Raw genomic sequence first — 140,819 nt, 5'->3', positions numbered from 1 at the left:
GTTCTCTTGCTTACAAATGAATTGCATGTCGTTCATATAGGCATAATCCACTCTTTTTATTGACCAAATTCTATTAAATGGCTATGAGCCAGGGAACTCTCTTATCCTTTACATAATGTTGGCCACAGTAGGTGGATCTTCACAAAATTCCTGTCTGCCAGGAAGACTTCTAATCTACTTAATATCCATAGAGAGATGCAATCTAGTGCCAATGACTTCTAGGCCTGTCCCAGAGGGAGTTGTTTCTCTCTCTCTCTCTCTCTTTCTTTCTTTAATACAATGTCTAGACCATTTACTCTTGGCAGTGCTAACTCAGAGGTGGCGCGGCTAATAGAGTCACTGCCAAATGAGAGTTTCTGATGATTTAAAACCGCTCATGAGTGCACTGTGGGAACTTGCAAGCAGGGCTTATCAAAGAAAATGAAGCCTGTCCTCAGAGAACAAAGCAAGAGGCTTCAGACTCCTGGAAACAAGTTACTAAAGCTGATGTCACAGTGTAACCGGATCCAACCCGGGCAATACAGGACAGAGGGGATTACCAGCTCCTGGTGCACAGCTTTATTTACAAAAGCTGATGTCACAGTGTAACCGGATCCAACCCGGGCAATACAGGACAGAGGGGATTACCAGCTCCTGGTGCACAGCTTTATTTACAAGCCCTGTGTGCGTTCTTCTCATTTGGACAAAACTGATTTGTGTATTTGGAACAGGAGGGTAGATGGGGCCAGGAAATTGGAGGTGGCAGTAGATATTGGATTGAAGAGAGAAAAACAGCAAAAAGTGGACAACGTTGGCATTTGTAGAGGAGGCGGTTGGGCATTTGGTGGAGTGAGCCAACTCACAACTCATGTGTAGCAGCTGCGTGTTGATCAGAGCAATTCCCAAACCTGGCTCAAAAGAACAGCTTTGCGGGATAGTCAAGAAATATCGATTCCTCTGCCATTAGTCTCTGGTGTCCAGATCTCCACTCTACCCTATTGTAGGGCTCAGCATTCTAAATTCTGTAGTTTTAGCTGAAAGGGGCCCAGAACAGATTCTCCCAAAGCACACTGCAAAGACCAGACATTTCACACGTCAGCTTTGATGGATACTTGTTGCAGGGTTTTTGATCCCACTGTGAACCCTGAGACTGTGAACTGTAAAAACATGTATCTTGTTTGGTGTGGTCAGCCCTAACACACACCTTAACCCAAGAGCTTTCTAACAGATGACTATGGTGTGGCTCAGCCAGCCCTAGCACACACACACACACACTTTTAATCCAAGAGCTTTCTGTACACAGGATATAATAAATTTAACCCTAGGTCAAAGGGTGGAGCAAGTAACCAGATGACAGAGATTAAGTAGAAAGGAAAGACATTGAGAGAACAGTATGTAAGGAGAAGACAGAGCTCTTTGGCTTTTATCTTTTGGCTATTTCCTCCTGGGCTGTTGGGTGAGTAGCAGGCCTTTTCCTCCTGGACCCTCAGCTGAGCTACCAAGCATTTGGCTGTCGGTTTTGACTTTTTCCTCTGGGACATGAACTTAGTAGGAACGTCAGCTGGGTGCTTTCTCCACCTCTCTGAGATAGCAGGTTTTCACCCCAGCATCTGGCTCCTAAGTCTTCATTGGTAAAATTGAACGATTTGGGATTTCCTTTTCTTTTTTTAAACAACAGATACTGACTCAAGCTGTGGCACCTACATCTCAGTGGCTCTGGGCACATCCTATTCAATGAACATTCAGGATACATGGACACTCAGGCTGAGTCAATACAGAGAAGAATAAACTAGAAGGTTAAAGGCCCACCATCCATATTAAATGGTCCACAGCGGCAGGACTGAACCCACTGCAAATTCTCATTATTAACAGAGTAGGGGTCAGAGAATGACCTATGTGAGTGGAGGATGTGGTTGTCTACATGTTGCCAGAGTTCCAGGTAGACTGGGGCCACCTTTTAGAATCAAGCCTCAAAAGTAATGAATGGTATTACATTCTTTTACACTGAAGCAAATAGGTAAAGCTAGCCTACAAGCAGCTGAGTTGGATGTTATTTCTTGATGGGAGGGACTCAATCTTATTTATTTGTTTTTTTTTTCTAGCTAAGGTCTTTCAGTGTAGTCTTGGGTGTCCTAGAAATTGCTATATAGGCCAGGCTGGCCTCAAACTTCTGCCTTCCAGGTGCTAGGATTAAAGATGTATGCTATCATGCCCAGTTTGGTACTCAACTTTTTTTTTTTTTCAGAGCGTTTCAACCACCACAGGTAGGTTAGAGGAAGTCACCTGATCCACCCTGGTAATGCTGACCGTGTTGTGTGTCTGGAGACCTGAGGTGGACAGACAGATCTGCCTTTAGTATCCTTTTCTACCCTAAGGGGTCAGCTGGGGACTTTAGCTCTCTCTTCCACAACATCCGTCTTAGTTTCTCTTCTGCTTTGGTAAAACACTCTGGGAAAAGCAACTTAAGGGAGAAAAGAATCCTGACTCACACTTCAAGGTCGCAGTCTATCACAGCGGGAAAGCTAAGGCAGAGGAGCTCCAACAGCTGGTCCCAGAATATACAACCAGAAAAGAGATATTAAGTGCTATGCTGCTATGTATGCTTCTCCTTCTCCCTCTGCCTCTCATATTGTTCAGTATCCTATCTGGGGAATGGTGCCATCTACAGTGGGTGAGTCTCCCATTTTAATCGGCACAATGAATATAAGCCCCCTGAGGCCACACCACTCCTAAAACGCTGTGCTTTACTTTAGCAGGCAGTGACAAAAGGAGTGCATTAGAAGGCCTCTTATCAATATCACTAAAGCAATGCAGTTGTAACTAGAAATTAATTAATAATGTCACTTATTAATTTTCAAAAGCCATCCAAAGCAACATAAGTTTGTGGGAATGGTGAATTTGTGTGGCGGGTGTGTGTGTGTGTGTGTGTGTGTGTGTGTGTGTGTGTGTGTGAGTGTGTGTGTGTGTGTGTGTGTGTGTGTGTGTGTGTGTGTTGGGGAGATGTAACATTTCATACTAAGTCACACATGCTATAAATATCCATCAAGATAACTTTAAAGATATAATTTAACAGTTTCCTTAATAAATAACTCTATAAAACTGGGTGCGATGGCATACATCTTTAATCCCAGTACTTGGGAGGCAGAGATAAGCAAATCTCTATGAATTCGAGGTTAGCCTGATCTACATAGCGATACTTTGTCTCAAAAGAAAGAAAAGAAAATGATCTATAAAACCAAGAGCCCCAAACTAAGAAAGATAAAATTAAATCTGAGTAACTGTCTTTAGTTGGTATAAAAATTGATCCAAGTTTTGAAATTAATTTGGTGGGTTTTTTTGTTGGTGTTTGTTTTGTTTTGTTTTTTTCAGACAAGGTGTTGTATAGTTCAGATGGACTTCCTATGTAGCCCAGGGTGACCATGAACTTCTGCTCCTCTTGCCTCTCTCTATTTCCCCCACGCTGGCGTTGCAGACACGCACCACCATACACTGTACTACTTTTATGCTATGTTAAGGATCAAGCCTGAGGCTTCACGAATGCTAGGAAAAACCCTAGCAACTGAGCTATGCCCCCAGCCCTACTCGCTGTTTTTAATGTGGCAAGTGGGTAAATGGCAAAGATGACAAGTTAGTGGGGTGGGAAGGAGGCTCTGCAATTAAGAGAGCACTTACTACCCTTGCAGAAAACCTGGCTGCCATTCCCAACACCCACATGCAGCTGTAACTCTAGTTCCGGAGTATGTGGTGCCCTCTTGTGACGTCTTTCAGTACTGCATACATGTAATACACTTTAATACATGAAGGCAAAACATTTAAAGAGATTAAATAAAAAATGAATTCATTTAACAATGTTATATACTACGATCTTTCTCATCCTTGCTTAAAATAAGATGTCTGACGATGACGGTTCTGAACTGCAGTTATAATTGCTGAGTGGAAAGGCTTTACTTTCTCTAAGCCCTTAGACTTTCTGAAATGGTATACAATTTAATGTTACAAAAATAAATTTGGAGCCGGGTGTGGTGGCGCACGCCTTTAATCCCAGCACTCCGGAGGCAGAGGCTGGTGGATCGCTGTGAGTTCAAGGCCAGCATGGTCTACAAAGTGAGTCCAGGACAGCCAAGGCTACACAGAGAAACACTGTCTCGAAAAACAAAAACAAAAACAAAAATTTGGAAAAAAGACTCCCCTCTCCCTCTCTCTGTGTGTGTATACGTGTGTACATGCATTTGGAGGCCAAAGGTTGACACTGGCTGGATGTTTTTCTCCATCTTGTTTTTTGAGACAAGGTCTCTCACTGAACTAGAACTCACTGTTTAAACTAGACTATAGGCTGGCCAGCCAGTGATCATGTGAGATCTACCTGTCCTGTCCCTCCCCTGCTCTCTCTTCCTAGCACCAAGGTAACAGATACACATCTTTGTGCCTGCCTTTGCTATGGGTGCTGCAGATCCAAACTAATGCCCATGCTTGTACCACAAGCTTCTGCTCCACGGAGGCCTCCCTCAGCCCCCTTTCACTTTTACCATATGAATTCCCGTCTAAGTTTAAAAACACATAGCCATCATCAAGGTGCAGGTTTGCAGTTTCTGGGGGGTTTTTTTGTGCTAAGGCTTTAGAGCATCAGCTAAGAGGGAGCATTTCCAATGCAAAGCACACAGGAGACATGACTGTAATTGTTAACTGCCGACAGTTGAGCACTTTAGAGTTACATAACTCTTTTCCACAAAGCGTAGTTGAGCTATCTGAAATTCGGCTCTTATGGAATTATTCACATCTGTCCTGAAAATGAAGGAAACAGTTCTGATCTGGAACGCCCTGCTCCCAGTTGCTAGCAGCAGTTCACGATCAGCGGGGAAGAGCTGAGTTCTCTTCCACTTGCTCTGCACTGCAGTGATTGGCTTTGAAGATGCAGCCAATCCTTATTACGCCTGGATTCCACGGCCGTAAAGCCACGTACTTGTTAACACTTGTGATATATTGCAGCCATTGTGAGCACATCCAGAATGGTAAAAAAAAAAAAAAAATGTGAATAGACTGACATGCATGTTCCAGCTAGGGTTGACTGCAGCAGCCTGGGACGTTGGGACGTCTGGGTCCAGCTCTGTCAATAAGCCTCCCTTTTACAGCCATAACTTTTCATTTTACTCATTTTTATGTTGTGAGATTTCATAGATCTCCAACTTGAAAATGGCAGGTTGCTGACCTTCAGCTTCCATAACTACATGAGCTGATCTTGCATGACAAATCTCTCCATATGTATACATAAATATGCATATACATATATTTATGATCCTACTTTTTCTATGTCTCCCAGTTCATCTACTCTCGCCTAGTCTTTCTCCAGGGCTACATGGATTCCATCAATGAGGTACCTGTGGTTTCTGCTTGAATTCAACCAACCAATCTTAAGGTAGAGGTCATGGGGTGTGTGACAATACAGCATTTATTTCCCAGTTCTTTCACAAGGTTGCTGACATGTGTGGTGCTACCCGCAGAAGACTTCTTTGTCCCCTGGTTCCTCTGCATTTTCACCATTGTGTAGACATTATGTTTAGGTCAATCTTCTTAAATTTTCTTCCTTCCTTCCTTCCTTCCTTCCTTCCTTCCTTCTTTTCTTTCTTTCTTTCCTAAGACAGGGTTTGTCTGGGTAACAAAGGCTACCCTGGAACTCACTCTATAGACCAGGCTGGCCTTGAACTCAGAGATCTGTGTGCCTCTGCCTCTGCTCACTGTGAAGACCCACACTGACATGTTCCAAATTAATTGTATGAGGTCAGTATGACCCTGAGCCCCAAATCAGAAGAGGACAACATGGAAGCCTAGGGCAGTCCTGTCTATGACTATAGACACAGACTATGAACTGAGTGAGCATTAGCAAGCATACCAGGCACAAAATCCAGATGGAGTGCGGACATCAATAAAATGCCAAAGTTTAAAATGTTTGAGAGAACATGGAGAAGAGTAGCATTATTAAAGTGTCTAAGTAGCGTTCTGACCTTGACCTCCTAAGGAAGACACCAAAAAAATGCAAACCAGAAGAGAGAAAATCAATACACTCATTCCATTAAGGTTAAGAACCTTCCTCCTCCATCGGACCATAAATAAAGCGAAAAGGCCACAAGGCAGAAAAAGATATTTGCAACCTGTATACCCAAATCACTGTAAAGAAAAGAGTTATGAAGGGCGAGGAGGTCTTCCAAATCAATGGACACAAACAGCCAGATAGAGAGCGGTGCAGAGGCCTTGAATTTTCAGATTTAGATAATTTCAGTGCATGCGTGGCCTTCTTTAGAGCAGACGCTTTTCTGGTTGATGAGCTTGTCAACTGCTTGTGGAAAAGCAGGAAGGTGGGGCACATGCTTTTCCTTTTCTTTCAGTGCAGTGGGGACTACTGTGCACTGAACAACACATGACTGCAAGCTGCACTCCTTAGAGTGCTACAGAACCTAAGCCTGAGAATTTACTTTTTCTACCTGTATTTTTATTTTTAAGTTTGGTTTTTTGAGACAAAGACTCACAGTAAAGCCAAGCTAGCCTTTTACCCCCACTCCTGCCTCAGCCTTCTGAATGCTGTGATTACAGACTTGTGTCACCCCACCTGGTAAAAAAAAAAGTTTCAGTTAATCATAATTTTAATTGTACATATTTAATGCATATAGTGTAAGAATTCAATGTGTGTGTGTGTGTGTGTGTGTGTGTGTGTGTGTGTGTGTGTGTGTGTAATGATCAACTCAGGGAAATTAATTTCCATCATTGTGTCAAATTCCTCTCAGAGTTATTTATAAAATGATAGTAAGCTCTTGTGACTACTGATCCCACTGTGCTAATGACTTGCTATTTCTAACTCCTGATCTTCTATCCAATTTCTCAGTTTACCTCTTTTACTATTTCACATTCAGCTTAGTGTGTGCCTGTGTGTGTGTGTGTGTGTGTGTGTGTGTGTGTGTGTGTGAGAGAGAGAGAGAGAGAGAGAGAGAGAGAGAGAGAGAGAGAGAGAGAGAGAGAGAGATGCACGCATCTGCACTTGTGTATGGGGTGTGTTTGCCTGTATATGCATATGTGGAAGCCAGAGGTCAGCATATCTTCTTCTTTCCTTCTTCATCTTTCACTGAATCTGGACATTGCTGTTTTACTAATACTAATGGGGCAGAGTGCCTGCATCTGCCTGTCTCCTCCACCCCACAAACATTAGAATTGTGTGCCAGCATGACCAGCTTTACTTGGGCAATGAGGATCCAACGCAGAATCTGATGCTTGTACAGCAAACACTGTAGCCACTAAGCCATCTCTCCAATTGTTTAAATTTTAATGAAGAGTCAATGCGTGAGGATGAATACAAGGCATTTGCTCTTCTACATTTGGCTTTCGTGTGCTGTCCTCTAGTGGTTTTCATGAAGATGGTAGGGTATTATTTTATTAACATTTTTGTTATTTTTAATTATGTGCAGGTGTGTGTGTGTGTGTGTGTGTGTGTGTGTGTGTGTGTGTGTGTGAGTCTGCATGTGGGTATATATGCAAGGATGCAGGTTCTCAAGGAGGCCAGAGGCATCAGATCCCCCAGAGTTGGAGGTACAGGTTGTTGTGAACTGCCTGGTACTGGTTCTGGGAACCGAAGTTGGGTGTTCTGGGAGAACAACAAGTACTCGTAACTGCTAAGCCATCGCTCCATGCCTGACTGTCATTTTTGTTTCAAGATAGGTCCTTATTACACTTTTCACGCTGGCCTTGTACTTATGACACTCCCACTCTCAGAGCCCATAGCACTAGGATTACAGGCATGCCCCACTACACCTGGCCACAGGATACTGTGCTTTTTAATGGGTAAATAATATCAATATTTATGTATGTGTGTATGTATGTATGTATGTATGTATGTATGTGCATGTATGTATGTACGTGTGTATGTATGTGTGTGTATGTACATATATATTCTCTGCATGTACCTATGTTCCTGTGTGTTCACATGGAAGTCAGAGGAAAACCTCAAGAGCTGATCCTCATCTTTCACCTTGTTTGAAACACGGTCCCTTGTTTTTCCCACTGCCTGTGCCAAGCTGCCTGGTCCATGAGTCTCTGTGATTCTCCTGTTTCTGCACCCCATCTTCAAGCAGGGATGCAATGGGACCACAGGTGTTCATGCTACTGTCTGGTATTTACATGGGTTCTGGCGATCAGGACTCAGGTCCTTAGACTTGAGTGGCAAGTGCTTTCCCTGTTGGGCCATCTCTCTTTTCACATACTAGGTTCTCTCTACTCATACACAGGGTCACATGTTGAATGTTTGCCCCACCCTCCACCCCCAACTAGAAGCATGACTTTGGAAGGTTTTGGAAACTTCCAGTCAGGCCTTGATGGAGGAAGTAGGTCACTGGAGGCATGCCTTTGAAGGTAACACTTGGTTCCCAGACTCACCTCTCTGCTTCCTGTCTATTAAAAGGTGAAGAAGCCCCTCTGACATACACCCTCACACTCCCTGCTATGGTGCTCTGTCCAGACTCACCAAGTCATGTAACCGTGGATCAAATTCTCTGAAGTTCTGAACCAAAACAAATTCTTATTTGTGTTATCCGTGGATGGTATCTTAGGTCCCTGCAACAAAGTCTAATCAGCACATCAGTTCATTCGCAGCTGGGCTCCTGTGCTAACGCTGCACATCTGGGCTCCAGCAGATGATGCTGTGCTACACATGAGCATGGGTGTGTCCCCATGTGCTGATTTAATGCTGTACAACACGAGCATGGGCCTGTCTCCATATGCTGATTTCATTTTCTTAGATGGGATAGTGTGTGTGTGTGTTGGGGGGGGGTCATCTGCTAGGTCTATTTTCCTGAACCCTCGGTAGCATGCTCCACAAGGGCGTTACCTTCCCATCAGGGGAATGCTGAGTTTTCTTCGCTACACCTGTGCTCCATTCATTATTTGATTCATTTACCTGTATTTTGGTGCCTGTTATCAAACTTCCCTCCACTGCTCTACCCTCTGTTCCTTCCCAGTCCCCTGTGGCCTTGCTCTGCCCCTTATGTAAGTTCAGCATGTGAGTGTGATTGTGCGGTCTTTGTGTCCTCCTGTAAGGTTTACTTCACCTAACAGAATTTCTTCTGATGTTTTAATTTTTTATATTTTTGCTTTTTGTAATTTCCTTTTTTTTTTTTTTTTTTTTTGAGACAGGGTTTCTCCGTGTGGCTATGGCTGTCCTGAAATTAGATCAGCCTGGCCTCCAGTCCAGCTTAGAGAGATCTGCTTGCCTCTGCCTCCCAAGTTCTGAGGTTGATTAAAGGTGTGTATCACTACACTTTGACTGAAGTTTGTATTTTTATTTTTATTGCTTTCAGAAAATTATGAGAAGCCAGGCATGGTAGTGCACACCTGTAATCCCAGCACCTAGGGAGGCAGAGGCAGATGGATCGCTGTGAGTTTGAGAACAGCCCAGTCTACAAAGAGAGTCCCAGATAGGGAAGGCTACACAGAGAAGCCCTGTCTTGAAAAGCCAAGAAAAAGAATTATGAGAGGCCAGGGGACAACTTCTGAGGAATAGTTGTTTTCTTCCATCTTGTGGGTCTTAGGGCTTAAACTCAGATCTTCAGTTTGACCCAGATTAAAAGCATGTCTTCTGAGCCGAGTGCCGGGATGCTCACCCTGTAGTCTCAGAACTTGGAGAGGCAGAGGCAGGCGGATCTCTGTGAGTTCAAGGCCAGTGTGATCTACAAAGTGAGTTCAGGACAGCCAAGGCTACATGGAAAAACCCTGTCTCAAACAAACAAACAAACAAAAAGTATGTCTTTCTTCCTCAAGGTCTGGATTAGAAGTGGATCTTTCTATTTCAAATTAAGTAAAAATTTCTCACAGGTATCCTCTTCATTTTAGGATTTCAGTTAATTCCAGATGTAGTCAACTTGACAATCAAGAATAGCCATCATGGAGGTCATGTCAATTACTCTGATTTGATCGGTACACATTATACACATTATCAAAAATTCATATAGGACCCCAAACATAATTATGTCAATTAAAAATTTCAAAAGTAAGAGGTAAAAAAAGGGAAAGGAGGAAACCGCTGTTTTTTTAGATTGAGAAGTCTGCTTAGGAGCTAATAAATTATTTTTAATATGGAAAACACGTGAAGAAGAAAAAAGGTTTAAGTTTGGGTGAGGAGGACAGGCTGCCACCAGCTCCTCCCCCCTAATGTCCTTATCCTGAGGAAGCACTGAGGAACTGGGATAATGCCTTTTCTTGGCCTTGTGACTTCTCAGGTTTCTTAGTCTGGAGGAAAAAAAATTTACAGGGCCTTTTGAGGCAATGCCAACTTGAGCCATCTGTAGCATCACTGTGTCCCTCTGTTATTTGTGTGCCTCCTGCAGGCCTGCTTCTCAGGACCACAGGACATTTCCAGCCAAGGTCAGCCATATCCATCTGTGTTAGCTCCAAAGGTGAGGGTCCGGGGCTGTTTTGGGGATTGTTGCTGGCAGCCTGAGTGCTGCTGTCCTGTGGCAAAGCCTAGGATACCTGAGTAGGTAGCAGACTGCTGACTGTTTCTTTCAGGGCCATCTTGGAAAAATGCCTGGCAACTGGGTGAGTCCTAAATTGATTTTCTCTCTGTCTGTGTTATATCCAGGTCAGCATACTGCCCAGAGCAGGACTATTTAGGGTGCAGAAGTACCTTTTTTAAAAAAGTCTAGAAAAAAAACAAAAACAAACGGTACCAGCCTTCTTGCTTTTAAGGAGTCATTTTCTCTACTCACCCTGTGGGAAAGGAAGATCCAGACATCAGATATAGGTATAGACATTTACGAGGAGTGGCACATTGTGACTCTTCTCACAGCCCTGACACTGTATCTATCAGTGAAAAACAGAGGTCCCTTGGTAGCCATGGAGATTGCTTCTGGGGGCCCCTGCAGCAAAATCTGTGGATGCACCAGTCTTTGTGCATATATAAAACAGCATAATGTTTGCATAAGACCTGGGCGTGCTCCTCTATCCTTTTCTTTGCCCCTGAATCTCTTCAAATACCTAATAACACACAAGGCTTGATGCAAATATTCCTTAGTATCTGACTTTTCAGGGACATGCTTATTCTACACCTAGTTGTTATTCAGGAGTTGTCTATTCAAAGATGGCTGAATCCATAGATGCAGAACTCACAGGTAACAGAAATCTACTGCTCTGCTAGGGGTAAGCTCACAGGAAATGGCGTGGAGCCCTGGAGCAGCTCCACTCTTATCACTCCTCAGGGAAACGCCCCCTTCCTACTGACATAGCCAACACAGCTGATGTCAGTATGAGCCCTGGACCCTTAAAGCTACACATGCCAAGTATCTGTGCAATTCATTTATTTTTCCCAAGCATCTATAGTACTTTGGATGTGAAATGTAACCCAGTAAAAGCTTGTGTGTTAGAGGCTTTATTGCTTTGAAGGCTTCAACCTCAGTGGATTATTCCATGGGAGAGCTAATAATTAGATGGCATAATTACGAGGTGATGGAAGCTAGGAGGTGGAGTCTAACTGGAGGAACTAGGTTGGGGGAGGGGTATCTCCTTGAGGAGAATATTTTGTCTTGGCACCCGATGCAGCCAGGAGATACATAGTATCTTTTCATAGTAATGAAAAGCCAGCACAGCATCCTATGGGATTATTTATGTTTATGATCATATGCTAGAATTGCATGTAAGAAAAGAGAAGCTAAGAAGGTGAGGTCTTTTTCTTACTTGTATGCCATTTCCAGGAGCTCTCCTGCACCTTCCAGGGTCCCTCAGCAAGCCTGAATATCAAGGCTGGGCTGCTTGGTCAGGATATGGTCTATCTTGTTTGGCATCATGTTTGGCAGCATCCTTGGCATTTGCCAGCTGACTTCGTCCTGGGGCAAGGGCACTCCAGGTTTCCAGTGAGGGTTGGAATGCCATGAGCAAAGATCCATATGGACGGGGTACAATAGAAGCGACAGGAAGGACAGAAGAGGAGAAGGGACGACTGAAATGACAGCTAGGAAACACCTTTGCCTGCAGACTGCTCAAGCCAAGCAGCAGAGCATACCGCCTGTGGTGATAAAACATTATTTTTCTGTCTATTTCCTGCTTGTTTTCTTCTGGGAGCTGGGATGACAAATCCACAGCCTAGATGTCCATATGCAAAATCAGGAAGTAGTGGTGTGGTGCAGCTCATTCAAGGACCTCCAGGGGGAAGCTAAACATCACTCAGTCATAGGCAGATCTCAGATGAATCCCACCTCCCTGCAGGGCGTGGTTGATCCATTAGGGCCCAGGTTACCAAATTCACTTCATCAGACAGGAGGCTAGATTTGCTGAGCACGTGGGAAAGGTCCTTCTTAAAAAGTGAGAGAAGTAGCTGTCACAGAAGCTGTCTGTCTTGTGGTGTGGTGGCAAATGATAAGGTGGGCTGTACACAGGTAGATAAGACGGGCTAAGGGGTCATTGTTCCAGTCTTTTCCGGTGGCTTTGGCCAAGGGCAGTCCTTTTTCCCTCTGTGTCATAGGCACAGGTCATGTAAAAGAGCAAAGTGGTGACAGGAAGCGTCATCAGGCTGACTGCCTATTCCGTAGGAAGCATTCTGGGTGGTGTCACACGACTGTCATCTATCCACCTATCCATTTACCTACCTATCCAGCCCCCAGTCCATCCATCTGTCCATTTACTTATCATGCATCCATACACACACACACACACACACACACACACACACACACACACACAGACACACACCCATTCAAACCACATTAGGAGGTTCAGTTGACAGATAATTCCATGTGTTTATGGAAAACAATTTGAAATTTTAATACTCGTGCCCACTTGCAGAATCATCCATCACCCAGTGAACATGTCTGTCATCTAAGATTCTTCTTCTCTCCTTAACAATTTTTCCCTCGGTCCTCTCCTTCCTTCACACACAGGCAGACCCCACATTTTCTGCTATTCCATTCTGCCATCCATTTAACATGACCAAGAAAAAAAATCTTTTCCTCTTGTCCCACACATGTACCCATGTTAACGATCTCCATCTTCCCCCCAGACATCTAAAGTTTCTACTTCCATGCGAATGGTCAGGACCTCCCAATTCTTTCTGTTTCATAAACAACATAAGGCATAAATGTTTCCTATTCATGCATTTGCCCAGTTAGGTCTCTCCCCATCCCAGGATATTTTTTTCTCGTATTCAGTAGACAAGACCAAGGTCCCTGCCCTCATTACATGGGCCCAGCCAAAACCCATTTTTCTCTTTTGCCATGGACCAGAAATATTCCCCTAAGAACTCCATAGTCTATGGAATTCTCAATTTCCCACCTTCTCTATAGCCTATAAAATTATGAGAAATTTTACTTCCATTTTCATGACACAAATAGAACCTTATTTTACCCTTCCCTTTGAACATGACCAATCTTCTTAAACAATTTCCACAGCTGCTTAGATATGACCAGTCTGTGTGTTTTAGTTCTGGATGGAACCAGACCATCATACACCAGTTATTTCTTTTTTTAAAAAATTTTTTAAATTTTATTTTATTAATTTATTCTTATTACATCTCAATGGTTATCCCATCCCTTGTATCCTCCCATTCCTCCCTCCCTCCCATTTTCCCCTTATTCCCCTCCGTTATGACTGTGACTGAGGGGGACCTCCTCCCCCTGTATATGCTCATAGGGTATCAAGTCTCTTCTTGGTAGGCTGCTATCCTTCCTCTGAGTGCCACCAGGTCTCCCCATCCAGGGGACGTGGTCAATACACCAGTTATTTCATTGCTATAATCAAGAACCCAATTTTCCAATTCTGCGAAGACAAGTCCCTTCTTTGCCTTTATTTCAAGAACATGACCAGGCCTCTTACTTCCTCTTTTTATCCTCATTTTTCATTGTATTATATTTCTGACTCCTTATTTTCCCCTTAATTCAACTGAATGTTTCTGAGATTCACTATATTTCTCATATTTATATTTATGGTTGCACAAGGATCTCTATTTTATCTTTATTCCACAACTATAATGTCCATGGCCCACTTCCCACATATGCTAGACGTGTTGGCTCTACATTTCCTTTGTTCTTGGACATTAAAGCACTGCCCATTTGTTATGTTCTCCATTGATATAATCAGGTCAGCTATTTCTCCTTTATTCCATGTTTAAATAAATACTTGTCCCTCATACTATGGATCTTTCTGGTATTGTTTGGGTGAAAACTGGATCAGGAAACAAGATGCCTAAACTGATACAAGTCAGGAAACAAGTTTTATTGTGCAGTGTTGCAGTGTTGACACATACAGGCTCAGCAGAGGACTGTTTAAAAAGCTGAGCCCCAACACTATGAATGTAACATTTATATGATTCCTGATTGTTTCATGGTTCTTCTTGCTGTATGTAGTTTATTATAAATGTGTGTGTAATAATATAAATATATATATAAAAAAGATAATGGCCATTAAGCAGAAAAAAAAGCTGAGCCCCAGAGCTGGAGAGGTGGCTCACTAGTTTTTATTGTTTATTATTATTATTATTATTATTATTATTATTATTATTATTATTATTATTATTATTATTATTATTTTGTTTGTTTACTCTACATCCTGATCAGAGCTTCCTGTCCCTCTTTTCCTCCCACTTCCTCCCTCCTCACATCTCCTCCTCCTTTTCTCCTCTGAGACTGATGTGGGAAGGCCTCCCATGGATGTTAACCTGCTTTGGCATATCAAGTTGTAGTAGGACTAGGCACATCTTCTTCTATTGAGGCTAGACAAGGCAGCCCAGTTATGGGAAAGGAATCCAAAGGCAGGCAACAGAGTCAGAGACAGCCCTTGGTCCTGCTGTTAGGGGTCCCACATGAAGGCCAAGATGCATTTCTATTACATATGTGTAGGGGCCCCAGGACCATCCCAAGCATGCTCTTTGGTTGGTGGTTGAGTCTCTGTGAGCCTCTAGTTCAGTTAAACAGAATGTTTCATATGCCTTCTGTCACTCTGCTGGCCTCCCCACATAGCAATCCAGAGTGACATATATTTTGGTTGGCTATTTTAGCTTAATTAATAGAGTGTGATGAGTTGCCCATAAGCATAATCCAGCTTGCGTCACAAGTAGCAGAGTTTACTGCATCTCATTTGTAGTACGGAAGGGAAGATAGTAGTAGGCATCTACCTTATAGTGACCTCAGCTGATCAACCAGGAGTGTTCCAAGGCTGCCATGTCTGGAGCTCTACAGATTCTAGTAACTACATGGAGCCCACTATGATTTATGTGCTGTTTCCTAGCAGGACTGTAAACTGTCACAGTGGAGGGTAGCTTGGACTAGGGGTAGGGGCTCATCAGACAGTGTGTAAACCGTCACAGTGGAGGGTAGCTTGGACTAGGGGTAGGGGCTCATCAGACAGTGGGTCCAGCATATGACTCACAGCCAGGGAAGGATCACACAGATGGTTTTGGGAAATCACCAATGCTGGACATAGGAGCAAAGTCTTCACCTCCATACACTTCCATATTAGAGGGATGTCAGGCGTGGTGGCACACACCTTTAATCCCAGTACTCAGGAGGCAGAGTCAAGTGGTTCTCTGTGAGTTCCAAGCTAGCTGCAACTACATAATGAGACTCTGTTTTAAAAAATCCATATTATAGGGAGATGAAAAATCAAGGCTCAGGGATACTAAGTAGTCCAGAATTTCCAAAATACAGCTGGATAATTTGATACGTGTATTGCCTGCCATATCACTATGCTTCTCACTGACTAGTTTTGAGTATGTGTTTACTTTGAAATATGAGACTTCTGAAAAGACTGAAAAAACAAAACAAAAACAACAACCAAAACCAGCGCAATACTTGTCCTAGGTCCTAACCTCCTCAAACATTGATATGATCCTAGTACAATCGTAAAACTAGGAAGTTACCATTTCACAATACAATCACTGCACTTCACAGCATTCAGATTTTGCTGTGTGTGTGTGTGTGTGTGTGTGTGTGTGTGTGTGTGTGTGTGTTGGTTCAGGTAGGTATGTATGAAGGCCAGTGGTTGCTGTTGAGATGTCTTCTGACATCACTCTCTGTTGAGGCACACCAACACTGAGACATAGCCAGACATGTCTAGGCCTTACTGCCTAGCATAACAGCAGCCATTTTGTTTTTAAAGCTCCAATTTGATCATAAGATAAAATTAAGTTCAGGTTCTTAGCCCTGCCTGCCTGATAACTTGAATATCCTTTTACTTACAGTTCAATATTATTGAATGTTCTGCTTTAATTAACCATATATGTTCTACTTAAAACCGCAATACCCTGCTGTATTCCATGCTCCTAGAACGATGAGGAACTGGAAAGTCACCACTACAGGACCAATTAAATTACAGGCCAGTTAAAAATGGTTTGATCAGCTAGTCAAACGGATGTGATGCTGCCCTTCCTTTCTTCCTACATCTGGCTACCTGGTTATTACTTGATTATGGTTTTTTTTCTTATTAAAAGCCTGCCTTACACACAGACCAGTGGAACAGTATGGCTCCCAAGTCTGCTTTGTGTCCCTGATCAGTCAGTCTTTGTTCAGCATTCAATAAACTTCCATCTACCCGAGTCTGGCGTGTGTGCATGTGGTCAGTGCAGGCTGTTCTAACCCCAACACTCTCCGCCTGGTTTGTTGAGATTGGGGTCTCTCAATGAACCTGGGGCTTAGCATTTTGGCTACACTGACTGTAGGGATTACACACACACACACACACACACACACACACACACACACACTCATGTAGGGATTTCTCCACTGCCTCTGCTGCACCCCCCCCAACCCTGTTACAAAATACCTTCTCCAAGCTGGGGGGAGCCTAGCCCCACCCCACCCCACCCCTACCCGAACCCCCACATTCCTCCCTCAAACCCTACCCCATCCCTCATTTCTCCCTCACCCCCAACCCTCATCCCCCCCACCCCGAGTTTTTCGGCCCAGAGTGCCTAACACTATCACCACTCCTGAGAGCTATGTAGCCCTTAAACAGTGGGCCACTACAATGGCTAGCTGCCAGACCTCCTTCCGGCCTCAGGACAGTCAGACCCTCCTTTCCGCCCAGGGCTTGTGGAGATAGAGACAGAAAAATGGCTCCGCAGCAGGAGATGTCCTTGGTGATTGTTCCTGTCTCAGCTGACTCTTTCCTGCCTCCTCCATGGGAACTGTCTGTGGTGACTCCTGCTCCAGCTTAGGGGAAAACTGGACACTTTTCCAGCCTCAGAAAGCCTGCTGCCTTGTTGTGCCTCGCCGTGGGAGCTGTCCATGGCGAGTGACGACCTTTCCTGCTTCAGCCTACTGCCTTCACAATGGACTCTTTGTAAATTTTGGACACATTGAAAAGTTTGTTACCCCTCAAGGCAGAAAATTGGACTTAACCTCTGTCTGAGAAGGCTCCTCAGTTCCTCAGGCTTAGGGGCAAGCCTCCCCTGGGAGCTGCGTCATCTCTTTTGAGGAGGCTACCTCTCAGAGCTGTGAGGTTCCTGGGCTCGGGTGCCTCAGGATGCCCTTGGGACCCTGTCCCATCTCAGGGCTGAGATACTTTCCCAGCTCTCTGAGTGGTGGACTCCCTTCCATCCAAGCACCAGAAGGCAGGCCACGCCACCCATGCAATATACACAACAACACTGATTGACTGCTGAGGCCCTGGGATCCACCCAACTTTGCTCTCCAGCGCAAAAGTTACACATACTCGCAGCCAAATCTGACTTTTATGTGGGTGCTGAGGATCTGAACTCGTGCCCTCACGCTGGCACTGAGCCATCTCTCTAGTCTCAGATTTCTTTGGTTTTCTTACTCTTATCCTTTCCCAGAAGCAAAAAGTCAGGGTGCTATAATGAGCTTCTACATCCAGGCGGCTCCCTGCAGGGAGCTTGGGGATACCTCACAAAGCTCTGCTGGGTCACAACAGGGTTACAAGGGATAGCATGTGAGCCTGCCAGCACTAGGGAGCAGCCAGGAGAAATCTGTGGCAGGTGGGAGTCAGGTGAGTCAAGGGCACCTGACGGAGGAAATGTGGAAGATGCTGGTGACTTGATAGGATGGTTGGAACGTCCTGCTCCAGGTTCCATATGGTGGACTCCTCTGTCTCAGCTCAAATCCGCCTTAGGCTGTAAACTTTCATCCTTTCCCATACATAGTGCCCTCTGTCCACCATGGCAGCTTTTATTGCATAGCTCCGAAGTCTGTTCTTGAGGTTTCTTTCATACTACACGTGCAGGCAAGGATAGAGGCCCCCACAGCTTGCCAGATGTGCAGAAACATCTCCTAACCTGGCCTGCTAAAGACCAGAATGGCCGTTGTAAGTGGGAGGGACACTGCTGTGGTGTTGTGTGTGTGTGTGGCCTTTGGGAAGCTTTCCATGGGTAGTGTTCTAAGCATCTTGGCAGAATGAACTTGGGTGTCTTCATCTCTGCTTAAGTGCAGGCAAAGCTGTCTCCCAAGGTATCCCGTGCTGGTGAGGCCGCTGTGGAAGAACGAGAGGACCATTGCTACACTCCTGCTCACCACCAGCGCCTTCTGGAGCCATGGAGATGAAGGCCAGAGGCTTGAGGGTCCCCTTGCTCCTGTTGCTGGTGACCCTTGTGGTAATGGCCAAGATAAGCCACATCCAGAGGTGGGGGGGCTTCAAGGAGAAAGGCACAAGCAAGGATAACATGAACTCCACGCTCCATTTCTTCATCCAGTCCTACAACAACGCAAGCAACGACACCTACTTGTTTCAAGTTCAGAAGCTAATTCAAAGTCAGATGCAGGTTTGTGCCTTGGTTGCCCAGCTTTGCTTCCTAGGCATATGGGGATTCTGACTAGGATCCTGGGGTAACCCAGTACTGGAAACTCCTTGGGGAGCTTCATGCATGGTGGGTGTACGTGATGTCTCCGAGTTAGGCAGCAACCTTGGTCGGTACAGGCACATGACCTAGCCCATAGCCTGGAGCCAACCCTTGCTCCCTTCTTGCCCCAAAGCCAGCATGCAGTGCTTCTCCATTGCTCATGGGAGGAATTACATTTCATTTTGCCTGCCAGAGGAGTGCAATGGGGTTGTCTTTGCTTAAAAAATGGATTATCTGGCAAAAACCTCAACACACTTTGTGGATTCCTTATTTCCAGTAGCATTTTGGTTTTCAGTGTCCAGGACTGTCAATTAGGGCTGAATTCTCTGTTTGAGACCCTTAGAACCCTAGCTCTTTGGTGATAGCAGTGGGAGCGTAGCAGGGAATTGGCAAGCAGCTTCAGTCAGATGACTCCACCACTTCTGAGGCAGTCTCTTGTTTTCAGTCCTGCTGGCCTGTACCTCTCCAGCCTCAGTCTCCTGCTGTAGCCTCCTGAATGTGTGAGTGTGTGGAGCACACAGGTGCGTCCTCACACCTTCTGTTTTGTTGTACACACAACGTTCTTGTGACTTGTGTCAGTTGAGAGATGGTAGAGGCAAGCATTTGCTGGAAGACTATTGATCCAGTGATCCCTCAAGGTCAGAGAGTAAAATATGTAAATCAACCAGGAACAATACGGCATACTAGTTACATAAAATAATTCACTAGGAGAAAAGACTAGTAGAGAGAATGGGAGGCAAATGGAGCAGGAGTTAACAGAAAGAGAGGGGAGGCATGGGAGTGGGATGGGCAATATTAAGGTGATACACAGGCCAGTGGGTTCCTCAATCTTGGTACATTCCAGGGGCTTGCTGGCTATTATGAACTATGACCACAAGGTGGTGCTATTCTCCATTGTCTTTTTCACTTAGGTCGATTTCTTTAAACTATAGCTGAGATACTAAGATTTAACATGTGAAATCAACCTTTTATCATTAAAGCTTAGCCGGCCAACAGTAGTTTTTTAAATGTTGAGCAAACTTGATGTTCTTTAACATGGTAAGCGGACAGCATGGCCCTGAGGCTCAGAAGGGGAGAATCATGGACATCCTAACGCCCAGACATGACTTTGAAAGTCTCAGTACCTCAAAGAGGGGCTAGTAGACAGGAATGCCAGTCTGGTGGGCCTGCCTTTCACTTTTAGCTGTTCCCAGCTACGCGATCATAGTTAGATTATCTAGGCTCCTTTAGGGCTGCTACTTCACCCACAAAGTGGGTCAGAACAGTGACAATTTAGCACGAATCTGACACCTAGTAGCATTTGTCAAAATATCTGCTGTTATTATGACTGTATTCTAAGTGAACAACGGAGGCAAATAATAAGAAATTTTAATGCGCATGCATGTTTTAGTCTTTTCCTACACACAGCTCTCCGATGGCTGGTCAGTGTGACAGCGGCATAAGTAGAATGGTCCCTTGATGACAGCAGAAGGACAACTTCATTCTAGGGAGTTCTAGGCTAGTGCAGCCATGGGAATTTCCCTGGGGCCTTGCCTTAGATTTTTCTATGGGAACCTTTCCAACCGTATTAAGGTGAATTGTCTCCCCTAGAGAGCTTAATTGTCTCATTAGGTTGGACCACTGCCCTCTGGTTAATAAATAGGGGGCTTCCAAGAACTTCTCCCCACTACACACAGAGATCTCTAATTTACACATTCATCTGGGGAGCCAAACCTGAGACTATAACTACCAACTTTCCTTAGCGTTTCACTCGGGGTGTGGGGCTTCTCTTCCATAAATGCTTCCCCAGCCTTCTTCTCAGTCCACAAAGCCTAAGTTAGAGAAGACTAAGGCACCCACAGGCGCTGGCCTAGGTCGTGTTCTCTGTGGCTTATCCGACCAGCACATCACTGTCCCCTGCCCCAGGAGGAAACAGATTCAAGGCACAGGGGGCATCATTCCAGCTAGAGAGCTGCTAGGAGGTAAAGCAAGATCTTCAGCACATGACATTCTGCCGTCCTTGCCTCTCTTCGTGACACAGCTGTTCCACACACTTGGCAGAAACATGTAGCAACTAAGCAAACTAAGAGACCGTTGTGCGGCTTTTCCTGGGGGTGGGGGTGGGGGAGGGGGAGGGCGACCTGAACAGCAAACCTCTACTTACTACAGACAGGGCACCAGCAGCCGACCAAAGCAAAGATCCCAACCAAGTGTAGCTTAGTTTACCAGTGAGTTTATGAGGAATACTTAAAGAACACGGGTGACTCCATAGCAGCCTTATCACCAAGAAGCCCACCCCTTGTAAGGGTGGCAGCTCAGAGTGATGATGGCATCTCAGAAGTTCCTACAAGGTGTCTCCGCAAGCCCTGAAGCCTCCTTAATGACCTTGGGCAGGGATAGAGGCCTTAAAATCTTATTCCATTTGATTCCTGAATTGTGTGAGCCAGCCTCCACTCTCCAGAGGGAATGTTTTGACTGGGAGGAAATAGCTACACAATAGGCTGCTTATTGCTTATTTTTTATTTTATTTTTTAATGCATTAGTAGAAAAGCTTTCGATTTGCCCAGACTCCACAAGCAGATTGAATGTTTATGTGGACCTTGCAACGGAGGCTGCTAAATTATTTCCTCAAGGTTTCAGAGCTAATATTTGGGGAATGAATGCCTGGAATCCTTCATATGTGTACGTATGTAAACCACATGCACACAGTCCTTGCAAAGACCAGTAGATGGCAGTGGATCCCCAGGAACTGCACTTACAAGTGGCTGTGAGCTACCGTGTAGGTTTTTGGAACCTGGGAAAATCTCTCTAATCCACATTTACATGTGTTGCTAAATTGTCTACTTTCTGATTTGCTGGGAAGGAAAACAAATATGGAGAAGTAAAGATAGCTGCACAGACGTGGTGGATCACTGTGGTCTGTGGTTACCAGGCAACCCAGCTTATCAGGAAGATGGATGGGAGACAACTAGAAGGCACCACTTTGCTGTGGCTGCCACAGGAAAGTCAAGGGCACAGGGTTGTGGCTGACCAGGGACCTCAGGTGCCTTTGAGACTCACTCAGTGGAAAGGAAGGAAGGAGTTGAGTTTTTGTGGATGAGTTCTGAGAACAGGGATCATGACTTAGTTCCTCCTGGAGAGGGTCAGCCACTGGACACTCAGAGTGGAAATTAGAAATGCAATTAGTTACTTCTCCACAGCTGACCACAGGAGTGGAGTATTTGGTCACTGTGAAGATTGGCAGGACTAAATGTAAGAAAGACGAGGTGAAGAAAGCTTCGTGTCCACTGCAAAACAACAAGCTGAAAAAGGTGTGTGACGGGAGTCCTATGAAAGAACCTCGAGGCCACGGGTGGGGAATGGACACCCTCAAAGTGTAAGGGTCAGGGCCAGCAAATGCCCAGCCCTGGGGCTACCTGACACTTCTCCAAGAAGGAAGGAAGCTGTTGGTTTGGGCAGTCTGGCCACCCAGTCAGGCTCTGTTTCTCCCCCAAAGAGCCACAGGGTGCAAGTGTTACTGGTTTCTCCTCAGAACTCTTGATCTGAACTTGCTCTCATTCTCTGGGTCACTGAAGACTGCCCCGTCTCCTCTGTGTCTTCTTAGTTCTGCTGTTTCTTTCGATGTTGCCTGGTCCCTCTTTGGCCAATGGTAGATACAAGGGCCTCTTCCTGTCCCAGGGTGTAGGTACAGGGGTGGGAGGAGAGGGAAGGTCAGCCCTCCTTCCTGGATTCCTAGGCCCTGCCTAGACCCAGGGATCCAGAGGCATCTTCCATGGGTCTCAGCAGAGCAGTTTCCTTCTTGGTCTTCAGGGCTTGGGGAGCAGGAGTCTTTTTTTTTTTTTAATTGTCCGCCTTTAAAAACTACCTTTCCTGAAACTGATTATCTTGTGTTTTCTTCTTCCACAGAGCCTGATTTGCACATCACTGATATACACTGTGCCCTGGGTGAACTATTACCAAGTCTGGAACAATTCCTGCCAGGATATCTGAGTGACCATGTAAAGAGTTCTGTTAACACCCAGATGCCTGTGTTGTGTACTGTTTTTTGTAAAGTTCTAAGAGGACGTGCACCCTACTCTGGAGTGTTTTTCTACACACACACACACACACACACACACACACACACACACACACACACACACACTCCTGCCTTCATACATTTATGTGAACTCACACCACACAAACACATATACAAACATTTCCACACACGAACCGCTGTGCCTTCCCAAATTTGCAGCTCACACACACTGCGCAGAAATGCAGTGGTCACCAGGGTCTGCTGTTCTTTGAATAGGATGCTGATATTCCTTTGAGGAGACTCCTGCTACCTCAGTCCCATGCTTCTGCTATCTCTGGCTCCAGCATGGAGAGCTTTATACTATACCAGTACACACAACACTGTGATTCACACATTCATGGTGAGTTTGCCTGAAGTCCCATGACCAAACAAAGCTAAGTAACCAGTGTAGATTCAGTACAATTGTACCAAGCCTGTGGCTTACAATGGCAAAAGGGTGGCAGCAGCAGCAGCAGCAGCAGCAGCAGCAGCAGCAGCAGCAGCAGCAGCAGGTTGTCTTAGTTAGGGTTTCTATCGCTGTGAAGAGACACCATGACCACAGCAACTCTTATAAAGGAAAGCATTTAACCTGGGATGGCTTACAGTTCACAGGTTAAGTTTATTATTGTTTGTCTATTTTCATCGACCTGTGTAGCTCTGCCTGTGGGACCTGGGATATGAAGACCTTAAAGAAGTGGGTGGACAACAGTCGAATGCTGTCAACAGCTATACTTCAGCTATAATTCAGCTCTGTGTACTTTTATACACGAATGTAACAAAGAAAGCAACTTTCAAGGAAGGTTGTCTGAGTTCAGAAAACATGAAATGCCAGTTAACAGAGGAGCCCTTTCCCAGAACTTTCTCAGAGCAGACCAATCTAAACACAGTTGCCTAGCACGTACTATAGGCCACACCCAGGGAGGCATGCACAAAAGGCAGAAGGCCATAGCCAGCTACACTGAGGACAGCACTCACCACATCCTTTCACAGGATTGGGTTCTATAGCCGTATTTTTAAAAAAATTTATTTTATTAATTTATTCATATTACCTCTCAATGGTTATCCCACCCCTTGTATCCTCCCATTCCTCCCTCCCTCCCATTTTCCCCTTACTCCCTTCCCCTATGACTATGACTGAGGGGGACCTCCTCCCCCTGTATATGTTCATAGGGTATCAAGTCTCTTCTTGGTAGGCTGCTATCCTTCCTCTGAGTGCTACCAGGTCTCCCCATCCAGGGGACGTGGTCAAATATGAGGCATCAGAGTACATGTGAAAGTCAGACCCCAATCTCCACTCAACTGTGGAGAATGTCTATAGCGGTATTTTGACACCAAACAAGAATAAGCATGTCTTATAAATTGAATGTAAATGTTTGTCACAAAGGCACAGAATCATCCAAGAACAATCCAGGGAACAAAATGAGCCTGAGGTAAAAGGTCCTTGGCCTTTTTTTCCTGGAGCCTCTCATACATTTACCCAAGGCACTGTTCCCCATGTGTTATACTTTGGACTGCATTCTGACAATTGTCAAGGCAGGAAGCATGGTGACACACAGGCAGATGTGGTGCTGAGGTAGCTTAGAGTTCTATATCTGGATCCTCAGGCAGCAGGAAGAGAAGGTAAACCTGGGCCTAACTTGAGCATTTGAAACTTCAAAACACACCCCCAGTGAGACACCCTCCAACAAAGCCACACCTCCTCAACAAGGCCAGACCTCCTAATAGTAATAGTGCCACTCCCTCTGAGCCTAGTGTGTGTGTGTGTGTGTGTGTGTGTGTGTGTGTGTGTGTGTGTAGGGAGGAGGGTAATATTCTCATTCAAATCACCAAAGGAGGTACAAGGTGGTGTCCCATGGGAAGATAAAAATTTGCATAGTCCTTGCTTTTGCAGCCACAGAGTGACAGGGTGCATTTAAGTCCCCTGAAACAGCAATGAGGTCATCCATGACATATTGTCTGGCAGGGACCAAAGTCAGAGATTCAGTGCTCAGGTGTCCTTTGGGGTTGGTCTCACCTTGTGTCAAATTCCAAACTCTAGAAGGAGAGAGGTACCAGGCACAGGCCTCACTTGGGTATGGAGTTTGGGCATTCGGAGGCCCTTTTGTGGGATTTCCATCAGTGTGCAGAAAGCCTACCCTCCAGCCATGGCACAGCACACCCGATAGTCTCCCTTCCCTACAGCCTCGTCCTCCCTATCACTCATGGCTCAACAGAGAGGAAACTGCTTCGAGCTGAGAATATATTGCCTGTGCCATGCGGTGCTTGGCCTCCTCCCTGTGTCGGCTGCTACCTCAAAGAGCAACTTGAGAATCACATAGGGAGGAAGGAAATAGATATTCGTAAGCAAGAGCCTCAGGTTAACCAAGATGCCAGGAGGAGAAGGGGGCATCTGGAGCAGGGAAGGTGATACATTTGTACAGAAAAGCAAAGCACCCTTTCATGCAAATTCAATGTCAGTGGGGTGTCTGAGGCCCCACCTTGCCTTCCCTAACCCCCTAACCCCCGAGTCATCTCTTCAGGCCCCAAACATACCATTTTTATCCATTCTTAAATGGATGGTTTTTCGCCTGTGGGTGGTTTTCAAGTTTTTTTACATTTTGTTTTTTTTAGGTAGTCTTTAGCTAATTAGTTTAAATTGGCCTTGAATTTGTGATCTTCCTGCCTCTGTCTCCTGAGTGCTGGGATTACAGCCATACCCTTGTAGTTTTCAGTTTCTAACACCACCTTTTAGCAGCAAGCATGTGTGTACCTATGTAGAATTGGGCGTGTGATGTGTCTCTTTTTGGCATTCGCTGAGACACAGGGTATACATTTGTACAACGTAAGCTACTTTTGTTATGAACTTGTTTTCACTTTCCCCAACTCACTTTGCCTTTCTATTGTTACTTTAGACATGGCCATGGTGGATCAAGCTTGTAATCTCTGCAGTCAGGGGTTTGAGTCAAGGGAGTTGCTGTGACTTAGAGAGGCCAGTCTGGACTGCAGACAGAGACACTTTCTCAAAATTCATGGACAAATAAATACTAAGGAAATAAACAGTATTTGAGCTGTGTGTAGCAGCTAACTTCTTACTCATTTTATGTTTACATGGTGAGACTCATGTTCAAGTTCTGCTTTTTTATGCAACTTCATATCAACACTACTTTTTTTTTCTGTTATCTCCTCCCTTGTATCTTCCTGTTCCCCCTCCCTCCTTCACGCTATTCCCCTCGCCGAGGCCTGTGACAGAAGGGGACCTCTTTCCCCACCATATGACCACAGCCTATCAGGTCTCATCTGGATAGCCTGCTCCCCTTCCTCTGAGTGCCACCAGGCCTTCCCTCCAAGGGAAAGTGGTCAAACAGGGGGCACCACAGTTCATGTCACAGGCAGTCCCCACTCTCCCTGCAACTGTGGAGAATGATCTGTCCATTGGCTAGCTCTGAATAGGGATCTAGGTTTACTGCATACATTGTCCTTGGCTGGTACAACAGTTTGTGCAGGCCCTCTGGGTCTAGACCCGCCAGCTTTGATGGTCTTCTTGTGGGGCTCCTGGACCCTCTTGGTCCTCCTACTTCCCTTTTCTTCCATACCCCTCTCACCCGAAGTCTAAATAGTGAGTCTGGATCCCCCACTGAGTGAAGAATCACAGAGGAGGCATCTATGTTGGGCTAATGTCCACTTATAAGTGAATATATACCACGTGTGTCTGATTCTGGGTTATCTTGCTCAGGATGATCATTTCTAGTTCCATATATTTGCCTGCAAATTTCAAGATTTCTTTGTTTTTAATAGCTGAGTAGTATTCCATAGTGTAGATTAAATGTACCACAGTTTCTTTATGTATTCTTTGACTGAGGGACATCTAGTTGTTTCCAGATTCTGCCTATTACGAATAGGGCTGCTAGAAATGCAAATCAAAATGACACTGAGATTCCATCTTATACCCATCAGAATGGCTAAGATCAAAAACTCAAGTGACAGCACATGTTGGCAAGGATGTGGAGAAAGAAGAATGCTCCTCCAATCACACTCACACATTGCACACACATATACACAACAAATAAAACTTAAAGAAAAAGTAGTGTTGAACCAACAGCCCAGGTTCCAAAGTCAACAATTAATAAATGAGACCTCACGAAACTGAAAAGCTTGTGTAAGGCAAAGGATACTGTTAACAGCCTACAGGCTGAGGAAAGATCTTCACCAACCCTACATCTGACAAAGGTCTAATATCCAAAATATATAAAGAACTCAAGAAAGTAAACAACACCAAACCAAATAACCCAATTAAGAAAGGGATACAGAGATAAACAGAATTCTCAACAGAGGAATATCAAATGGCTGAGAAACACTTAAAGAAATGCTCAACGACCTTAGTCATCAGAGAAATGCAAATCAAAACAACCCTGAGATTCCATCTTACACCCATCAGAATGGCTAAGATCAAAACTCAAGTGACACCACATGCTGGCAAGGATGTGGAGAAAGGAGAATGCTCCTCCATTGCTGGTGGGAGTGAAAACTTGTGCAACTACTTTGGAAATCAACCTGGTGCTCTTGCCATGGTGCATAGGGAATGACTTTTAGGGATTGGTTCTTTCTGCCCATCATGGATTCCAGTGATCAAACTCAGCACTTTGCCTTTGTGAGACATCTCCCTGGCCCTCTGTTGTTAATGTTACAATTTTTATTATTTTTCACATTACTGCATTTTGTGCACATGGCCTTCTGCACACTAAGCTACATTCCAGTCCCACTTTAAATCTTTAAAGTTGTGTAATATTTTTTTAGTTACATGCATCCATGTGCATTCGTGTGGCAGTATGTGCACATTTTCAGAAACCTGTGGGCTGAAGGCATCAGATCCCCCTGCACCTAGAAATGCAAATCAAAATGACACTGAGCTTCCATCTTACACCCATCAGAATGGCTAAGGTAAAAAAACTCAAGTGACACCACATGCTGGCAAGGATGTGGAGAAAGAAGAATGCTCCTCCATTGCTGGTGGGAGTGAAAACTTGTACAACTACTTTGGAAATCAACTTGGTGCTTTCTCAGTAAATTGGGAATAGGGCTACCTCAAGACCCAACTATTCCAATCCTTAGCATATACCCGAAAAATGCTCCACCATACCACAAGGACATTTGCTCAACTATGTTCATAGCAGCCCTATTTGTAATAGGCAGAATCTGGAAACAACCTAGATGTCCCTCAGTCAAAGAATGCATAAAGAAACTGTGGTACATTTAATCTACACTATGAAATACTACTCGGCTGCCCAACCTGAGTCTTGAAAACTGAACTCAGCTCCTCTGCAAGGGCAGTACATACTCTTATCTTCTGAAGCATCTCTCATGCCCCCTGCTTTGAAATCCTTTTAAAAAGAGAACTTTCTCTAGCCCACTCTACCTGCCTTGCATTTCAAACCCACAAACGGGAAGAATCAGATAAGCAGGTCGCATGAACAATAGGTGAATGCAAGTCCCTATCTAGTACAGTAGGGATGGAATGGTTCTGCATGTCTGTACTCAGTGCCATGGCTTCTGCTGAATTTCTGCTCTAGGCTACATGGCTTCTGATTCCCACCTGCATGAGGCACAGTACCTCCTGAGCACCACCACTTTCAGACTTTGTAACAACTCCAAGAAGGTGTCCTGCTTTCCTCAGCTCAAGAAGAAAAGTTGTAGGTTAGTGTTATCCCAGATATTTTGATGAATTAATCCCAGCTGGGCCCCGCCAAATATTCTAGAATTTTGATGGAGTGAGTAGAAGCCTAAAACACAGCTCTTAGAAAATTCCTATCTAGTGGTGCACACCTGTCATCTCAGCACTCTAGGAGGCAGAGGCGGCCAGACCTCTGTGAGTTCAAGGCCAGCCTGGTCTACAAAGTGAGCCCAGGACAGACAAGGCTACACAGAGAATTCCTGTCTCAGAAAACAAACAACCAAAACCAAAACAAACAAACAAACAAACAAACAAAAAACCAAAACCAAAAAAAAAAAAAAAAAGAAAGAAAAGAAAAAGAAAGAAAGGAAATTCCTGACTTGGGGAGCTTTGACATAGCTGTTGTTCGTCTACGATTACAGTTCACACTTGCTGGGTCTCTGCTTATGTCCTCCAGCATTACCCTCTTGGCGTATGCCAGCCTAGTTCCCTTTTTCCCATTTCTGTGTCTTGCTCTGCCCTAGAGTTATCCCAGCTCAGAAGATCTAGGGAGCCAGGAAACCAGGCTCCAATCATGGTGCCTGAAGCCACCCTTACCAAATTGTGAGCTGGGAACTGAACTCTGGTCCTTTGGAAGAGCAGCAAGTGCGCTTAACCACTAAACCATCTCTCAAGCTCTTTTGCTGGAGTCTTGGTATGAGATCTTTCTCTTTCTAAGAGATGTGGAAGAGGGCCTGTGAATTGCTGACGGTTCTACTGAGCCCATATGGAAGGGGTTGTGTGGAAGGAGTCCGGGCACAGTGAGGCCCCAAGTTGAAGTTTTAGGGTGGCCCCACTGTTTACGTGCTACTATGGAAAGTACCCACAAACCCCCGTGGAGCCAAATCTATGTCATGAGAAAAGGTGGGACTCAATGGGACTTTGAGGAGGTGACTCGGTCTCTGTCCACATAAGTAGATGAACTCACTTGTGTGGTTCGAGAGCTGGTCAGTTCTAAAAGCAGTTTGGACAGGTCTGTGCCACTCTCTGCCTCACTCACCGTGCGATGCCCTATGCTATGTCAGGGCTCTGCCAAAAGGAAGGCTATAGGTCTCTTTAGTTTTAGGCCAGAACCATGAACCCAAAGGAAGTTTTTCCCTCTAATTTCCCTGTCTACTATAGAACCTGCAGAGTCCAGTTGTGTCTCTGTCATCATACACTCATGGGTGTGAGCGCATCCACCAGCTGCCACACTATTAAGGAGAACACAGAGTTTGGAATGGATGGGGTGGATCTGGGAGGAGTTATGAGGAGTGAGAGATGAATATGACCAAAATATATTAGATACGTGCATAAAATTCTCAGAAAGTTAATAAAAATGTATTTTAAAACTGCACTTAAGTCCTAGATTTGTGGAAAAGAACTTGGTCAGAGAAGAAATTCTGGGATTCTAGTTATATAGTTTTTTTTTTTGGTTGTTATTTTATTTTGTTTTAAATAATTTGTCAGGAGCTCCACAAGGAGACAAATGGAGCCAACAAACCTGGGCAGAGGAGGGGGCGCTGCAGAGACAGATGCATCAGCCAAGGACCATGCATGGTGAGGACCTAGACCCGCTGCTCAGATGTAGTAGATAGCAGCACAGTCTCCTTGTGGGTCCCATAATATGGGGGGTAGGGACTACTTCTGACATGGACTCTGGCCCCCACACATGGATCACTTCTCCCTGACAGGGCGGCCTTGCCAGGCCACAGAGGAGGAAGATACAGGCTGTCCAGATGAGACTTGATAAGGTGAGGTCAGATATTAGGGGACGAAGGCTTCCATTTCTGAAGACTAGGGGAGGGAGGAAGAGGGTGTGAGGGAGGGAAGGTGGGGTTGGGAGGTGACGAGAGAGGAGCCTACAATAGGGATATAATGTGGACAAATTACAAATAAAGAATTAAAATCATATATAGGGGGAGGAGGTCTCCCCCAATCACAGACATAGGGGAGGGGAGAAGGGGGGAAGTGGGAGGGAGGAATAGGAGGAAACAAGGGAAGGGCTAACAATCAAGATGTAATCCGAATAAATTAATAAAAATTAAAAAAAAGAAATTGAAGTAGAAACTAACACTCTCCATTCAAATGTCCCTTTCCTTTTCTTTCTTTTTAAAAAAGATTTATTTATTTATTATGTATACAGTGTTCTGCTTCCATGTATGTCTGCAGGCCAAAAGAGGGCATCAGATCACATTATAGATGATTGTGAGCGTCCATGTGGTGCTGGGAATTGAACTTGGGACCTCTGGAAGAACAGTCAGTGCTCTTAACCTCTGAGCCATCTCTCCGTCCCCAAATGTCCCTTTTCTATAATGCAGTGGCTAACAGCATTAACTTTGCCTCTCTAACTTCTTAAATAAGGAACATGATACATATTTTAAATGATATCTGCAAATGTTAAATTAAGTTTTAAAACAATTGTTTAGCATTTATGTTCCTTATGTATAGTTAGCACACAATAAATTGCAGCTGATGCCATGATTAATTTCACATTTGTATTCCTCGATTTCACTTAATTTGAGATACTTTTAATTTACTGTTTATGTGTATGTGTGTTCAGGAGCTGTACAGGTGGCTTTGGGCTGGCTGACATGGGTCCTGGGAACAGAACTCAGATCCTCTGCAAGAGAAAACGTGCTCTTAGCCTCTGAAGCATTTCTTCAGCCCCAGTGTAATGTATTTTAAATAACACAAGCATGTTCTGACTTTAAAGTCTGACTTTGAATAATTCAATGTATGCATTCATGCTTTGTCCAGAACACTGGTGAATGTCTTCCAACTTGATCTCAAGTTGAAAGAATTTTGCAAAGAACACTTGTATACCGATCACATACACTCTGCAGTTTATATTTTGTGTTGGTATTATTTGTCTCTCTCCCCATTCTTATATTTTCCCAACAGTCTCCTTTTTCGTATGCATTTCAAATTTAGTTGAAGAACATCAGTGTACTTCACCTCTAAACATGTCAGGTTGCAAATTAAAGAGATTTCATAACTTGTTTGTGTTTTTTTCCTTTTAAACTAAAATTTTAAATATAGAATTAGACTAGTTATTAAAAACAATTTACCTTGTTTGTAGTATTGCATTATTAGCAACAGGAAACAAACACCTGTAACAAAGTACAGTCCCGTGACATAGTGTTCCTGGTTTTTCCCTGGCCTACAAAAGCAAGTCCAGGACAGCCTGGACTACACAGAGAAACTCTGTCTTGAAAACAAAACAAAACAAAAACGAAAACAAATAACAAAGAGGTCTACACCTCTTTCTCTTCTATGGATTTAATCTAACTGGTTGATATGAGAAGACCAGAGTGAGTGACATTTGTTCTATGCCTTCTTTCCCACAGGGCATATGTTTGTCTTTGTCTCATAGATAAAAATCTCCAGATCTGAGAAGCACTCTGCTTTGGTCCTGACTGCTGGTGTAAGGTGGTGAGAGTCTAGGTCTGAGTTTAGTGTTTTCTTACAGAAACAGAAGGCACCTCTCAACTACGGACCAGGAGCGAGTCTTGTCTTTCTTAGCTTTTTGTGATTTTCTTTCTTGATTCATACTGTAGTTGAGGAAAGGAGAACTCTTTATTTTTTGGAGGGGGGGCGGAGGTTTCAAGACACAGTTTCTCTGCATAGCCTTGGTTGTCCTGGACTCGCTTTGTAAACCAGGCTGACCTTGAACTCACAGAGACCCGCCTGCCTCTGCCTCCGAGTGCTGGGATTAAAGGCGTGCACCACCACACCCAGCTCCTGAGGGATCCACCTGTAGCCATCTTTGATGTTCAGTCACCCACCTCCTTCTTTTTCTTTTTCTTTGTTTTTTATTTTTTGTTTTTGTTTTTGTTTTGTTTTGTTTTGAAGACAAGGTTTCTCTGTGTAGTCCTGGCTGTCCTGGACTTGCTTTTGTAGGCCAGGCTGGCCTCGAACTCACAGAGATCCACCTGCCTCTGTCTCCTGAGTGCTGAGATTAAAGGATTAAAACCTAGAGTATTGGGCCTGGGACTGTTGCGCGGTTAACAGAATTCTTGTTCAGCCTCGGTGAAGTCCTGTGTTTGACCTACAGCACTTGGGAGGTGGAGGAAGGAAGACCAGCAGGTCAAAGTCTTTCCTGGCTACAGAGCAAATTCAAGGTGACCACATCGTGGGTTCAAAGCCAGCCTGAGGCTACCTGAGACCCAATCTCAAAACAGAAGCCAAACACAGAAAGCAAAAGTTGTTGAGCCTCAACTTGCCGCGAAGCTAGGGATGCAGGTCCTGCTATCACGTGGGCATAAACAGTAGGTGCAGAAACCATGTGTCACCCACCGGAACCCCAGTGGACGTTCATATTTTATTATTCCAATTTCATGCATGGCGGTGGCGGGCGCGGGGAGGGAGAAGCTAGATTCACAGCACGAAGACGGCGGAGAGAAGAGGACAACTTTACTGTGCGAGTTGCGTGACTGTTGATTGGGAGCACGGTGGGCACAGCACACGACCCACGGCGCTCAGCTGCCTCAGCTGCTGCTGGTACAGTTCTTCTTGAGAATCTTGTATCTTTCAAGCCAAGGCACAGCATACACTGAGAAATAGCACTTGATTTTCTAAAACGAGAGATCCAAAAACAGATTTTAGAAGACGAACAAGAGTGCCCTGCAACGCCGGCAGTTGGGAATCTGAGGTGAGAGGTTTACAGGGAGTTCAAGTCAGGTGAGTAGGCAGACTCCCTCTAAAAAAAACAAGATGAAGGGGCCATAATGCAAGTGAGAAGGAAGAGCATATCAAAGATGAGGCTGGGGAAAGGGTACTGCCTCGTCGCCCCTCCAACCCCGATATTTATGTGATTTCATCCATATGACAAAAGATGTGCTAAGATTATTCAGGAGAATGTCCTGTGTGTGGTCAGGTTTGGAGCAGCAGTCGAGGGCTCAGCCCATACTCACTGTGGGGATTACTGATTCTATTTTCTCTCATGTGGTGTTTACCACATCTTCTCTCTCTGGGCTTCTATTGGATCCCTGTTTCCTTTCTCAACTTTCCTGATTTCTCCTTAACAGTTTCCTTCCTTCCTTCCTTCCTTCCTTCCTTCCATCTACTTACAATCTACCCTTTTCATTCTGTCCACCCACACATGTATCCTTACCTCTTTCCACCTATCCCTTCCTTCTATCTATAGTTCCGTTCATTTGCCCAAACTATTAAAAAGTGGGAGCCCAGGAAAGGATACATTTGTGTGTTGAGAACCTCCGAGTCTATATATACATACACACACACACACACACACACACACACACACACACACACACACACACATATATATATATATATAATAAGCTGAAAAACACATGTTATAAGCAAAAAGTGGGGCTAATTATTACACAAAATATTTGGACATCAACCAGGATGATGTCAGGCAAGGAGAGAGACACACTCATCTGCCATCCCAATGAACTGATCAGATTCATTTGGGTAAGCTGAGAGAAAGTTACAGCGCTGCTAGGACTCTCAGCCTAAAGGTCTCTGTGTGTGTTGGACACATCCTGGTTATGGACACAGAAATACTGATGATGTGTGGCAGCATCTGCCCAGCCTCCTGCTGGATCATAATGAAGTCTGAGGGGGACTGATGTGCCTTTGGGGCTATGGGCCAGCAGCTCCCTCAGTGGCCACCCACACAGACTTGTTTTCCTTAGTCCACTTCTGCACCAGTCCAATTATTTTCAAATGTAGTTCCCCACTTCTGGTTAACAATTAGCTGTTTCCCTTGGCCTGGGGTGTCATGTAGTTCAACCACCCAACGGCTCCCTTTGGACCCCTTTCTCCTCCTCGTCATTATTCTAGCACCAACAAATGATGGCTCAGCCTTTTCCATTTCTACTTTTCTCTTTGAAAGAGAAGATGTGATCCATGAGATTCTTTTTCTCAAGCAAGCTTGTATAGATCCCACATAACCCTGCCCTTCCCTTGTACTAAAGCCACATGGGGAAAAAACCATGAATATGGCTTAGTGTGACTGTGCTTGCCCAGCACCTTGAAAAGTTCCCCTTTCTGGACATCACAGAGGTTATTCTCCGTCTTCAAGCAGGTGGTCCTCTCCATTTCCACTGTGATGTGAAATTCCAAGTGGTTTGTCACCTGTGGGTAGCGAGGGGAAGAAAATGGTGAATAACCTCTTCTCACCGCTGTGGCTTCTATATGGGAGGTGGGTGCAGCTTTATATCTTGATCCATGGCGCAATTTAGCACAGTTGTGGGATCCTTGCTTTCCTTCCTGTCTGACTCCAGGCCTCTTATAGTCATTCACTGAGACATCATGAAGACTACCAGAAAAGCCCATCTTTCTCTGTGGCCTCAGACAGCCCCTTGACAGCATTGAAAAGGCTAATTGTTCCAGACAGGCTGCGGCCAGGTTGTCTGTGACTTTCTAGATACACACAGGTTAATCTCTGTAGGCCATATGCCCTATGCTGTAAGTTTTAAACTGAAGGCAACAGCATGGAAGTCCCAGGAGGACATAGCACAGCTAGCTCCAGCATCACTGCTTTAAAAGACACACAGCCAGACCAGTTATCCCTGGGTGTGCAATTTCTTGGTTCCCATGAAAGGACAGATTAATCCACTCTAGAGAATGCATGCTTCTCTTCTTAAAACAACTGCTTTCAGTTAGGAAATGGTAGCACATACCTGTAATTACAGTACTGTGGAGGTTGGGGCAGGAAGGCTACAATGTTGAAGCCAACCTAGTTGGTACAGTGAGATACTATGAAAACAAAATCCTGTGTCCCTCTGTGGAGAGGAGACAGGGGAACCACTCACCTGCTTCTCAATCTTTAAGATGCGGAGGATCCTGAAGTTGTACAAATCTTCACTTTCTTTGTTGAATTCCTCTGTGACATACTCTAAGGTTTCCTTCACGTAAGCCTCCATTGCACTTACTTCTTTGATACTTATAAATGTTTTTCTTTTTCCTTGGTAGCTGAAGGCCACCAGAGCCACCAGAATGGCTAACAGGAGCTGCGGTGCCTTCCAAGATTTGGGCATCACTCTACACCTGGAGAGGATTTGAGAGAGCTTCCCCCTTCACCTGTTAGGTCATACTGGCCACAGCTGCCCTGGGTCAGACTTAAGAGAAGCGCGTAATGACACCCACAGCCCTCCTGTCTGTCTGCCTTCTTCTATCAGCCTAACCTAGGGACACTTTGCAATGACTGGCAAGCTCACTCCTACTCTCAATCTTTTTGCATAGCTCATGTTTCTCCCTTGCCCCCCCCTCTCTCTCTCTCTCACACACACACACACACACACACACACACACACACACGTTTATACTTTCTGCCAGCTGTTCCTTCAGCAACACACACGTCTGTGGACTGCTACTCCCTCAGGGGAAGCCGAGCCAATGGCCTCTTCCCACTGAGCTTATACTGTGAGGGGCCACAGAACACTTTAGGAATGAAGGATATTGGATTTCAGGAAGTATAGCACAGCCAGCAGGACTGTGGGAAGGAGAAGCTCATGAGGAGGGGCTGGGCTTTGGGAAGCCCTCTTCTTGGCCTGGATCTTGGATGTTGGTTCCAGACAATATGTCAAAGAGCAGGGGACTAGGAGGAGAGAGAGAAGCAGGGATCCAGAGGACCTCACTTTGGAAAACTGGTGACACCTGAGTATGGCTGGCTCCGTGTTCTAGAGGTGTGTAGGAGGTTTCCTGTCTGGCACATTAGGTTTCATCAAGATAAGACCCCAAAGTAGCCCAGTTTGTTATCCAAGGCCAAAGTCATAGGCATGGCGGTTGACAGGATGTTGCCTTCAGTGTGGTGCCAGCTCGAGAGATGTTAGGAGGAAGCCTGTGAGGCAGTGGTAAATTCCAGTGGCAAACCTTTATCAATAATAAACAGGATGGTTCATAACAGAAGAAAAATTACAATTATAAAGTAGCAACAAAAATAGCTTTTTGGTTGGGGGTGGGTCAGCATAACATGAGGAACTGCATTAAAATATCACTGCTATAGGGTATTATTCAGAAGGATACAATACCAAGATAGGTAGTGAAAGCTCTTAGGGCAGAGGTGTGTGTGTATATATACCTGTGCTCACGCCGGTTTGCACATAGATACAAGCATTCACGTTCACACCTCTGCCCTAAGCATGCATTCATACTGACATATGCATCTATATACAGACACACTCACCTTCATTCCTACCCTAAGTACATATTCCATTTGACCATTGTTGTAGCTATTTACTCTGAATTGGAACATCCTCTTCGTAATGGAGGAGGCTCATTAAAACTAAGGAAGCAATAAAGACTTAGAAGTCTCAGGAAGTTCTTGAAGTGCCTCCCCAAGGCTAGACAAGGAATAACTGAGGGGGAGAAAATCCTCCTAGCCTTGCTGCCTATGAGTTGTTCAAATAGCTGTAAAAGTTTCTGGAGTCATTGCCTATTCTTGAGCAGGATTTTCAGGGATAAAGTTGCCTTTAAGTCACCCATGCGTCTATAAGTAACCCCTCACTCATGCTTCCGAAGATAATTCCAATACAGTCACTGGTTCACAAAACCAAGAGGTGAGCTGAAAGCAAGATGCCTTTCTTCAGCCACACATCACTGCTACCTCATCTGAGGTCCCACTTGGTGTGAATCCTTCTCATAGGGAAGAGTCCGGGGTCTCGGACTCACAACATCAAATCCCCATGCCTACTCTGCGTCTTTTGAAGAGCAATCCCTTGATATCTTCACCACTAAGAGCACTTGCTAAGTAGGAGAGAGGGGAAGTGAAAAGAGGAACCTCACTTGACACCCCTGCTGTCTTTGTTGTGTTGCAGAGGAGATCGGTCTGGGCTTTGGCTCTGCTTGATTGATTAGCCAGAGGTCTCACTAACAAGGTTGATGTCATAATGAGAGTGCCCGGTAGAGGAGTTTGATTATTGCATGGCAGATAAGAGGCAGAGTGTGACAGACAGGAAGGGGCTTGGCTCCCATCACCCCTTCAAGGACCTGCCTGCTGTGATCTCCAACTTCCATCGGTTGTAACACTTAAGGGCTTTATAACCTCCCAGGAGCTCCACAGGCTGGGACCATACATGAGCCTTCAGGGGAGGGGCATTTAAAGTCCAACTTGTACACTGTATTTCCTCCCCATGTGCGTCTACATCTGTGGAGATAGTGGCTTCTCCTCCTTCATGCCACGTGCTACTTCTGTGTCCCCTACCACACCAGCCATGTTTTTTTTTTTTAAAGACCTTTCTGTTACACCTAGGAGAGGAAGAAATGGGGATCCGGCTCCAGTTCTAGTGCTCCTGGACTTGGCAGAAATGCAAAGCTTTCATCTTTTCAGTGGCCTCCCAATTCTCTTCCACCATCACTACTAGGATCCAGTCCTCTGGTGTGCTCTTGGCTGCTGCATGAGTTTCCTATGACGATGATCTCTCAAGTACAAACCACAGCTTATTACATCAAAGTAAGTTTGCCATCTCCTAAAAGCCAATCTCCAACCCCTAATTCCCTCATTGCTTCTCTGACTCTCCATCTCTCTCTCATGAGGACCCTGGTGACTGCATGGAACCTACCACTGAGGCGAACTCCCATCTCAAGATCCCTTCTCTATGGCTCCCAAGTCTCTTTTGCACCTAAGCAGTGTGTTCACAGGTTTGAAAGCTTGGACTGGGCAGCTCTGTCACAGCTGTACTGATGATTTGACCTCTGCTGCTTGGGATCACTCCTTCATTCTGTGAATCCTCTGTGTTTTTTTGGACTGGGATTTTGATGTCTCTTACCCTCCAGGATGACTGCGATCCAGCCTCTTCTTGGATGTCTGGCCTTCCAAGAAGAAAAGGAAAGAGCTGGAGAGGATTGCATTTTAATGTTCCCTTGTTGTCCAACCTCTGGCCATTTTACTTTCTAAACATCAGCAAGCAATGTAGGTGGCCTTTCCATCTACCATGAAAAGCTTGAGTTCCTCTCTGGCACCAGTACTGATACCTCTTTTCATGAATAACAAAGACTCCATTGTAGCATTCAGTAAAATGTTTATGCTCAAGGTTTTACAGGGACTTGCCTAATGTCTGAAGCTACAAGCTTGGGGTTGGTCTGCTACCTACCAACCTGTCGCTTCTGGTAGATGAATGTGTAAGAGGTTCAACTAGTCCGTGTCTAAATTCCTTACACAGCCTCTAACTCTGGTGTATTTGTAAGTTCTCTAATTTCAAGAAAGAAATGCAGCAGCCATGGCAGAGCGTAGTAGTTCACATCTTTAATTCTAACACCCATGAGACATAGAAGATGGCTCTCTGTGAGTTTGAAGCCACCCATATCTCCTTTCCTCCTTCTATAAGAGAAGGGGGGTAGTTAGCAAGGCCAAGCTGTGATGATCTTTTCCAAGGGGCCGTAGATGATCTGATGAGGGTGGTGGCAGTTCTGCCTGGAGCTTGTCTTGTACGGCACCTCTGCTCAAGCTTTACTCTGTTTATTATACTTCCTGTTTTAAATGCTGTCAACAATAGATGCGAACACTCTTATCACCAACTCGGCTGGTCGCCCCAAATTCCTCTTATGTATTTAGACCAGAGCTTGCCTCATGGGTTTGAAGTAAAAAAGACACCTTTTCATCTGAGCACCCCCCACATACCCACACTGACAGGAAGTCTAATTCCTTCTCCCAGAACAGCCAGTGTTCCTTAGGTGCAGCCCTGGAACTGAACAGCCCAGCCATGGGTGGCTGTACTGACTTGACTGTGGTGTGGTGTTTAGAAGCGTTCCTTTTGCTTGTTGATAAGCATAAGTGGGGAATAGCTCTCCCTGTCTCTGTCCCCCACTTCACCTTCATGTCGGCCCCTCTCTCAGGCAGATTTCTGTATATCTAACTCTGTCCATTTCATTGCCTATCTAAAGTTGTCTATTTAGCAGATCTCTCTCTCTCTCTCTCTCTCTCTCTCTCTCTCTCTCTCTTATCTATCTATCTATCTATCTATCTATCAATCATCTATCTATTATCTATCTATCTATCATCTACCTATATCTGTCTGTCTGTCTATATAGCAGCAGATGACTATTTATTTCTATTAGCCCCATTTGTTGAACCATCATTAAAAAAAAACAAAACCACCAAACCATTGACTTTAAACTCACCTTGATCAAATGCTACATTCCCTGAGTGTGTGACTCACTTTGTGGCCTTACTTCTGTCCCACTCTCAGGGAGTGCTGGCCTATTCTCTTGCCTTCTTCCACAATCTGACCCTAGAGTCCCAGAAATGAGGCTTGAACACCTGCACAGCCAGTTGGCTCTTCCCATCTTTAGAGTCTGTAGCATTTGTTTTCCTTATTCTTCCTCAATCATTTACAGACTCTCCCTTTGTTACTTAACTCTCCCAGAATTTTAAAATTAATTCATCTTGCCATATCTTGTTGATTTTTTTAGTTGAAATTTACATTAAGTACCAATTCATGGAGAATTAAATTTGTGTCATACTGAGAATTATACTTATTATTTACTTTATTCTTTGTTTGCTTGCTTGTTTTGAGACAGGGTTTCTCTGTGTAGTCTTGGCTGTCCTGGATTCACTTTGTAGACCAGGCTGTCCTTAAACTCACAGTGGTCCGCCTGCCTCTGCCTCCCAAGTGCTGGGATTAAAGGCGCGCACTACCATGCCCGGCTATTTACTTTGTTTTTTATATCTTTCAGAAGACATAGAAAGATTTCATGCATATTTTACTTGGTGGTGGTGGTGAACCAAGCAGCCCTGATGATCTGGGTTGTTTTTTTTTTTTTTTTTTTATTGTGTTGAGGCCTAAGCCATGTGAAAGTTACCCTTCATTGTCAAGTTCACTGCAGGCAGAATCACGTATATTTAAAGGAGTCTCTCCAGAAAGATTTAACTAAGAAGGGAAACTCACCCTCTGTGTGGGTGATTTGATTGCACTGGGAGCCTTGGCTGAACAAAAAGAAGTGAAGCCCTGGCCTTTATCTCTCCCTACTTCCTGACTGAAGACCCAGCTGCCTCTTGCTTTTGCCATCATGTGTCCCTCAACCTGTGAGCCCAAATCAACCTTCCCTACCTCAGGTTGTGTTTGCAATTCATTTGTCACAATAAGAAGGAAAAAAAGTGACATAGTGCATGTAAGAAAAGGAAGTGATAGGGTACCGTGTCCCCAATCTTCAGGTAGGTCCCGAGTCTATGCTTACATGGCAAGAGAGTCTCTGCCTACATGAGTAAGGCACAGTCACAGAATGGGTAGGGGACACGCAGCCCGGGACCCACAAGAAGACCGTGGAAACACAAGAGCTTTGAGGAGTGCTCTGCTTCTGGGAGAACGGGACAAAAGACAAGAAGTACAGGTGGCCCTAGAAGCTGAAAGGAGAAGGTTGCAGCCTCTCACCTGGAGCCTTTACAGAAACACAGGCCCGGCTGACATTTGATTTCAGTCCAGTGAAAACCATGTTAGACTCTGCCTACCATGGAACAAAACTGCTCTGTTTTAAGCCACAACATTGGCAGTTCGTGTCCTAAGCAGCAACAGAAATCGTCTTCACTCATTTCAACGATTATCACAATATTTAATTTTAACTTAAAGAATATGTCAATGAGGAATGAGTCCTGCTGTACCGTGGCAGTGTAGAGGCCACAGCGCTGGTGATAAAACTTTATTCATTTCCTAGAACATTTTCCTAATATCTCTGTTAAAGTTCCTATTTGTTGTTTCCAATGTCATTTCCCCCCATGGGAGTTGAAATTTTCTTGAGTCCTTAAATACAGAGTAATTTTGAATTGCATTTTGGACATTTTGAAAATGATCTGAGGGAACAATGATGTCCTTTTTTAATAGGTAGTTGGTTACAGGCTGCGTTCAGGCTGCAGATTCTGAACCCTCTGTGGGTGGTGGTGTCAGTCTTGGTTCCACGTCACAACTTTTGAAGTGGTGTTTGGATCTGTGCCTAGTGTCCTAGGGGCCAATCTGACTGGGTTTTGTGTACCCATCTATTCCTGTTGAAGGCCTTGCCACGCTGTTTAAGGTTAGATGCACACTGCACAGCTCAGGGGGCACCTTTTCTTAGCTCCTTCTATAACCAGAGTCCTAGGCCTGGAACCCTGGGGGAGTCGAGCACATTGAGCCTTGTCAATTGCCCGAAGAAAGCAGACTAGAGTGGCAGCAAAAGGGAAGGAAAGGAATTTAAATACAATGGCCATATTGGAAAGATGGAGATTAAGCCTTTCAGCTCATCTTTAGGGTACTGACATGAACTTAAACATAGAAAAAACATAGATGGAGAAGGCATGAGGTACATGTAATCAAGGTCTAGCTGGTTCAACACACTGAAGCAGACTTCTTTGCCTGCCCACTCTTGTGCTTCCTGGAAGCCCCAGCGCCCAATCTTGACAGAGCACAGGTCTTCACCTGCTAAGTAAGGACAGCCTGGAGCTATGCCAGTGCTCCCTTCCCACGACCTTGGGGGACTTAGGTTGTGCAACACAGTTGCCATGTCTCTGTGTCACAGTCGTCTCCTCCACAAAAAAGTGACCTTGGACTTAGGAGACTCCTAGCCACAATAACATGCGATCCTTATTCTGAAGAAGTAAAATACTTCCATGTTCCTGAAACCACAGAGTATGGCCATTGTACTGCAAGAGGGATACTCTCAATCTCACCCCTCTCTCATCCATCTCTACATGCCAAATCTCCTGTATATTGGAATAGCTTGGTTTTTAAAAAAAAAAAGGTTTTATTTCAAGAGAATCCCAAACTGTAATAGAATTACAGAGTGAAGAGATTTTTTTTCCCTCTGAACCCTCAGAGAAAGACTTGAGTATGTAATTGCCTCATCACTCCCAAACTTACTACTAATTCCTGGAAACATGTGTGATTTCCCCAACCCAATGCAACCACTACGTTCAGGGCATGACACTAGAAGCAGGATGTTGCTGGGGATCCAGGAGCATATAGCTTTATCTCAGTCAACAGTGGAGTCCTAAAACTGTCTTCTGGGTCTTGTAGGAATGGCACGTGGAAGGGAATGCTCTCCAAGTACTCCTCCTAAACAACAGAGTAACCCGCTCCATTAATCTTTTCTTATTAGAAGTGGCCCCTTACTCTTTCCTTGATCTTCATGACCTTAATACTATTGAAGAGTATCCTAATATTTTAGAATTCCCCCAAGTTTCTGCATTTCTGACTTGCACACGGGAATGGGATCTGTGTACAGGAACTATGACGCAACACAGGCCAATCTAGGCCTCTGGTCTCAGTGAGCACGTATTTCCTGATAAAGGGAAGCGTGTCTGGTTGATAGATACATGCTGCCATCTTAGCCCTTCTTGACTTCCTAAATAGAACACTCAGCCACTTTGAGACCTAGTGTCTAGGACTGTCCCTGAGTAAAACATGTCCATCCAAAGGTTTGTTATCCAAAAGCAAATTCGACAGTGATAGATGGGCCCCCTCTAGTCTAAGAATTCATCCCTCAGGCATTTGAAACCAAGAGCAGCTTCACTTAATACCTTTGTTTTTCTAATTGCCACTTCCTGTTTGAGTTCCCCAATATATACAAAAGTATTTTGCCAGATGCCAGGAAGACAACGCTCACTGTTTTCCAGTGATGAAAACACTGGAGCCTCGATCTGGAGTCTGTGCATACAGTAATAACTTACAGATGAATGGCTGAAGTGGAGGGGGATAAGACATTTTCCTTTTCTACTTATACATACCATTCAGATAATTTACAAAAATTAATATTCTAGTGTCAAATGGTAACTCTACTGCGTTCTGCTGTCTCAGTGAATTTAGGAGTGGCTGATCTCAAATGTGCCACAAGAATTAGACACCAGGTCAGATTTCTCTGAAACCACAGATGTTGTATAACCCAGTGGACATAGACTTACTATGTTCAAATGTAACATTATGCTTACAAAAATGTGCTGTTCTAAAGCACAGGGAATATTGTCCACATATCCAACAACAAACAAACAAACAAACAAACAAAAAGAATCTCAAGTAGATTTTAAAGAAAGGTAAGGTAGAATAGATAGTCTATGACTATGGTCTACTTGAGTTACAGGTTCATAAGTGAAAGATGACGTGAAACCTCTGTGATTATAATGAAGCAGCTCATTAATTAGAGCCCAGAGGTCAGAGAAGATGGGCGCATGTTAGAAGGGAGCAGACCTGAGAATCAAAATAGGCAACCAGAAGAATGGAGCTAGACGGAGCTGCTGGCTGAAGAGGGTGATGGCAGCGGCAGAGGTGGTATCTCATGCTCATCTCCCAACTGTTGGCCTTGAGCTCGGCATGTGGTGCGTATTGCAGGCAAGGTCACTGGCAGGCTTGGCAACAACCAATTCCGTTTCCCAGGAACGAGTTCATCAGATCTCTCAGGAGCTCCTCTGACCCCGGGAATCCTTTCCAGCATTGTGTAAGGACTCAGGCTGCCACATAAGTGGGACCTACCCTGGCAAGGCTGGGATCAGGGCAGCTCCAGAGATGTGCGTACTAAGGGTATGTCTGTGGCTGCTTGCCACTTCAAGGTTTGTGTCACCGCAGGGTGGTGAATATCTCCTTCTGCTCTGTCTTTTGTTTACAATGGTAAGAAGGGACACGGCAGGGGAGTGAAGATAAGGGCTTAGGCCGAGGCACAAGAGGAAGCAGTCAGGAGCAGAGGGCTCTGGTGGGCAGCGCCCTGCGGAATCCTGAGCTGAGAGGGCGTTCCCAACTGTACCATCTCTTTCCCCTTGTGTCCGCAGCCCTTAGGTTGACGCCGAGGACAGCCATGGTGTGGAAGGCACCCCTGCTTGTAGGGCTGATTGTGCTAGGCACTCATATATGGACCATTGACAAAGAATTTGTGGACATCACTAAGGACCTAGATTACTTTGTGGCATCAGTGGAGTTTGCTGTGGCCCAGTTCAATGATAACAACCCAGAAGAGAACATATACAGGTTGCTGGAAGTTGGGAGAGCCCAGAAAAAGGTGAGAACCCTCTCATAAAGAGCCCTAGGCTGAGGGGCGGGCAGCAGCAGGCACTGGTGAGGAGAGTTGGGCGTGTAGAATACTCTGCAGTCATGGGTCTGGAGACCTTCCCTGACCAAGGACACATTTTCTTATTCCCCACATGGGCTGTTGTTAGACTGGACCCTGGGCCCCCGGAGCCCTTGGTATCAAACATGCTACCACTTCTAGCTGCTGCACAGCAGTGGAAATGCCGGCCTGGATCATCATACTGTTCTAAACATTGAAGTGAGGGACAGATGTGACCGAGTGAGTGTGTTCTTAGTATATGGCAAGCATAAATGTAGGAAAAGACTGCTAGTGTGTTTTGTTGAGGAGTGTTGTGTATTTGATGTGTGTTGGGCATGGGTGCGTGCTGCCATTACCTGTATGGATTCCTAAGTGCCCAATTTAGTCGTGTGTTTGGACAATTTCCATATCAGTCTGTTGAGATGAGTGCTCTTCTCTGGGAGAATTTCCTGCTTGGGTGCTCGCTGAGTTTTCATGTATTTTTATTAGAGTATAACAATCATTTTTTTTGGATTTGTCTGTTAAACTATATAATATTTTTTATTTAATTAATTTATTCAGATTACAACCCAATTGTTATCTCATCACTTGTATCCTCCCTCCCTCCCGCTTTCTCCCTATTCCAAGGGGCTTCTGATAGCATCTTGAACAGATTTTAAAATGCCTACGTGCTTACCTGAGTGTGTCTCTAAGAGGACACTTGCATCAGTCAGCACTTACGTGAAAGACAGTAGATCTCCCAAGTTCCTCATAGCCAAGCAAAGGAGTTGTTCCTGCTTCCTGTTCTAGATCAAAGGAGTTGCTTAAAGGTCACTTCTTCTTTTTTTTTTTTGTGATCAACACAATTGTAATGATTTATCATAATAAGAATGTATTACAGCCATTATTTTTCATACCACTTAAAGCTTACAGAAAAGGTGAAAATTGAAAGCAACTATTTCCCATATATCTTTTACCTCATCTCACAATCACTTACATTTTACCTTATCATTTCCTGTGTGCTCATCTAGTATTAATTTATACCCTATTTTCTTTTTTTTTATTAATTTATTCTTGTTACATCTCAATGGTTATCCCATCCCTTGTATCCTCCCATTCTTCCCTCCCTCCCATTTTCCCCTTATTCCCCTCCCCTATGACTGTTCCTGAGGGGGATTACCTCCCCCTGTATATGCTCATAGGGTATCAAGTCTCTTCTTGGTAACCTGCTATCCTTCCTCTGAGTGCCACCAGATCTCCCCCTCCAGGGGACATGGTCAAATATGAGGCACCAGAGTACGTGAGAAAGTCATATCCCACTGTCCACTCAACTGTGGAGAATGTTCTGACCATTGGCTAGATCTGGGCAGGGGTTTAAAGTTTACAGCCTGTATTGTCCTTGGCTGGTGCCTTAGTTTGAGCGGGACCCCTGTGCCCAAATCTGCCTGTCATAATGTTCTTCTTGTAGGTTAAAGGTCACTTCTTAACATGGCCCAAACCGCTCAGGTAAATGCTTGAGAGTTGTCACATCATCACATGTGGCTGCAGTGTGTGCAGGTTGCTTGCTCTATAGAATTTGATTGTGATCCTGTGAATGTCCCATGTCCTACATGCCCCTGTAGAGTGCCAGACATCAGCAGGAAGTGCTGGAAGAAGTGTGGCACACAGGCGCATTTCTGTTGATGTACACTGACAGGACCGCCCTACTTATAAGCCCATGCACATTTTAGGCATTTGCCCTTTTTTTGCTTGATCTTCCTCCCTGTTTTTTTGTTTTTTTGGGTTTTTTTTGTTGTTTTTTTTGTTTTTGTATTTAGGGGAAAACAAATATTTATCAGCTTTTTGTACAATTTCTTTTCTTCAGTCATGGACAATGATTTTCTTAATGGATTTGGAGCTGGGCCGCACAATTTGCAAGAAACATGATGAAAACATCCACAATTGCCCATTGCTACAAGGCTCAGAAGAAAAGAAGGTTAGAGAATAAAACCATTCCCAATTATAATTGATCTTTTAGAAATAAATAGATAACCAAGCAAAGCCTAGGACAGGGTTCAGAAAGAGTGTGGGGAAATCCAGGCAGAATGAGGGTACATCTCACTGGAAGAAGAACCATTTCACCTCTTAGTCACTTATTACTTTACTCTTAATTTAAAATATTTGTATTAGTTCTTTGAGAATTTCACATAATGTATTTGAATCATATTCTCTCCCTATTTCTCCCCTAATTCTTCCCATGTCCACCTTCACTTCCCAGCTTCATGCCCTGTTTTTTAAATATTATTTATTATTATGTATACAGTATTCTGCCTGCATATACACCTCCATGCCAGAAGAGGGCATCAGATCACATTACAGATAGTTGTGAACCCCCATGTGGTTGCTGGGAATTGAACTCAGGATCTTTGGAAGAGCAGGTGGTGCTCTTATCCACTGAGCCATCCCTCCAGCCCCCATGCCCTGTTTTTTATCAGACCACAGAGTCCAGTTTGTATTCCTGGGTGCAGAGTCATCATCCACTGGAGTGTAGCTTGCCCTACCAGGAATCACACAGAAGGGGTCATTTTAAGCAGACAGAACCTGGATCGCAGGGACAGGGCAGCCCATATGGCTTCCATCGGTAATAAAACCATCCTCCTGCTTCTGGACCTGGCTTTTAGAGGCTGTCAGGATTTGGGGAGGTGAAAATCTTCCTGTGACCATCAGACCTCCTTCATTCCGGTCTTGGGGATAGGAACTATGCCATTTGTTTGCTTACTCTGGACTTTATTGACAGATTCTAGGTGGTTGTCAATGACATCATTGTCTTCTTTGGCTTGTAACCCATGGGGTCTGGAACCTCAAAGATGGTTCTCCATTGGGGGACTCTGTCAGTGTTTGGTTTCACTTTCTAGCTAACAGCCTTGGAGCAGAATCATTTGGAGTGGTTTGTGCTACTGTTCTGTTGAGAAGTGTCTGATGGAACCTTCTTTCAATCAGCTCCTTGGCTCCTTCAGGATCCTTTGGATGTGGAAATACATCCATCATCCTATGTTGCAGGGTGGGGAGCTGTGAGGACAGGATGCCTTTCCAGGAGCCCCTTGTCTCTGGTTGGGGGACTTTGTGACATGTGTCCATTATCTTAGCGGAGGTTTGAGCTTTGGGATTCCTGGTCCTGGAAAATGATTGTTTCAACTTTATTTTTGAAAAAAAAAAAGGATTTTTTTTTCATCTTGAGACCCTACTGCATGCTACATTGTTTTAATGTGTTACAATGTTTAACTTATTTATTTATTTATTTTTCAGGTGCACTGTGTTTTCCAAGTTGATGCCAGACCTTGGTTTTCTCAGCTCACCATCCTGAATAGCACCTGTGTGCCAACATAAACAGAACAGGGGCTTGGCTACATGTAGTATTCTCCCTTCCTCTGGAGCATGCCTATCTGTAGTTCAAGGTCTGTGTAGTGTTAATGCAATTAAAGGCATCCCACAGCATCTTCTGGATCCCTGAGCAGCTCGGGGTCGTCTATGTTGTTTATTTGCTACGGATACCATCTTCAATGATAAGCAATTGTCCTTTTTTATTACCCTGCCTGCAGGTATAGATATCCTGACCCCTGAACAGACTGCTCAGGTCATGTGAAGCAGCTCATGTATGGGCCCTCTTGTTTGATTTGTGTGCTCACTCACTCACTCTTCGATTTCTCCATGCCCTTCACGTATGCACTCATAAGGAACACAAGCCGAGCACTGGTGGTGGCCACTATGGTCTAGCACTATACAGGAAGTTGAGGGGGAGGATCTTAGAAGCCTACGAGCTGGAGACCAGCTTAGGCAATATCGTGATGTCACAACCCACAAAGGAAAAGAGGGAATACAGAACAGTTTTCCAGGGAGGTATGCACCTGTCTCTTCGTACTTCTATGAAGGAAGCCAAGCTCGCAGTGGTGTCCATTCTGCAGTGGGTCCAGGCCCAGGGTAAGGGGTGGTGGGAAGGAGGAGTAAATGACAGACAAGGAGGCCCTGCCCTCCACAACACCACAGCTTATCTGACGGGATGGAGGTAAACACATAGTTCTAATGGAAGAGTTTCAGGTTGCTTTTCTCAGTAAATGATAGAACCACAGAGTAAAAATCACCAAGGACATAAAAATTGGAGAACTTATTAAACAAATTTGACTTTGTGTTGTACAGAACATCACCCAATGTCAGCCCATGCACTCCTTTTGAACCTGTGGATAATTCATCAAAAACGAGCATATTCTGGTCCATAATCTACATCTTCATGAACTGCAGAGAACAGGTGTCAAATGTAGATTGTGTTCCCTGGCCACAGTGAAATTTATCTAGAAATTAAGGAGAGAAATGCTTGAATATTTAGTTCTATGTCTCTAATTGATACACAGCTTCGTGGAGTGGATCAGAGTAGGATAGACTGTTTTTAAAAATACATAACTAAAGCATTCTTACTTCTTTAAAAAATATTTTATTTTTAAAATTGTGATTATTTAAATTATGTATATATGTGTCTGTTTGTGTATGTCCGTGTGTGTGTGTGTGGTGTGTGTGTGTGTGTGTGTGTGTGTGTGTGTGTGTGTGCATATGAGTACAGATGTCTACAGAACTACTTGATATAGTTGCTGAGAACCAAACTCTAGTCATCTGGAAGAGCAGTAAGTACACTGAGTCACTAAGCCATCTGTTTGGCCTTCCTTCCTTCCTTCCTTCCTTCCTTCCTTCCTTCCTTCCTTCCTTCTTTTCCTTTCTTTTTTTCTTACTTTATTCACTTTACATACTGGGTATAGCCACTTCCCTCCTCTATTCCACCTTCCCTCCCTCTCCTCTCACCCTCCCCCATCTCTCAGAAAGTGGGAGCCCCCTACTCACCCACCCCAGCTCATCAAATCCATCAGGGCTGAGCTCATCCTCTTCCCCTGTGGCCTGGCAAGGCAGTCCCAAGACGGGGAAGTGATCCAAAAACAGGCCACAGAGTCCATGTCAGAGACAGCCCCTGTTCCCCTTACTACTGGACCTTCATGAATCCTGAGCTGTCCATTGGCTACAGCTACATCAACGTAGAAGGCCCATGCCCAGTCCATGCATGGTCCTTGGTTGGTGTTTCAGACTCCACAGGCCCCTCTGGGACCACCCTTTTGGCGAGAGCCAACCCCTGACACCATTAAAGATTCTCTGCTGTGCTTGCAGACATGGGCCTATCAGAGTTGCCCTCTGAGAGGCTCCACCCAGCATCAGCTTGAAACAGATGCTGAGACTCACAGCCTAGCATTGGCTGAAGCATAGGGAGTCTAGTGGAAAAGTGGGGGGAAGGAGAAAAGACTTGAATGTGACAAAAGTTCCACAAGAAGATCAACAGAGCCAACTAACCATTCTTATTTCTTTAATTAAAAAATCCCTTTGCATGTATGGTGTGTGTGTGTGTGTGTGTGTGTGTGTGTGTGTGTGTGTGTGTGTGTATGTATGTGTGTGTGTGTTCATTCATGTGTGTAAGTACTGGTATGCGGTAACATGGCACATGCATGGAGGTCCAAGGACAGCCTTGGATGTTGGGTCTCACTTTGCACCTTTTTTGAGACAGGCTATCTTTTGTTGTTCACTGGTGGGTGTGTCAGGTTAGGTGACTGGTGAGCTACACAGGACTGTCTTGTCTCTGTTTCTCACCTTCCATAGGAACAATGGTATAGCTGATATACACCACCATGCCTTAGAGTCATGTGGACTCTGAGGGTTTGAATTCATGTTCTTATGCTGATGTGACAAGTTCTGTACCATCTCCTCGGCGCTCAGTACAGTAACAAATCAGTGTATTCTGCTGCCACAGAGCTTCAAGTAACATATTGTGCGTGTGGGAGTGTGCAAGCCAGAGAGCAGACAAGACAGCAGATGATTACATTGCATTCTATTTCAAGATTGTCCTCCTCCCAAATTCTTGTTTGAACCTGGAAAAACTACAGAGTAGGTATAGGGGAATTGTAACAAAAATATGCAAGAGAAAAACAGAAAACAAAGGTAGGTAGGAATGGTTAAGAAGTCCAGTGGTCAGTTCTTCAGAAGGGATAGTATAGTTGCTAACCTTTGGTAAGCTAAATCTACATTTGGAGAAGAGAGTCAACTACAGTGAGAAGGAGCCTCCGTACAGATGTGGAGACCTCAGAGAGATGACAGTAAGATATGATCATTCTGCTACTAGAAAGAATGAACTTAAACAGATATAGGAGCTAGGAGTGTGCATCTACTCTGGTGGGGAAGTGGGCTTAGGCAGGCTTTAGGGGAAAGGATATCTGTGTTTTTAGGCCACCTTGCCATCACCTTCTGTCCTGCCTGGGTTTTTGTTGTTGTTGTTGTTTTGTCAACTTGACACAAGGCAGAGTTATCTTGGGAAGAGGAATCTCAGTTGAGAAAAATGTTTCCATTAGATTGCCTGCAAGCAAGTCTGTAGTACTTTTTTTTTTTTTAATTAATGATTGAGCTGGGAGGAATCAGTCCACTATGGGTGGTGTCATCTGTGTGAGGTGGTCCCAAGCTGTGTAATAAAGCAGGGTGGGTAAGCCATGAGGAGCAAGTTGGTAAGCAGCATTCATCCATGGCCTCTATTTCTGCCTCCAAGTTCCTGCTTTGAGCTCCGGCCCTGACTTCTGTGGACAATGGATTACATGCTATTGGGTGAAATAAACACTTTCCTCCTCAAAATGATGCTGTTATTCTGCTTTATCACAGCCATAGAAAGCTAACTAAGCCAGCATCTACCATCAGGGCATCTTGTGAGATCACTTCCTCCCACTTGGAAGCGGCAGGAAGGCGTTTGCGCTCATGTCTGCAGTCCTCTCCTTTCCCATGCCAGAGTTACAGCTCTGCTCCTACACTGTCCCCAAGGCAATGCTTAAGTTCTGCATAAATTTTGGAACCATCAAAGTTCAAGTGTCTTGGTCTCCCAAGGCAGAGAGGACCATTTGAGCATGAGTCTTTTCCCACACTGGCCACTCCATACCTTTCCAGATTATCCCTCTCCTCGCCTTAAAAACAAAGAAACAAACAAACAAACAATTTACTTTCGGTTTCCCCAGAGTGAGGCAGAGTATGGGGCATCTCTCCTGAGAAGTCTAGCACAGAGCCAAGCGGCAGAGTTGGGTGCGGATGCTCGTCAGCAGATGCTCCAAAGGCTCACAGCTGCCATTTGTGTCTATCTCTGCAGAACCCCTGCCTCTCATTCCGGATCTTTCTGGTGCTGGGCTGCAAGTCACAGACAGATCAGGCCTCAGGAAAGGATGCACAGGTGATGATTTGGCCACCAGACTGCAGAGATAGCAGAGAAGATGAGCTCCCTGTGCTGACTCTGACCCCCCTCCCGCCTTGCTCCTCTGAGGCCCCAGGGTCAGGAGCACTTGGTTCTTAACTCCCACTACTTAAAACCTGCCTCATCTCCTGAGGGTTTCTGTGGCTCTGCCAGTTATGGAATTCTGAGGAGTACGGAAAAGTTAGTTGGATTTACAATCCTGAACTCCTTATGAATTCTTTTCAGGGATGGGCAGGGCTGGAGAAGGCAGGCCTGGAAAGGTGCAGGCAAAGGGTATGTTGAATTAATGCCCATGAGTCTGTGGCTTATGTCACCAAGGTCTGGAAAATGTGGCATCTTCTTCTGCTTTCTGCTCTCAGATGAAGGGCAGGACAAGGTGGAGGCGTAGCCATGACACTGGCCAGCTGCCCTAAACAAAGGGAGGCTTTTTAACACCACAGGGCCTTCGGTGGGCAGAGCCATGTGGGACGGGATCACCAAGCGCAGCTGAGCCACCCTTCCACCCACGCCTTCTCAGCTCCCAGCGCTGACTCGGAAGGCAGCCATGTTGTGGAAGGCATTCCTGATTGTGGCGCTCACTGTGCTGGGGATTCGTGATTGCAGCTTCAGGTTCACAGACATCGACAAGAATGATAAGGAATTTGTCGCTTCTGTGGAGCATGTTGTGTTCCACTTCAATGAAAACCAGGGCGACGTGTTTGCCTACAAGTTCCTGAGAGTCCGGAGAAGCCAGCGCGAGGTGAGCAGCCTGCTTCCGGTGCAGTGCCGGCGGCGTTCGCACCAACACTTGGCAGGGATGGGGGATCTCTGGGTTTACAGCAAGTTGACAAATGTGGCCTCTTCTGCCTTCTGATTTCAGATGAATAAAAGCACACGGTGGAGGAGTAAAGATGCTACTGGCCAGATACTTAGTCAAAGTGAAGCTTTTAGCATTACCGGGTCAGGGAGGGTTTCCTGGTTAGACTTGCTTTTTCTCCATGTTTGAATGTTTCTTGAGGGTTTGTTTGTCTGTTTGTTTGTTTTCTTGTTTTGTTTTTTTCTTATTTTTTACTTTAATTTCACCAAGTTTATTATTTTTCTTTTTTATACAAAAAACAACCGACAGCAAGAAGAACCACGAAACAATCAGGAATTATATTAACGTTACATTCATAGTGTTTTTGCTATTTGTATTTGGCAACCTTGAAGAGAACAAATTTCCTATCTTGGTGACTCTAAAATGAATGTAAATCAATATCTATCATATCTCTTATCTATCAACTTAATAACCGCTATATATCTAAGCTTAATTGTAAAACTAAACTATCTGATCTTCAACCCCATCAAAGACTTGAGAAGGAATAAAATTAATTGTCTGGGTAGACAGGAAGTGCAGTTAAGCAGCTTCCGCAATGGAAAATGACAGGGGAAGTTTGATGCCTGAACACTCATCCAAATCTCTCTATAATGTTGGAGCATCATCTTCAGCCTTCTGGCCCAATGTATCTGACAAACATATTTGTGAGGCAGGAACTATTGAGGACTTTCTTATGCTTCTTGGGTTTTTAAGCACCTCTGTTTATGGAAATATCCTGAGAATAATTTTGATAAATACTCAGTATAGCATTAGGATAATGCTTGATAGCCACTTCTCTTCAGCGCTTGCAAGATGAGTGTTCTGTGCAGTCAGTGCTTATATGAAAGATACAACTTAAAGGGGCTGGGGAACCCTCTGCTGCACCTGGTGGTGGTGGGCTGCCTCAGCAGTGTGCTACCCTAGGCCAAGGAGTGGTGGGTACCTCTGATGCTACTCAGGTGAAAATTTGGTAATTGTCATAGTGCCATGTGTGTGAGTGGCTCTACCGTGTGAATCTTTTCTGTGGATTTCGTTGTGTGGCTGTGTGGCACCATGGATATTCACCACTCTGCCATGAAGATTGCTAGGCATTTAGCAGGGGGACAAGGGACTGTGGGGGAGACTCAGTGCTACCCTGCTTGTACTTAATAGACTTTTGGGAGCTCGGGGGAATCAAACATTGTTTGAGCATGCTAAGCACACACTTTCCAACTGAGCTATATTCCAAGGTAAATGGGCAAATCAAGTGTAGAGTTAAAAGGAACATTTTTGGGGAGAAAGTAGATTAAAGCGAAGCAGGCTGTGAAAGCATGAGTGTAACCCTGGCGCTTGGGTAGTTGAGAAGCAGTAAATTTGAAAGTTGCATGTCAAATTGGACTATACTGACTACTGACTCTGTCTAAAAAAAATTACAGCAACAAAGAAAAAACTAATACCCCCCTCCCATAAAACACCAGAGAAACAGATCGTAAGTGCTCTGTGCTATTTATCTCTGTCTGAAGTTCACATTGCTTGCTTGCTTTTCTATTCAGTTCTCTGTCCCTTATTCCAATGAAATGGTTTCTTACAGCTTTGCAGTTTTTCTTTCTTTCTTTTTTGACAGAGGTTTGATTTTGTATATTTGGTAGACCTGGAGATGGGCCGTACTGTTTGTAGGAAAGACGATGAAGACATTGACAATTGCCCATTGCATGAAGGCGAAAGAGAGAAAAAGGTTTGAGATTAAATTAACTCCTTCTATCAGCAATATTTTGGAAAAGAGTGCAGGAGAGACCATCTTAAGCTGGCAGAGCCCTCTGCTCGTATCTCAGATGGATGGGCATCTCTGCAGATGCCCAAGTGGCCTCCACCTCTGGTGGCTCCAGCCCTACGTCTTCAGAGACCTTTGAGGTTCAGGAAGATCATGTTTTCCCTTTATTCTTCTGTTTTTCTTCCTTCTTTATTCCCTCCCTCCCTCCCTCCCTCCCTCCCTCCATTCCTTTCTTCCTTCCTTTTTAAGAATGAGACCTTGAACTAATGTAGGGGAGCTTTTGTGACTTATGTCATTTGTCTTTGTAGAGCTCTGAGCTTCATGAGTATTGCTCTAGGTTAATGTATTTTAGCTTTTTTTTCACCTTCTTAAAAAAACCTTAGTGTTTACTATCTGATAGGCTTAATGTATTGCATTTTCTAATTTGTGCATTGTAATTTTTTCAGGTACGATGCACTTATATTTTGGAGACTGAAATATGGATAACTCGGTTCAACATCTTGAACAGCACCTGTGTGCAGACATAAGTGGAGCAGGGGTTTCCGTGTATCTGCAGCTAAAGTCCCCTCTCCTCTAGAGGGTGGCTGTATGTATTCTAGGATTTATTTAGTACCAGCACAATTAAAATCATTTTACAGAACATTCTGGATCTCTGAATCATTTTTAGGGTTTTCTGCATTTTCTTTTTGCCATGGATGACACTGTCAGTCACAAGCAATGGTGATTTAATTGCCACTATTATCACCCTTCCTACAAATGCAGAATGTTAAGTAGATTCCGTGAAGTAATTCATTGTTTATCTCAAAGTTTCATTCATTTATTTTTTGATGATTTCATATTTGCATGTAGTTCATTCATTCTACAACTTTTCCATGTACATGCATGGTGTGTGTGTGTGTGTGTGTGTGTGTGTGTGTGTGTGTGTGTGTGTGTTGGGAACTGACAATGACAGAGATTCTACCCCTCTGGGCATTGATGACTGCTGATAGGAACATTTTCCTCATAGCTTAGTCCCAGTGTTCTGACCTGTTCGCTGAAGCAGGTGTTCCCCACACAGGTCCCATTCTGGGTTCTATGGCTGTCAGCACCAGTCACTGCCTCCAGAGAGGCACTGCTCCATCTCCAGGCTGTGGAACACCCAGTCTCCCTCCTCAGATTCTAGGACTGACATGTGGGAGGGTGGGATATCACAAGTGGGAAATCACAGAGTAGGGGAGGCAGTGGTGGTATCACCTGAAGGAATATTCAGAATGGAGGGATGGGTGGTCTTTCCTCCTCTACCTTGAGTCTCTAGAAACTTCATTTTCAGTGGTCTGTGATTGAGAGTCAGTTCTTTCCAGGCCTTCTCATTCCTGCCAGTTTGTCATAGTGCTCATGGGACTATGATGTTTTAGAAGCATCTCTGGACAGCTCCCTGAATGTAGCACAACAGCTGGTGTTGGCCATCTGGTGTGTGTACAGGATTTGTAACATCTCAGCATCTGGCACGCTTCTATTACCATGTTGCAGCTATGTGGTCAGCACAGCTGGATTACTATCATGAGGGCTCTAATATTGAAGGGTGGAGTTCTTTTCCATTACCCACTGTACTTTCTTATCAGCATTGCTTCTAGGAAGGAACGCCTCACCAACAACACCTAATTCACTTCAGGAAGGTTCCAGACCTAATTAGTTTTTGTGATATGCCTATTGCTTTCATCCTTGATACACACAAAATCATCCTTAGTTCATTTTATATTTATCTGAGAGATTAAACCAAACACCCATCTCTACTACAGTTAAGGAAAAAATTGGTTCCTGTGTCCCCGGGGCAGAATATTCAAGTTGGTTGGCTTCTGTGGCTAATGTTGACAGATAGCTCTTTGAAGAACTCCCAGTATTTTAGACCTCATGTTAATTGCGAAGGGTGCTTTGCCTAAGGTCCCCAATTGACATCCTTTTAAAAGCATATGATTGTTATCTGTCAACTACATATTACTAGATCTAGGAATGAAAATGAAGAACAAAAACACTGTCCCTATCCCTCTTCATCGTGACCCCCCCAAAAATACAGTAAAAATGATTAAAATTTTGAAAAAAGGATGAAGGTATATTTTCTAAGATTAAAAAAACAAAGTAAGCCAAGCCGCACAGGAAGCAGCTTCAGTTGTACAGCAGCTTCAGTTGTACAGCAGCTTCAGTTGTACAGCAGCTTCAGTTGTACAGTAGCTTCAGTTGTGCAGCAGCTTCAGTTGTGCAGTAGCTTCAGTTGTACAGTAGCTTCAGTTGTGCAGTAGCTTCAGTTGTACAGTAGCTTCAGTTGTACAGCAGCTTCAGTTGTGCAGTAGGTTCAGTTGTACAGCAGCTTCAGTTGTATAGTAGCTTCAGTTGTACAGCAGCTTCAGTTGTACAGCAGCTTCAGTTGTACAGCAGCTTCAGTTGTACAGCAGCTTCCGTTGTACAGCAGCTTCAGTTGTGCAGTAGCTTCAGTTGTACAGCAGCTTCAGTTGTACAGTAGGTTCAGTTGTACAGCAGCTTCAGTTGTACAGCAGCTTCAGTTGTGCAGTAGGCTCAGTTGTACAGCAGCTTCAGTTGTACAGCAGCTTCAGTTGTATAGTAGCTTCAGTTGTACAGCAGCTTCAGTTGTACAGTAGGTTCAGTTGTACAGTAGCTTCAGTTGTACAGCAGCTTCAGTTGTACAGTAGGTTCAGTTGTACAGTAGCTTCAGTTGTACAACAGCTTCAGTTGTACAGTAGGTTCAGTTGTACAGTAGCTTCAGTTGTACAGTAGCTTCAGTTGTACAGCAGCTTCAGTTGTACAGCAGCTTCAGTTGTACAGCAGCTTCAGTTGTACAGTAGCTTCAGTTGTACAGTAGCTTCAGTTGTGCAGTAGCTTCCGTTGTACAGCAGCTTCAGTTGTACAGCAGCTTCAGTTGTACAGCAGCTTCAGTTGTACAGTAGCTTCAGTTGTACAGTAGCTTCAGTTGTACAGCAGGTTCAGTTGTACAGCAGCTTTAGTTGTACAGCAGCTTCAGTTGTACAGCAGGTTCAGTTGTACAGCAGGTTCAGTTGTACAGCAGCTTCAGTTGTACAGCAGCTTCAGTTGTACAGCAGGTTCAGTTGTACAGCAGCTTCAGTTGTACAGCAGCTTCAGTTGTACAGCAGCTTCAGTTGTACAGTAGCTTCAGTTGTACAGCAGCTTCAGTTGTACAGCAACTTCAGTTGTACAGCAGCTTCAGTTGTACAGTAGCTTCAGTTGTACAGTAGCTTCAGTTGTACAGCAGGTTCAGTTGTACAGTAGCTTCAGTTGTACAATAGCTTCAGTTGTACAGTAGCTTCAGTTGTACAGCAGCTTCAGTTGTACAGCAGCTTCCATTGTACAGCAGCTTCCGTTGTACAGCAGCTTCAGTTGTACAGCAGCTTCAGTTGTACAGCAGCTTCCGTTGTACAGCAGCTTCAGTTGTACAGCAGCTTCAGTTGTGCAGTAGCTTCAGTTGTACAGTAGCTTCAGTTGTACAGCAGCTTCAGTTGTACAGCAGCTTCAGTTGTACAGTAGCTTCAGTTGTACAGCAGCTTCAGTTGTGCAGTAGCTTCAGTTGTACAGCAGCTTCTGTTGTAGAGCAGCTCTATTTTAACTTCTTTAGCAACTTCGAAGCTGTTTTCCACCAAAGTCACTGTAGGGATAAGGTTATTGTGTAATCCAAAGGCTGATTTCTGTACCCCCATATCTGGTTTCAATTTTTGTTCTGAGAATTACTTGTCATGAAGTAGGGTAAATACTGCTCCAGAATTGTCCCCAGATAAGCCAATAAAGCAGCTTATAGCCAGTCGCTGAACAGGGAAAAGAATAGGACTAGACTTCCTGCCAGCCAGGAGATGAAGAGTTAGAAGAGGAAGCAGGGCATTGAGCCAAGGCAAAGGTCCAAGAAACACCAGGAGAGAAAGCTCAGCAGGGAAAGCTACAAAGTGTAGGTCTCTCTGGGATGGATGCTGGAAGGAAACCAAATTAACTTAGAGGGCTAAGGATAGAGTAATAGCTGCTCAGTTCTTGTACTGTGACGCTTGTTAAAAATATAATGGAGTGTTAATTAAGAAAGAAATTGAGAAACAAACACAGTTTTGTAAAGATAACTGTAACAAGTCACTCCTCTGAATATGTACCGAAAGGAGATGATATCACTATCTATTAAAGATGCTGTGCCTCCTTGCTAATTGAAGCATTATTCATAATAGCTGTAGCAGAAATAATTGAAATGTCTGTGAATGAGTCAACAGGTCAAGAAAATGTGGTATATACACACAAAGGAATACTGTGTAGCTTCAGGAAGCGCTTTGATCATTTGTTATAGCATCAGTAGACTAGAAGATCACCATGCGGAGCAAAGACAGTGATACGGTAGTTACCCTATTGTGGTAGTGTGAATGCTAATAGCCCATAGTCTTGTGTATTTGAATCCACAGTTGGTCCTCAGGTGGTAGAACTGTTTGGGAAAGGATTAGGAGATGTGACCTTATTGGAGGAGGCTCGTTATTGGGAGTGGGCTTCAAAAGTCCATGTCCCCCCATCTCCTGTTTATGGATCAGATTTTGTAAGCTCTCAGTTGCCGCTCCACTGCTAGGCTTGCCTTCCTTCCACCACGCGTCCCACTATGATGATCATGGACTCTATCACTCCAGAATCGTGAGCCCCCAACTTAAATGATTTCTTTAATAAGTTGCCTTGATCATGTTTTTTTTTTTTTTGTCACAACAATAGAAAAGTAATCAAGATATACATGAAGTAGGGGAAGGGGCAGAAAATGGAGAGTTGTAAGTCAAAGATACAGACTAGTTCTGCACTAAGAACATAAGTCAAAGATACAAAGCAGATCAGTAGGATGAACTTAATCAGTGATCAGTGGTTTTGTGCCAAACGTGAACACCGAAGTAGTGTTGTGCGCAGGGTTTTTGCTGAATCTCTAGAATCTAGACTATAATCTAGACTATAATCTAGACTCTGGATTATACTTGCTCTTGCCACAGGACAGAAATAGGCAATTGGTGTGCAGGAGAGATGATTGCCAGGCTTCCAGTGTTGGATGCAAGGCTCTATTAAATTCCCTTCAAGATAAAATTTTTGCTTTGTGACTAGAGTTGCTACCATTGAGGCAAATATCAATAACGTGGATCATTTAAGAGTTTTAATGTATTTTGTCAGTTTGCATGCCAAAATGATTGTACCGGGTTACAATCTCAAAATTATTTTGAGAATATATTTGATAATCTTATATGCTATTTAAATGTGAATGAAATCAAAGAGTTATTTTTAAGTCATGAATAGTTTAGTAACTGTCACAAAAGCTAGAAGCTATAATACAAGTGGTAGATACATTGTCCACATAAACTTGGTTTTTTTTTTTTTGCTTTTTGAGACAGGGTTTCTCTGTGTAGCCTTGGATATCCTGGACTCGCTTTGTAGATCAAACTGGCCTCAAATTCAAAGCAATCTGCCTGCCTCTGCCTCCCACAGTGCTGGGATTTTAGGAGTGTGCCACTGTGGCTGGCTTCCACATAAAATTTTTAAGTTTTTGGGGGGATGTGGCTATTGAAAGGCTGCCTATGCCTCACATCAACTAATCAGCACCAAGTGGACTCAGGAGATTAGTAATAATAGTTATGATGATAATGATATAAGATGGCAGGAAGTTGGCAGGGAGATATATTGATGGGCTGCTTGGGAGTTGAAAGGAGGTAGTGGAGGTGGATACTAGCAAAACACACTGTTTGCATGATGAACTATTTGAAAAATAAAATAAATATTTTTTTAAGTGTAGAGTTCAAATGGAAAATATTAAAAAATAATATGTGAATAAATTCATAAGATGGAAAGCATGCTGGACAGCAGATTTACTCTGTATGTTTTAAGCCAAACATTAATTGTTCTATTAATTCCTCTATGATTCTTGACGTTGATTTATAAAGAACAAAGACTGCACTCAGAGGATGGCTTAAACGAATGAGACGACAGCAGTAGAGGATGTACTGTGGGAAGCACGCCTATCTCTGGGAATAATATCTATGACACGTCACAAATAAAGTCGAGAAGACTGAGAAAGTATAATGAGGCTGAAGGGCCTGTCCCAACCCGATGTCTCCCTGCTCAGACTGTGATCTGAAATGCAGACTCTTAGGCCTCACCGTGTGCATTCGAACATGCTCTGCAGGACTTTGGGCTCACGTTAACACCCTCAAGATTAAGTGCACTCCACCAGTTCTCAAAATGGGCAGCACATTGGCACCACTCAAGGGATATAAAAGCTGTAGTTAGTTTTTGGACTGTGCTTCCAGGTCCTCTAATTTTATTGGCAAAGTGTGGCCTAGGATATCAAGATTAGCCCATTTCTAATTTAAAAAATAGATTTATTAATTTTATTATTTTATGTCATTGAGTGGTTTTTGTTTTGTTTTGTTTTGTTTTTGTCTGCATGTGTGTCTCTGCACCACATGTCTGCCTGGTGCCTGAGAAGGTCAGTAGGGGGTGTCAGATCCCCTGGGGTTAATGTTATAGACAGTTCTGAGCCACCATGTGGGTGCTGGGAACTGAAACTCCTTCTTCAAGAAGAGCAGCAAGTGTTCATTAGTTCTGAGAGCTCTCCAGCCCCATATGTGCTTTTTATATGGAGTAAAATTAGAAAAATAAACCCATCAATACATCCTTAGTGATTAGAGGTTTGGAAATGAGTAAATTCGCATTTCACTGCAGCTTTTGTACACAATTCCCCTTTGCACATGGAGGCAGAAGAAGCACTCACTACGGTACTGTTGGCCCCAGCAGAGAATGGGACGCCACCAAGCAACCCAGCGGCAGAGCATCTAATGAGCCTGGTGGGTTCTGTCTCCAGTGTTTTACACCTGCCTATACTGCACGGTCAAAATACTGTCAATCTTGGCAGCCTAGGGTGAATACTCACTTTACTGTCCCTCCTGAAATTTACCAGGCATAAATTTGGGAGCGCCACAGAAAAGCAGGATGTACAAGAACACACATGTGCAGCCTGCCTCCTCTCTCTCAGGCTCAGCTCTGGTGGAACAGTAGAGGGAGAAGCAGTTGGCCTAAGAACAGGAGCCCAGGGCCCAGGTGTTTGGTAGACTGAGGTAGGCACAAGTGGGCACATGAATTCCCTAAGTGGGAAGTGCTTGCCTGCTGCTGCCTCCAGCCCTCTGAGCTGCTTGGACCCAAAGGCTAGAGGCCAGCAGATAAAGGGTGCAGTGTGGCAGGGTCACATGTGCTATATTGCATCACAAAGCATAACCTTTCTGTAGGGCCTGGGCCTTGAGGTCAGGACCCAAGGAGCTGCCTGGCCAGGGCATTGGTGTGAGCTGAGAGTGCTGGAGACCCATAAGAACCACAAGCTGCAGTGGCCAGAGCAAAAAAGGAGCCCAGCCGGACAAGCAGGTAGGGCAGTCACAGAAGGGTAGGGCAGGACGATAGCACATTGGGGCATACCAGCTTTTACAGCTAGCTCTAGTGTACAGGCTACAGTAGGTGGTGGCAGGCATGGGCCATGTGAAAACACATCAGGGTCTCCCTGGAGGGATATTTCTCTAGATGGATGGATTGTACCAGTAATGGAGGCAAGAGACAAAATCCAGTGGCAGGGCCTCTTTAATTGGGGGTACTATTGATAGGTTTCCTTAGGCAAGGGGGGAGAGGTGGTTCTCAAGGGTGTCCCAGAGAGCTATATCTTGAATCCAGCTCTGCTGATACTGAGGAGGTGGGTTCTTGTAAGATTCTTGAACTGCTTGTTTCATTAGAATCAAAGGGAGTCGGTTTTTTGTGCCTTAATAAGATACATAAATGAAACTGAAAGCTGGAGGCGCTGCTGAGGAGGCTGATCTTGTGCTATGTGCTTGATATAAAAAACAGTTTCCAAAGACTCTTCCAGGACCGTAATCTCATACAAAGGCCGTTCAAGCTTTCACAGAAGACACCCCCTCAAGGCCAGCTGCCTACCATTGTGCATTTGACCTTGGACTGATGATGCCCTCTTCATTATTGATTCTTGCTGCTATGACTTCATTTCAAAAGTCTTATATAATCTTTCTCATTTTGCCTTTTAATATTTCTTGTCTCAGCCTCATTGAATATGATCACTGTTTCTTAAGGAGCACATTTTCTGATGGGTGTAAGATGGAATCTCAGAGTTGTTTTGATTTGCATTTCCCTGATGACTAAGGAGGTTGAGCATTTCTTTAAGTGTTTCTCAGCCATTTGATATCCCTCTGTTGAGAATTCTCTGTTTAGTTCAAAGCCTCATTTCTCAATTGGGTTATTTGGTTTGGTGGTGTTTAATTTCTTGAGTTCTTTATATATTTTGGATATTAGACCTTTGTCAGATGTAGGATTGGTGAAGATCTTTTCCCAGTCTGTAGGCTGTTGCTGATCATGGAAACAGCCTAAGTGTCCCTCAGTAGAAGAATGGATAAAAAAACCTGTGGTACAAATACACTATGGAATACTACTCAGCTATTAAAAACAAGGAATCCCTGAAATTTGTGGACAAATGGATTGAGCTAGAAATGATCATAATGAGTGAGTTAAGCCAGAAGCAGAAAGACTCAAATGGTATATACTCACTTATATCTGCATACTAGCCCAAGGGGCATGTCCCACGAAAGCCTTCACTTACCAGGAAACTGAGACAGAGGGGAGGACATCCCATTGAGACTCTGGATGAGAGAAGCATGGGAGAATAGCAAAGTAGAAGGATCCAGAGGGTTCTAGAAACCTACAAGTAGAACATTATGATAGGCAGATTTGGGCCCAGGGGTCCCGCTCAAACTAAGGCACCAGCCAAGGACAATATAGGCGGTAAACTTTAAACTCCTACCCAGATCTAGCCAATGGTCAGAGTGGGATATTACTTTCTCACATACTCTGGTGCTTCACATTTGACCATGTCCCCTGGAGGGGGAGACCTGGTGGCACTCAGAGGAAGGACAGTAGGATACCGAGAAGAGACTTGATACCCTATGAGCATATACAGGGGGAGGTAATCCCCCACAGGAACAGTCATAGGGGAGGGGAATAAGGGGAAAATGAGAGGGAGGGAAGAATGGGAGGATACAAGGGATGGGATAACCACTGGGATGTAACAAGAATAAATTAATAAAAAAAAAAGGAGCACATTTTCTCATTGCAAGACTGTTGATCCCCAGTAAACACAATATATATTTTTTGCATATGTATGGTGGTGGTGGTGATGATGATGATGGTGGTGATGATGGTGGTGTGTGTTTGTGTTTGTGTGCATTGCGCATGTGTGCACCACACATGTTATAGCATCCATGTGGAAGTTAGTGGACAACTTGCAGGAATTGGTTCTCTTTTTCCAACACGTGGCTTGTCAGGTTCATCAACAAGTGCCTTAACCCTCTGACCCATCCCCTTGACCCTATGCGCAATCAGTCCTCAGAGAGCTCTTTTTCCTCTGTGTTATTTAGTTTGACAGGCCTACAGCGGCAGCAGTGGCTGCTCCACTGCAACTCAAGCCCCAAGGAGCCGTGGAGGACATATCTTGTGCCTTTTGAGTGAGAAACCATGACAAAGCCCTTGTGGCTCTCCATCCTCCTCCTCCTCCTCATTCCAGTTGCCCTGGTAGTTGATGTAGATCAATCCAAGAATGAAGTGAAGATGTTGAGGTACTTTGACTCCATCAATACTTCGAATGCCAACGTGAGGCAGTGTGTGTGGTTTGCCATGAAAGAATACAACAGGGAAAGCAAGGACAAGTATGTCTTCCTCGTGGACAAGACACTGCATGCCAAGCTTCAGGTAAGAAAACTCTATTCATGTAGCATGTTTACATATGGTGGCACAGGTGGAAGCCAGGATGAGAGAGCAGACAAGTCAGTCCTAAATGTGTAGGACAACACAGTCCTAAATGTGTGACGTATTATGTACCTATACACCATGAGAAAAACAACATACACACATGGCATTTCCTGCACATGCTGGGCTCAGGTTCTAAATAGTTTGCATATATTAACTTAGTAACTCTGTGCTGCAAATCAAATGCTCTTGTGCTCCTTGTGCACCAAGAATATTTTGTAATAATGCTGCCGCAGACGATATTTGAAGCTAGCAACAGAGCATGGAACGTGGGGCTATCCAGTGGGACCTGGAACTGTCTATTGTATAAGGTACTGAAGTGTCATGTCCTATTTTCTTTATTTTTAATTTTAAGTTTATTTTTAAATTATGTTCGTGCATGTGTGTTTTGGGGATCATTGTGTGCAGGTGCCTATGGAGGTCAGAGGAGGGCATTGGATTCCCTGAATCTGGAGTTAAGACAGTTGTAAGCCCATATGTGTTCTGGGAGCTGAAGTCAGGTCCTCTGAAGGAGTGGAATGTGCTTTTAGCTGCTGAGGCCTGGGCCCTAGTGTTTTAATCCAGTGTGCATTCAGTAGCAGAGAAGGAATTCTGATTTTTTCCTAACGGAGTGTCTCTTTTTATGAAGCCATGCACTGCCCAGCTCTAGGGAGCACTGTCACATGAAATCCCATTGGCACAGTGCTCCCTGGAGTTTTCAGCACAGTGCTTATCGCTCTGTTGAGCAAGCAGTCCCTCCAGTGGTGCCGTTCAGGAATTAAAAACAGCTGCTTCGTTTGGTGGTATGACTGAAGTGAAGAGGTTTTCAACAGCTAAGTCACTGTTGTCAGAACTTACACCTCCCCAAACCTCAGGCAAGCATGTTCTTAACCTTGTGTTTCAAGGGCATGATGCTGATGATGTAGCATCCTTTACCGACTGGCATATTCCACTGTCCCTCTTTTACAGCCTCTGCGCCACTTTCTTTGGTGCCCAGTTATTGCATGCATCTATTAGCAGTATCTCGTAAGCCACTTTTGTTGAAACTCCTGTACGGAGGGTGGTGAAATGGTCAACATTCATCACAGACCTTAGGGAGCCAGAGTCTGGCTGAAACAGAAGCCTCCCAGCCAGGAATTACAGCTCTGTCTTGTCTGTGTTGTCAGAAGTCCCCTTAGGCAATGTTTTTCACCTGTGGAATGTATAAGGGACCAAATCTAATAAAATGCAAGTCTCTGAGTGGAGTGCAGGTCTCAGTAGGTGTTCAACTCTTCCAGGTAGTGTCAGTAAGAGTGCTGGTGAGAACTGTCACTTTCAGGAGGGACCTTGAAGATAAGGCTTGAAGACAGAGCAGGAGTTGCTGGTGTGGGGCAGCTGTTGGGAGATAGGGTCTCCCCAGAAGGCAGGTGGTGTATTTTGGAGGCCATCCAGGAGGCACTGGAAAGATAGAGAACAAAGGACAAGGGACAGTAAAAGGTGTCCAACGGTGAGTTAATGAGAGTGATAGACTTGGTCTACCTTAGGAAGACACACACACACACACACACACACACACACACACACACACACACACACACACACACACACAGAGTGCAGTGCATTCAGAGCTGAGCAGCATGTGGGTGGTTGGGTTATTTATCTACCAGCTCCCTTCTGTCCATGGCTGAGAGCTACTCCAGGAAGTCTCAGGCAATAATCACAGGAGCTGGCATGGTGTTTGGGAACAATACTGATAGCATCTGCCGCAAGAGGACGGCAGGAAGGAACAGAGACTCCAGGGTGGGAAAGTGCAGCCAGGCATTCTATGGTCCCTCTGTGAGCTTTCTGGCATGCACTATGCTACGTTTGGCTTTAAAGGAGGGCTAGGTTTTTAATTTATTGTAGGAACACACCAATATTTAGGTTAGGAAGCACTTAGGATTCCTGTGATCGAATTTGAGATTCCACATTTTTATTTTTACTTTTTATTTATTAATTTTTGTTCTTTGTTAATATTATTGCGGTTGTTATTGCATTGGTGGTTGAACCAAGCATCTTCATGATGCCGTCTGCCATTGTGCTATGATACAAGCTCCCAAGTCTGAATTTTAAATAGCATCCTGATTATTTTTAGAAAGAGGCTGTAAGGATGCAGTCAGGATGTCCATATGGCAGCATGGTCTAGCCTCTTGGCTTAGGTTCTCATTTCTCTGTGGCCAGCAAGAAGAAGGGTCTCATCTTTGCAGGCTGGATTAGCATAGATGACAGATGGGTGAGCCTGGTAGGCATGTGATGTGAGCCCTGGGGCTGAGAGTCTCCCTTTAGAAACCTGGCTCAGCTGCTAGATACATACTCAAACTCCCCGTGCCTTTTTTTTAAAATTTATTTACTCATTATGTATACTGTTCTGCCTCCATGTACACCTGCACACCAGAAGAGGGCTCCAGATCTCATTATAGATGGTTGTGAGCTACCATGTGGTTGCTGGGAATTGAACTCAGGACCTTTGGAAGAGCAGTCAGTGCTCTTAACCTCTGAGCCATCTCTCCAGCCCCCCTGTGCCTTTTATATACTTGACAACAGAAAGGAAGTGACAGCCTTACTCTGGAGGACTAAGGATTCACTGAGTTCTTCCTCCTCTGTAGAAACTGTAAAACCAGAGCCTAGAAGAGCAAGCACTATGAGAGCCTGAAAAAATAATTATGTTACTTTTTCTGTTTATCGTTTTACACTTCATATGTGTTTGTTTTTTATGTATATAATGTACCTTGATTGTATCCTCCATTATCATTTTTAGTTTCTTTTCTGATATTCATCCTATCTCCATATCTTTGTGTGTGTGTGTGTGTGTGTGTGTGTGTGTGTGTGTGTGTGTGTGTGTCCCATTGCACAAATATGGGTGGGGTGAAGCAAGGACAATTTACCAGAGGCTACGCCCCTGAAGAACATGATTTCTTTCTCCCAGTAGCCGTTAACTGTCCATAGCTCTCCAGGAAGGGGTGGGGCCTTCCAAGCTCCTCCTCTTCATGATGGAATGTGGACTGGCCTATCTTGTGTTGATTTTGTGTGGGTATCTGTGTCACATCCTGGAGACAAAACTTCACAGACACTCCACCCTATCCTGTGGCTCTCTCGTTCTTTTTGTGCTTTCTTTTACTGTGTTCCCTAATCTTTTTCAGGGGTAATGTAGATATTCCATTTAGGGTTCAGCAATGAAGAATTATTTATTCTTAGCACGTTGACCAGTATGGATCTCTGTATTAACTTTTAGTCACTTTAAATAGTGTCTCTGACCCAGGCTGTGAGCTGTGCTAATGTATGGGCATAAAATAAACAATTAGAAGGTGTGCTTGTGCCTTGACCGTAGCCTGTGGCATAAGGTCTTGTGTGGAGTTTTCTACTTGTGGCATCGTGTGGCTGCTGTAAAAGTTTCATATTTTGGAGTATTTATGATTTCAGATTTTGGGATGAAGATTGCATGAACAGGATTCCATAGTATGCTCAGCTTTCTCTAAGTCCATCACTAACTCCCAAACCCAAACAGTGTGCAGCTCTGCTGGTGATGATGTCCTGTGACCAGCTCTTCCCCCTCTAACACCGGCTAGAGTCATTTTTTGCTAATCTTTAGAGCACAACAAAACTCAAGTTCAACCTTACTGAGGTCTGTGGAAAGAGCCGATAAAAAGCCAGATATCTGTTCTAGTCCTTTAAAACCAACACAGAGGTTTTCATGGATGTCAGAAGAAGCCTTTGGTGAACTGAAGCAATAATGAGTGAGCACATGTCGATTTCTTTCTTTCTTTCTTTCTTTCTTTCTTCCTTTCTTCCTTTATTTCTTTCTTTCTTTTTTTTTTTTTTTTTTTTTGGCCCACTGCCTCTCCACCCTAAGGACCCTGTGCTGAGCTGAAGTGAGGGATTTGGTCTGGGAGCTTCTAAACATGGGAAATTGCCAGAAATCTGAAGGGGCATCTGGGAAAGGGACATAGGCCCAGTATGCTGAGGAGCTATCCTCATCAGGCTCAGAGGGAGCTTATGGCTTTGGGATCCATCCTTCCCTTTTTGCCTTGACCTGCACTGGGACTTGAGGTTATTAACCTTCATAGTGCTGTGACACTTTAATACAGTTTCTCATGTTTTGGTTGTGGTGACCCCCAACCATAAAATTATTTTGCTGCTACTTCATAACTGTAATTTTACTAATTTTTTTTTATGGTCTTAGGCAACCCCTGTTAAAGGTCCTGACACATAGGTTGAGAACTGCTGCTGTATACTCTGCAACAAGAGTAGCCATTAAAAGGACTTGCTTTCAGGAGTTTTTTTTTTACCAGCCTTACCCATCAATTGGCCCATATAATTGGTCTGAGTAGCAACAGAATTTAGCATGGCACTGTTCTTTCTCAAATCTTGTGTCTGTGGAGAGAGAAAAGCAGAGAGATGTGTGTGTGTGTGTGTGTGTGTGTGTGTGTGTGTGTCTGTGAGAGAGAGAGAGAGAGAGAGAGAGAGAGAGAGAGAGAGAGAGAAGGAGAGAGAGAGAGAGACAGAGAGGAGAGAAGGATTTGTGTTTACTAAAGTATTTGAGAGTTAAACCAAAACATTCTTTAATAATTTATTTTTAATTTATATATTCCCTTTATATCCTGATTGTGGCTCTCTCCCTCCTTTCCTCCCAGTCCCTCCTTCCCACTTTCTTCTCCCACTCCACTTCTATTGCCCTCAGAAAAGGGGACACACCCCAACACACCCCAGCACATTGAGTTGCATGAGGACTGAGCTCCTCTTTGTCCACTGAGGCCAGGCAAGGCAGCCCTGTTACAGTGAAGTGATTGAAAGTAGGCAACAGAGTCCATGTCATAGGTAGCACCTGCTCAACTTACTAGGGGACTCACATGAAGATCAGACTGTTTATTGGTTACATATGTGTAGGGGGTTTAGGGTCAGTCTATGCTTGCTCTTTGGTAGGTGTTTCTATCTCTGTAAGTCCCTATGGGCTTATGTTAATTTACTCTATTGGTGGTCTTGCAGCATTCTTGTCTCTTCTAGGTTCTTCTATCCTTCCTTCCCATTCTTCCACAGGACTCCCTGAGCTCTGCCTATTGTGAGCCTCACAGTATCTGAATCGACCAGCTGCTGGGTGGGGCCTCTCAGGGAACTCTTAGAAGTTAGATTCCTGTCTATAAACCTAACAATGTATCAATGGTGTCAGGGGTTGGTTCTCTCCCATGGGATGCGTCTCAGGTTGGGCCAGGCATTGGTTGGTCATTCCCTCAGCCTGTACTCTTTCTTTATCTCTGCACATCTTGTAGACAGGGTAAATTTTTGTTCAAAGGTTTTGTAGGTGGATTAAACCAAAACATTTTTAATTCAAATTGCCTCATTGTTTCTTGACAGATCACAGACCGCATGGAATACCTCATTGACGTTCAGATCTCCCGCAGCAATTGCAAAAAACCTTTGAACAATACTGAAAACTGCTTCCCTCAAAAAAACTCCAAACTGGAAAAGGTGAGTGACAAATGAGCCACCCATGACAGACCTAAGTGACTTCAAGTCCTATCTAGAGTTATCAAGGCTTCCAGGTAGTTGGAAATCTTAGGGTGTCCAGACTCTCTAGGAGGTCTAGACTGCTCCCCGTGAAGAGTCCCAAAAGGTCCACCTTGGCACCCTCAGAGCAGAAGACGCAGGACACCATCAAGCCTCTCCTGTCCCAACTTTGGATGTCGGAGAAACTATTGACCTATGTTCACTGAAGTCTGTCCTAGCTTGGACTGAGACTAGCTTGCCCCACTGGTGAGGTGGATCATTTGTGCTGTGCAGGCATGATGGAAGTCTGTTGGTATACTCATCTAAACTTTTTAGCAAGGTACTGTTCATCTGCAGCAAGCCTATTCTATGTGCTGGAGATTTGGCAATATGTAGACCAGACAGGATCTCATCTTTTAAGCACAGACCATCTCAGACTTGGCTCACCTCGTAGGTGAGGAATCTACGGTATCCATTCTCCCATATCACATGTGTATCAGCTGAGAGCTCCTCAGAGCACCCTTGGCTTATAGCTTCTGGGGCTCAAGCATGGGTTTTGAAGGGGAGGTAGTAGCCCATGAAATGTCCAGTCTGGTTAGGAGGCTTTTTTGGCCTTAGCCTGCACCTCTTGATCTAAAAGTCCATTCCATAGTGAAGCTGAGGCTGGCGAAGGGCCTGGTTTTGTAGAGCTGTCTTCTCTCTTTTCTTTACACGGGTGGTTCTCCAACCTGAAAAAACACTAGAATCACACAGAGGCTCTGCTTGAAGATGGCTGCATCTCACTTGTAGGATTTTCATTCTAAGTTCCCAGAGGACATTTTAAGAGCCTCTGCTGTACATATGGAGCAGGACACTGCCAGTGCACCGAGCAGAGTGGGCCCTGCTGCGTTTGGCTGATGCTGTCTCTGCACAGTCAAGTTTAAGAAGGGCTATCACGTCCAGACAATAGTAGGCACTCGCTAGGACACATATGTCAGCCCCAAGCATGTCCTGATGTCATCTCACGTATCTGCTTTGTCACTTGCTGCTGTTTGGAAGATCATGATTTTAAGTTTGTATTTCCTGCTGGGCTCTTTGGAGTTTCAGAGCAGTTGGTGACCTGTCTTCTAGCATATTCTTAGGCTAACACCTAAGAGCAGGGCAGTTCTTTTCCTTTTGGTATGCTGCTGATGTTCATTGCTGTTGTCTTTTTCAGAGAGTGAACTGCAGCTTTCTGGTAGGAGCGCTTCCCTGGAACGGCGAGTTCACCCTGTTGGACAAAGACTGTAAAGAAGTGTGAGGGTGTCTCGCGGCATCCTCCCACTCCTGGGTCTCGCGGCATCCTCCCCACTCCTAGGTCTCGCGGCATCCTCCCCACTCCTGGGTCTCGCGGCATCTTCCCCACTCCTGCGTCTGCCTTTCTGTGATAAAAGAGCAACGCCAGGCCCAGGTCTCTTGCCCACTTGCTTTCCTCACGTGTGCCCCCTCCATGTGCTTTTTTACTTATCAGTTTCATAATATAGAGAAGTGGTAAAATACGGGCTCTGCTCCGGTGCCGTGGCGCCTCACCTGGAGCCAGCTTGAAGGTACACCAGAGTGGAGGCTGCTTTTGTTCTCTGTGGCCAGTGGAAGGAGAAATTTATTTTGGTTGGATATTAACTTTTTCTTAATATTAACTACTTATATAGATCTGAACCTGTTGAATATTTTTCTTCTTCTTCTTTTTTTTCCCTGTTGAGTATTTTTCAACAGATTTCTTCTAGCTGCTTCCCTGGACATGAGGCTCTTTCCTGGCTAAGGGTCCCAGGTGAGCTATCAGCATGTTAGCAGCAGCAGCAGCCCCGAGATTGGGGAGAGTGATATATGAATTGGGGACTTCTGCTTCTCCTGTCAATGTGAGAAATGGTCAGGAAGAGAAAGTGAGAGACAAACATGAAATACTGTCTGAATGCGTCTGTGCGCAAACACTCTTGTGTGTGCATGTGCGTGTGTGTGTGTGCGCGTGTGCGTGTGATGGAGGTTATGGCAGAGAGAGGGGATAGAAGAAAGGGGGAGATAAAGATGAAAGTGGATAAACATGGAAGATGGCAGGAAGTAATCATGTTGACGCTGGAGAAATGGCTCAGTGGTTAAGAGCACCTGCTGCCCTTTCAGAGAGCATAGGTTTGATTTCCAGAACCTATGCGGCAGCTCACAAAACCATCTGACTCCAGGCCTAGGGAATGCAGCACTTTCTTCTGGCTTCTGTGGGCACTAGACAGGCAATGCTGCACAGACATGTGCACACAGGCAAGAAAATAGCCAGCCTTGTTTCTGCCACAGACAATGCTGCCTAAAAATGGGCAAGCTTGGATGCAGGCAGAGTTGACAGCCAAACTCTGCCAAGACAGGGTAAGCAAGTCCTCAATAGTTCCTGCATCAAAAATGTCTGTCAGATATACTGGGCCAGAAGACTGAAGATGATGCTCCAACATTATAGAAAATTTTGGGTGACTGTTCAGGCAGTAAACTGTCTCTGTCATTTTTTTCATTTTGGAAGCTGCTAACCTGCACTTCCGGTTCACTCGGGTAATTAAGTTTTATTCCTTCTCAAGTCTCTGATGGGATTGAAGACCAGATAGTTTAGTTTTACAGTTAAACTTAGTAGTTTATAAGTTAAGATGTTTTTAGGTCTGGATAGATGTTTTAAGTTAATAGAGATGAGATATGATAGATATTATAGATATTGATTTTTACCCAGAATTTTAGACTCCACAAGATAGGAAAGAATGTTTACTTCAAGTTTGCCAAATACAAATAGCCAAATCACCATCACTGTACCATTTATATAATTCCTGATTGTCTCATTGTTCCTCCTGCTGTATGTATTTTATTTTATTTATATGTAATAATATAAATGTATGTGTTAAAAAAAGAAATAATAAAAAATGCATCTTCAAAAAATAGAGAGAGACACACACACATACACAGATAAATCTTTAAAAATCAAGTTTCTAATGAGTAATACAGAACTTAACAATGTTACTTTGCTTGATACAGCTGAACTGCAGATTTAAAATGGTTAGATGGTAAATATTGTGTCATGTATATCTACACTATTTTTAAAAATTAAATTTTTATTTCATTTCTGAATTTCTGGGGAATAAACCTAAAGCTTTGAATGACACATCTATTTCTTGTTTTTGAGGTTGAACTTAGATAATTAGGAATATGTAAATACACAGATATGTATATTGATGTAACATCAATTAATTTAAAAGCAGGTCATAAATTTAGTAAAGTTCAATGAGGGGAATGTGAGATGAAAGAGAAGGGGAAAATAATATGACTATCATAAAAAACAATAGAGATAATTAAAAAATTATTTGCACAATTAACAAATTTATATAGTGTATACTTTCAAATGCAAAGGGTCTGTGTACACATGGCATAAAACAAAATTAAAAAAAAAAAAAACCAGAGACGCCCAGTTTCTCTTTCTGGTAGGCTCAGCCCATTCTTGTGCTGTTTCCTTTCATAAACCAACATCCTACAGACAGTCGGAGGTCAGGTAGCACATTTTGCTGAGCCAAGTTGGAAGTTCAAAAAGAAACAGATTCAGCAGACTACAGGATGCAGCAACCTGAGGGGGAAAACATCCAGCCCGACAGTGGAATTTGCCAGGACAGGGTTCATCGGCTTATTTGTGAAACTGACCATGCCTCTATAAATAGCTCTACTGTGGGTGGCTGAAAACTTTCTCATCTTGGAAACTAGGGAACAAATGAGGGTATGAGAAGTTTGTGAAATAAAAGCATGTTTATTTTCTTTTGGTTTTCTTTCCTTTCCTCCTAAGATGTTTGTATTTTTCAGCTAAAATAATTTCAAAGCAAAGATTTTTTTCAGTAAAATATAACTAAATAAAAAGACCAAGTTAAATAAGATTGCTTACCTGTTTTATTCCATCTTACACCCGTCGGAATGCCTGCGATCAAAAACTCAAGTGACAGAACCTGCTGGCAAAGGTATGCAGCAAGGAGAACACTCTTCCACTGCTGGTGGGGGTGCAAACTTGTACAACCACTTTGGAAATTTGGCAGTTTCTCAGAAAATTGGGAGTAGTTCTACCTCAAGACCCAGCTATACCACTCCACCCAAGCGATATACCCAAAAGATTCTCCAACATACTATAAGGACATTTGCTCAACTATGTTCATAGCAGCTTTATTCATAGTAGGCAGAATCTAGAAATAACGGGGGTTATCGCTCAACTGAAGAATGGATAAAGAAACTGTGGTCCATTTACACAATAGATTACTGCTCAGCTATTAAAAACAAGGACATCATGACAGTGCCAGGCAAATGGATACAACTAGAAAAGATGATCCTCATTGACTTAGCACAGACTCTGAAAGACACGCTATGTACTTATAAGAGGTTGTTAGCCATAAAGTACAGGATAACCATGCTACAATCCACAGACTCCCAAAAAGCTAGGTAACAAGGAGAGCTAACAGGAGGATGCTCACTCAGAAGGAGAAATAAAATAGACAATGGAGATATGGCAAGGGAGGGAACTGGGTGAGATGGAGTGGGGGGCGGGGAATGTGGGTGGGATCAGGTGTGGGCAGAGGGAGGAGGGCTGGGAGGTAAAATGGAAATCAGTGGCTGGGGCATCTTTGGGACAAGCCTGGGACCAGGAGGCTCCTGGAAGTTTATGGGGTGACCCAAGCTGAGATTCTTAGTAGTGGAGGATATGAAGCCCGAAATCTCCACCTCCTGTAGCCAGGAGAGACTTTCAGTGGAGGGTTGGGGACACCAACCCACCCACAAAACCTTTGGCCCAAAATTTATCCTGAGAACAAAATGTTTAGGGATAGAGATGGAGCAGAGATTGAGGGATGACCAACTAATGACTGGCCCAACTTTAGGCCAAACCCATGGGAGATAGCCAATCCCTGACAGTATTAATGATACGCTGCTGTGCTTGAAGACAAAAACCTAGCATAATTGTCCTCTGAGAGGCTTCACCCAGCAGCTGATGGAAATGAATGCAGAGAACCACAGACAAATATTAGGTGGAGCTGTAGGAGTCTTTTAGAAAGGTGGGAGAAAGATTGAGGGAGCAGGAGGGGTCAAGTACACTACAAGAAGACCTACAGAACAAGCTAACCTGGGCACATGGGGGCTCACAGAGACTGAATCACCAACCAAAGAGCATGCATTGGCTGGACCTAGGCCCCCTGGACATACGTATAAGATGGGCAGCTTGATCTTCATGTGGGGCCCCTAACAACTGGAGAGGGAGCTGTCTCTGACTCTGTTGCCTGCCTTTGGATCCCTTTCCCATAGCTGCGCTGTCTTGTCTGGAGAGGATGAGCTTAGTCTGGGTGTGACTTGATGTGCCAGGGTGAGTTGGTACCCCCAGAGGCCTCCCTTCCTCTGAGGAGAGCAGGAGGGTGGGGGAAGGGAGGAAGGAGATTGCGAGGGAGGACGGGGAGGAGAGGAGAGAGTAGGGGCTGTGATATTACCCCCTAAATGCCTATTTTTCCAGCTGTCTCTCCCCATGCTCTCCTTCCCCCATCTGATCCTTCTTGTTCCCATCACCACCTATCCCCAGTCCACTCACAACATCTATTCTAGTCCCCTTCCCCACCTATGGCATTTCCTCTTTATTTTTTTCTGGCTCTGTAGATTGTAGTGTGATTATCCTTTACTGAACAGTTAATATCCACTTTAAGTGAGTATAAACTACTTGAGACACATCTCTTTTAAATGTAGTGTTAGGTCTGATTCAGAAGACCATGTACCCAATATGAGCCAGGATTTATCCACCTTGTCAAGTTGACAGAAGATTTTTAATATTTCTTCCCAGATAGAGGAAAGCCATGGATCTCAAAGGCATAAGGCCTTAACCACTTACCCAAAGCCTGTCTGCTCATCTATTTCCTGTGTGAGAATGAGCACTGACTTTTCTAAGGGCTTGATGGGGCTGAAAGCAGGACATGGTCCTTCATTAGCACCTTGGCAGAAACTTTGCTCTTCTAATGGTGGGTACAGTTAGACACACCAGTTTATTTGTAGTCTGCCAATAAACCAGAGGCAGACGGTCACCAAGACTTGGTAGCTCCTGAGAGTATGGGGAGCAGTCCCAGGTCCAGGATATCCTCTTTTGATAATTCTTTGTGGAGCCCTGTGAGGTAGAGGCTGTGAAGGGCTACTTCCATGGGGCCAAACCCTGGGACTAACCCATGGATCAGTGGAGGACATTATTCTTCCCCAGCCTCTTACCATATTTTGACTTCCTGCCTCTCTGTAGCCATAAAGCAAAAGAAAACACTAGCCTGAAATATGGAAAATGCTAAGGAAGCCAGTTTTCTCTTTGAAAGCCATCTTTTTGCAGTAGTAATTAGATTTTGGGTTAAAAAAACTAAGGAGTCTGGACTGGAGAGATGGCTCCGAGGTTAAGAGCACTGGTTGCTCTTCCAAAGGTCCTGCGTTGAAGCCCCAGCAATTACATGGTGGCTCGCAATCATCTATAGTGAGATCTGGTGCCCTCTTCCAGCGTGCAGGCATACATGAAGACAGACCACTGTATAAATAATAAATACGTCTTTAAAACAAAAACTAAGGAGTCAGTTTTTCTTTGAATACCTTTTACTTCTTAACACATTATGCTCTCAGTTTGTCTGTTTTTGTATTTGGGGGTGAATTTAAAATCATAGTTACATAATAGGTTTTTAATATTTGTGCTATATCTTTCTGAGCTCCAGAATCAGTGTGTGTGTGTGTGTGTGTGTGTGTGTGTGTGTGTGTGTGTGTGTGTGTGTTAATGATGTGTCTCACAAATGAGCCATTCCTGTCATCGGACATGTGCTGTGTTGGTTTCATGGTTCTGACTGCCAAGCATCCATAGGTCCCAGGAATCCACCATGGCTAAGCTCCACTAATGGCAAACAAACCTTTGGTCCATGATACATGTATCCAGTGTTGGCTGTTGAGCAGCAGGGGATGGACATGGCGCCAGGTGAAATAAGGGCTGTGATGATTCTGACTGAGGGACTCCAGCTCCCAACAGCTCCTTCTGTCTTCCCCTGCCATGTGTCTTCTCCTACTTCTTCAACAACATGAGGTGAAGAGGCAGAATAATGTCTCCAAAATGTCTTTATTCCAGCCTTTCGAACCTGTGAGTGAATAGGCAAGTCTAAATGGTTCTGTGTTTCCTGAGCCAGTATGCCCTTCACCTCAGCCCCTGTTAATCATGTTAGTGTGCTGAAAATGAAATCCTAAAAGCAAAACACCTTTCTCAAATAACCAGAATACAAAGTGGATCTGAAGGATAACCATACTACTTCTACATATTTAGTGCATTTCCTTGCTTTCTAAATTACTTGATAGCTCAACAGGCCTAGTTAAAAGAAGCCTTTGCACATGTCTTCCTCTGGGTGCAGTTTACCCTGACCTCATGCAGAACTGGCTCAAGAGGCTCTGGGGCTCTTCCCTCACATATGTTCTCTGCTGTAGATGAGCATCTTCAGGAAGCGGTGACTCAGTGACTGGACAGCCCCCTCTGTGAAATCTGCTGCTCTGTACTACCACTCTGGCCAGCTGCTCCATCCTTTTTACACAACACTTGTCATGTTCATCTGCTCCTATGTTATGAACCACTCTACCAAGAAAAGTTCCTTGCCCAGTAGGTAATACTCTCCTGTGTAGGGACATACCACACACACACAAACACACACACACACACACACACACACACACACACACACACACACACATATACCTGATATGTGTCAGAGTATTCCTCCTTCCTGCTCTACTGCATCTCTGTAAGGAATGGAGTCCCAAGAATTTAATGGACTGGAGAACAGACTGCCTGGACACTGGGACACACATGGTGCATGAACGGAGGGAGAGCCTTCCCACTCCCCACATCTCCTCACACAGCGGGGCTGGATACCTGCTGATGGGGCCTAGATGAACATTGCTCTTCTCCACCATGTTAGAACACAAAGAAGATGAGTTTTGCATCTTGGCCTAGTGACGAGACTTAGACTGACCAGTAGGAGGTGATATCTGATACTTCTGTGGGACCGCCAAGGACCCACTTTCCGTGTCTTCAGGCCTCAAAACCCATCCAAAGCCAGCTCCAGGTTAGTTCACTAGACGTTAGATGCTATTTCAATCCCGTTTCTGTTTCAAGGTGTTTGACCAAGTAACTTAACACCTCGACCTTTCCTGTGTCTTTCAGGAGCATCATACACACTTGCCTCAGGTAGGGGAGCTGGGGCTTGGGGGAGAGGCAGGGGTGGGTGAACAGCTTCCTGTACCCTTCAGGTGAGCATGGGCTTCTGGGTCCGAGCTTTGAATATGTTCATATACGTACAGTACACTTACACCTGTTGCTGATGCTGCTGGGCGAGACAAGGGGGACAGATGGCAGAGTGGGCAGGAGAAGAATCTTGCTTTCTGATATCGCCTCCCACTGCTCCAGCAGTCCTTGTCTCAATAAGAGTTGAAATTTTAGTTCTGTAGTCTTTTTTATTCTTGAGTTGACACAGTTTTTTTTTCTTCAATGTACAAGTAGGCCAAGGTCAAGTGTAAAACAGAGACTTGTAAAGGTTCTGGCCAAAGAACAGAAGACTCTCATTGGATGATGGGGAGGGTACTGACCAATGAGTCCCACGGTTGCATTTGTACAGCTTGTGCCCTTCCATCGTTCTGACCAGGAATGCAAGTCTGGGGCCAATGTCAGAAAGGTGGTCACTGGAGGGTAATTATGCAGATATTTTTCTCCCCACAACCCTGTTCTCTTCCATAAGGACTCTCTCTAGGGACACTGCAGTGACAGACATCTCCCTGTCCAGAGTTTTCTTTTTCTTTTTCTTTTTTTTTTTTTTCAGTTTTCTTACAGGGAACCAGTATGTCCTGTTTCTTGAACCTTGTCTACTCTCACGGCCAGAAACATCACCTATGTGCTGATGTTTACCTGGGCCCTCTGCAGACAGGCTGGAGGGGTTCTGCACATCCCCCTTGCAGCCTTATTTTGTCAGTGAAAAAAATGAGAGGATACCAGTGTCAGTCCAGAGCTAAGGTGAAGAAGTTGACCATGAGGGGCAAGCTTCACCCTTAAGAGAAGACGCAGTCTGCAGGTCAGGAATTGCTCTGAAGTCCCCTCTTGCTTCCTTCCAATGAAGGAAACCACTATTAGAATAAAATTTTCTGAGAGTCTTTCCCAATTCTCCAAGATCTGTAGCAAGATTCTGGGTTTATCTAGAACAAGGAATACATCAGAGTTAGGTCATGTGCCACGTAAAGATGTATGGTAGGCACCACATAGAATGGTAGTGTCATCATACTTTAGTGGAGCTGAACATTTTCGCCTGTCTAGTGGTGTTTGTGGTGATGCTGGCTCCGAGGGAAACATCAACTGCATCACAGCTATGTGTGCTTGATAAAGGCGGTGAATAACTATTAGTGGTTTCAGCACGTAGTAGACTATACCATCATTTCAGTGTATTCTCCTTTGTTAAGAAAAAAAGTTTATGTAAAATGGCCTGCCATGTGGCACTGACAGCAATCTCACAAATCTGATTGGCCTCATCTCTTACATGCACCAAGATACCACATGAAATAATGGACTGACAACCCCCAGGGTTCTGTAAATAGATTATATAGAATGTTCACACAACAATGAGATCACCTATAGATACAGTTCCCAGAATTTGCCCCATTATTTAAATGGGTTCCGTGACTGTATTATATGCCCAAGTTGGTTTACAAATTGTATAATCTTGTCTGCTTTGTAGAGATTGCGGACAGAATGACAGCTTGGTGGTCCTGAGCCCTTGTTCCTGTGCTCAGGGTGAATCCTGCTGGGATAGGCCCTATTTCTGGCTGTGGCTACTCTTATGGTTTAGCACTTATTTAAGAAGTGACTGGTGTGCTCAATACGGTGATATAGGCCTTTGATTCTGGCACTAAGGAGGCAGGGGCAGGTGGATTTCTGTGAGTTCAAGGCCAACCTGGTCTACAGAGTGAGTTCCAGGACAGCTAGGAATACACAGAGAAATCTTGCCTTGCAAATGCAAAAGAAAACAAAAGTCACTGGCAAATGATAGATCTATGAAGAATAAGCCACGTCACTCTTTTCTTCCTAGCTTCATTGGGTTTTAAAGAGTGTTAATGACAGGACATTCTCCACAGTTGAGTAAAGAGTGGGGACTGACTTTCACATGAACTCTGATGCCCCATATTTGACCACATCCCCTAGATGGGGAGCCCTGGTGGCACTCAGAGGAAGGACAGCAGGCTACCAAGAAGAGACTTGATACCCTATGAGCATATGCAGGGGAGGAGGTACCCCTCAGTCACAGTCATAGGGGAGGGGAGTAGAGGGAAAGCAGGAGGGACGGAGGGATGGGAGGATACAAGGGATGGGATAACAATTGAGATGTAATGTGAATGAATTAATAAAAAAAATAAAAGTTTAAAAAAGTGTTAATCAAATAGTAATGGTGCTGACTTTGTGGCCTCAAGTGGACAAACTCCCGTGACACCACTTTCTCTTTGAGAAATGGCACAGCATCCTGGACTTCAGCAGATTCTGGGTCCTGCAGATGAAGAAAGGCTCCAAGTGAACTGTGGAGAGCTTTGGGAGATGTCGTCACAGGGGAGAGAATCATCCTGAGCCTTTCTCTACGCTTAATCCTAACCCATCTTTCTATACAATTTACTCTTTAACTCTGCTGGAGCCTGTACTCTTTCTTTCTTTTCTTTTCTTAATATTTTAATTTATTCAGATTACATCTTGAATGTTATCCCATCAATTGTATCTTCCCAATCCCACCCTCCCTCCTTCTTCTGCCCTATTCCCCTCTCCTAGACATCTGACAGAAGGGGACCTCCTTCCCCACTGTATGGCCACAGGATATCAGGTCTCATGTGGATAGCCTGCTTCCCCTTCCTCTGTGTACCGCCTGGCCTCTTTGATGCATTGCTTTCCCAGAGGACCAGGGTTCAATTCCTGGCACCTACATGGTAGCTTACAACTGCCTGTAACTCCAGTTACAGGGAATCTGATGTCCTCTTTCAGCCTCTGGAAGCACCAGGCACACATGTGGTACACATGCATACATGCAGGCAAAACTTCCATATGCGTAAAATAAATTTAAAATATGATATAGTGTGATAAAAAGAACTATAACGGGGGAGGGGTATTTCCAGCTCATTAGAGGAGGAAGCAATTCTATGAGCACCACTACTGGAAAAGAAAAATCAAAGCAAAAATTATAATTAGCTGTGAATGAATTAAAAGAACATTAGTGATCACAAAGATATGAATGGGATAAACTTCCTTATGAAAAGATAGGAACCAAGGCCTAATAATATACATTGGATAAAAGATAACTGAAAAACAAAAATGATCAAGAATGAATAGACTTGGGTAAAAATAAGTCCTATTTTGGATTGGGTTAGAAAGATGCAATGGCAGAAGAAAGATCTGAAATAACCCTTTAAAAGGTGATACTAAAGTATCTTTAGGTGTGTTGTTGATGAGCTGGAGAAGCCAAGAGGTTTCTGTGGAAAGGGATGCTTAGATAAAGGTGCCCTGTGAGCCACCTGAACAGTGAATACCACCATCTTCCCTCCACCCGACCAGTTCCTGGCATTGTGTATAGAACATAGCCATCCAAACAGAAGACTCCAGCAAGTGCTTATACTACTGCATAAGCTGGTGTTTAATGTGTAAAGCATGGTTCATTTGGGAGATGCAATAACTATGAATTAGATCAGTGACTCAAAACGGCAAATGTTGGCAGAATGGCCAGGTGACAAGGATATGAGCCCCATCATAAACACCTGCCGTTGCTTAGTGAGATCTTGGGAACCCAAGTCAGGAAGGTCCAGAGAAGGGATGGCTCACAGTGGCATGATCATCTGAGTGTCACCTGTAGTTTTCGCTGCCAAGACTTTGGGGGATTTGAAAGTCAGGGACCAATTCCTGTAGGAGATTAGAGCCTGTAACTGGGAAATAGTGGTTCATGGGAGAGTGCTTCCTGGCAGGGAAGATGAGAGGACCTGGAGGGAGAATAAAGCTCAGCTTCCAGATCCCTTCCAAAGAAAGAACATTCAGAGTCTCAGGAGGTGGAGGTGTAGGAGTCCCACAAGAAGGCTCCTTTGATGTCCTCCTCAGAGGATGTGTGGATCCCACTTGGCACCTTGTCTCAGCTTAAAGCTAGCCTTTGATCCTACCACCTATCCACTTACATTCTTCTTCCTGTTTCTTTCTTTTTTAAGTTCCTTATCTGCATCCTCCCCCCCACCTCCCTCTCTTGGCTTTCATGTGGTAATGAGATCTATGCCGATCACTTTGTGTGTGTACAGCAACTTCCCTTACTGAGCCGGAGTTTGAGTCACAGAAACAATGATGGATTTGCTTGTCTCTTCGTTTCACTCGGCCTTTGTTTCCCTTTTTGTATTTGTTTCTCAGTGTCTCTCTCCCCGCTCCCACCATGTACAAACTCTTTATCATGGTTGGAGATGACACTTGCAAAATCTGTGTGCTTAGTGACTGATTTTTCTGGAACTTGTTCTAGGTGAGGAAATAAGCATGTATGAAGACATGCATACAAATGGTTGTTGTACTATACATGCTAATAAAAAGGTTCATGTTCAGAACAAGGCCATTCAATTATGGGCCATTACTCAGCCATCAGGTGCAACCATCTTATATGATGGGGAAAGACAGATAGTATATCAATGAGCAATTACATAATGATTTCTGATATCTCCTAAGTGCTAACAGAATGCACAATGGGACAGCAGGCTAGATATTGATTGACAAGGTAGGTAGAGTGAGGACCGTCTAAGAGAGATGGAGCTTACTAGTGTCTGACGTTCCCCTTGCTCCAAATTCAGTCTTTTATATTTCCAGCCCATGCCTGCTTCTCCTCCATTTTCCACTCTGCCATAAGCTTATGATCTGCTTGGCATTTCTTATGACTTCACCCAAATAGCTTTGGACATGACACTTCTTCCTTTTCTCTGTTTATATCCTGACTGAAGTCACTTTCTACCCCAAAATACAATATTTCCAAGTTCCAATCATTCTAGCCAAACTCCAACCATCACACATGGATAAAAGCTGGAATCCCTACCATGCCTCCAAGCTCTTCATACGTAAGCATATGATTTTGATTTTTAATGTCTCAGGCCATATAACTGGCAAAGCCTGATTGATTGATCATGGAAAAGGAACACACAAGCACAAACAGACATGATGTTGGTGAAGACTGGGCTGCTTTTCATCTTTATCCTAAAGATAAAGGGGAGCTAATGAAGCTAATGAACCAAAGAGAAAGTTTAATTAAAAATTCAGACCTGGATGTGGTAGATAACACTTATAATTCCAAGACTTAGGATGTCCAGGCAGGAGGCTCTACATAGGCTACATAATGAGACTGTCTGCCTGTCTATCCATCCACCAAAACAGCCAAAGGAAGAGAGAAGAATCAAGAACTACTGTGGAAACTAAGCCGTTATCATTTGCATTCATGATCACTTCCTTTAAGCATCCTGGGAAATGGAGCTTCACAAAGCTGGGAGAGGAGTTGGGGGTATTTGCGTATTATCATCATATGGCCTCTCTACATTAGAATTCTACTGTGTGTTCTGGGCCTTTCAATAAAGCTTTTTCTTTTCTTTTCTTTCTTTTTTTTTAGGAACAAAGCCAACGTGATGTGAATAATTAGCTTTGAAACTGAAATACCCTTGTGCCCTTGTCCCTGGCTCACCTCTCCCTATTTTCTTTCTTTGATTTTCATGACCTGTTGTCTTCATTCGTCCCCCACACAGAACCTTCTTTGCTTCGTGTTTTGTAGTCAGCTTTGAGTGCTCATGTGTAACACATCTGTTTCCTTTCAGTCTAAGCACATATTTAATTTATTCTCTTAGATTCTATTTCATAAACATTTCATATTATCTTTGATGGACACATATTTGGGTTGTTTCTTATCCTTTCTTGTGTATATGAAAATACTTCTGTCGGATACACTAGTAGGTGCTGATGAATAAGTAACCATAAATTGCTCAATAGAGATGACTAGATCACTGATTATTCACAGAGATGGCTGGGATTCCTGCTTTGCCAAGAGGCACAGAAGCTGATTTGTGAATCCAGCCTTAGCTAATCTGGTGTTGTCAAGGTTACTTTTCTTCACTGTCTCAAAAATTGTAGTATTTATTGTGAGTGGATTTAAACTTTTACTTTTGTGTAGGTTAGAACATTTTTATCTTCGTAGCATAGAGACTTCTGTATCCATTCTATAAGTTGTATGTTTATGATTTTTGTCTAAGTTTTTTATCACATAATTTCTTTTGAAAAAAATGCCTATAAATCTCTGTTTCAAGTTGTCTGAGAATTTCATGGTGCACGTAATGTGGTTTGACCAAAGCCACTCTTCTGTAGTTCCCCTATTCCCTCCATCACGTTTCCCTTCCAACCTCAACTTCATGTACTCTCTCTCTCCCTCTCTCTTCCCCTCTCCCTTCCCCTCCCTCCCCCACTCAGCACACTAAGTCCACTTGGTGATAACTATATGTGCATGGGTGCAAGACCATCTACTGCAGTATGGTAGTCTGTGAAGGTCCATATTCCTGAAGAAAACTGATTGTTCTCCAGCAGCCATCATCAATTACCAATAACTCTTCAGGTAGAAGTGGGGCTTCAATGCACCCTCCCTAACACATGCTCAGATTTGAGGTGGCTCAATTTTGTGTGTCTTCACAAAATCCCTTGTGAGTCTGTATGTGAAACAGTGCTATCATGTCTGGAAAATTCTGGTTCACCACAGTTATCTACTCCATCCTCCCAATGAGTCCTTAGGAGGAGCATGGGTGTAATACAGGCCTCTCATTTAGACTGAGTACTCTACAGTCTTATTCTCTGCATTTTAATCAGTTGTAGGTCTCTGTATTAATCACTGTGCTGTTAGTTTTATTTCAAGTTAAACCCAAGTTAAAGTTATCTGAGAGTAGGGAACCTCAATTAACAAAATTCTTCTATAAGATTGGGCAAGCCTGTAAGATATTTTCTTAATTAGTGATTGATGGAGAAGGGCCTGTTCCATTCTGTGTTGTGCTGTCCCTGGGTTGGTGATCCTGGGTCCCATAAGAAAGGAGGGGAGCAAGCCAGGAAGCACCACACCTCAATGGCTTCTGCCTCAGCTCCTGCCTCCATGTTCCTGCACAACTTGAATTCCTGTACTGGCTTCCTTCAATGATGAACAGTAATTTGGAAGCCAAATAAATAATTTCCTTCCCAAATTGCTCTTTGGTCATGGTGTTTCACCACAGCAATAGGAACCCTAACTAAGACAATCACCATATAACAATAAAAGAAGCTTCTCAGATGAGGGTTGAGAGATGCCTTAATTGGTAAATATAAAAGCACTAACTTAGGAAGCAGTTTAATGCTATATTCATTGATCAGAATAGGTCTATCACCTAGACAGCCATGAGTCTTTGACCCAATTAGTCATACCAGGCATATGTTCCAAGCTGTAGAGTGGGTTTTAAGTCCAACCATGAAGTGCATATCTACTCCTTAACATTTATGCCACTGTTGCACCAGCAGACATAACTTGCCAGGCTAATTATTACGTCAACTTGAAACACTCACAACTGGGATCAGCTTTTTACTTTTCTCCTCTGGAACAGTGTATAGAATCTTCCAGCACTATGAAAGCTAACTAGGAAGGATGAATCTTTTAGGTCAATAACAGTTTTCTGATATAAAAACCAAAAACTCCTGGCACATATTTATCAAATCCTTATCATTTGCTTCGTGTCCATCTGTTAAGATAGCTATTATTGAAAAGACCAATAAAATTTATGCAGCTGGCTTTGAGTTTTTACTTTTGTGAGTAGGCACTCACCTATATTTCTGCAAGTAACTCTAATAAAAGTCATTGCCTCACCAAGTTGGCCTTTGGTAGTTTTTTACTTTAGTCTGATTTTGGTTTCCTATCTGGAATGGCATACACTTTTTTTCATATCTCCCTGGTACAGTGCCACACAACCTAAGAGCAGCAGGGAAGAGGCTTATGGGACCTGTGTGAGGTGTCCTGAGAGAGAGCAGCGTCAGAGAGGTTGGCTTACCTCACAAAGGGACATGCAGGTATGACTACCTACTAGGAGAGGAGTCAGAGGCCAGAAGCACCTGGGGCTTAAACCCCAACAGATGCCTAACTTGGAGCAGGAGTATGACCTGAGCATGCTGGTGATGGAGAGCAACTTGGGACTAAAGGCCATTTAATCTTAGTGTTCACTGAAGACAAAGGTATCTCCTGTGGGACAAAGCAGCCATTTTAAGGCCCAGAAACCAGCAACATGGTTGAGAGCCTGGTTTAGATATGGTACAGAGTAGAGAGTTCAGGGTGGTACTCAAAGACCGGGAAAGTGATGCAGAGATTAAAAAACACAGTGACTTACTGAACAGTCAGTAACACACCAAACGAGGAGCAAGGTGATTAATGGGGCTGGATAATGTGTTTAAAGCATGGGGCAAGTGGGGTGGAGGTGATGAAGCCATGTTGCCTGGAACATGGGGGTCACATCTTGTGCCTCCTGATGCATCAACTTTATTTTGATAGTAGGTTAATGGAACTACAGTGGAGAATTGAGCAAGTGGTCTATCAGTAAACTTGTTTTGCTTACTTGTGGGGAAAGTATTTTAAAATGACCTGTCAGTACTGTTTAAGATGGAGTAGGCAAGGCCAGTAGAAATTGGAGAAATTTACCAGAGAAACAAACAGAAAGTTTGTTGAAATATGCTACAAGTAGGCAGCAGAGGAGACCATAGAGAGGAAGATGCATGGCTGATAGGATGTGGAAGGCTTATGATGGTTGAGGGGAAGTTACTTGGTCTTATGGCCCATTTGTGTGAGGTCCAAATCCAGATAGATAAATGTGCACCTTGCTATCTTATTAAGTAATAAAAATTACAACATAAGTTGTCTTTCTTGGGGTTACTCAGCTATGACAGATGCCATAGGTCACTGGGAATTATGCCCCAGGGTCAAAGTAGTTGTGACATGGTTGTAAAAATGTATTTTGTTTCTGTTTTGGGCCATTTTCTCTAGAGTGGATGCCTGAATTGTAAGTAGTGTCAATTTCATATGTATTGTACTTTTTTAGATATAGACATACCATGGTAAAGTTCAATTAATAAATTATATCCAAGGATGGACACCAGGTACCTATAAAATAGAGCAACTATGGTGTTCTACAGAAAAATTATTTCAAATTTATGAGTTGTGTATTTCTGGAATTTTCCATTTGATATATTTGGACTACAGTTTGCTGTGGTTAACCTAAGCCAGAGTAAGCTAGAATGCCACATTTTATTATTCACTTATAGGACAGGTTCAAGTGCATGTGCCTGGCACAGTTGTCCAGTTGAGAGAGCCTACTGCATGATTTGATTGATATTTTCTGTGGAGAGGACACATGGGGTCACAATAATGTTATTAGAGAATAGATGAACTAAGACCCAGAAATACACAGGTTATGTGCACCACATTCATCCTTAATGCCTAATGGGTGTTGAGTTTCTCTTAGTTTTGCCTTTAAATTTTGTGCCCAACCTAAATTTGGTCTTTCTACTTCTTAAAACTGTTGCAGTGTCTCAAGCTATTTGTCTGCTCACTGTCTATACTTTACATGCTTTAACTGGTTTGTCCAATCTTAGAAATCTCAACTCAGTTTATTATATCTGGTAAAACTGGATATCATGCACAGCAAATATGCATTCTAGGCTGTGAGTTATCGTGTGCACGTTTGCTAGACTGAGGGAGGTTAGCAGGGCGGGGCCAGTAGTGGTTAGGCCTGGAAGCCTCCACTAAGTAGCCTTAGGCATTTTCTTGGCTTCTTAATACGCCTCGTTTTCCTCCTTTGTAAAGGAGATACTCCGTACAGTCCCCAGAAACGACGGCAGTGAGTGCGTGACGTAAGAGGACTAGCATCAGGATAGTGAGAAGATCTGGGTTCTAATAAGCTGCCATGACAATGCGGAGTTTCTGGGGACACAGCTTTTGAGGCCGGTGTGGAATCTCAGGAGGGGGTTGCCACAGCTATACCTGGAAAATTAAGGACCTTGAGACCATATTTCTGCTGAGGAAGTATTTCTCATGCTGTCTATGCCTAAAGATCAGACATCTGTCCTTTTTTTTTTTTTTTTTTTTTTTGGTTTTTCAAGACAGAGTTTCTCTGTGCAGCTTTGGCTGTCCTAGACTCCCTTTGCAGGCCAGGCTGGCCTCGAACTCACAGAGATCCACCTGCCTCTGCCTCCTGAGTGCTGGGATTAAAGGCGTGTGCCACCACTCCTGGCTTCAGACATCTGTCTTCATTATGACCTTGAAAGCAAGGAGATGATGTCACTCAGTTAAAGAAAGGAAGAAAGAAAGAAAGAAAAAAAGAAAGAAAGAAAGAAAGAAAGAAAAGGAAAAATAAAAAACAAAACAAAACAAACAGAATGAAAGAAAGTGGAGTTAGGGGTGGGGTTAGGTTAGAATATGGAAGTCCGCCCAGGGAACAAATAGCTGAGGTAGGGAATATGCCTGAATTGTAACAGTAGAATTTTTATTAACTTTGAGGAAGGAGAGAGAGAGAGAGAAGCCATATGAGATCATTGTTGTTGTGTATATATTATTTTTTACATTCACAAAGTATCCTTGGGATCATATGTGTGGGATCTCCAAGCAAGGCCCTAAATCTCTCTAGTCATCAGATGCACACCCAGTGATTCACTTGACTACGTTGCCTGGCGGCAGCCCAAGGCAATAGAGGTTTGACTTGCTTTCCTAAGATTCTAACTTGAGATGCTAACTGCCAGGTCCCCAGGGAGCTCACAGTTTCTTAGAACTTGATCAAAAGGAAGGTCTCCACAATCTCTGCCTATTTTGGTATCTTACAAAATTTTCTGTTGTTATGACCAAATATCATGAATTGAAAACAATAGAGATTAATGTGCATCTGAGGTCTGTGGTTCTAAGTACACATTTGAGGGCCTGTGTCTGGTGGGGGCCTCTGCCCTGTATCATAAAGTAGTGAGGGAGCAAGAGACTAAAAGAGGTACAAAGTCACTCCTGAAAAAACTAAGCTGCTCCAGCAGTAAGAGTCCTGATTCCTTCATAGACGATGAGGGAATCATGGCCTAATTACTGGGTGAAGATTCTATTCTGATTCTAATAGGATTCACCTTAATTCTATTCTAATTCCAATCAAATTTCCACCTGTGCCTTGGAATGGGGAATTATTAAGGAACAGATGAGCAGTTTAATGAAGAGTCACGCACAGCACAAAAGGCTGGTACTTGGGGTTTCATTTCATCTTCACCAAACCCCCATATCTTCACCAATCTGGAAATTCTAACCCACTGAGACATGCTGCAGATGTTCCGTTACACAGAAACAACTGATATAACCACTATCCATTGATGATTGACCCTCAAGGCCAAAGATGAACCTCAAAGGTCCAATCTGTTTGCTTCTTCTGGGAATGCAGTACGTATTTTCGTTACCACCAGGCCCACCTAGAGCTGACTTATGTGTGGATGGAAAGAGACTGCCGTGGGGTGTGTGTGTGTACTTCTTCCTCATGTTATCACTTGGGAATACCAAGGGCTCAAATGCCAGAAATGGGATGAAAGCCAAATATGCATTTCTCATTATAGTATGGTGTCATAATTATGTCAACAAAAATACCTTCCTTTGAACCCACAGCAGTGTCAGGAGCTGAGGTGAAAGGATCCATTGATCTACAGAGGCAGCAGGAGCCTTGCTGGCTGCATCCACACCAGCTCTGGAGAGAAAAAAGCAACTTGGTCTCCTTAAATGAGGCACCATGGCCAGATTCTTACAGATCTTCCTGTTTCTGCTGATCACAGTGGACCTTGTGTCTAGAACAGTCCAAGCCTGGGGCTCACCAAAGATTGTGAGGCCATTCGCAGACATCCCCAAAAGCTATGTCTATGTGCAACAAGCAGTCTGGTATGCCATGAAAGAATATAACAAGGCCAGCAGGGACAAGTACAACTTCAGGGTGGTGGACATCATAAAATCTCAGGAGCAGGTAGGCGTGGTGTCTATTCCTTGCTGCTTTAGCCCCTAGTCTTCTGTTGGGGGAGGGGCAGAGACCAGTATCAAGGGATAGCTACTACATAGGAATGAAAACAAGACCAAAAGATGCTTCTGTCTACGATATACCATTTCACTTTAGAAGTGAAGATTAATTATATTTTCCTTTTTCTTAGTTTGAGATGGATAAGAAATGTAAAATATCAATTAAATTGGTTATAGTAACATTAAAAGCATAGGTCAGGGGCTAGAGAGATGGCTCCATGGTTAAGAGCACTTCCTTTTTGCAGATAACCCAGGTTTGGTTACCGTCACCCACATTGTGGCTCACAACTCTTTCTGACTTCAGTTCTAGGGGGTCTGACACCCTTTTCTGGTTGCTGTGGTCCCCAGGCATGTAGGTGGTGCACATATGCACATATAGGCTAAATACTCACACATAAACATAAAAACAAATAAAAATTTTAGGTGTAGGTCAGTGTTCAGAAGGGGCAGGTATAGATTTTGTGCAGTACTGAGTGCTGGTGCTCACAAGCTTGTACTGTAGCCCAACCAGAGCATTTACTTCCTGCTGGCTAGCCATGTTTTTTGTGGCTCACTCATTCAGCTTGCACAGCTCCCGTGCTATGGAGAGGAAACTGAGGCACGGAAAGTGTTGGTGCTGCAGAGTCGGCATGTAAGAGAGTTGAGACGTAGACCCAGATCCTTGTGATTTTAATCAGTGTATAACCCTGAGTGATTTGCATGGGGAGTGCAGCTTCTGAGTCATGCTGGATAGTTGGGAGCGAGGTCATCAAAAGGGAAAAGAGAGAGGTACCTAAAAAGGTCCAAAGTCAGTCAGCAAAAACAGTGACAGGCTGCCTCAGCACACTAGAACCCCCTTGTCCCCCATTTGCTAAGTAATCGGCAATATACATTAAGCTCATGATTGGTTGGTGGCTGAGTGAATTGACACTGCTTGAAATTATTTTAACTTAGAAGCACAGATGTTCTCCAAATTATAATGACTTCAGTTACTATTTAATTTATGGTAGTGTGAAAATAATATATTTTTCAATAGAAAAATAGCTTTGGAATTTCAAATTTGGATATTTTCTTTTTTTAGATTTATTTATTTATTTATTTATTTATTTATTTATTTATTATACAGTATCTGCCTGCTTGTGTGCCTGCAGGCCAGAAGAGGGCACCAGATCTCATTATAGATGGTTGCAAGCCACCATGTGGTTGTTGGTAATTGAACTCAGGACCTTTAGAAGAAGAGCCAGTGCCCTTAACCTCTGAGCCATCTCTCCAGCCCCTTGGATAATTTCTTGAGCCACCAATACTTGATAACGTATTTTCTTGTGGTATTGCCACAGCTCATAGAGAGCCCCATGGTCATGGAGAGGCAATTGATTCTGTTTGGGGTACTATACTGCTAACCTAGAGCATCTGTGAGACTGAATGTATTACGCACGTTTTCCATTTGTAGTATTTTAAAGATGTGGTTTTCTCAAAGGGAAGCATCTGTTTTGATTCTCAAGGAAGGACCTGTTTTATGCCCAGAAAATGTTTGGTAATGCCTAGGGGCGTTTGTGCTTGTCATGAATAGAAGGGCTACTTTTGGCACCTGTGAAGGCTTAGTATACATGTGTGGGGTTGAGTGAAGCATTTGATTTTTATCTTCTCCACTGAGGAGACACCTTGGCATGAGTAACATTCCTGGCTCTCTTAGCGCTTCTCTGTGAGTACAAGGACCTCTGTGTCCCCAACAGTCCCAGAATTCTCTCCCTTGTTCTGCCAGGTCAGGGTTTTCTCATAGGTGCCTTTGAGAAAAACATACGCTGTCATCTAAATATGTCCTCCTAAAAACATGCTTTGGAAATGTAATCCCTTATGCGAGGGTGTGGAGTTGTGACCCCAAGGGGAGACTTTACGCTAAAAGAAGAATTTTTACCTTTGGTATCAGTCTTCTCACAATCATTTTATTTTTATTTATTGACACTATTGTTATTGTATGTGTACATGTATATGATATACATGTATATATGTATATGTACGTACTAATATGAGTAGGCTCATTTGTGCATGTGGATGCCTGTATGAGTGTTCACTGGGAGGCCACATCTCAGTGTTGCTGTTTTCTTCACTCTCCCCAAACCTGTATCTCTTTGATTTTGCTGGGCTAGCTGGCACTTACCTTGGGCGCTGATTAGTTTTTAGAGGTCGTGGGGCTGCACAATTGATCTCCTGTCTTTTTCTTGTGTTCTCTCGTGTCCTTCTGCCCTCCACTGTGGTAGGATGGAGTAAGAAGAGTCCTACCAGATATGGGCTGTGGATGTGCAGTCTCTAAATCTTCAAAAATCAAATGTCCATTCTTTACAAATGACCTAATCTCAAGTCCCAATAAATAAACGGCTAGTTTTCATGAAGAATGCTCTTTGTTTATATTTTTCCTGAGTCTGATTCAGCGTGTACTCAACTGCATGTATGCAACTCGGGGCAGTGTGCAGATATAAACAGATCCTTGAACTTCTTTTGCCAGCCAGCTTAGCAAAATCATTGAGCTCCGGTTTCAGTGAGTGATCCAAGAAGACACAAACATTGACCTGTGACCACTCAGTGCATGCTCACCCAACCACCCACATGCACTTACGCACCAACGCACATGAATACATGCACATACTATATACATGTATACACACAATAATAACAATAACAATAATAATAATGTCAATAAATACAAATAAAACAATTGTGAGAGAAAAGTGAGACATGTGCCAAAGTAAGAATTGTCTTAAATAATCTCAAGATGTCTGCCACCTAAGTAGCCAGTGGCATATTGACTTATCAGAGGGGATACCTGGCTGTTTTCTTCCATGAGATTTAACTTACATGACTCCTTTATAGCTTACAGACAGTCTGGAATACTATCTTGAAGTAAAAATTGCCCGAACAATGTGCAAGAAAGCTTTAGGAGACAATGAAAACTGCTTGTTTCAACATGATCCTAAAATGAAAAAGGTATGTGGCTAACATAAGAGGAAATGGCCCTGGTCCCACCTCTGGGGCCCACAGCTCTGTTATACTTTTTAACTTCGTATTTAAATTTTGTTCAATTTGGTACTATGGTAGCTACACTCCAGGCCCAAGATGTTTCTATTATATATTGTTGGCACTATCCTACAAGACACACCCGCACACACACACACACACACACACACACACACACACACACACACGTATACATGTACATACAGGGAGGCACACAAACACAAGTACATATAGAAAGACATACACGTTACACATACAAATAGACTTTTTAAAGCAAATCCAATTCATTTTCTATAGCTGTTTTCCATCTGGACAGGTTTCTTCTGGGAAAGCATTCCTATGGTGTGTACTGGCAGGAGAGCTGCAGACGTGTGGGGCGGTCAGTCACACGTGGAGTGCCTCACAGAGGATTGGCTGATAAGGCTGGAGCTACTTAAGCTTCATTCCTTCGGCTTGGGGCTTCTCCGGTACAAAATCACAAAGTGAAAATGTATCCTGTTCTTTTCTAGGACTGAGGGGTGTCCTGGGATATGGATATATCTTTGCTAAAACCAGAGGCATTTCAGCCAAACCAGCATAAATTCACCATCCTGTATTCGTTCACTTTCTCATAAGGAGGTGGTCCTAAGGGGAACCTACCATTTCTATTATTATTTATTATTATTTATTATTATTATTATTATTATTATTATTATTATTATTATTTAGTGGTAGAAGTAAAAGGTATGTGTGCGTGTGTGCATGTGTGCGTGTACATGTGTGTGTGTATGTGTGTGCACGTGTGTGCATGCATGTGTGCATGTGTGTGCATGCCCAAAGGTTGGAGCTGGCTATCTTTCTTTATTTCTCTTCATTTTACTTTTTGGAGACATAGCGAGTGTCAGGAGGAAGGCATTTGAATCTATTAGGCCTGCTGTAGTATGAAAGCCCTTGCAGGCTGTGAGGCCACGCGAATGGCTCTAGATGTCCAACATACTACCCTGTGTTCAGTTTTCTCCTCTTTCTTGTTGGGATTGAGGGACATCATAGCTATGCACTTGTGTTACCAGGCCTTGTGCCTGGATGAGTACACATCACAGCAGAATCATCACTAATGTCTGACATTTTATGTTTCAATTTATGCTGTATAAGTGAATTTTGTTGTCTAAGTGTACATAGATTTTTTTAAAACTACATTCTCATGAAATATACTAGGGATAAAAGTGGTGGCATGCCCTGCAGGAAGCCTTGGTGATTGGCCACTTCCCCTTCCAGGAGTTACCTCGGGCATCCTCTGTGTCAACATAACCTAGATATAGCTTCATATAAATTGAAGCTTTTCTTTTTGCTTTTAAAACTTTTAAAGCTCATATTTAAACTGCCTGTTTTGATGCGGCTTCTTTCTCACCTTTGCTTGAAGCTGCCATTCCCATTTATATTGATGTCAAGAGATATTTCAACTTTACATTTTTTATTCTGAGTTAATGTGGATGTTTTAGGAGAGAGACTAAGAAAACAAGGGTGCTCATTGTCTGCTCTGAGCCTGTATCCTTACTTCTGAGAGACCCTGATGCCAGGTTATGTATCTCTGGGTGGTTCTTCTCCACTCAAAGGCTACTTTACTTGGTTTCTGGGCAGATTTTCTATTTCTGCTCCTGAGGAGCACGGGTTCTGTGTTACTCTTGTTGTATCCATTCCACTGGGTAGGACCCACTGGGACATAGGCACAGCAGAGGGCCTCTGTGGATCACAGAGAAGTGGGTTGTAGCTGGAGGCAGATTTGAAAGTCTGAGCAGTTTCTGTGTTCAGACAGATTCTGTGAGGAAGGCTGGCTCCTCTGCCTCAAGGCTCAAGGTTTACCATGCAGGCACTGCAGTGAGTCTGGTTGGTTCACTCTCCTAGTCCTCTTAAGTCAAATCCTGGGACCTGAAAAGTAGAGATTTATGGAATTTTCCTCTCTGTCTCTCTCTTTCCCTCCCTGTCTCTGTTTCTCTTTCTGTGTGTGTGTGCCATGTGTGTGTGCATGTGCATGTGCATGTGTGTGTGCATGTGTGTAATGTATATATGTGTGCACATGTACATACAGACCATTCTTTACCTTACCTTTGGAAATAACTTCTCTTACTAAGCTCATTGATTGGTGGGCGGAGCTGTCACTGGCCTCCAGGATATGCCTGTCTCTGATCACCTCTGCTTGGTTACAGATGTGCAACTGTGTCTGGCTTTTTTTCTTTTTACAAGGGTGTTGGGGATCCAAATTCAGGCACTTTACCATGACTTCTCCACAGCTCCCTAAGTAATTGTTCTTTTTGTCTCTTTTAGACCATGCTTTGCACTTTTATTGTTAGATCCAAACCATGGAGATTTGAACTTGCTATGCTGAAGAAGGAATGCAAAGATATCTAATCAGCATCCAGGATACCTCGCCACACTCATTTTTCTTTTAAGAAAATAAAATGCTTGCAAGACGATGGACCACCACAGCTGACCCTCTGACTGTATTAATTGTGTGTGTTCTTTGGAACTGGTGCTGTGTATGAATGATGCTACTTTCTGGCTTTGGGCATCTTCTTTTAGGTGGTCCCATCATCTCTGAGGAGAGACAATTTGCTGCCAATAAATGGGTGCTAATTCTAGCCTAACCAGCTCCAGACACAAATAGCTTATCCGCTGTCCACAGTTGCTCCATGGGTCCCTTCTTCACTCTTGTTCACACAGCATGTCGGGAATTAGCAGAGCATTAGCAAAGCTTCTGTCAGTTGCATCACCACCCTTGATGTCACCCATCACTCCATTTCAGTTTCTGATCATTCATCTGAGAAAATCAGTTCCCACTTAGCTCATACCAGGCTAAAGAATCCTCTAGCATAGACTTTATTTTTATAATCTTAAGTAAGTGTTTGGGACAATGGAGAAAGACAGTTGGCTTTCTGCATCATAGCTCCCTTAACCTCCAAGTTCTGTTTGGTCCTGAGTGGCTCAAGAATTCTCCAGTGGTTTTCTGGTTGAGTGGTGTGTTCTCCGCCTACAAAAAAATATGGGGAGGATGGCTTTGTTGAGGTCAACTAGAAGACCAGTTATAAGTCAGAGCACAGCAGGATTGTAGTTCATCTGCAGTGATGGCTACAATAATGTATGTTGCCTCAAAGTCTTTCAGGGGCTCATAGAGAAGATCAAGGTGACATACGACTCTTGGAGAGCAATGCTCCCAAACACTGCCTGCTGCCTGTGTGTGATGGGTGAGGTTAGCACACATGGACTCCTGTTATGGGCTCAGACAGCAGACATAATTCACCTTTTCCTCTTTTGACTTGGTGCCTGGCTGTGCTGAAGGGTTAAATGTAATGGCACTTTTTCTGGTCCCTGGCTCTGTGGTGGTTGGGAGCAGAGTGTGGGACTCTAAAAGAAGATGTCTTGTAAAATTAGGCTTTCTGCCCTGAGAACAGGCTGTCTCTTCTGCTCCTTGTGGCTTCTTCATGGACCCACCCCTTTCCTACTGCTGTGCACATTTTTCAGTCTGTGAGTAGCCTATCGATATCTGGGAGGTTCCCTCACTAGTCAGGTTACACAGGCCTTGGGATGCCTTGGAAAGTTTGTCAGCAATTGTTGACTTCTGCTTGGCCCTAGAGAAAAGTGGGATGATGTTCTTGCTAGCGCTCACAGAATCTGGGGTACATGTACTGATAAGAGAGCCCAGGGGGAGACCAGGGTTAAGGTCTCTATGCAGAGCCATCTTTGAGTCACTTAAGCATCACCCAGAATTTCTGGTGGAGAAGCTCAGACAGTTGAGCCCAACCTGCAGGGCCCACAGAGTTATGGTGCTGTCTCTAAGCTGTGTGCATGGAGCCATGGAAATGGTGCTGGAGGAGCAATGAGCTGTGACTCACGGTGGGGGATCACAAGACCTGAACAGTGTCCAGTGTGTTACTCCATTCTCCACAGTAGTGACCTCGGTCCCAGAATATGGGGTCCAGTGCTCTCAGCCCACTTTTTGTCTCATCCATTCACTTCCTCCGAGTTCTGCCACATCACACCATCTCCATCAGGAGGTACACTGAATTTGGGTCAGCCAAACTCGGTGCTTTTACTGTTGCAATGTCCACCTGTGTTCTACATTGGCTTCTTTTTGTGTATATATGTAGTGTGGTGTGTAATGTATGTATGCATATATATGCATTGTCATGTGAGTACACATGTATGTATGCATGCACGTATGTATGTTTGTGTACAGAAACCAGAGGTTGATGTGGATTGTCTTCCTCTATTGCTCTCCACCTTTTTTTTTTTTTTTTGAGACAAGATCTCTTACCGAACCCAGAGCTCACTGATTTGGCAACACTTTGCTGCCTGGTGTGCTCCTGTCTCTGTCTCCCCATATCTAGGATCCCAGCAATGTGCCACCATGCCTTTCTGGGTATAGAAACTTGGATCCTCATGCCTGCAAGGCAAGCCACTTACCAATTGAACCATCTCTCCAGGCCCTTAATGTCCATTCTTACTCAGTATAAGTGTCCTATTTTGAAAGTTGAGTTGTTTCCAGGGAATTGGTTTCAAATGAACCAATTAATGTCACATATGTGCTGGCAAAATGTCTCACTCTGAACTTGTTCAAAAGATCCACCTGGGTTGCAACCATAAGGATCATGGGATTATGGAGGCATCCTGCCTCATGTCAGAGGCACTAAAAGTCACATTCTCCCCAGGGAGTGCCATTCAAATATCCCTTTAAATTTGACCTGGGCATTCTTTTAAGTCTTGGGTAAATGTGTATTGTGGATGGAGGAGAACAGAGATGGAAAGAGCTGTGGACCTGAAAAGGACAGTCCGGGGTCAGAAGGAGCTGTTAGCAAGGGGACATGAGTAAACCTTGCAGGCGACAAGCTTTCAGCTTACTTTAAAAGTTGCTCATTCTGAAGGCCATAGAGCTGTGGAATACAGTGCTGGTTTCCCACAGGCTTTATTGGAAAAGATACATCTGAGAAGCCAACTTAGCACTGAAAACAACTCTCCAGACAATGTCTCCCCTTGGCCTGTCCTTCAGGGAAAGCTGCTTGTATCTTCCCTGTCCACCCTCCCTTGTCCTGTCCTTCAGGGAAAGCTGCCTCTATCTTCCATGTCCACCCTCCCTTGTCCTGTCCTTCAGGGAAAGCTGCCTCTATCTTCGCTGTCCACCCTCCCTTGTCCTGTCCCCAGGGAAAGCTGCCTCTGTCTTCCCTGTCCACCCTCCCTTGTCCTGTCCCCAGGGAAAGCTGCCTCTGTCTTCCCTGTCCACCCTCCCTTGTCCTGTCCTTCAGGGAAAGCTGCCTCCATCTTCCCTGTTCACCATGGAAGAGAAGCTGTTCATTATCTCCTGGGCAAGTAGCCCTTTGCTATCTTCCCCCTTCTCCACTGAAAAGAGGCCTTTTTCTAGCCTAATAATTAACCATAGAATCAACTATCCCCGGGAAAGGAACTAAAAAGACTCAAGTCCCTGAGACTTTCTAATCTAATCTTTCCTTCAAATTCACAGAACTCAGAGCATCTTAGAGATAGCAGCTCTGCCTCAATATCCGAAGAGTAGAACCCCCCCCCAGAAGTTTCCAACCACCCTGCTGTCGGCCAGCCTTTCTAGCATGCCTTTTAGACTTCCTGTACATTTGTTTGTACCCCTTTACATTGGTTTGTTTGTTTATTGTTTATTTATATATTTATTTTACTTAGGTGTGTGAGAGGGCATGCCTGTGCATGAGCATGGTGTCCTTCCACCATATGGGTTCTGTGAATTAAACTCAGGCCCTCAGGGTTGGCATCTAGTGCCTTTATTGGCTGAATAATCTTGACAGTTTCCTACTCAAGTCTTGTACCTACAACCTCCAGACAAGTGGCCCTTGTTGGTTACAGGCTCCATCTTTTCAGTTTGCCATCTCTCTTAAAAGTCTTTCTCCTTGCCCTAACAATTTGTCCAGGCTGGCCAGGGCAGGCTGGTCTAAACCCCAGAAATTGGAGGTCTGTCTTTCTTGCATGTCCCCCTAAAAGACAACAGGAATGGGGACTTTACTGGGTTTGACTGTTCAGTCATCTTATCATAGGAAGAGTATACATATACTGAGATGCTAAACAAGAAAGAACATGGTTCTTTTTCTCAACAATGGAGCACTTCTCTCTTCTGAGTAAAGGAAGATACATGAATCAAGATGTTCCCAGGTCTGCTGTCTGTGGAGACCAAGGTTCCTGCAAGATCCTGCATGCTCATAGATCCTCAGAGGATGCAGGTACTGTGAGTAACTGAGGTGCTCCGATGCATAAGAGGCTACTGACCATAACTGGTCATATTCGGAATCAGTGTTTAACACATTATTTCTTCAAGGAAACAAAAACAAAGTAATTGTTTGGGTGTTTGGTGGGGCATAGGATTTCTTTTCCATTAACCCAGTGCTGTTGAAAGAAGCTATCAATGTGTAAACAAAGGAAGGTGATTGTGGTTCAATAAAAGTGCATTTACAAAGAAGATGGTGGCTGGAAATGGCTCTTGGGACATAATTGACAGTGTTTTGACAGTAAAAGACAGAAAGAAAGAGAGAACCAGGTACAGCCAGTGCAAAGAAGAGAGGAAATAGGCTCTGCCTCCAGGAAGGACATAGGCAACAGCTGTGTGTGTGTGGCCATAGCATGGGCCACACAATATAAAGGAGTGTGAAGACAGCAAAGTCTACATTAAACATGTTACCAAGGCACGTGAGAGTCCACTGTTGAAGGGATCGTCATTGAGAATACTGAAAAGATGAGAAGGAAAAATATCAGAGGCCAAGACAAAACTCAGGGGACAGAATGCAAGGGACAGATTAAAAAAAAAAAAGGTTCAGGGAAATGAGAGGTGAGCACTGAAGGCTGCAGGTAAAGCTGCGAGGCCTTTCCAAGATGGTCCTGGGTGCTCAGCTGAGCCTCTACCTTGGAAACAAGAGTACAGCATGGCAGCATGTGGTACTATGACATCAGCAGGTACCCAGGACCTGGGTCTGAGAGACTCTTGCCAGATAAGAGCATAAAAGCAGAGACGGAATGGGCTGTATGCAGCCTGTGTAGAGGGCAGAGGTGGGTAGGCTGAGGCACTGGTTGCAGGAAAATGACAGCAATAAGCATGACACAATGAAGGGGCCTAATTGATCATTTGTTAATGGACTTGACATTAGGTATTAAGTTGGAAACAGAAGCAAACAAATGCTGTTAATCTCTGACCTCATTTGTATGAATGATGTTCAGGGAAGCAGAGCTAAAACTTTGGCTGAGTTGTGCATGCAATTTGAGCTCCATGAATGAAGGAGGGACTTCATGAGCAATCATCGGCTGAGGAACTGGGATGGGTCATAATTCTTGCCATGGTGCAGTAAGGGACCCAATGAGCTTCATCCTGTCTTCGTCCTGATGCCACGATCTTCTTCTTGATCTGCTAGGCTGGGAGTGTGGTGTTGGTTGCTTCTGTGCAATTCCTTTTCTTCCTGCTGCATTTGGGATAAGCTTTTCTATTCCTGACGAGATGCTTGTTAGTCCGAGCCACTGACTAGCCTCCTATTCTTGTCCCTTGTCCTAGCCTAAGAAATACGCACAGGTTCATATGTGTGCATGGGGCAGCTGCCTACTCAAGGTTAGAGTCCCCCTTAGTTAGAACAGGATAGGTGACACTGGAATAAGACATAAACCTCTCCACCTAAGTTGAATACGTAAGGCTTTCTTGGCCTCATGTGTGTACAGCTCCACCCAGATAGCTTTCCTTGGTGGTCTCTTGAGAGCTGCTCTGTGTACACCTATGGGGCTCCCTTCTTTCAAGTCCTGCCCTAAAGCAGGAGAGAGGGAAAGGTGGGAAGGGGAGAGCATGAAACTTATGCATTTTATATTATTTTGCAAAAGGTGGAAAGTACTTTACAGGCCCATTGGGTGGGGTAATTTATTGTTTGTAAAACAACTTAAACAGATCAGTTGACTGCACCTTCCCAGCCTCTCTGGTTTCTGTGCTACTTGGCCTTCTTTTCTTTCAGTGTTTAGGAAATAAAAGAAGTGTTAGACTCTTTCAACATGGCTGAGGCTAGCTCTGCTCTCTGTAGTGGCAGTGGCCATGCAGTATCTGCAGGGAATGGTGTACAAGTACTTCACTGATGGGACTCCACATAGCAAGGTCCATGGACACTCCATCCTACTTGGCAAGAATCTGTGATGAAATTTGGTAGCCTCTATGCTTACTACCTAGATCTCATGTGCTATAAGTTTTCCTCACTTTCTTTATGCCATTTATAATCATAACAATACTTAGTTTCACTTTATTGGTCATGGGTAAGGGCAGAATCCCGCAGGCTGAAAGACCATGAATTGGTTCTATGTTTTTCTCAATATTCTTTGAAGGAGTAAAGCCCTCCTCTCGTTTTTTTTTCCTCTATTGATCCTCCAGATGTGACCAATAGTCCCGGATATTTTGGAACACATAGCCATGTCCCTAGGGAAACAGCTACAGCCACACCAAGTAAGCCTGTAGCAGTGTGGAGACCTGTGGACCCTGCTTTCATAACTGCTTTGAGGAAGCTGTGTCTGATCAACAGAGACTTAAAATTAGTTATTGAAAAGATGGTAGCAGGAGTTGATAGGTGCATACCAGGAAAGGTTGCCTGATACAATAAGCACATCTCTGTCTGCAAATAAAAAGTGTTACGACAGAGAGGTGCTATTTGATACCTGGACAAACGGGTAACCTGTCTCTGATCTTGCGTAACTGTGTAACCGCATTTGCTGACAGCTGGGCATGTGTTCATGTCCACAGGACATGCCTGGCTACACATTTATTTTGGACTTTCTGAAATTGTGCTTTGTAGTGAAAAATACAGTTATGGTGGTGCTGATGGACCCAGTAGGAGAGGAGAGGGAGGAAGGGGAACTATTGGGGGAACATATGGAGCTTTTTTCATTAATTAATTTATTAATCACTTTACAGCCTGACTGCAGCCCCCTCCCTCCTCTCCTCCTAGCCCCACCCTCACACTTCCTCCCCCTCCCCTTCTCTGACAAGGGGAGGCCCCCCATGGATACCAACCTACCCTAGCACACCAAGTCACAGCAGGACTAAGCTCATTCATCCTCTCCCACTGAGGCCAAGCTAGGCAGCCCAGCTAGGGGAAAGCGACCAAAGGGAGGCAACAGGGTCACAGACAGCCTGTGGGGCTTTTTACAATGAGATGGCTTGTGTAGTGCTGATGTAATGATTTCTTTGAATAAAAATATCCAATAATATCACTGCTCAGGTAAGCAGGCTTGTGACTGTATAAATAAAGACAGCTTGAACTATTTGGTGCCACTTGCTTGAATGTCAACAGATGGTCAGTGTCTTTTTTTTTTCCTTTTTAAAAATTTAAGTAGTTTATTCAGATTACATCTCAACTGTTATCCCCTTACTTGTATCTTCCTGTTCCTCCTCCCTCCACCCTTCAGCCTAGTCCCCTCCTCCCTTAGGTCTGTGACAGAAGATGACCTCTTCCCCCACTATAAGATCACAGCCTGTCAGGTCTCTTCCTGGTAGCCTGCTTCCTCTTCCTCTGAGTGTCACCAGGTCTCCCCACTAAGGGGACTTGGTCAAATAGGGGGAACCAGAGTTCATGTCCAAGTCAGCCCCTGCTCTCTACACAATTTTGGAGAATGTGCTGTCCATTGGCTAAATCTGGATAGGAGTTCTAGGTTTACTGAATTCATTGTCCTTGATTGGTACAGTAGTTTGAGATGACCCACCTGGGTTCAGATCCGCCAGCCTTGATGGTCTTCTTGTAGGTTTCTAGGACCCTCTGGGTCCTTCTATTTCCCCATTCTTCCTTAACTCTCTTACTTAGAGCCCCAATAGGAAGTCCCAGTATCTATCCCAGTCTCTGGCTAAGTGAAGACTTTCAAGGGACATCTCTGTTGTGCTAGTGTCCAACTATAAGTGAGTGTATACCATGTGTATCTTTCTGTGTCTGGGTTAACTCACTCAGGATGATCATTTCCAGTTCCATCCATTTACCTGCAAATTTCAGAATTTCCTTGTTTTTAATAGCTAAGTAGTATTCCATTGTGTTAGTGTACCACAGTTTCATTATCCATTCTTTGACTGAGGGACATCTAGGTTGTTTCTAGGTTCTGGCTATTATGAGTAAGGCTGCTATGAACATGGTTGAGCATCTTTTGGGTATATTCCAAGGAGTGGAATAGCTGGGTCTTAAGGTAGCCCTATTCTCAGTTTTATGAGAAAGTGCCAGATAGATTTCCAAAGTGGCTGTACAAGTTTGCACTTTCACCAGAAGTGAAGGAGTGTTCCCCTTTCTCTACATCCTCCCCAGCATATGCTGTCATTTGAGTTTTTGATCTTGGCCATGATGGGTGTAAGATGGAATCTCAGATTCATTTTGATTTGCATTTCTCTGATGACTAAGGATGTTGAGCATTTCTTTAAGTGTTTCTCAGCCATTCGATATTCCTCTGTTGAGAATTCTGTTTAGTTCTGAGCCCCATTTCTTAATTGGGTTATTTGGTTTGGTGGTGTTTAATTTCTTGAGTTCTTCATTGGCACAGGAGACAACTTCCTGAACAGAACTCCATCACCCCAGGCTCTAAGGTCAACCATTAATGAATTGGACCTCATGAGGCTGAGAAGCTTCTGTAAAGCAGAAGATACTGTCAACCGAACAAAATGACAGCCTACAGACTGGGAAAAGATTTTCACCAGCCCTACATCTGACAAAGGTCTAATATCCAAGATATATAAAGTGGTCAGTGTCTTTACTTACTTTTACTTTTTACTTGCTTTACTTTTAATTAGGGATATTTGCAAGATCTTTGGTCAACAATGAAAGATGGTGTGTATGTGTGAGTGTGAGTGTGTGTGTGTGTGCGCGTGTTGCATGTACATAATTGTGTGCATGCACACAGAAGCCACAGTGAAATGTCAGGTGTCTTTATCACTCACTACCATATTTCCTTGAGAGAGGGTCTCTCTCTGAACCTCCACTATCCACATTAGTAATTGTTCTGTCTGTGGTGCAGAGCATGGACCAAAGCTATGAAGCAAAAAGGAAATGATGCAGGACAGTGGTCTTTATTCTCTGCCTTATCCCTTAGGCCCTAGGCCAGTGATGCTCAATCAGGCTTTGAGCATGTCCCATGAGCCTCTAGTATCTGTGCCTCGTCAGCCACAAAGCTCACTTTTCTTTCTCATTCTTTCCATCTCACTTATCTCACTGGTTTTCAATAACACATCAAGAGATTATGTCTTTTTATTATTTATTTATTTATTTATTTATTTATTTATTTATTTTTAACCTCAGACTCTGGAGCATCCTGATGACAGTTCCTCTGTATGGTTGAAGGTTAGGATATGTGACTTACCCAGGTCAGGGGAGGCTCCCCCCCCCCCCCCCGCCCCTCCCGCCCCAGTTGAATCTCTCAGACACACCCTGGTTGATGTTGTTCCATCTTTCCAGGACTGAGAATGATTTTAAAATATTAATTGAGCCAGGCATGGTGTCAATCACCTTTAATCTTACCACTTAGGAGACAGAGTAGTCAGTCAAATCATTTCTGGTCTACACTACAAGTTCCAGAACAGTCAGGACACACACATACAACCCTTCTCTCAAAACAAAACAAAACCAACCAACTAATTAACCGACCAACCAACCAAATAAACAATAAAACAAAAGACAAGCCCGAACCCAAATCCAAACCAGCAACAACAACAACAAAAACCTTTTTTGGAGCAAGCAAGGATAGGAGAGGGGCCAAGTAGGAGAGGCAGCTGAGGAGGAGTCTGTGCCCAAGTTGAGGAGATTATGGGCTGGAGTTATGCCTGGCAGAATTCCTGTGGGACAGACAAGGCAGTGGTTGTGGAGTCCTGGCGCCATGTCCTGTCCACAGGGAAAGAAAGCTCTGCTTCGCACCACACTGCTGCTACTTCTGAGCTTTCAGCTTCTCATCACTCCTGTCTCGAAGGCCAATGAGAAAATAAAAAAATCTTATTTCCATAACACACTGGAGTTTGCCGTGCACACATTCAACCAGAAGAGTCAGGACAAATATGCCTACAGGCCAGAAAATGTCCTTAGTTCCTGGAAAGAGAAGGTAAGTGACCATGTCCTTGCTTGTCTTACTCGAATGAACCTGCCACTCAGGGAGTGACAGGAGAGGGCAATCTTCAGTCAGTTTTAATGTTTACCCTATGTTTTCCTTAAAAATTCTTTTTAAATTAGAATATTTCTTATCCTTACACAAGAAAAATATGTCGTTCTTATTGCTTTGATACACTATTTAAATGAATAATTTTAGATTAGGCATTTCTTTTTAAAGTTTTTAATTATATATTATTTATTCATTCAGTGTGTGTGTGTGTGTGTGTGTGTGTGTGTGTGTGTGTGTGTGTATGTGTTGACTCACACAGAGGTCAGAGAAGAAACTGGGGAGGGATCAGTTCTGTCCTTTGACCATGTAGATATTGGATACTGAGCTTAGGCTGTCAGGCTTGGTGCAAGTGCCTTTACCTGATGAACCATCGCACTGAGCACAGAATAGACACTTCTAAGAAGATAAAACTACTTAGTAAGAAAAAGACTCACCCCAAAGTGCCAATAGATGAAGCTAAAAAATATGTCAAAGACATAAATTTTAAAAAGGTAATTGGTAAAAACGGAAAGAGTAAAGCAAAGATAAATAGAAAAGGTGGGTGCCGAGGATTCATGGAACACAGAGAGGCCCACTATCTCTCCCAGAGCATGAGGCTGCTCCTCCTCTTAATTCTCTCATACTCTGGGACTCTGGGACCCTGGATGAAGCACTCAGCTCACTTACCACATTAAACTCTCTCTATCACCTCATAATGTCCCAATGAATGCAGTCAGGATGGCAACCATTATCTCCAACTTTGACTTCTGGCCATGGCAGAGGGGCATTCTATTCTCTCTCCCCTGGCAAGGGAAAGGCAGAGGGGCTCTGGTCCTGCTCAGTGTTGAGGTCTCTGAGATCCCCCCCCCCCCCAGCCCCTAGCTGGATTTCAGAAACAACTGTTGTAAAAGGAACAAGGCTTCTCCTGAAACCCTGCTCTGGGCTGTGCTCATTCTGCGTGTGTTTTGCTGGTAGCTCGGTTGAGAAAGTACCTGGAGATGTGGCTCCATGTCTTGGGTAGACTATCCAGCAAACACTGGTAGAGCCACCACTTTCCTAGGACATGGCCTGTGTCTTCTGGGAATGCAGATATAAGTTCAGATGTCTGCTGAGAGTCAAGTCTGGGTCTTCCTGTGGTCAAATGGAGGCTCGAGGGACTGGAAGTAATGGTATGGTCTCAGCCTTGACATCTTTGTTTTCCAGATCCCTGCTCTTGGTTCTAACTTTTCTAATCTAGAGTTGCGTGGAGTTAATCTTCCTCCCTGGCTTTTGTCTTCATAGGGTTGATTCCCTTCTGGGTTTCTTCACACACTGAGCACAATCACACAGCCCTTTAAATGGCAAGAAGGGTTTGTTCATTTTAATTTTTTTTTCTATCTGCAGGTGAATTTTCCAAGTGTTTTCTCCATGAGGCTTCAGATGCGCAGAACCAGATGCAAGAAATTTGAGGAGAGCCTGGACACTTGCCCCTTTCAGGAGGGTCATTATCTGAATAGTGTAAGGCGTGACACCAGCCATCTTAATCTTTACAGCTGTGGGTGCTGCAGGGGGACAGGGTGGGCTTCAGGAGCAGCTGTCAGAGCCGTGCTTAGAGACCTGAGGACGGGCAGATGTCAAGCACCTCAGGACCCCTTCTTAAGCCTCAATGTGGAGGGAGCAGGCATCCCAAGAGGCACACGCAGAATACTAGCTAACCTAAGCTCCCAACCCTACCCAATCTTTCACTGTAGCTGCCTGTTCCCTGAACTCCACAGACTTAGAACGCTTGTGTCTCTTTTGATCTTGTATTCTGAGTATATGTAGCATTGCCCACTGTCCCATCTCCATTTTCCTCCTCTGCCTTCAGCAGAACAACTCTGGTAGGCTCTTACATCACCTTTGCCTGAGTGTCAGGGTCCTACCCTGACACAGTGTCTGGAGGTGGAAGTTGAGGAGAGGCCCTACTCTCATCCCTTCCAGGACTTGCCCTGGAACCTGCAGAGCTGTAGCAGTTGCTCTGGGAAACCAGGATTAGGTCAAGCTTGACTGTGGGAGCAACCCTATCTCACATTAGTTGAGCGTCTTGTCAGAAGCTTCATTAAGTCCATCATCTGATTGGGTAAGCCTAAGGGCGGCTTGTTCTAGTTGTGTTTCGATTGCTTTGATGAAATCTCCCAACAACAACCACCTTTGTGGAGAAAAGATTTATTTTGCTCACAACTCCAGTTATGTTCATCGTACCAGAGACTTCAAACTAGCAGGGACTTAAGGCAGCGAGTCACAGTCATGTGACATCCATAGTCACCACTCCTCACTGACATCCTCATAGGCCAATCTGATCTAGGTCATCCTTCACCGAGGTACTCCGTCAAGATGATTCTAGAGTGTGTTAGGTTGACAATTAAAACTAACTGCCACAGTGGGTAATCCTGACAGGATGCTTTCTACCATTACGTTCAGGTCTGTGAATTACACAAGGGCATCTTGCATATTCCTCTAGAGGTCACTGCCTGCTGAGGGGGGAGATGAGACAAGTACTCTTGGCTTACCACTGGGCTTTAGATTAAGACACAGGTCAAGACGTGCCCAGGGCTCACTGGGTAGCCACACCTGAGGGAACTGGTCTCCTTCTATAACCTATTCGTCCATGGAAAGGAAAGGGCAAAATGGATGCTGTTTGGAGTACAAGCCACAAACTTTCTTCATCCCCTTCTTTTACCATCCTGTCTTATTATTTTTTTCCCCAGACCTTCATCTGCCTGTTCACTGTCGGTATCTATCCATGGATAACTGAATTCAAGCTCTACAAGCATGAGTGCTCATAGTTTCTCTGACTGGAGTCATCCAAAGACGGGCTATGTGCTCCTATGCATCACCGAAGTGGTTATCCTTGGCAGGGGCTCCGTGTCCTCATGTTCTGTGTTTTGCAACACTGTGTCGTGTCAATACTGGGTATGTGGATAATGACTAGGAAAATGAGTATTGCCTTTGTTTCATCATTTAGAATAGCTCATTAAAAGTTGCATTTCAGAACGCTCTCTGTGTGTGGTTTTTAGAGAAAGAACCATGGGCCAATGGTGGGGACAGTTTCTAAAATGTTCCCCTCACCTGAGGCTTGTGTGCTTCCCTGGTGACAAAAGGAAGAAGCTGGGTTTAGATGTGCTAAAGAAGTGCTGGGTCCTTCATTTTTCGATCACTCAAGATGTCCATAAAATAGTTAAGAATATAGAGTTTGAAAGAACTCAATCCCCAAGATTAGTAACAGAGGACATTTTAGCACTTACTAAAACTCACTCGCTTGTGGGCTAGAGAGATGGCTCAGCAGTTCGAAGCATGTACTGCTCTTCCAGAGAACCTGATTTTGAATCCCAGGGTTCTCTTCTGGACTCTGTGTGCACCTGTACCAACATATGCACACGTTCCCCCACTAATTCTTAAAATAACCACTGTGCATGACGTCAGCTGCGTGGTGGAAGAGGACTTGCTATTACTCATCTACAGAAAACTCAACTTTAGTGCCTAAGTGCACATAAAAATATCCTCACAGGTTATCAGAAATCAGGTGAGATTTCAGCACCCAGTGTAAGCACAGGAATAGAAAGAGACACACTGAAAAGGAAGGGTTCTTTTACATCACCCGTATCAGCACGCTTCAACTACAGGAGACAGAGACATTCTCTGGGGCAGGGAGAGAAGACTAGATTCTGCTTTGGATGCCAACACTAGATTTTAAAGAACGTAGACCTGAGTGTTATACTGAGAATTCTTTCATAAGCAAACTGAAACTTTACTTAGGCCCATTTCTTTTATTTAAAATAAAAAAAATAAACCTTACTTCCACCAATCACAAACTCTTGGAAGTCAACTCACTATGTAACTAGGGACTTCTATCATACCACATCTAATAAAACAGATACCTTCTTTGAAATCTTTTTAAAGGTGTGTTTGAGAATTTCTGGCAGGCATATGACGTGTCTTCATTAAATACACTTTCATACCTTCCCTTCTAATTCCTCTTCCACCCTAATCCCCATTTTAATCTCCAAATTTCATGTGCTCTTTTTAAAACTCAATGGAGCCCACTTAGTGCTGTCAAATGTGCATGGGCGTAACACCCTCTCCCTGAGCATGTGCAGCCTCACGGGGCTGCATCCCTGAAGAAAAGTGATTCGACTTCCCCCAAGCAGCTATCAATTACCAGTGGCTTTTCAACTATGGGTGTGACTTCACGAACTCTGCTTCACCCATACTGGGATTTTGGCTGGCTTGATCTTGTGTTGATCTTGTGCATTCAGTCACAGCTGTTATAAATCCATAGGTACAGTAGCCCTGACACATCCAGAGAGCACTGTTTTGCTGCAGTCATCTACTATATCGGCTTAAAAAAAAAAAAAAAAACTCTCTACTGCTCTCTTCTGTGATGATCCCTAAGCCTTGGGAGGAGGGAGCATTGATATCCATTTTTCCATCTAGGGTCATGATAAAAGAAGTAATAACCTAATATATACACATGTAGATATAAGAAGAAATACACAGCATACCATACTTTCTAATGGCAAGAACTAGAAAAACCCCAACAGCCAGTTTGGGGGCATTGACTATATATACAATGAGCCTTGAAAACTGCAGCTCTGGGGCTCTTCCGGGTATAAGGTGACACCAAGAGACCAGGGTATTTGAGTTCAAAGCAGCCTCTCTCCTGCTCAGAGGCCCCACTTTTTGCTGGTGGATGGGAAGCCCACCATTCTCTTTAGTCATCAGGTGAGCTGTTCTTATTCTTACTCATCAAGAACCTTCTGAAGCTCTGTCCAATGCCTTCCCAGGTGAGTGGCTCCTATCTGTGGTGTGGTCTGCATCTACCCCAGGGTGTTTCCTGAATCGGGCCATGGCTCATGGAATGGAAATACCATTGTTCTCAGTGGCTGATGAAAAATGAAACATTTCTGGCTCTTGCTATGTTACCAGGTCAGTATCCCAAGAGTAGAGGAAGGATAAACATTGGTCTATAATAAACATCTAGGGGATCCTAGTTTATTAGTTTATTAGTAGGTGTCCTAGTCACTCTTCTATTGCTGTGAAGAGATACCACAATCACAGCAATTCTTAGAAGAGGAGGCATTTCATCGGGGGCTCACTTACAGTTTCACAGGCTTAGTCTTTCATCATCATGATGGGGAGCGCAGCAAGAGATATGGAAGGAATGATGCTGAAGAAGTAGTTAAGAGTTCCACTCTGATTCACAGGAAGAGGCAGAGACAGAGGAAGAGGAAGAGGCAGATGCTAGGGAAGAGAGAGAGAGAGAGAGAGAGAGAGAGAGAGAGAGAGAGAGAGAGAGAGAGAGAGACTCCCAGTGACACTTCCTCCAACAAGACCATGCCTACTTCAACAAGACCACCACCTCCTAATCTTTCTAATTCTATCAACGAGTTTCACTCCCTGGTGACTAAGCATTCAAATATACGAGCCTGTGGGAGCCATTCTTTTCAAACCACCACAGTAGGGATACATAAATAGTGAAGACATAGCCATAAAAAAGAATCTTAAGTATTATCTGAAAGGAGTATGTTATTAAATATAGAAAGTATAAGCATCTCTTCCTAGAGTCCAGAGTATAGCTCACACAGATTTATCCTGCTATAAAACTTTGTGAATTAATATCAGATTTTCTTGGGAATTTGGGTAGCCTAAAGTTGGCAGGCTGATGCTTGCCTCCTTCACCATGGAGGTGTGTGCCCCACACACTTTATCTCTCTACACGTGCATTATATAAATGGCCTGCTGATGACATTCCTTCGGCGCTTAGCCCTGACACAGATGGGAAACAAATGTTTTTCTAGAAGGGATTGGTACTTGCAAACAAGAGGCACAAGTGTAGAATAAGGGTCTCTCGGTGTTAGAGATGGACAACAATGGCCGAAGGTCAAACCAGTCACTACGTACCTCTCAGCATTCCCATGGAAACACTGCCACTCGCAGCTGTTTCCACAGAACCTGTGATCCCCACGAAACAAAGGCAGCACGGAGATAGTTGTCATTGATATCAAATACTCCCAAAGGTCAGAATGGTTAATTTTTGGGTTCTTTGGAATGGATGCTAGACTCTGTTCCAGGTACCTCAAATAGAACTTAGTTGGTCTCTGGTTCATCAGTGTTTCTCAAATATGAATGACAATGTGTCCCCTAAAGATTATTAGTTGTGGCTCTTTTTCTAAGGGCAGAAGTTGCTAGGGTTCTCCATTTTTAAGTGGTGCCAAGAGGATGCCACTGCTGTTCTTTGTGTCAGGGACCACTCCCTGGACAGGGAAACTGTGGGGCACATAGGCTTTATCACCAGGAAAACTGGGAAGGACCTAGAGTGAGAATGAGACATGCCCAAACCCAGAAAATCTCAGTCTTGAGACCAGCAGGAGTAAGGATCGCTCTCTCCCTGTTCAGGGCCCGCATGCCCAGGTGCACATAATCTTCCCCTATAAGACACGTAGCCTGGCTCCTGGAAGTCCTCTTCCTGCAAATAAAGAATCCCCACCATCTCAGACCTGGTCAATGATATTCGCCCACCCTGAAAATCCCTTTCTACTCTCCAAGGTTCATACGGCCGTTGCTCACCCTGAATAAAGCACATAAGCTGTTTCACCAAATGTCATCTAAGAGTTGCTGTGTCCCTGGGAGAGCTCCCTGAAAGGCTGTGACACTTGCAGAGCTGTTTTGGAGAAGGCTTTCTCTTTCCAGATACTCATCGCTGGACCAGGACCCTTGGACTGCCTGTCCAGCCAGGCTTTGTTCCTCTGGGTCTGATACCTGCGTGCTTGAAGGGAGGAAGCGGATGAGGGTATAGTCCTCCCTTTATTGGAGAACGATATAGGAAGAATCTCAATAGCAAAAACCATCTGTGCTGAGAGGGGCTTAGGGCTTGCTTTCCTCCACGTTGTACATGGAGGTTGAGGATGCATTAACAATCATTTTATCTCTGGCCATGTGGGTGATGTCATGAGTCCACAGGTCAGATGGACCTTAATTGTGCTATCTGGAACATCTCACAAGGTCTAGAAGGATGTCCACTAGGCTATCATGCTGAGATAACCCCCATTAAATGCTCAGCTTCTACCTTCTGGCCCATATATCACAAAATTTATTATACGTTGGTGTTTAAGGATATAATTGACACGAGGAGTTGGTACAAAGAGAAACCCCAGACACTTGAAGAGCATCTTAAGTCTGTAATTGCTGATTCCTACACATGGCAGTTGTCTTCAGATAAAGGAGCAGGCCTGGACCAGTGCTGCCGGCAGATCCTCGTGTTGGATTCCAGTCAGGAAAGCGTCTAAGAGCAAGTCATTTTCACCACGTTGAACTGTTTTGAGCGTGGGGAGCTGATGGTGAAGGAGCAGATGAAGATCTAGAGAAACAATCAAAATGGGACAGGGGATGGAGGAGACTCTGGGAGCTTGTGGTTTATGGTCAGGACACTGTGTACTCAACCTTATCCCTTTCTTGGCCAGCGGTTGGAAGAAGAAAGCTTTGGTCTACAGGTGTAGCCACCAACTCAAACTCTGCTTCAGTGATAAGCTCTCTGCACCTGGGCTTCCTCTTGATCCAGAAGAATTTGACTTATTGTCCTCACCCAACATGTGTCCCCCGGAAGAACCTGTGAACTGTTGCTGTGTGACACAAGCTCTTAGGACTAGCGGGGGATGCTCTGTCCTAGAAGTTGGCTGCTATCAGATTTAAGTCATTAATTATTAAGTTAAGCTATTAATTATTCCTGATGGAGGCCTACTAGTCCTGGGTGGGGTTGTCCCCAGAACTAGGCTGCCTCCTTTCTTGTCCCTTAGAACAGGTGCTGGAGCTTCTGCAGGGCACAGGCCCTGGAGGGTAGACAGTGGGACCCCTTTTCTCACTCCTTCTTCAGGCTGCGTGTCAGTGAAGGGTCCCTAATATAACAATAGACTCCACTAGGCTTCTCCCCCTGAAGCCAGCAGGGAAGGTGGATGAAGATGGGACTGTGAGCATTTGTTCCTCTGGCTCAGGATGAAGGACCAAAGAAGACAGGAGCATTGTGAGGCCATGATGCCCAAATAACAGGAAGCTGCAATTGGGAGTGAGAAGAATTGGGGACACAGGTTGGCCAGGTGTCTGTAGCTTGCACTCGTTTGGGACTCTTTCCCCATTAAGGCATAAGGAAGGATTTGGGAAGTTTGCCGTTGACCCCTCCTTGGGCCTCTAAGCTTGGCTCTGTCACTTGCTCTTTCTCCCCACCTGTCCTACAGCACTTAGAACTTTAAAAGGGGAGGGAGCTTGTGTTCTGTCTTACATTTTTTAGTTCAGGGCTGTCCTGAAAGGGGCAGGTGTCTAGGCTGTCCTCGGATGTCTTACAGATGGTTCTTCTCAGCCTCAACTTCATGAAGAATGTTTCTGGTAGTTTTCCCTGAAGATGGGAAACAACAACAACAACAATAACAAAGGCTGATGTAAGCAGACCCTTATTGCTGCCCGTTCATAGACTGGTCTCCTGTCTGTGCTCAGTATGGCCTCTCTCCTGAGTGTCACGCTTCTCCAAGGCCTGGCATCTCCTCCTTGGATGTGAACATCAAGGGGATTTTCTCTGTCTTGGGGGGTTAAGAGTTAGGAGGAGGCGGTCTGGTAGAGGCTAAGAGAAATCAGAGGCTGAGTCTCATACCAAATGAGACCCAGACTTGACTGTCAGCAGGCACCCAAACAAACCTACACTCCCAGAGGACAGGCTCTGGGGAAGTGAGCTCAGCCCAAAGAGATGAAGCCAGCACAGTGCCACCACTGTCACCTGACCTAAATTAAGAAAATCCTTATGTTACAGTTATTATACTCCAGCACACAGAGATGGAATGATGGCTTTAGGAATGAGTATTTGTTTGTTTGTTTGTTTTTAGAGACAGGGTTTCTCTGTGTAATAGCCCTGGCTGCCTGGACTTACTTTGTAGACCAGGCTGGCCTTGAACTCACAGCGATCTGCCTGCCTCTGCCTCCCAAGTGCTGGGATTACAGGCTTGCATCACTACGCTGTCTAGGATGAGTTTTTATAATGTGCTCTCTAAAAATATTCCTCCTGCTTTCTTCTACTGTATCTCCTTCATTATTTCCCTAGTTTCCCACCCTTCCCATCTTTCCTTCTCACAAGACCAACCCTACCTCCAGCAAAGACACAGCCACAGCTAACAGTTCCAGCCTAAGTGAGCTCAGAAAACAGGACCACCTAGGTGCTCTGCAGAGATTCCCAGAAGTCTCAGCCCTGTGCAAGCCATTGGCGTTTCCAAGGATGCCTCCTCCCCATGACCATAAGTGTGGCATTAGGAGATGAGCATTGTCACCCTGAGCACATTCGTTAGGGATTCCCATCACCATTTTGGGATGAAGAAGATGACTTGATGTGGTCAATGGGCTGAGTGGGCCTGCCAAAGACCCAGAGTAGGAGGGAACTCGGAGGAGCTGAGCTGGCCGGCAGCTCTGAGGACAGTTAGCTTGTCCCGACAGTTGGTGAGTCCTCAGCAACTACCTTCATTTCTCTTCCTTTTACTCTCTCAATTTTCCCAATTACTTGTTTGTGTGCATATGTGTGCACATGTGCATGTACATGTGCGTGCATAGAGCCTAGAGTGACACCAGGAGCCTTCCTCAGCAGCTTCACACCTTACTTCTTGACACAGTCTAGCCAGGCTTTGGGTTCAGTGAGATGTCCTCTCCAGATTCTCCTGTCTCTGCCTTCCCTGAACTGGGACTACAGGCGTGCTTGCCTGAGTCAGGCTTTCTACATGGGTGACTGAGGTCCAAACTCCAGTGCTCATGTTTGTGTGGAGAACACTTTCCTGACAGAGCTGTTTCCCAGGTCCTCAGTTGCTTTAATTTTGTAAGTTACCTATGCTCCTCTAAATACCGCCTGACAACATTCCTGTGAGGAACTCTAATTAAACTCATTTGATTAACAACAACAGACAAGGTATAATTTGGGAGGAGAAAAGAAGTCAGCAAGGATGGGAAGAGGGACAAGAGAGATTAATGGTAGGTGAATGTGGTGAAAATACACTATGCACATTTATGAAATGTCATAATGAAACACATTATTGTGCATAACAAATATGTAATAGCTTCCAAATGATGGAACTACTATGCATGATCTAAAGTTTAATCTTCAGTTAGTTAAGTACTATTATGATAACATCGCATAGTAATTTCTGTGTGAGTAGATTTAATTTAAAAAAGAATGTGTTAGTTAAAAAATGCTTTAACCACTGAAAGTGACAGATTCATTTTATGTAGCTCAAATGTCTAACCAAGACTAACTATTCTGCCTGCTTCATCAGGAAACAGCAAGTGTGGCAGACGCGGTCACTCACCTGTACCTTTGAGAAATGCATGACGTGAATCGACCTGTAGGCACACTCATCCTTGCTCTGCTTGTGGAATGCACTCAGTGCAAACTTCACTATGTCAGGGTCACTGACTGGCTCATCGATGTACAGTTCATCCTCTAAAGAACACCAGGCATGAGCTCTCTCGGCGTAGAAATCCAAGAGAACCAAAAATAGTGTCCAGGGCAGAGCCATCTTTTCAGCTGGGCACAGTACGCGGCAGGTTCCGTCTCCTGCCTTATTCCGTTTAGGTCTAACCCTTAAATTCATTTCCTGGGCCCCAGACTCCTCCCTCTAGCCCTTTTCTTGGCCTTCACTCCGAGTTCCTTCCACACTTGGAGCCACCTCCTCCAGCCAAAACTGTTAATTCACCTCGCTTGTCCTGGATGGAGCAAAAGGGCCCAGGCAGCGTGGTTTGGGGAGAAAATGCAAAGGAGGCACTGGAGGGGCCCCTGATCTGAGTCCAGCCATACATGTTTCCTGTGCCTCACTGAATAGAAGATCCTTCAAGAGGACGTCCCATGGGCAAGTGCTGAAGGGTTGATATTGGCTGTTAGTGAACGGTAATTGCTGGACAGGCCAGTTCGGAGAGACATCAGTTCAGGAAAAGACAGAGATTAAAGATGTGTAGGAAGAATGAGAGCCTCTTGAACTGATGTCTATTTATCCTAGCACCGCAGCGCAGCACGGGGAGACAGTTGTCGCCCTTGGCTTGATGTTCCTAAGAAATGTTCCCCTGCGTCTTAGCATCGCCCCTATCACCTCACAGCCTGAACAGGCATTCTGGCTTAGGCCCCTGGAAGATGGCGCCAACACTGAAGTGTTCAGCGAGGCCAGGTGCATTCCTGTGCATTTTGGTCGCCCCAAGCCTGGCTTCTTAGCCTCAGGGGTATGTGGCACCACTGCACTGTCCTGGCATCCTGACTGGGTGGGTCAGTGAAATCTGAAAAGAGGTAGGCATTTGCACTTAGAGTGCCCGGACTACCGGAAATGTGAAAAAGAGAGGGAGAAGAAGAGGTGCTTCAGGGTGGTTAGGGGTGAGCCTATTCATTGAACACTGGTGCCCTCTTGTGGCCATGATCATCACAGCTCAGGGAATACAGTTTCTGGGTGGAGCTCCTCTTTCTAGAGAGATAGATCTTCACAGCCTTCAAAGCTGAAGCAAACTGGGCTGACACATCTGACCACCACACTCTCATTTGAATAGGACTGAGGCCTTATCTCAATGGTGAAGTGTGCCTTTAGCCTGCATCTGTGTCTACATATGTAGTGTTTGGGGACTGTGCTAGTCAGTGCTGACTCTAACCAGTGTGTCCACATCCCTGGTGTATCTGCAAAGGCCTGGGATGGCCTCGCTTCTTTAGCTGGACATCTACTATCTTAAGACATAAGTCAAATAAGGAACAAATGTCATCTCTTTTCAAAAGCTCTTATGATTCACCTTGTAAGAACTCCAGCTCACTAAGCTATATCCTCACAGGAATGATTTTCCCTCTAGGGTAGGCAGCATTTCTGAGGCGGCCATCTCTGTTTCTCTGGAACTAAACATCCCATATGGGCCTTATAGGAAAGTTTCAGTAGCTTCTTGGGACTTCAAGAACCAAAGCTCTATTTTTTGGAAGCATCAAGAACAAAAAGGATCAGCAACGACTAAGAACAAATGACCAGGCCTTCTTTGTGAAGTGGTGGCATGGGAAGCCCTCTTCAGAATACGCTGTGTGTGCCTTAGTGGTCGGCAGCTGGGTGCCTTTTCTGGGAAATCTTTAATCATCATCTGTAGCTATGTGCAGCTTCCAAGGGGACCAGAAACTCTTAAAGGAAAGGTAGTTCTCTATCCCATGAGGGCTATCTAGGGATGGAATATGCTCTTCTTATGGGTTCCAGTGGGATGACGGTGTGTCTGGCTCCTGGACCACTTTTTAAGAAGTTCAGAGTATATCCTTGGCCTTGCCTGGCTGCTGTTGCCTCCTCTTCTTTTTTTGTTTGTTTTAAACAGGGTTTCTCTGTGTAGCCTTGGCTGTCCTGGTCTCGATTTATAGACCAGGCAAGTCCTTGACCTCACAGAGATCCACCTGACTCTGCGTCCCCGAGTTCTGGGATTATAGGTGTGCACCACTGTGGCTGGCTGCTTCACCCTCTTACCATCCTATTCTGTCTTTTCCATTCTGGCTCCTGGTTCTTTGTGTTCTGCTAGGTTCCTGGGTCACTTGCTTGGCTACTAAGCACTTCCTTGGGGCCCTGTGCTTTCTGCTTTGTAGTCTCTTAGGGGACTCTGAAATAGCCCTATCATCCTTCGGCCTCCCACATGCCAAAGGACAAGATAGCATCCAGAATCTATGAATGTAAAAGAAGAAAAGAGGATCTGGCTGCAGCAGAGAGGACCCTGACACATGTGGAAGACACACTATAAGACTCCATGCTTTGTATTTTTATTTGTGTGTGTGTGTGTGTGTGTGTGTGTGTGTGTGCGCGCGTGTGTGGTCTATGTGAGGGACAGAGGACAATTCTGAGGAGTTTGTTATTTGGGTTTCAGTGACCAGGTTTGTGGAGCAAGCCCTTTCACTCATTTGGAGCCTTCTCTCTGACCAAGATTCCAGGGTTCTGTAGCATTCTGTGCCCACATCCATCTGTGGCTTTCTTGCCTCAGTCTTTAGGTGGCTTTGAATTTTGATAACTTAAAGAATAAATCCCACATCGGCTTCCAGCAAATTTGAGCTGAAACGAGGGCAATGGCCGCACGTAATGATGGCTCGAGGGAGTTAAACTATTAGTACAGTCAAAGCACTGTGACCCCTCATCTGGGGACTACTCGTCAAATATACAAACCAAAAGTCCTGGAGGTACCATTTCAGCTCCCCAACATTTCCCTCAGCTCTAACTTGTAAACGGGGTGTGTTAATGCCAGGCTGCGGCTCTGAGGAGGTCCAGGGTAGGGTCTCTGGGGCTGGATGCAGATGCCCTTCCTGTTTGCTTCATCTCTTGGGTGGCCAGAGCTGATGGTTCAGGCAACTGATCAGGACTGAAAGAAGAAAAAGGAAAGGGAGCCCAGGGTTTCTTCTCTAGGGACTGGCTGTACTGCAGCCGAGGAGGAGAACTTAAACTGAGCACACTTTTCCTATGGCTGAGGCTGTAAAAGCTGCTTCTGGCTAGAGACTGCAAGGGGGGTGGGGGGGTGGGGGGGTGGGGGGGCAGGGGGTGTCATAAAGGGAGCCTCTTTGATCTGTAGATGGGCCTCTTTGCGGAGATCCCCAGTAAGCTAATGTAAACTTAGACCTGTTACTCTTAAAAGGCTGGTGATAAAGCCCTGAGCCTGCTAACTTATTTGTGACTCTATAGGGAAATAAGAGAGAGATGGGAAATAAACCACTCACACACATACATTCAAGAAAAAAGGTGGATGAAACTAGACATCTTGACTTCAACTGAAGTCAGATTTCTCAATCTCAACACATACATTCAAGAGGAAAGGTGGATGAAGTCAGGCATCTTAACTTAAACTGAACTTAAGCAGCTTCCCAATTTCAACACCGTTTATTGTAGATGACCACACTTATACTTCTGAGAAAAGGATATTACTTTATGGTTGAAAAAAGGAAATTAATCACAAAAAAACAGATAAATTCTAAAATACAATAGGTTACATGTTTGAAATCTAAAGATTTCTTATCTAAGTATCCATTACATAAGCTCACAATGAGTTCAGAGTGACAAGGCCTAAAAGTTACAAGAATATATTACTTATCAATTAGGACTGACCTAACTGTACACTATCCAACTATCTCTTAGTTCATAATGAGTTCAGGACAATAATTTAATCTGTCTTTCATTCTAAGGAAGAGAGCAAATTCAGACATCTCTAGGTAGCTTCATTCCAACTTAGGTCCACGGGAAGTCTAAACCAACTTGCGTATATTGTTGGTGAAATACTAGGATTCTGGTGCCATCTGGAGTGGGGGCTTATTTGAAGCCACAAATATGCTACAAGGGTAACCCTAGTGAGGCATCTGGAGGTTCACAAAGGTATTTATTGTAGCCATAAACTAACTTTAACTTTTAAAACTATTTGAATCAAATCAGGAATTCCATAATCAGAGATTCATTCATTTGAATAACAAATAGTACATCTTCAATAAGATCCTGTAGGAAGTTTGCTCAATCAGAGCTGGTCAATACCTAGAAAGTAACAGTTCACACCAATGCCAGATGTTTTTGTTTTGTTTTGTTTTGTTTTGTTTTTTTGTTTTTTGTTTTTTGTTTTTGGCTTTTCGAGACAGGGTTTCTCTGTGTAATCTTGGCTGTCCTGCACTTACTTTGTAGACCAGGCTAGCCATGAATGTAGTCCTGGCTGTCCTGTACTCACTTTGTAGACCAAGCTGGTCTTAGACTCACAGTGATCCACCTGCCTCTGCCTCCCTGGGTGCTGGGATTAAAGGCATGCACCACCATGCCCAGCTCTAATTCCAGATTTTAGAGAGATGTAACAAAGCAGAATTGACAGGGTAGTCAGAGGTTGGAAGCAATTTTGGGGTACATCACCATACAGACCTTGCAAATACCGGATCACCTCTAGAGATCTCTCATGCCTACTGGAATTCCCCAGATCAATGGCTCCTGACAGCATGTCAGAGTCTGGAAGCAGTTCTGGGGGTGCATCACAGTACAGACCTTGAGAATACTGGATCACCTCCTAGACTGCCCACATGCCTAGTGAGCTCCCCTAACAAGGTGGCTCTTGGCAGGTGTATCCTCTGTCTCAGCTCTGTTCTGAATAGAAGAGTGATGCAGCTGGGGGACACTGTTCTTTTCTGTCAAAGTACTCAGAGCTGGCATTTATATCTCTTTGGATTCTTGTTTACATAGAACCAAGGTTTCTGTTTAACTTTGGCTCTGCGTAGACAAAGCAGATCTGAGAATGGTTAGAAGAAGGAGAGAAGAAAAACTGTTTTCTGATATAAATATGTTCCTCTTTTAAATGCGTTTGTTTCTGCTTACAGATTTCAACTAAAATGTCATTTGCCAAGTATCGGCACACGTTTGTACTCCCAGCACTCAGCAGGATGAGGCAGAAGAGTTGGGGAGCTCGAAGCAACCTTGAGCTGCAAAGGAGGGCTCTGTGTCAAAGAAGTAGGGGTGACGGTGTAGCCTGGGGGTCCATTGCTTCCTCTGGGCATCAGCCCTGAATTCAATCTCTATTGCTGCACAAAAGGATAAAAAAGTTTTTTCTCCTTTTAGAAGTCAGTCTCCAGGAGCCAAAATTCTGGTAGCCTTTCCAGACACAGGCCAGTGTTTACAAAGCGGTGCTAAACCAAATTCTCTCTTTGTGCTGAGTATGGATTTCTTTTCCAAGCACTTGGGTGCTAAATAACAACAGTGCCATACCTTTATTTTAAACAAACAGTTTAAAAATGTTAGGGTGCCACTTTGGGTAGATTAAATATAAGTTTCAGCATAATAGACAATCTAAACTGCAGAGGTTTCAGCCAGCCAGGGAAGCATGTCTCATTCATAGGGTGAATCCTTTTCCTGTTTAGCTTTATGAGGGGCCACTGGTGAAGTCTCCCCCTCAGGCCTCACTTCTGCCAGCCACTGTGGCTAAGCACACTACATCTATCAGCTCCCTGAAGCCTCGCCTGGAGACAGTCACTCAAACCTCAGACAGGTAGCATCTGCTATCTGAAAACCGGAAGCCTGAAATTCTTCAAATCCTGAGACTTTTAGTGACATGTTGCCACAGTGTAAAATTCCAGCTCTGACCCATGTGATGGCCTTCACCAATATGTGAGGTTGCTAGAGACCAGCTCCAGGGCACAGGGTAAACCAAGGAGTTAGTGAATGACCAGCTGGTGGCTGGTGTTTCTCTACAGACTTTAATTCTTCATCGTTGAGGCTGGTTGTCTTGCTATTTACACTTTAACTCTTAAACTTGCAGGGTGGTGGCCTTGCTATTTATACCTTAACTCTTGGATGTGTGTTTACGCTCACATGTGCGTGCACGTGTGTGTGTGTGTGTGTGTGTGTGTGTGTGTGTGTGTGTGTGTGTGTGCTTTTTCAAGACAGGGTTTCTCTGTGTAGCCTTGGCTGTCCTGTGTCTGTGTCCTAGACTAGCTTTGTAGACCAGGTTGGCTTCAGACTCAGAGAGATCCACTTTCCTCTGCTCTACTAAGTGATGGGATTACAGCTGTGCAGCACCATGCCTGGAACTGATTAATTAAAATAGTGGTTTTATCTATATACTCATTATGAGTTCAGTGCAGGAGTTTTATCTTTTTCTTATTTCAAGTGCATATTATGTGTTCAAAATAAGCTTTTTATGTCAATGTTTTTTTTCTAAGAAACAGGTGTCTGTCTTGTCTTACATAGTTAACCATTCATTTTTTTCTTCTATATTCATATTGTCTTTCTTATCATGGTGGGTCATATCCTTGGACTGAACCTAGAATGAATGTATGTCCTTGATTATTAATTTGTTTCAATCTTGTTTTCCCTCTTGGTGTAAATCAAGTGCTTGACATATGGAGGTTTTCAGAGCTTCTAGCAGTTTTTTTTCTATATTACAGGAAGGCTTTTAAATTATTTGAATCAAGTCAGAAATTCTTTGAAATCATTATCAGGGATTAAGAAATCATCAGTTCATTTAAAGAACACTATGTCATGAAGGTACATCTTCAAAATAATCTTCAGGAAATCTGTGAAGCAGTTAGGCAGTGAGGATTTCTGCCATGCCAGATATATGGAGCACGCATGGAAGGGCAGTATAACAACAATAAGCCGTATTGAGGCAAAATCCCAGGGGCTTTGTATAAACCAGGGGTACACCCATTTCTCAGTCATGCAAAAACAGCCAAGTGGGCTGCCTCCAGGAAGCTCACGGGTTGCTTCTGCCAATCCAGCATGCGATTGCTCCCAGTACAGGGTGTTATACCTGGGGTATGAATATTAGGTATGTATGAAGTCTAAATGAGTTTCATATTTAGACTTGCTTTCTGTTAGGTCCAAAGGAAATCCCCCAAGCACCCAAAAAGGGACAGACTCACTGACTATTTTTAAATTGACAGCTTTGGCTCAGCTTGGGCTGGACATTGGCAGAAAAAAACAGAGGGATTGCCGGAGGACGTGATCAGCCTTCCTCAGGAAGCTATGAAAGAGTTGTGTTTGCCAAGAAGAGCCACTTCTCTATCTCGCTTTCCTCTCCAGGATAAATTATCTGGCTATCGGCATGTACATCAAAGCGAATGCTAGCCTCCAGACTGCTTTTTACATGTGCTTGCTATACATCTCAAAGCCCACACTAGCCTCCTGGCCTTCCTCACCTTCTTTTTCCCTCCAGTTAGCTCCCTGACTGTCCCATTTTGCATCCCACTTCTTACTCCCTCGTTAGGACTAAGTTTTCCCCCTGCTCCGTGCTGTTCTCTCTCTTGCTATTCACAGCTACTGTTCTGCCTTCTCTCACCTGGACCTGGTCAGGTCCTGTCTGCTTTTTTCTCTTTGCTCTGCTCTGGACTCTTCTAGCTCCCTCTGGATATTCCATCCCCCTCCCCACCACCCCCAGCTGCCACCACAACTTCTGTCTTTGGTTTTTTGAGACAGAGTTTCTCTGTGTAGCCCTGGCTGTCCTGGACTTGCTTTGTAAGCCAGGTTGGCCTAGAACTCACAGAGATCTGCCTGCCTCTGCCTCCCCGAGTGCTGGGATTAAAGGAGAGCACCACCACCCATTGGCTCCTCTCTTTTTTATTTACAATAAAAACCTTCCCCTCAAACCCTGGAGTAACCATTCTGGTGGCTTCACTGCTGTGTTCTCACTTACAGTGTCCATATCTAAGATGTCTTTTGCTTACACATTTTCCAAAATCCATAATGGTTTCAAATCCAAGAGACTTTTGGTCCCAAGTATTGGAGATAAGTGATACTTAAGCTGTTGGTAATTAAGCTTTACGCCTTTAACATTTGCATAGTCACACTGCGTTTCTTCCAGCTTGGATGCTCTATGTGACTCCTGCTTGTGAGTCATCACTCTGGCATGTGTAGATGAGCTCGCTCATTATCCTTGCTTTGCTGGGCTCCTCACTGCCTTGTCCTGGCTGGTTAGCCATTTGCATAATTCCCTGCTATGTGAATTCTAGAGCTGAATGCAGAGCACCCAGGCCTGCCTTCCATGTGCATGCCTCTGTTTCTTCAGGGAAGGCACTCGGGGAGCTATGAGGACGTAGACAGCCTCTTTTCAGCTTTAGCAGGGACCACTGTGCTAATGATACTTCTTTCTATGCAAACCCACAGATTTAAATACAGTTCAGCTTGTCAGTAATTTGTTTAAAGCTTTAAAAAAATCCTTTCTTTTGTTGTTCTATATATTCTTCAAAATATTTTATTTCCTATTTCTTACTTATTTTTTTCAAAAGAAAAGTTTCATGCAATGTATTTTGATTATATTATTTTCACTCCCACAACTCCTCACAGATTCTCCCTGCCTCCTTATCCTGCTAACTTCATGTTCTTTCTCTCTTAAAAAATACTACACACACACACACACACACACACACACACACACCCAAAACCAACCAAAAACAACAACAACAACAACAAAACAAACCCCCCACATCATCATGGAGTCTGTTTCATGTTGGGAACTTCTGCACACAAAGCTTACCTTACAATATGGTTGCTATTCATCGAAGAAAAGTTATTTTCCTTCTTTTTTTCTCTCTTTTTTTTTTAACTATCAGTAGTAAATAGCTTCTCAGCTGGGATTGGGACTTTGTGTCCACTTCCCCTTCTCCTGCTGGAGTGTGGTTCGTCTTGAGCTTGTACAGGTCTTGTGCGTGCTGTCACAGCATCCGTAAGTTCATAAGTACCTCTGTCCCAGTGAGTCTGGAAAGCAGTGTTTACTTAGAGTCATCTAGCACCTCTGGCTCTTAAAACCCTTTTGTCCCCTCTTCCGCATGGGTCTGTGATCCATGAGGAGAGAGATGTGACGAAGATACCCACTGGGGATGCCTGCACGTTGTCCAGTTGTGAGTTTCTGTGTTAATTACCATCTACTGCAAGAAGAAGCTTTGCTGGTGAGGGCTGAGCTAAGCACTGGTCTCTCGATATAACAATATGTCACTAAGAGTTGTTTTACTGCTCTCTCTCTCTCTCTCTCTCTCTCTCTCTCTGTTGTGTGTGTGTGTGTTCCATCTGGATGTGAGTGTTGCGAGGGTGGCACTTGTGGTAGATGGATGCCACCTCCAGATGCATCCTTTACCTTTCTGGTACTATTTATGGAGTAGCTTTCTTTTGCTCCTTTCCGATTCTGCTGTGGTTTGAATATCACTCATCCCTGCCAAAGCACATGATGAAATTTAATCCCCATTCTGAGATATTAAGAGGTAGAATTTAGGCAAGCAGTGTAGGTCAGTGGTAGATGATTTAAGCAGCTTATGAGACGTTCTAGATTCAATATGAAAGGGCAGAGAGAAAGAGAGAGGTTGTACATTAGGTGTGACTAAACATTCATGTGATTGATAGGTCAGTGTATTATCTTGAGAGTGGATCTGCTATGCAAGCCAATTTGCTTGCCTGGGCTCTGGAGCACATCGGTCTGTCGATATGTACAGCTCTAGGCCTCTGCTATCAGTAGGTGCCATCCCCTTGATCTTGGACCAGAACTGCGAAGTGAAACAAGCCTCTTAGGTTTACTACATACTCTGTCTGTGATGCTGTTACTATCAAAAGAAAATGGAGAAAGACAAATTCCACCAGGGTTTCTGATACATTCCTGTTTCCTAAAAGCTTGTTGGTTGCTTGCTTTACTGGTGAGATGAAGGAGTTTATAATTTGACCTTGGCTCAGAAAGAGGAATGTCAGAATCCATTCAGAGCCAAACCTGCCTGCCAGCGGGGCTTGCTCCCCGTCCCGGGCATAGTCTTCCATGGGTGGATCTCTGAGCTCTATCCTCTCTTTGAGGCTCGAGTTTAGATCTCAGCTTTGATGCTGATGGAATTATTTCAAATGCCCAAATCAGCAAGCTTTTCATTATTTGGAAACACAGCTTCGTGTTAGTTCATTTTCTATTGCTACAGCAAAATAGACGTGGCTAGGTAAGTCACAAAGGAGACACAGCTTTGGAGGCTCAAGGGCATGGTGCCAGCATTCTGTTAAACTTCTAGTGGGGATTTCCCAGGATTCAGACACTGACTGCTCATGGAAGAGTGGTCACATGGAGAGGGAGAGATGGGATAGTTGGAGGGCTGGTCTCCTTTGTAAAAGCCCTCTTCATGGTAGCCAGCTTACTGAACTTATTTTCCCCAGAACTCCGTCTTTCTGTGATGGTGGAGCCCCATGACCTAATTACCCAGCCCCAGCCCCCTGCTACTGGCCAATATTTGTAAATTGCATCTCAATGTGAGTCCTCTTATAGCACTTGAGTTTTAGTCTGTCTTTTGCCCTTTTTAAACCTGGGTGTTTTTTTCCCCAAGGCATTTGTCCTCCAGAGAGGTCAAAGTTACAGCCAAACCATTCGCTCTGGAGAGTGAGGTGCTTCTTACTGAGAGAGCAGGAGTGTGGACCTGGGAACTGGGGGGAGAGGTTTGTGTTGATGGTGAAGAGAATGTTTTTTATTGCTGGACCCATCTGCATAGGCTGGAGCTTTTAGTTGACTTCTCTGGTCAATACATTACAATTTCTAGAGGCCATAGCAGGAGGCAAAGGAGGCGATGAGACATTCACTGGAGTTTGAGCCTCACTCCTGTGTCTTGTATGTGAACTCCAGTTTCCACTGCCATAAAAGTAGAGTTTTTTGACATTTCCCCCAGGGAATTTTGTGAAAATGAAGGTAATGTGGTGAGCGTGACACTAACAAAAAGCCTATCAGGACAGACGCTACATTAACAGCATCTGTGGTGTTTATTCCCATTGCTGATTATAGGGAAATTGTATTGTCCCTAGTGTATCATGCATGGTTATAATAATCCCGGCAAATGAGTTGATCAGGGCTCTAAAGTATCTAAGCTTCAAGATGGGTGTGCAGAAAGGTACGGGAGTTAGATTTTGGCTTTTTTTTTTTTTTTAGTGACTAAGTCGCTATTGATTTCCCAGGATGCTGTGGGTACAGGTTCAGAAATAGACTTATACATTGTCATGTGGCTTTTGAGTTCAGACTTTTGGTCTAGTTCAGGTTAAGATCAGAGCTCAAGAAAACAAGTTCTGGATAATTGAACCTGAAAGTTCCCTTTGAAAGACTCTGTTGGCCATCTCGCTGTTGTGACAAAATCCTGCACTATTCAATGGTGAGGCAGAATATTATGGCTGAGAGTCCCTGGAGTGAAGCTGTAGAGAAAGGAGGGCAGAGGAGGGAGGGAGGGAGAGAGAGAGAGAGAGAGAGAGAGAGAGAGAGAGAGAGAGAGAGAGAGAGACAGAGAGACAGAGACACAGACACAGAGACAGAGACAGAGAGAGACACAGAGATGTATTGAAATATTCTCAGCCTGTCCTTAGACCTCCGTTCCTTTCCTGTGACGTGGCCTGATGGCAAGTGTAAACACCGTGTGATCTTTCACAGACCCTTGTAACTGCTGGCTAATAAAACACACTCACCCTCGTGCCCGTTCTCCAGTGTCAGAACAGCTTCCGGGTTTTCCTTTATTGGAAACAACTTTAGCTTCATTTGAAATAAGGCACAAGCAACAGCTGAGAGCCTCACAGCTTTGCTCCCTGATCAACTCCATAGGCCCTTACAACGATGCTCTGTCTGAGTGAGCTTTCTCTGCTGAGTTGCTTTGGGGATCTTCCTGCCTCGAACCACAATATGTCCACAGTAGAGAACTGCTGCAGCTGATAAACACCTTCAGCAAATTGGCTGGATACAAAATGTTCTCAGATTTTCCTTCTGATGTTTTTGGGCAGTGTTTACTGCTCCCAGCTCCAAAAACAGTCTATTTAGACTTGGCCAATGTGACCAATGTGGTCTTTTCCCTTTCTTAATGGCTCTCCAGGTCTGGACAATGGTTACTTTCTCCTGGAAATGGTTTCTTTCAGAGACCTTTTTGGATCTCTTGAGGCAGTTTCCATTAACACAGCCAAATTTCCACTTACTTGCAGAGCGTTATTTAGAGCCCGACCTCAGGTGCCAGCAGTGGCACTTGTTTTGGAAATGTCAGATCATCAACACACGATGGAGCTCACACTTCCTTTTGAGAACCAAACACTGATTCTATTTCCCACCTTCTTTATGTTTCCAGGCACACGAGCTGTTCTGCACCAACTTAATATCTTTCTCAAGTGTTACCACAGTCCGGTGGATTCTGGCCAAAGACGTAGACTGGAACCTATTTCTCCAATGCCACAGGCAGTGCTTCCAGTGACGAGACAACTGGGGGAGTTATTAAAATAGAAGTATCATGTATCTCGGTGGTTTGTGCCTGGACTGGTCAATCATTGTTTTTAACTTGGTTTCAGCTTAGCAGGCAATATTTATGGTGACTCAGGCCAATGATCCAGACAGGGCTAAGGAAAGGTCCCCAAAGAGTGACAAGAAGGGCTCTTAGGTTTGTGTGGAGGCTTGGAGTAGGGAGCCAGGTTTCCTTTTATCTTAAGCTTGGCTGCATTTTCCTAACTTGTACAGTTATTACTTTATCAAAAAAAAAATCATTCTCTGCTTGTTTTTTATTCAAAGAGTAACTGTTAGCCCCAAATAGGGCCATTAAAGTTGAGGGCTAGGCCAGGAGAACAGGGTGGGTGTTAGAGGACCTCTTCCCTTTGGGGAGATGAGGAGCAGATGTAGGCAAAGGAAGGCGCTTAGAAGCCGCGGTGAGTTGTGTGGAGAGCGCTCTGTGGCTTTTTAGGTTTTCTGGGCTAACTGGGTCGATACAACTATGGCAAATGCTTCAGCCACTACAGTGCATTTCAAGTTCAAGGTCCGAGTCCTCACAGTCAAATGCTGAGGGTGCAGTTTTTGCATCCAGGGCTCCCTGGCTGTACCCCATCTTTGTGTTCCGTTATGCTCCAGGACACTTCATCTGAGGCGGCAACTCCCTGGTCTCAGAGGGCCGTAGTATCATTTTGGAGGGGCCAGATTCACAGAAATATTTACCCACTGTGACACCTTAGGCAGCAATAGCACCCCCATAGTAAAACAAAACAAAACAAACAAACAAACAAAAAACAACCACCAAAAAACCCAGGACTTTGTCTCAGTCAGTGTCCTACTGCTGTAAGGAAACACCATGACCAAAACAAGTTTTGCAAAAGAAAGCATTTAATTGGGGCTTGCTCACCGCATCCTTGGTTAGTCTGTTATTATCAAGGCAGGGCACATGGTGATACACAGGAAGACAGGGTGCTGGAGAAGCAGCCGAGAGTTCAACAACCGGATCCAACTAGGCCTGGCGTGATCTTTTGAAATCTCGAACTCACCCCCAGTAACAAGTTTTCTTCAGCAAGACACCTTCTGATCTTTCTAATTTTTTCAAACAGTTTCATTCCCTGCATGGCAACATCACTGCCACCTTCCCCACCTCCCCCATACAAGATACACACACATGACCAAAGACATGTGGGGAGGGAAGAGGAAAGAACGAGGGAGGAAGGAAAATCAGAGAGAGTCCTCTGTGCCAAAGTGCACATCCCAAGGAAACTGACCCAGAGTACAAAAGAGGGAGCTGCTCTCTCACAGAGACCCAGTCTTGATTCTAAAGTAGCTCACGATGGTGCAGCTTGCATTCACATGAGCACTGCCCTCCTGAATTTCGTGGGTGGTAAAGTACAGCTAAAGAATCTGGGAAGCAGACACTCTCCTGTCTAACATTTGGCCCATCCGCATGCTCTTCTTCTAAAAATAGAGCTGCTGTTTTGTGACTTGCCTCCAGCACCACTGAGGGAGACCAGTTTTCATCCCTCAGCAGTGGGCTGAGGCCCAGGGAGGGAATGTTTGGCCAGGAGATATGAGCAGGGTAACTAGGTCACTGAGGCTTTGGCTTCCAGTACTTGCCCTCAAGTCACCATGGAGAGACTTTGTTTTCTTCTCAATAGCCTCTGCACAGCTAGCAGCCTGGGGAGCAACTGGAAAGGCTCATGTTTGGAACTCGCTGTTCCTTAGAATCATATTTATTTGGAAAATGAAGCAGAAACATCAGTGTTTTGGAACATGCTACTGAAAGACCGTTAGGTGTGTGTGTGGGGGGAGGGGGCGGGTAGGAAACAGCTCTGCTCCAAGAGTTAATTTTTCCTAAGAGTTACCTTTTCATGTGTCAGCTTGGCTTAGCTGTGGTGCCTTCACTTAATATTCTAGGTATTGCTCGGAGAACCCTGGGAAAGTAGTTAAAAAGCCCACTCAGTAATTTTAAATAAGAAGGATGGCTCCTGATAATATGCAGGACCTCCTCCAATTAACTAGTAATTAACCAATAGCCTTAAGAACAAACACTGGGATGCCCAAGGGAAGAAGGCCATTTGCCTCAGCCTATAACTTACAAATTCCATTCCCAGATAGGCTTCACAGTCACCTGAACTGACCCTTGGCAACCAAGATTTCTCTTTCCCAAAGCATGTGATGGAACTTTTTCTCTTCCTGCCCGTTTGTCTTATAACAGGGTGCAGAGAAACTCTGTTGGGCATGGTGACGGATAGCCATAGCTGCGCTACTCAGGAGGCTAAGGCAGGAGAGCCATGGGTTTCCGGATGGGAAACTTAGTGAGACCTTTAAGAAAAGATCTCCGACTTACCTCACCTCACCACATCATCAGACCCCCATCTTAGAAAGAGTCCTTCCCTAAGCACTGAGGGCGGGGCTGATGAAGAGGGAGGCCAAACCTCTGGACAGAGCGTCCCCCTTGTTGGGTTTCTTCACTGAGTCTATTAGCATATTAGCACTAAATCAGATTCCCCATTCCCAGATGCATTTATCTACATATGCTGACTAGTTTTTAAGGTCAACTCAACACAAGCTAGAGTCACTTTGGAAGCAGGAACTTCATTTAAGGAAATGCCTCCACCAGCCTGGCCTGTGAGCAGCCCTGTGGTACTATTTGAAAGGATTAGGAGGAGTGGCCTTGTTGGAGGAAGTGTGTCACTAGGCATGGAATTTGAGGTTTCCAGGGCCCAAGCCAGGCCCAGAGGCTTTTTTTCTTCCCCTTGCCCATGGATCCTGGTATAGAACTCTCAGCTACATCAGCACCAGGTCTACCTGCGTGATGCTATGAGAGTACTGAACTAAACCTCTGAAACTATAAGAAAGCCCAACTGACTACCTTCTTTTATAAGAGTCACCATGGTCCTGACACCTATTCACAGCAATAGAACACTGACTAAGATAATGGCTGATGTGAGGAAGCCCATCCCTCTGGGCGGGGATGGTCCTGGGTGGTGTAAGAAAGCAAGCTGACCAAGTCATGAGCAGCACTCCTCCATGGCCTCTGCATCAGTTCCTGCCTCTGACTTCCTGCACTGAGTCCCTGCTCTGACTTCCTTTGAATAATGGGGTACAAACTATAAGCTGAAATAAAGTCTTTCATAATTAAGCTGCTTATGGTCACGGTGCTTTATCACAGAAATAGAAGCTATAACTAACCATGGTTGATTATGTTTTAATCATGCATATGCAATGAATCCTCAGAAAACTGCTCCCCCAAAAGAGGGCCCTAGCATTTCCAGATGTGTGGAGGTGCAGGAGGAAGAAAGGAGAGGGCGTGCAGCTCGTGTTCTTCTCCCAGACTCACCCCATGGAGCTTTCATCTGTACACCTTGGATAAGCATGTACGGCATTTTTATTGTCCTTTGCAATATTGCCTTTCACAAACACTGCTTTTTCCCCCCACTTCAAATCAAAGGTTTGAGGCAACTGTGCATTGAACAAATCTACGGGTGCCACTTTTGCAGTCTGCTCACTTCTTGTCTTGGTGTCGTTTCTCATATGGTTTTCCTTGTATTTCTAACTTTTCCATGAGTTATGGTGCTGTAGTAATTTTGATGTTTCAGTTGTCGACTTGACATAATATAGAAGCACTGTGTAAGGAGTCTCACTGACGGATTGCCTAAATCAGGCTGTCCCGTAATATTTTTATCACAGCAGAAATGAGTACATTACCATGTGATATTATCATCATCTTGTGTATATGTGGAATTGGGGTTGAACTTGGGCCATGCACACGCTACGCAAGAACTTCACCACTCAGATATGGCTCCAGCCAAATTCTAAGTTTTTATTTTGAGGCAGGCTTTCACTGGGTTGCCTAAGGTAGCCTTGAATTTGGACTCGTCCAGCCTAAGCTTTGCAAAGAGCTGTAACTATAGTGCTGTGGCACCAGGCCCAGCTTGACAGTGTCAGCAGATCTATACAGGTTGACTCCTTCCCCATCTTGCTCCATCTCCTCAGGCATCTGTGTCTTTCTGAGACATGACGATATTGAAAGTAGGGCCAATGTGTTCTCCTACAGTGGATCCTAAGCTTCAAGTGGGAGAGCTGTTAACTACTCTAAGCACTGAGCCATGTCTCCAGCCCCAGGTGATAGACATTTAAGTTGTTTCTCGTTCTTTCTGTGAGTGTGACTAGTGTAGCTAAAAGGCCGCTGGCACAAGCTGGAGAGTAGTTACTTTGTACCACTTATCTTGGCTCTATAAACAGGTCTAGAATTGTTAGGCCTGTGGGATGCTGTATTTAATTGAGGATGTGCCAAGCTGTTTTCCAAATCATTTTCACCACCCTAACCAGTTGAGTTGGGGGGTTCCTCTTTGTTAATTTCTCTGTTTTCATTGATAGAGATGTTTCAATGTCACAAGTATGATGTGGGAATGGATGGTTTTTATCTGTTTTGTGTATCTTCTTTAGAGCTCTGCCTATTGAGACTTTTTTTTTTAAAACAATCTTTAATTGGACTGTAGTTTTTGTTTTTTTTTAACCTGATTGTTGGCAGTAGAAACTTGCACAACCATTTTGGAAATCAATCTGGAAGTTTCTCAGAAAATTGGGAATAGTTCTACCTCAAGACCCATCCAAAAGATCTATCCAATAGAAGCTCCACCATATGACGAGGATACTTGCTTAACTATGTTCACAGTAGCTTTATTCATAATAACCCGAAGTTGGAAACAACCTAGATGTCCCTCAACCAAAGAATGGATAAAGAAAATGTGGTACGTTTACAGAATAGATTACTACTCATCTATTAAAAATTAGGACTTCATGAAATTTGCAGGAAAATGGATGGAACTAGGAAAGATCATCCTGAATGAGGTAACCAAGACACAGAAAAACACAGATGGTATGTACTCACTTTTAAGTGGATATTAGCCATAAAGTACAGGATAACCATGCTACAATCCACAAACACAAAGAAGCTAAATAACAAGGAGGGGCCAAGGGAGGATGCTCGAATCTCTCTCAGAAGGGGAAAAAAATCAGACTGTCTTCATTTTCTAATGGCAACATTTAAATTTGTTTAGGTGGTTTTAAAATTGTTTTTTTACTAGCTCTTTATGTATTCTGGATATGCATTGTGTACCAGATATATGAACAGAATTTGTGTGTGTGTATGTGTGTATGTGTATAGGCTGCCTTTTTACTTTTTGAATTTAATTGAGTTGCTATGGATCACTGGAGAATTTTCAGAGTGCAGCTTGGGTTAGGCACCACCCCAGAACAGTCACTGAGATACATGCTAAACTAGGATGAAGATGGGCTACCTTCCTGCTGAGCCAAGTCAATGCTCCAGACACAAGGGTGGATCTGCTCAGGACACAGGTTGTCGTTATAAGGTGGGGCCTTGGTGACTGTAAGGCGGCCTCTTTAGAGGTGTGTGGTGATTATGCATGTCATGATTAGAGTGACCATCCCGGAAGCACAGGGCCATAGGAACACACTTCTCAGCATCACTACCTGCTGGTATCCAGGAAGTGTGGCCAGTTCCTTAGTGGCCTGGATTTGGGCCAAAGACAAACAAATGCTACCGTTCAGGGTCAGAGGACTCTTAAAAGGACAGATGTTATTCTAGGGAGCTCTGTGATCTGAGTGTCTAGCTGGGAGTGGAAATATGCTGGACTTTTCTACCATATTGAGGAACCGGTGAACTTGCCAAAGGAGGTAGAGGGGAAGAAGGTTGTGCGGAACGCAGAGTGAAAGTGAAATTGGTGAGAAAACAAAGTCAGGGACCTGGTAGGCTAGAGGAAACTGGCAGTAACACATGGAAGCGAACTCAGTGGCATTTGAAGGAAAGCATGGCATGTGTGTTGGGATTGCTGGGGTTTTTTGTTTGTTTTAATGGGGGGAGGGGTTGTCTTTTTTTTTTTTTTTTAAGAGAGAAAGACTATGAAATTAGTGATCAAGTTTTGGGGGTTGGGAGAGATATGAGAGGAGTTGGGGGTGGGGGAGGTCAGAAAGAATGACCAAAATACATTGTATAAAAAAATTAAAAAACTGGTTTTGGAGAGATGGCTCAGTGGTTATGATCACTGGCTGCTTGTCCAGATTACTGAGTTTCAATCCCCAGCACCCTCATGGCAGCTCACAACTGTCTGTAGCTCCAATTCCAGGGTATGTGGCACCTTCAGACATGTATGCAGGCAAAATACCAAGACATATAAAATAAAAAGAAATATATCAGCCTGGCATGGTGGCACACACCTTTAATCCCAGCACTCGGGAGGCAGAGGCAGGTGGATCACTGTGAGTTTGAGGACAGCCTGGTCTACAAAAATGAGTCCAGTGGAGCCAAGGCTACACAGAGAAACCCTGACTCATAAAACAAATTCTATGAACATTTTGGATGGATTAACATGTACTCATAATAAAGGTCATATATTACATTGCACCATACTATAAAATGTATCAGTAATATTTTAATTCTAATAAATCCCAGGAGGAGCTCTTATAGTTCCTACTTTACACAATAAGTATAGCAGCTGGCTCAGATCACAGAGCTAGGGTACTCATGCCTAGGCAGGCAGGTCCCAGATGGGTTGGGCTTCATCCTTGAGTAAACACACACACACACACAGTTTCTATTGCATGCAGGGTGGATGCAATCACCATGTTCCAAGTCTCTGAGCGACAGCAGTTCCCTCTATCCGGTCATCTCTGCAGAAGGAGGTGAGATCGGGCCCATCCATGGCACCGTCCACCTGCCTGACTCTCTCCTTTCCTAAGGCAGAGGCTGAACTTTCCTGGCACAGGCCACTGTAGCCGACACTTAAGTTCCCTGTCTCTTTCTCTTCTTTACCTGCTGAGTCCTGTATCTTTCAAGGAGCAGAGGGGCTCATCTTACCGTGCGCGTCGACATAATTCCTCACCTCCTGTTTTCTGTTTTTCTTTGCTGCATAGTCTGAGACAGAAACAACTCAGATGGAGCCAAGGGATTTTATTTTATTTTTTTTTTAAATGAGCAAGGTATGACAGGTACAGCAAGGAGAACAGAGCCAGAGGACAGCTGTCCAGATGTGTAGAACCTGCCACGGTCTCCCAGTGCTGACACACTGGAGCTGTCCTCAGGAGCTGGAGGAGCCTCTGAGGGACGGAACCCTACAGGGAAGGAGTGCGAGGAAGCAGCGGTCTGCAGATCTGCATCGCCCTACTGGCCTCAGCCCTTAGGCGTTTTTGCAGCTGGATTCTGTCATGGATTGCTTGCCTTGCCAGGGCACGCTGTAGATTTGGAAGGAGCAGAGTGTCTTCTGCAAAAGGGAACAGAAAGGAACAATCCTCATGAGGGTATAGGTTGGGGGGTGGGGGGGGGGGAGGGAAGTACCTATCCTAAAATGGTGGAGCAGGTATACAGAGTATTAGACATGAAATGCTTTCCTCCTCTGAATCCTAGGATACCCAACAGGGTCTGTTCATCCCTATTACTGGATGGCAAGTGACCCCTTTTCTGGCTCCACGATTCCATATTCTTCAGCCCCAGCACAGCTTGCTGTGGTGTGGGAACCCTAGAGGTCAAAGCGATGGAAAAGGCTCCGGGCCCATGGGCCCCTCTACCTACCCTAAGAGGAGCACCAGGAAAGGTGGGGACACACTTCTAAACGTGGCAGGGTTAAAGGAAAGACATCACTACAGCTATGGTGTCACCTAGACAACAGCCACCCACACAGAGCCCCGGGTTCACAGCCGAAGAGGCACTGGATGATTTCAAGCATTAAGTAGGCTCTGTTCTGTTTCCTGTGGTCCAGGCAGGTGGCTCTGGCTAAGATGAAATGGAGCTTTTCTCTCCAGTAAGAATCCTTACAGCTGCCTCTAGTCCATAGTTGCCCCCTCCCAAGTACCCCAATTTCCAGGATAAATTCATTCAGCAATTACATCAGTCATATGCACATAAATCCTTCCCCTAACCGTACACGGGCACACGTTTGCATTGGCATAAACATACATGTGCCTGAGCCAGGTGTGACGCCGGCACTCAGGGAAGCAGAGGCAGGTGGATCTCTGTGAATTGGAAGCCAGCCTGGTCTACAAAGGGAGTCCAGGACAGCCAAGGCTACCAACCAACCAACCAAAAACAACAAAACCCACACAAACAAACATACAGCTGCCCCAAATCTACCATTCACGACTCACCACTCCCTACACATGCACTTCCCCACTTGGTGCACAGACGCTCCAACTACATCCATCCCCACACAATGTCATATTCATCAACCCCCCCATACACCCCCCCACCCGTTGCCTGTATGTTTGCCCTCAGGTACATACCCTCATCAGATGGGGCTGGTCATGGAAAGGACAGTCAGCCAAAGCCACATTTGCCTGGGCCTTGGTACATGTGGTTCGGCCTATCTCCACATCCAAAAAGTATTTTACTCCAGCCACGATCTGCAGTGAAAAGAGCAGGATTCGCTGACAACAGTCCAGTCAAGTCACTTATGCAGTTGCCTTACACCACAGAACTAACGAGTTTCCCTGGGACTCATGCCTGCATTCATGAATGGTCAGAACTCTTTCCCACAGGGACCATAAGCTAACTCTTCCAGACAAACAGCCTTGGGCCCTGATGTTCTATCTTTTATTCTGAGCAGTGCTGACAAGGTGTCATATGTAGCTAAGTAAGAGGAACAGGGCACAAAAAGCCGGAGCCAGGACCGACAAATGGGAGTCAGGAAGGAAAGGATGTGACCTGGCAGTGACAGCCAAGGTGTTCTAGCAACCCAGGATTGCTCTCAGCATAAGCAAAGGCTCTGTCTGGGCTGCAGTGTGGGATTAACTTAATCCTGCTGACTATAGCTCCTCACGCTGAGACACTGTGCCACACCTTCCTCATCCACAGCATGCAGCCCAGAGAGAACCTGTCCCCTTTATTTACCCAGACTCCCTCCTTCCAGGGACTAGAGGACACAGGACACGGGGTGTTTCACATGCAGGGATATTTCAAACCAGAGGGAAGACAGCCCTTAAATGTCTCCTTCAATGAGACTGCCCAGAGTTTCCTCAAGTGTGCCATTCACCTATATATGTCTTCCACTTGCAATTTAGGAATAGAACTTATTTCTCTCTCTGTATGGGGCGCCAGACCAACTTGCCAGAAACGTAAAGCAGACTAAGGGAATTGGGTCAGAGGCAGGACCAGGAATATAGCTCTTTATTTTGCCAGGGGTCGGGGTGGAGTCCCGGTTTTCCCACCAGTTAAATGAGACCCACAGACCAAATAATCTTTAACTCTCTATGCTTTGCTCCAGGTAGTGCCTCGACTGCAAGCCCCACTGGCCATGCAGGTCCACAGCAGCTGGGATGCGCATGGCTTTTCTAAAGGTTGATCACAGGGGCTGGAGAAACAGACCAGGATTTAACTTTACTTGTATTTTCAAGAGAAGGCAGAAATGAGCTCTATACACTGGTGTACATCCCTTTGTGGTCTAAAATCTGGTTCTCCTTTCTGTCAGCCTTGGGGCCTAGCAGGCCTTGATGCTGGCTCCTCGGTCAAGAGTCTAAGTGTAAGGTAGGGCTATTAGCTAAGATTGGTGCTGTCTTGGGGGCCACTGACAACTCCTGTGGCTGTTCCAGAGCATACTCCAGGATGCTAAGTAGAGGGAAGCAAGGCTTCTCAGAACAGCTAACTAGAGGGTAACTTCTGAGAAGACCCAAGAAAGGGCATGCCTGTTGATCTGCACTGACATCACAGCTAAGAGAGGCAGCAGCAGCAGACTACACAGTCATGTGTCTCTTTAGAATGGGGGCCCCTGCTGAGAAGTGTCCTGAGGACACTGTGGAGAATCAAAAGGCACATGTACAAGCTAAAATAGCTGCAGCATCACAGGGTCATTTAGCTAAGTGAACCACCCTGTCACACACCAAGTGATGGATGGATCACCACTGCTGGCTGGACCAGTCCACATTGCTAAGGGCAGCAAGGCAGTGCAGGCACTGCTCAGAGAAAACCAGGTTGCGAGACTGGACAGAAATAGTACAGAAGGTCCATACTGGAGACCAGCAAATGAAGTGAGGCTTTAAAGTGAAGGAACCAAGTATCTGTGGATTCCCAATTTTCCAAATGGAATTTTAGGTTTGTAGAGAATGTCCTTGTTTTCAGGAGGTGTTTACTCTGAAAGAATTCACAAAAGTAAATGCACATAAACACACACCTAGGTATATGTGCATCTGAGTAGAGGGAAGAGGTCGGAGCAAACCTGGCCAAGTGTTTTACTGGAGGGGCAGGATGAAATTGCCCATATTTCAGAAGTAAGTAGTTTAAAGAAGGGCGCTTACTCAGTGAGGGCAGCTGTGAGGCCTGTTTATCCTTCTCCTGGGTGATTAGTAGTTGACCCCAGGCGGCTGGTGGCTGATGAGCTCAGCCATGGCGGGGTGGAGGTGGGGGCTCTGACCTACATCTTTAGTGCCTCTGCTCAGTGGAGTTTTGGAAATATGAGTCAGGAGGGTTGGTTCCCATCCACTGCCATATTCTTCAGTGTTCCAGAATAAACCAAAAGGGAACAGCCCTGGAAATACATTGAGGATGGCTGAGAAACAGGGAAGGAGGACCGCTCCGGTGAGATGCACAGGCGAAGCGCAGCTGGCCAAATCCCAGGAGACACAAACCACTCCCTGGCCAGGGGCGCCTGGGCAGGAGCGGCCGGGAGCCGCCGCCAGAGAGCTTGGGGGGCGGGAGGTGGGGGACAGCGGGGACACGCACCTGCTTACGTGCCTTCACCACCTGTAAGGCGCGGCTGTGGTACGCGTCGTTGCTGGCCTTGTTGTACTCCGTCATGGCGAAGTTCAGCGCTTCCTTCACGCCCTGCTCTTTGGCATCTGCATCCTGAATGCCTCCCAGTAAACGCATACCTTGCTTGGGGGTCGTGGCTGTGGCCAAGGCCAGAAGAGCCAGCAGGAGCAGCGGGGCGCGCAGCGGGCTAGCCATGGTTGGCTGTGACGAAGGGATGGGGCTCCAACAGGACTTGGAGTTGCGGCTGAACAGAAGCACTCTGCAAGCCTTTAATCCAGTTGAGAGACTTGGGGACCAGCCCTCCTCTCCCGGCTCCTCCTTTTCCGGCTGCCACCCACTTGCTCTTCTTCCGTCCCGCCCCTTCGCCCTACTCCCGCCCCCTCCTCCGCACAGTCCCGCCCTCTTCTTCAGTTTCCGGTTCTCGGCTCCCCTTTCCTTGCGGAGTCAGATCCCACTTCCTCAAGGGCTGCCACAACTCCTGCTCCCCCACCCCTCCCCCTCCCCAACCCACTGTTGCCCTTCCTGCCTCTCCCTTCCTTATTCACTCTTAGTTTTCGGTTCTTCCCAGTTCCTCTTCTCCAGACGGCCCTCTTCCACAGCTTCCCCTTTCACTCTTAAGTTCCCAGTTTCTTGCAGTATGGTTTCCACAGAGAAGTCATTGCTCTTTGGACCCTGCAATGCTGTGACGTCTGAACTCTGTTTCTCTAGAAAGGAAAAGGGCAACCAGTCTTTAATTTCCTGGCTCTTCAAAGATTAGCCTTGATCTGTGAGTGCTGGGTCACTACCACCTGGGGACATTCTGAGCAGGGTTGTTATTTCAGGTCCCTTGTAGGCCTTGCCCTAGAACACTTGTCAAAGGAAAATGACCTCAGGGGAGTGTGGAATGAGGAAGAGAGTGGCATTCTGTGCAACCGCTCATTATCCTTAAAGGAACCATTTTAGGCGTCTTCCTGGGCCAGGCCACCCTAGGGACTGGAGACAGCACAGGTGGCTAAGCCCTGAACAGACATTGCAGCAGGCTGCCCAGTATAGCGCTGTAACATGAACCCATATGTCTTTTATGCTTTCTAATAGACAGGTTAAAAACCACTCATGGGAGGCTGGTGTGGGGCTCATGGTTTTAATTCCAGCACTTGGAAGGCAGAAGCAGGTGGATCTCTGTTAGTTCAAGGCCAGCTTGGTCTACGTCTGTATTTCCAGGACATCCAGGGCTACACAGTAAGATCCTGCCTTAAAAAACATTGCCTGGGAGCCAGGCATGGTGGCACATCCCTTTAATCCCAGCACTCCAGAGGCAGAGGCAGGTAGATCGCTGTGAGTTTGAGGCCAGCCTGGTCTACAAAAGTGAGTGCAGGATAGCCAGTGTTACACAGAGAAACCCTGGTTTGAAAAAACTTAAAAAGAAAACAACAACAACAACAACAACAACAACAACAACAACAACTCCAAAACATTGCCTGGGTTATACAGTGAGAACTTCTTCCTTAAACAAATAAATAATAAAACAAAACCCACCAACAAAAACCAAGCATTGAATATTTTAATATATTTTATTAACCTATCAAATATAATTTCAACATGTAGCAATCCTTAATTAAATAGCTTATATTCTTTAGTGTGTATTGTAATTCTTTAGAGTGTGTGTGCATTTGTAACATTTCAGACAGATGTTCACCCAGTCTAGCCCCACTTCCCCCATGTTAACTACTCATGCTGGTGGCTACAGTATCACAGAAGGTTTAAGCTTTAAGCTTTAAGGTTTGTGTTGGTGGGATTATGAAGGGGTGATCAATAATTAAGGTCAGGTGATTATTACACTTTGTAGAAGGTGAGGAAATGGAGAGAGATGGGTGCCACTAGACAGTTGAGAGGTCTCTTTGAGATTTAAACAATTTCCTCCTAGACCAGGAAGACAGGACCATGCAGAGGGAATAGCCACTGCTCACAGGATGAGGTCCAGTAGGGATTTCCTGTTTAAAGACAAGGAGCCCTGGGAAGGGGTAACTCTAAGCAGCTGTGGGGATGTTGTATGTGGGGCCTAGTGAGAGAGGGGGCAGCCAGGTAGGATGAACATCAAAGGACACGGTTTGTTCTCGCTACTCCCCTAAAGGAGCCCCACTGTGGCTCTGGGAGATTCCCCTGCTTGGAAGATTACCTAGTTTTCACTAATTCACCAAGCAGGAGTGCGGTATTGTTAACATATGATAAAAGACTTACTTTATGTGTGCAAAATGATTTTAGTGAGTGCACACAAATCCAAGACATGGGTCTGACCTCAGAAAGTTCCCTGGTGCCTTGTGGTCCCTGTAGTGCAGACTGGACCCTTGCCAGCCCATCTGTCCCCGGAGACTCATTCTTCTGTCTACTTTTGGACTTCCTGTAAAGATGCTGTTTGAGCCATGTCTGGCCCTTTGGGGCGGGAGCACCACTAGGTTCTTTTGTGT

At 44.5% G+C, this 140,819-nt stretch overlaps 9 protein-coding genes across 12 annotated transcripts; 6 read left to right on the top strand and 3 right to left on the bottom strand.

Moving 5' to 3' along the window:
• The first annotated feature begins 17,865 nt into the window (after window positions 1-17,865).
• On the top strand, window positions 17,866-22,789 carry CSTL1 (cystatin like 1). Of its 2 annotated transcripts, none has more exons than XM_084775176.1 (4): window positions 17,866-17,943; window positions 18,379-18,712; window positions 21,970-22,080; window positions 22,676-22,789. In XM_084775176.1, exons 2-4 carry the CDS (start codon window positions 18,485-18,487, stop codon window positions 22,757-22,759), a joined length of 423 nt encoding a protein of 140 aa, XP_084631302.1. In that variant the 5' UTR covers window positions 17,866-17,943; window positions 18,379-18,484; the 3' UTR covers window positions 22,760-22,789. The 2 variants fall into 2 exon arrangements, with proteins under 2 accessions (XP_084631302.1, XP_084631303.1); XM_084775177.1 differs by lacking the exon at window positions 17,866-17,943 and adding an exon at window positions 18,143-18,258.
• A 10,192-nt stretch (window positions 22,790-32,981) lies between these two features.
• Window positions 32,982-35,504, bottom strand: CST11 (cystatin 11; the record flags this gene model as incomplete). The annotated part of the gene is made up of 3 exons (XM_084774205.1): window positions 32,982-33,068; window positions 34,495-34,599; window positions 35,280-35,504. The coding sequence occupies 3 exons, from the start codon at window positions 35,502-35,504 to the stop codon at window positions 32,982-32,984; spliced, it is 417 nt and encodes a 138-aa protein (XP_084630331.1).
• An 8,121-nt stretch (window positions 35,505-43,625) lies between these two features.
• LOC311593736 (cystatin-14) lies at window positions 43,626-48,832 on the top strand. Of its 3 annotated transcripts, none has more exons than XM_084775173.1 (4): window positions 43,626-43,744; window positions 44,192-44,418; window positions 46,310-46,420; window positions 47,731-48,832. In XM_084775173.1, the coding sequence occupies exons 1-4, from the start codon at window positions 43,705-43,707 to the stop codon at window positions 47,809-47,811; spliced, it is 459 nt and encodes a 152-aa protein (XP_084631299.1). In that variant the 5' UTR covers window positions 43,626-43,704; the 3' UTR covers window positions 47,812-48,832. The 3 variants fall into 3 exon arrangements, with proteins under 3 accessions (XP_084631299.1, XP_084631301.1, XP_084631300.1); XM_084775175.1 differs by lacking the exon at window positions 43,626-43,744 and adding an exon at window positions 43,751-43,863; XM_084775174.1 differs by lacking the exon at window positions 43,626-43,744 and adding an exon at window positions 43,839-43,946.
• A 3,347-nt stretch (window positions 48,833-52,179) lies between these two features.
• On the top strand, window positions 52,180-54,956 carry LOC311594278 (cystatin-12-like). Its single transcript, XM_084775867.1, has 3 exons — window positions 52,180-52,475; window positions 54,175-54,285; window positions 54,768-54,956. The coding sequence occupies exons 1-3, from the start codon at window positions 52,281-52,283 to the stop codon at window positions 54,846-54,848; spliced, it is 387 nt and encodes a 128-aa protein (XP_084631993.1). The 5' UTR covers window positions 52,180-52,280; the 3' UTR covers window positions 54,849-54,956.
• Window positions 54,957-61,621: 6,665 nt separating this feature from the next.
• LOC311594021 (cystatin-8-like) lies at window positions 61,622-71,244 on the top strand. Its single transcript, XM_084775453.1, has 4 exons — window positions 61,622-61,734; window positions 63,783-64,113; window positions 69,517-69,630; window positions 70,844-71,244. The coding sequence occupies exons 2-4, from the start codon at window positions 63,880-63,882 to the stop codon at window positions 70,925-70,927; spliced, it is 432 nt and encodes a 143-aa protein (XP_084631579.1). The 5' UTR covers window positions 61,622-61,734; window positions 63,783-63,879; the 3' UTR covers window positions 70,928-71,244.
• A 14,564-nt stretch (window positions 71,245-85,808) lies between these two features.
• Window positions 85,809-95,241, top strand: LOC311593397 (cystatin-13-like). Its single transcript, XM_084774664.1, has 4 exons — window positions 85,809-85,954; window positions 89,397-89,745; window positions 92,643-92,756; window positions 95,088-95,241. Exons 2-4 carry the CDS (start codon window positions 89,518-89,520, stop codon window positions 95,169-95,171), a joined length of 426 nt encoding a protein of 141 aa, XP_084630790.1. The 5' UTR covers window positions 85,809-85,954; window positions 89,397-89,517; the 3' UTR covers window positions 95,172-95,241.
• A 9,341-nt stretch (window positions 95,242-104,582) lies between these two features.
• Window positions 104,583-107,934, top strand: LOC311594227 (cystatin-9-like). The gene is made up of 3 exons (XM_084775818.1): window positions 104,583-104,870; window positions 106,290-106,403; window positions 107,633-107,934. Exons 1-3 carry the CDS (start codon window positions 104,595-104,597, stop codon window positions 107,708-107,710), a joined length of 468 nt encoding a protein of 155 aa, XP_084631944.1. The 5' UTR covers window positions 104,583-104,594; the 3' UTR covers window positions 107,711-107,934.
• Window positions 107,935-112,002: 4,068 nt separating this feature from the next.
• Window positions 112,003-115,462, bottom strand: LOC311593114 (cystatin-9-like; the record flags this gene model as incomplete). Its single annotated transcript, XM_084774204.1, has 3 exons — window positions 112,003-112,281; window positions 113,197-113,310; window positions 115,253-115,462. The coding sequence occupies 3 exons, from the start codon at window positions 115,460-115,462 to the stop codon at window positions 112,207-112,209; spliced, it is 399 nt and encodes a 132-aa protein (XP_084630330.1). The 3' UTR covers window positions 112,003-112,206.
• A 19,112-nt stretch (window positions 115,463-134,574) lies between these two features.
• CST3 (cystatin C) lies at window positions 134,575-138,685 on the bottom strand. Its single transcript, XM_084775882.1, has 3 exons — window positions 138,346-138,685; window positions 135,915-136,034; window positions 134,575-134,899 (listed from the first exon to the last, which is right to left on the bottom strand). The coding sequence occupies exons 1-3, from the start codon at window positions 138,568-138,570 to the stop codon at window positions 134,816-134,818; spliced, it is 429 nt and encodes a 142-aa protein (XP_084632008.1). The 5' UTR covers window positions 138,571-138,685; the 3' UTR covers window positions 134,575-134,815.
• Between the last annotated feature and the right edge of the window lie 2,134 nt (window positions 138,686-140,819).

This window comes from Acomys minous (genome assembly GCF_964271855.1).
Source record: "Acomys minous genome assembly, chromosome: 3".
Lineage (NCBI taxonomy): Eukaryota > Metazoa > Chordata > Mammalia > Rodentia > Muridae > Acomys > Acomys minous.
The sequence above is the reverse complement of the archived record's forward strand: the minus strand, read 5'-3'. Positions and strand labels throughout refer to the sequence as shown.

What these genes read in the sequence shown, in the direction of transcription:
- LOC311593397 (XM_084774664.1), top strand. Translation starts at nt 89,518, where the DNA reads ATGGCCAGATTCTTACAGATCTTCCTGTTTCTGCTGATCACAGTGGAC. An exon ending in TCATAAAATCTCAGGAGCAG is followed by an intron (nt 89,746 to 92,642) that starts GTAGGCGTGGTG and finishes ACTCCTTTATAG; the next exon opens with CTTACAGACAGTCTGGAATA. An exon ending in ATGATCCTAAAATGAAAAAG is followed by an intron (nt 92,757 to 95,087) that starts GTATGTGGCTAA and finishes TGTCTCTTTTAG; the next exon opens with ACCATGCTTTGCACTTTTAT.
- LOC311594278 (XM_084775867.1), top strand. Translation starts at nt 52,281, where the DNA reads ATGTTGTGGAAGGCATTCCTGATTGTGGCGCTCACTGTGCTGGGGATT. An exon ending in TCCGGAGAAGCCAGCGCGAG is followed by an intron (nt 52,476 to 54,174) that starts GTGAGCAGCCTG and finishes CTTTTTTGACAG; the next exon opens with AGGTTTGATTTTGTATATTT. An exon ending in AAGGCGAAAGAGAGAAAAAG is followed by an intron (nt 54,286 to 54,767) that starts GTTTGAGATTAA and finishes TAATTTTTTCAG; the next exon opens with GTACGATGCACTTATATTTT.
- CSTL1 (XM_084775176.1), top strand. Translation starts at nt 18,485, where the DNA reads ATGGAGATGAAGGCCAGAGGCTTGAGGGTCCCCTTGCTCCTGTTGCTG. An exon ending in TAATTCAAAGTCAGATGCAG is followed by an intron (nt 18,713 to 21,969) that starts GTTTGTGCCTTG and finishes ACTTCTCCACAG; the next exon opens with CTGACCACAGGAGTGGAGTA. An exon ending in AAAACAACAAGCTGAAAAAG is followed by an intron (nt 22,081 to 22,675) that starts GTGTGTGACGGG and finishes CTTCTTCCACAG; the next exon opens with AGCCTGATTTGCACATCACT.
- LOC311594227 (XM_084775818.1), top strand. Translation starts at nt 104,595, where the DNA reads ATGCCTGGCAGAATTCCTGTGGGACAGACAAGGCAGTGGTTGTGGAGT. An exon ending in TTAGTTCCTGGAAAGAGAAG is followed by an intron (nt 104,871 to 106,289) that starts GTAAGTGACCAT and finishes TTCTATCTGCAG; the next exon opens with GTGAATTTTCCAAGTGTTTT. An exon ending in AGGGTCATTATCTGAATAGT is followed by an intron (nt 106,404 to 107,632) that starts GTAAGGCGTGAC and finishes TTTTTTCCCCAG; the next exon opens with ACCTTCATCTGCCTGTTCAC.
- CST3 (XM_084775882.1), bottom strand. Translation starts at nt 138,570, where the DNA reads ATGGCTAGCCCGCTGCGCGCCCCGCTGCTCCTGCTGGCTCTTCTGGCC. An exon ending in TGGTGAAGGCACGTAAGCAG is followed by an intron (nt 136,035 to 138,345) that starts GTGCGTGTCCCC and finishes TTTTCACTGCAG; the next exon opens with ATCGTGGCTGGAGTAAAATA. An exon ending in ACCAGCCCCATCTGATGAGG is followed by an intron (nt 134,900 to 135,914) that starts GTATGTACCTGA and finishes TCCCTTTTGCAG; the next exon opens with AAGACACTCTGCTCCTTCCA.
- LOC311593736 (XM_084775173.1), top strand. Translation starts at nt 43,705, where the DNA reads ATGCTCATCTCCCAACTGTTGGCCTTGAGCTCGGCATGTG. An exon ending in TTGGGAGAGCCCAGAAAAAG is followed by an intron (nt 44,419 to 46,309) that starts GTGAGAACCCTC and finishes TCTTTTCTTCAG; the next exon opens with TCATGGACAATGATTTTCTT. An exon ending in AAGGCTCAGAAGAAAAGAAG is followed by an intron (nt 46,421 to 47,730) that starts GTTAGAGAATAA and finishes TTTATTTTTCAG; the next exon opens with GTGCACTGTGTTTTCCAAGT.
- LOC311594021 (XM_084775453.1), top strand. Translation starts at nt 63,880, where the DNA reads ATGACAAAGCCCTTGTGGCTCTCCATCCTCCTCCTCCTCCTCATTCCA. An exon ending in CACTGCATGCCAAGCTTCAG is followed by an intron (nt 64,114 to 69,516) that starts GTAAGAAAACTC and finishes GTTTCTTGACAG; the next exon opens with ATCACAGACCGCATGGAATA. An exon ending in AAAACTCCAAACTGGAAAAG is followed by an intron (nt 69,631 to 70,843) that starts GTGAGTGACAAA and finishes TGTCTTTTTCAG; the next exon opens with AGAGTGAACTGCAGCTTTCT.